General features: G+C 41.2%; 1 long non-coding RNA gene across 1 annotated transcript; it reads right to left on the bottom strand.

Annotated features, from left to right (window-relative positions):
- Nucleotides 1–52,997: 52,997 nt before the first annotated feature.
- On the bottom strand, nt 52,998–119,797 carry LOC134425938 (uncharacterized). The gene is made up of 6 exons (XR_010029810.1): nt 119,704–119,797; nt 82,073–82,217; nt 75,276–75,337; nt 59,385–59,495; nt 53,521–53,634; nt 52,998–53,406 (listed from the first exon to the last, which is right to left on the bottom strand). It is a non-coding gene; the product is annotated as an uncharacterized LOC134425938 (long non-coding RNA).
- Nucleotides 119,798–121,896: the final 2,099 nt, after the last annotated feature.

The following is a 121,896-nucleotide window of genomic DNA, read 5'->3' on the forward strand; positions in this document are numbered from 1 at the left end:
AGAAAACAAACTGTGTCAGGAGAAAAAAACCCAACAAACACAAAAATTAGCAAAAGAATTACCCTAAAACCTTCTGGAAAATGCCGAGGGCTATTCCAGCTGGTGCTATATAGAAATAAATGTGCAGTTTTCTTTGGTTTTCTCCTCAAGTAACCACCTCCCACAGCAACTGCCACCACATGAGGAGAAAGAAATCCCTGAAATCAGCAGTTCCTTTTTCACCTCATAAAGAGGAAACCTGCTGGGAAAGACCATGCTTAGCACGCTCGTTAGGGCTTGATGGAAGAGTTGTGAATTGAAATGTTCATTCTAAATTAATTTCTGGGGGTCAGTATTGAGTATGGATGTCCTGCACTATCCCAGCAGCTACAAATTAATAAATATTTTATGTTTGCATAACAGTTTCACTATGATTTGGGGGTTTTTTCCCTTTTTTCCTTTTTTTTTTTTCTGTGCAAACCCTTTTGAAAATATCATCTGTACTGATATAAACTACTCTTTTTGCATACAAAAATATTCTATAAACACAACTCCATTTACACATTTCTCAAATAGGTACCAGTTATCTCTTCTGTATCTAGAAGGGAAGGCACTCAGCAATATTAGCCATCTATATGCACTGCAGGGGACAAATAAAAACCCAAATTCACATTGAGAATGGGCATAAACTTTTTTTCCCTTCTTACCATTCCTTCCACACAGTCAGGAGTAGATGATAATTACAGTTTTCTATCCAATGGTTGTCTTTATCCACATTACAAAAGGATGTGAGAGCTATTAATGACCTCCATGACCTTCCTGGGCTGACAGAAATGTGCTTTTTTTCCCATAAAGCCAATTTTCAAAAAAACCCGAAGCCACATGTCCAACCCAACATGTTCGGTTCCTAAAACAAGTCCTGAGGGAGAAGGAAGTAGTTGGAGATGGTCTGGAGTTTAAACCTCATAGGATAATGACCCATCTGAGCTTTGTCATTTTTTTATTGGTTGGACTTTTTGTTTTATAAAATACATTTATATATTAAATTTATATATATAATAAATACATATTTATGATAAAACATGTATATAATTTAGATATATAGTATAATTATTTGTATATGATACATATAATAAATATAAAAATAGACAATATACATTATATTGTGTACTGTAATATATCATATGTATCATATAAAATAATACACTATATATCAGAATATAAAATATATAATTAATTTTTTAATATATGTATAACATTTTATGTATATAAGTAAAACCTTTTATACAGCAGGAACTGGCAGTAGAGCAGAGTTTCCTCACTCTGCCAAGCCCTCACCCCAGATGCCATGCTGCTCCCTAACATCACCCTCCATCACCCTGCCTGCTCTGAGCATTATTTTAAGCCCTATAAATGCCAATTTATGCCAATTAATACCAATTTACTGCCATTGCAAAACCCACCTTTCCACAAAATAAAACCCTGTTTCAGTAGCCCTAAGCTCCTCCATCAGGTGCATGAATTTCCATTTCATTCAGGAGCCCCTCAGTGAGACCAGCCCAGCAGGCAGGAACAGGGATCCAGGAGCTGTGGCAGCTCTCCCTGCCTTCAGCAGTGTGGTACCCACACAGCTCATGGGAGAATAAAGGAAATTATTTTTCCAAGGAAAGGTTTAGAAGTGCGCCTTCCAAGGCCTTATGTTCTGTTGGAATACAGTGGTGGAAGCTCCCTGTGGTGGTGACTTTCTTTGCTCTCTTTGCTACATCCTTTGCTAAATCTTCCTATAGATTTTGGTTTTTGGCTGACACACTGGAGTAAAAATCAAGGTTTGGGAGCTCCAGCTTGGGAGGGAGGTTATCAAATTGTCATTGATCAGTTTACTTGCACATCTACCTTTCCACTCCAACGTTTTTTGTGCTCAGCAGCAGGGAGGGAACGGAGCGAGAGGCCGGGCAGGGAGATGGGGCAGCGACCCTGATGGGAGCAGCAAAGGGAACGTGAACTGCAGCAGCAGCAAAGGCAGAGGTCAGGAGGGAGAGCAAAAACACCCCCTCAGAACTCCAGCAGGGCAAAAACTGCACCGAGGGACAAGAGGAACTCAGGGCAACGAGGTGAGGCTCAGAGGAAGGGGAACAAACAGAAGTGGAGAGCACAGAAATAAAGAATAAAGAGAGCTGGGAAGAGCCGCACGTTTTACAGCACATCAGCCTCTGCTGCAGGTGTGGGACCTGAACTCACGGCAAACTGCAGCATCAGCTCAGCACAGGACACTCTGAACGTGCCTGAAAATAACCCATGGCACAGTGACACGGTAAATGAAGATTTAGGGGCAGAAATAACTAAAATATCTACTGCAAGTTCATTTATAAATGTAATAGAATGCACTTTTCAAACCAGAGCATGTGTTCTGTATGCAGTATTTAAAACTCAAATGATACCACATCTGCAGAGCTATATAAAAATTATGTACATCTGAACTAACAAAGAACCAAACTGATTATTAGCAAGGTGGTTTATAAATGCAGTATATCTTCAATTTTGTTACTGATAAGAGCCTAATATTTCCCGAAGCCATTCAGTAATATTTATGTATAAACTTATGTATGGCCATGCAGCAATATATGTTTTGAGTGCCAATTCTCCATGTGTAATTACAAAATAAAATTCACATCTGAGAGACATTTCCCTACATTTTTCAAAGCAAAGAGAAAAGGCTGAGGAAGATTTTTAAATTCACACAGCACACACAGAACTATGGAGAAACAGAGCCACAAGGTTACTGTGCAGAAATTAAAATCTCACCACTACCTACAAATACTGTAACAAGCCATTTTCTTAAAGAAGAAAGTAGTGATGAAAGGTGTGAAAAAAGCCATTGGGTCACTGCCACCCTTTACAGCATCTTGCAGGAAATGCAATGGGTCCCAGTAGGAAAATCGGTGTGGAACATCAAATAAATGTTCCTAAACTATTTATAAAGTCAAACTTGGCTCACTAAACTTGTTCAGACTCACAGCTGCTGCTCCTGATGCATAAATAGATGAAGGGATATTATTTACCAGCTTCAAAAATGTGAGTTCAGCCACATTTGTGTGTCCTGTGCATCCACTCCCTCATGTCTCAGCACAGGACTGAGACGGACACAGCGCAAGCCCAAAGCTAATTTTAGTAATGAAACATTAGCCTTTGCTGTCTGATAATTAATAACACACTGTTTGGTTCAACAAGGACATAATTAAAGTTTCAAATGCAAGCATTATAAATTACAGATACTTTGGGATTATAAATCTCTGTAGTGTTTTTTTTTAATGAAAATAAATTGAACTGACATTGTTCCAGAGGAGTTGACTCATTTCACCTTCACTCCCAGTATCTGATTAAGCTCCCTGTCCTTAGGAAATATTTGAAATATCTTCCTGGGAACCACGAGCTGAGCACCACCCAGTGCCATAAAGCAAGCCACCACAAAAATCCATCACCTTTGGCTCTGTGCATAACCTGACTGTTCCTGGCGATTTAGGAACTTTGCATTAAAGGCTGAAATAATTACTTTAGGCTTCATGGATACATGAATATTTCTATTACGCTACTTGATCATCCCTAAAATTGCAAGTTTATTAAGAGGTCCCCAGCACAATAACCTGGTCCACTTTGATTAAAAGAGCTGCATTCCATTTCTGTCATAAAGCACAGATGACAGCAGCAGGGTAAAAACGGCTCAAGACTCAATTGATATTAGGCAGAAGACAAAGTAAATGGAAATTATAACAACAATAAAGTGTAATGGTATCTACTTTCTCAAAAAAAAAAATATAGTACAAATGCTTTGATCTGAAATGTCTGAATAAATAGGAATATGGCTCATCCTTCTCCATATCATAAAGCCAGGAGTGATTCCAAGCAGACATTTCATTTTTTCCTTAATGGTAATCATCCCAAGTCTCAAGCAACCCTAAATCTTCACGTCAATTTACATAATAAATGTGCAGAAAGTATGAAAAGTATTTCTCCATTTTAAAAGCTTATTATATTATGGGCAAAACTTAGAGCCAAAAACAAAGAGCAGAACTAGCAACTGGCACTCAAAAGAATAATATATTTTCTGTCTTGAACCGGGCAAACAGAAGATATTTCAGTTTTGATCCAAAGGGCTAGACAGGTTATGCAGAAGTTTCCCTCTCCTAACAGTCTCTGATTGTATTAAAAAGAAAAATCACTAAAATGTAATGAGCAAACTTCCCAAGAACTCAGCAGAACACTCCAAGCCCTGGATGTCCTGTGAGTTTTCTGTGCAGAAAACTCAGCAGAAACTGAGGTGATGTATCTAAAGATGAAAAATATTGCTTTTATTGTGGAAAAAGGTTTCCTCACCTGAATCTCAATTTAAAGGACAATTTCAAAACCATTCAAACTTTGTTAAAGCATTCACTTCTAAAAGACTGAGTCTGTGCCCAATTAACACTAAAGAGAATTGATCCCTTTTTCTCTCAAAGCATTTCCATGGAATTCATAAAAAATACTGCAGGGCAAAGAAACACAGATCCTAAGACAAACAAAAGTGCAAGTAGGAACTCTCTGCACTTCCATTATGATCTTATTTTCTCTGGAAAATTAGATTTCTCACACTATGCATGTATCCCTTCATTAAAGCAAGGGAATTTCAGAAACTTTAGGGATGTCGAATAGCTAGAAAAAAAAAAAAGATTACACAGACTCGCTGAAAGAGGTACATCAACCTGCACAAAAACAATCTTTTCCAGAGAAAAGCAATGCATCATCACCTGCCCCAAAACCTCCATTGACTATGCTACACTCAGGTTTTGACGAAAACGATGGAGGATTTATCCTGATGACAAAGAGGGGGAAAGGATCGTCCCTGGGGACTGCACGGGCTGTTTGCTGGTGCCAGGGTGCAGTTGGCAGCCAGAGGGATCAGGGCAGCCACAGGTGCTGGAACGCAGAGCAGGAGCGGCTCTGACTCACCAGAACATCATTTCCCAGGAAAGAACAAACCCTCCCAAAGGTTAACTGCTGCTAGCACTCGGTATGAAAGGTGCATCCATGTCACCAGTGATCTTTAGCACTGCTTTAAAGGTACTTAAAACACAGCAAATGTAATAATTCAACTCAAACTTCAAACTTATTTTTGGGTCTAGAGCTTTCCTTTCTGTTTCTGGTGCTGCTAAGGGACGCAAACACACAGTGACAGAAAACCTCACCAAATTAGAAGCATAAACACACACAGTGACAAAAATCCCACCAAACAAGGAGCAAGGCAGAGATGCCTCCCCACTTCTAAACCCAGATTTTCCTCTCCCACAGCCTCACTGATTGTGTTAAAATTATTACTGAAATGTAATAGCAAACTCCCCAAGCAACACCCTAAGCTCTGTACATGGATCTCCTATGAAGGAGCCATGGAAGATTGCACAGAAAACTCTGCAGAAATTGGGGTAACACCAATAACATAACAAATATTGCTTTTATTGTGGGGCACAGGAAGCTGGCTGGGACAGGTTCTGCACCCACCCAAAAGAGAAAGCAGCATTGCTGCTGGGCTGGGCCCAGCTGAGGGTGCGCAGCCAAGAACAAACCTCAAACTGAGAATATCTGCATGGAGGGAGGGGATTATGGGGATTATCTGTCAATATGTGGATGTAAATCTAGATCTGTGCATGGCAGTGGGAGCTGAGGTACCTGCTGTAAATCAGTGTTCCAGCAGGCTTTGAGAGAAATTAGCACGTGGTTGGGTTTTTTTAAAAAGTTGCCACAATTCCTTATTTTTATGGATGATCAATGCCCATCAAAAAGCTGTTTTCTCTTCATAGACCAACTTTTTGCTGCCTGGAAATTAAAAGAATTCCTGTTTCCCAGCCACCATATCTATTCACTACATCAAGTGGCTGGTTGGTATAACTGGGCAGTGACCAGTTTTAACACTCAGTCATTTTTTTATTTTAATTTTTTTTATACAGGTTTTCAGAAGGAGCAATAAAGAGTGATGGAATCACTGACAAACTACACATTTTAGGAAGTGCAAGTGAAAAGAAAACTCTCTTCAGGCTGGAATCTCCCTATTTTATCTTCATTTCTTTTCTCAAAAGTATTTTACCTTCTCTTCCTGCACCCTTGCAGAAAATTAAGCCATAAATCCTGAATTTACTGGGTATAAGCAGAAGGGAATATGGAATTGTAAATGAGTTTCTGTGAGCAACACTGGTTTTATCTGAGCACAAAGGCAGGAGCAGCCTGGGGAGAGAGAGGGGGCGACTTTGGGGTGGGAGCAAAGCCAGGAGGGTGAAACTTTGCTGGGTTCCAGATTCACCACAGCAGATTTACCTGAATAAAACTCTCCAACACCGAGCACAAATCCTGAGCCTTGCACATTGAAGAGTTCCCCTTTATCCCCTCACCTCCTCTGGTCAAGAAAGCAACGGAATCAAATCCCAGAGCAACAGAAATCACAGGATTTGGTTACCTAGCCCCCAAATTCCTAAATACTTACGCTCCTGAAAAAAAAAATTAAAAATTAAAATACTAATAATTATTAATACATTAATTGTTAATTATAACTAATTATATGTAATTATTAATTTATCAACTATATTATTGGTTATAATTATTACTAATAATTAATCATTCATCATTAAATATTAGAATAAAAATACTTATGTTACCGGAAAAAATTAGAGTGGGAAAGGACAAGCAATACATTACTATAAATAGAAACAAATAGTAAAACTAGAACTAAAGACAACTATTAATTTACATCATGAAAGTGACAACCTTACAGCTTTCTGTATTTTTTCCTGTTTATGTAGCAGAACACCAAGGAAGGATCAGGCACACAGGGCAACAAGTGCACATGAAATGATTTCTGTACCACAATGAGGAAGATTAAATGCAGAAAACAGCTACAAGCAGCTGTGGTGACAGTGCAGAAATTTAAATTAATAAACGTTAAGAAGGACCCACCAACTCCCACACCCTTTGTCTTTGCCAAGAGAAGTTGGGCTGCATGACCCTGAGGTCTCCTTTCCACCTGATACTCTAAATTCTGTGTCTACTCTAAATTCTGTGTCTACTCTAAATTCTGTGATATCTTGGTGCTTTCAGGTCAATCAGGGTTTGAGCACAAGCGTAGGGTTAAACCCCTGTTCACATCTAGCAATCAATTCAAAGCAATAAATTAGCAGAGAGGCATCCCTAGAATCAGAAATATTTTTAAAAGCCTGCTATGAATGATTCAACATCAGAAGAAATCTGCAGGAATGCTGATTAGAGGACAAGGTTGTACAAGCACAGTACAAAATGTGATTAATTTCACAGTAATTAACACCATATGCAGCTTATGCATCACACAGATCAGTATATAGAAAAAGTTGTTGAAAACACATTAGTGTTTAAAAATAAAAATTGAGAAATCACAAAAGGAGTTGAGTGCTTTTAACTGAAGCCCAGCCCGCCTTTGTGCCACAAGTCCCATCCCAATTCCCTCCCAGTGATCACAGCCCTAAAGTGGTTTTAAATTGCTATTGTACGAAAAGGCAAATTATTTTAGGAGGTTAGAAGTCATCCTGTCACCCTGCAATTTCTTTAATTACAACACTGTGTCGGTGGAGAGCATGAAAAATCCATGTGAGGTGTCTCTGGTAGAGAAGTTGGATACTCCTCATAGAGCACACAAAGGCAAATTTAGGAGAGAATTGAAGCTCTGCTCAATTGTTGGGGTTTCTGGGCCACCACTGCTCCCAGCACAGTTATTTCATACTCAGTTATTTCATTCCATACTCAGTTATTTCATTCCTGGAAGAAAAGCACAAGTAAAGAGCATGAGAAACTTGAGAAGAGTTTCAGGACTGTCTGGGAATAGCCAGGAGCCCTTGCCCAGTAGAGATTTATTTATTTCCCTCCTGCACTGGCAGAACATTCAGCTGCTCACTGATAAAAAACAAGGAGCTGTGATGCAAGATTTATGCAGCAATAATGAGGGGATTTGTTAGCATGGCTCTGATTGTTTGTAATGAAAGGCTAATGAAACTAATAAAGCTCCATCACAGCCTGCAGGGATGGTGCCAGAAGCCAGGCAGGGTGAGGGAACCAGGTTGGGAAGGGTCTTCAGGAAATCAAGAGAGGAGCAGGCCCCACCTGCCCCTGAGGCTGCTGTAGCCAACTCCAAGCCTGTAGCAGAGCTGCTCATCCCAAAATCACAGCAGGTTTTTGGTTTGCAGTCCGCTGTCCGACATCAAACAAACAACAGTCATGGATTTTGAACCAACTTTATCGAGCAAAAAAATCCCCAAAATCTCTTTTAGGAGCCCAGTGTTTTAAAGCCTCTAATCCCTCTATAATTCTACTGACTTGAAGAGAAGCACACCTCCAAAAGTGACTTTTTCCTTGTAAATATCTGATAGCTGGTACTGGAAACCATGATCAAGAATTTCCCCTCCAGAAGCTGCTGAGAGCAGAGCAGGAGGAGCTGGGGCAAAGAGCAAGCCCAGAAAAGCCCCAGGAGCCTGCCCTGGAAGGTCACTGTGTATTCATGCCCGGAAATTGTGGAAAAATTAATTAACTGGGCTACACCTGTGAGAACAGGGCTTGGATGTGGCTTCTGCATCAATGAACAAGAAAAGGGATCTGAGAGGGTCACAGCCACTTCCACAAGGGATGGTGGCAAGACAAGATCTTCTCCATGCAGAGAAAAGGCTGAAGGGGACACCCAATTAACATCAAAATCATGGAAGGGGACACACAATGAACACCTCACAATGAACATCTCCAAAAATCACGGAAGGGGACACACAATGAACATCTCACAATGAACATCTCCAAAAATCAGGAAGGGGACATACAATTAACATCTCCAAAATCAACACCTGAATAGAAAACTTTCAATGGCATAGTCCTGCCCTACCAAACACAGCAAAGTGGAGAGGTAGGGATGTATTTAACATCCCTAATCCACCAGGGATGGAGGAGGAAGGCTGAGCACCAGTGCCTTGGCTCACAGCACCACCCCAAAGAGAGTTAACCCCAAACTCCACTGTTGGACACCAAATCTCAGCCTCCAGCATGCCCAGCAGGTCAGCTCTGCTCTGAGCAGCTCAGCTGGTGAGAAAAAAGGGAGATGTGTCCTTGGGCTAGGCTTGCAGCAGGCTGGCCCCAGACACCTCTCCCTGCAGGAGGATTTTGCTCTCTCTCATCACACCACGAGTGCCCCCCAAACTCTGAGGGCACAGAGAGGCAGCAGCTGCTGCTGCCACAGCAATTACAGAGCCCACAGCCAAACCCACAGCTCTTGACAGCAAAAACAGCCCTGCAGGCTGAAGGAACTGCCTGCTCTGGAACGGCTGCTGAGCTGCACTGAGCACACAGAACACTCCAACACGTTCATCCTGCAGCAGGGCGCAGCCCTGGAACCACACGTGCCAGGGAACATCCTTCTGAAGCGGCACTTCACTCCAAAAGGGAATTAAATTAGAAGTTAATTAGAAAACTTCCCAAGGACCAGCCAGCAGAATTGCCCTGGGTGTGCTGGAGTTAATGCTGATAAAGCAGAAGTGCCTGGTAATGAAAGATGTCTGTGTTCATCATGATGGGAAGCAAACAAATAGCTGTTCCCCTTCTGAGGATCACTGCCACCACAGGGAACAGACACATTTCCTCAGCTCCAGGGGAATATCTGAATGCTCAGAAGCTCAGCTCACTGACTGTGTAACATTATCTTACACACAGCACTCACATTCTTTCCCTATCACAAAACCATCCCCAATTTGAGCTGTACGCATTTACTTCTGTATTTTTCAAAACATCATTATACATCTTTTCCTTATCAATATGTATTTCTCAGAAGAGATTTTTGAATAGGTATGAACAGGATGCACACTGCTTCCTTTTGGCAGTGATAAACATACATTAGTAAAAGAATAAAACCTTTTACTGAACACATCAGCTCGTTCTTACTTAACTTCTTAGAGACACTCCTGCAACCCTCACATCATCCGAGGAGAAACAGCTCCATCTAAAGGGTAATTGGCTGCACAGGCCCTGCCCGGTGTTTGCCACATCAGCTGAGTAAACTGATGTTCGGGATGTTTGGGCAGGGAAGGATGAGGATTGCAAAGCCACTCCTAAAGCTGGGGAGAAGCTGATTCCTGAATGGAAAATTGATTCATTAACGCTTTGCTCTCCCTTTAAATCACCCATTTAAGTTCTCGTTAACTTAAACCCTGGTGGGTTTTGGTTTGCAGCCCACTGTCCAACAGTCATGTATTTTGAACCAACTTTAATGAAAATAAAAAGCACCTAAAATCTCTTTTAGGCTCCCCATGTTTTAAAGCCAGCCAGAAGCCTCTGATCCCTCTAAAATTCTATTGACTTGAAGAGAAGCACGCCCCCAAAAGTGACTTTTACTTGTAAATATCTGACAGCTGGCACTGGAAAACATGATTAAGAACTGTGAACAAACAGCTGTCAAAAACACATTCCTAGCTGTAGTAATACTGATTTTTGAAAAAAAACCACAATTTAGGAGTGTGCTTCCTTCACCAACCAACAATTCTGGACCCATCCTGACAAAGGCACCATTGAAGGTTATTCTCAATATGCTTTTTTCCACTATTAAACCTGGAAATTTCCTTTTTAGTCCTCATTTCACAGTGCAGTGAGTATGGCCACAGCTAAGAACAAAAATAGGACATTATCTCATATAACTTTAGGAATACTCTGATTACAGGTTTCTAAATTTTATTTTTAGGCTCTCCCGCCTCTGCAATCCCAAGCATAATTTGTGCACACTGTCAAAGCAAAAGCAATAAAGGCCAAAAGCAAAAAATAAAGGCCTTCAGTGAGGATGAAGTACTTGGGGACTTGGCCGTAATTACAATCTTAATGGGCATTAAGTTAATAATGATGACAAAACTCAAGCTTTCAGAAATCAACTAGTGTTCATTATAACTGTGCAGTCTTTATTGAGGTGAAATACTTAATCTAGGCACAATATTAGAGGAAAAAACCTGATTGTATTCCAGGTAGCAGAATATTCTCAGTGGGGACAGTTACACTCAAAGCCAACTCAGCAGTGCAAGTTTGGATTCCTGGCTTTTATTTAACCTCAGTTCAGCTCTTCCAGCTCTTTCCAGACAGGGCTGGTTTGGATCTACCTCTGCCTCACTCCAGAAACATTTCATTTCATAATGTCTCCAACTGATAAAATAGATCAAGTGTCTTATGTATTCAGCACAATTTAGAAAACAGTGAATTGAGAAATGGCCCAGCCCAGAGTGGAATAGGTACTGGATTTATCTTGATTCCATGGGATGAAAAAAGCTACCATCCACATCATTTAGAGAATATCTAAGCTGTCAAGTAGCAGGCTGGATTTGGAGGGTTTTTTGGGTGAATTTGACTTTTTTGGGGGAGGGGGGGATTTTCTAGTCCCCACTTTGCCCCTTTCCCTGGTTTGATTCTGCAGCATTCCTACAATTTGCCCTCTTTCCCAGCATCAAATTCTCCCCATCTGCACCAAACTTCCAATTCCTCTCTATCTCCCATCCTGGAAAGAGAACTGGCTTTCTTTGTCACACAAAGACTGAAATTTGAAATCGAATGAAGTCTGCTCAGTGCTCATTTCTCTCTGATTAACGATAATTAGGATAATGGCAGCACCCAGAGGCATCTCCCAGACCCCAAAATCTCTTTAAGATCACCCTCCCCATGAATGTCTCACTTTTCCCTTCTGCAAGTTGACTCCTGTAACATTCAGAAAACACTGCCTGTAGATCACTTGGGGCTATTTCAGAGAGGGAAAGGGGTCCATAATTGAGCACAGCCACTCCCTGCTTTTTGCAGCACTGTGATGGTTTCAAATAAAGTTTTACTAATTATTCACATTGGCACTAAGCCCCACTGAGGACCCAGAGCAGGCACGGGAAGAAAGGGGTGAGAATCAACCCAGATGTTTCATGAAGGTTCTCCAGCATCCACAATTCTAACTTAAACTGCTTAGGGGCATCTCCTGTGGCTGTTGGATTTCTGTGTCCAAAACAACCCTTCATAAAACAATTATTTCTGAGACAAGGTGGCCTAGATGGTTCTTGCAGAGAGTGAGCAAAATCACTCTGTGCTGTGCTTAAATCCTATTGTTCATCAAGTCTGTAAAAGTATTAGCAGCTACAGTCCCAGTGTAAAATAAAAATGTTTTGTGTTGTTTCCTAAACTCAAATTTTAAGGAAGATTTTTCACTTCTAACAGCCACCTAAAAGTCTTTCATAAATTACAATATTGACTACATTGCCTGTTCTCAATAAAACCACCAGAAAATTATTAAAATAGATCAGTAACAAACTGCGGAGTCCAAATATGCCAACAAAAACGCAATTCAACTACTTCAGGGAAGCAATTTTCCACCTGTGTAAGCCTCACGTTGATGGAGAGTTTAAGTTAGATGCTAAACAAAGATTGATGGTCTGGAATTCCCTCCCTCCTGCAAACAAACCTGGAGCAGCAATGTGTGATTAGGACAATGTAGATCAGCGAGAAAAATAAGAAATTGGTGAATTAAGGTGTTGGGCATCAAGCAGGAAAGATTTATGGTCTGGACATAATGAGTGCTGCAAGTGCTCAGTGCAATGGGAATCAGCAATGGGAGCTGCCAGAGAAGGGAATAAACCCTGGTGGAATCTCCTTTAGTGCAAAGGTGGGCAGTGAGCTGAACACATCATTTGTGCCTGGTGTAGATTTGTGTAAGACTTTTGTTAAATAGAGTCTTCTCCTGTGAATTCCCTATTCGTTCCAGAGATCACATTTTAGCAGCTTTCTTCTCTTTTAGAGACAGAAACAGATTTGCTTCTAAGAAAAATTGATTAATTCAGGCTTTGCCAGTGGTTTCATGCTTCACTTTCTTATTCCTTCTTTGGGTCTCCTGCTGGTCCCACACTGAGTTAAGGAACCTTGATTTTCACAGACTGCTCCAGCCCAGCCTGCTGTGCACACAGCCTGCATAAAACATTCATCCAGCAGAATTAAAGTCCTCTGCTAAATCCTTTATTTGAGCTCAGGATGTCGCTCCCCCTCAGAGATTGTACAAACAATGAAATTTTACTTTAAATATTTTCTTTGAGTTTCTTCTTAAAAAAGTCTGCATGAAATGGGTTCAATCTGCACCTGGATTCATCAACCAGGATAATTCATGGGCCAATATTCCCTTGGACTCCTGAAGGGCACTGAAACCATCAGAATTTACTCTGTGCAGTGAAAATCTGGAGATTTTGGGGCTTTGCCTCTCCTCTCTCTGCAGATTCAGGTAAAAGTCAGTAACTCCTGCAGTCACAAAAAAATTAGAGCAACTTTTCACTGATTTGAGTGCCTCCATTAGAGCAGCAGAACAAAAGTGGTAATTCAGGAAAGTGGAATCTTAACAAAAGGTAACATCACTCAGGGAGAAACATCAGCCAGAGGAATTAAACACCTCAAGGTGTTACATCTCACTCCTCAGTCCCTGGCTGATGTCAGAGATAAATCACACCTCCACTCACACCTGAATCCATCAGCAGAGCTGTTAATCACTAATTACTGCTGTTACCTGCACCACAGGAGGAGCCAGCCATCACTACAGCACCAAAATATTCCAGAGGTGCCCAGGATGGGCTCAGCAGATTCCATCTCCTCCTCCTTCTACACTCTCTACTGTCACAGACATACTTTATGAAAAATTCTCTCTTTAGGATCTTTTCTCCTGAAAAGCTTCAGCTTCCCCACGTTTTGCTGCTTTGAAGAATTGTTTACCCAGCATGTGAAATTGTTCTTACTTGATGACCAATGACAGCCACCTGTGTCGAGGCTGTGAACAGTCACAAGATTTTATTATCATTCTACTCCTTTCTTCTATTCTTTTAGAATAGTTTTGATATACCATTTTCTTTTAATATAATATATACCATAAAATAATAAATCAGCCTTCTGAAACACAGGGTCAAGATTCTCATCTCTTCCCTCATCCTGGGACCCCAGTGAACACCATCTCTACCCCTCTGTGTCCCCAAAGCATTCTTAGCTCTCTGCAGCCCACACAAATATTTTCCCAGTGCACCCAGCTATGCCCAGTTATCCCCAGTACCACTCAAACAGTCCTGTGGGGCGACTGAATATTAATGAAATCAGTATATTCAATTTACAGCTTGATCTCTGGTTCCTTCACAAAAGCATCCCCACATTATTTACATTATAATGTCCCCTGACAGGTCTGCAAAAGTGGAATCTGTCTCTTAAAATACACAGGAAAAGTCATTTTTTGTGCTGTGTCCTGCCACTCTACTGGCTCCAGAACAAAAAAGGAGCAACTGAATGAGTTTAGTGCAAAACTATTCAGCAAGGGAAGCTCCAGGTTCCTTCATACCAAAATCCAATCTATTTAAAGCTGGTGTAACACCTTCTCATCTCCTCTCCAATATTGTGACTTGGGAATGATGGCATCTCGCTCCCTTCATCATTAAACAGAATCTGAAATTGCCAGCTAAGGAAAAAAACTGTATAACCCAGAGTCAGTGAATGCCTCTTAGAAAATAAACCTTCCTCAAAAAACATGATGGACTTACTGACAGACTGTAAAAGATGAGTCCTATTTCAATTTAATCAGTTCTAAGGGCTGGAAATTGGTAACATGAGTGCTTTTCACAATATTGTTAATTTAAAATCATTCTGAAGGCAGCAGCTACTCCCAGCTGTGCTATGCAAGGACTCTGGGTGCCTCTCACTGCTGGTGAGCTACAAATTCTCCTCCCCTTCTCCTAAAGAATAAAATCCTACAAGAATGCCTTTTCCAACTCAAGCAGCCCAGAATCTGACAAAGAGTTTCATAGTATCAATGTTCTGGTACTCTCAAAACTGAATATTTCCTTTGGCATTGCTTTGCTCAATGTTTTCATTCCTAATTATTTGATATTTCATTATTTTGTGACCAGCTGCATTTACTCAGGAATGGTTGAAAGGAATGAAAATACCCATTTTTGTGTATTTGATTTGTCTTCTGTCCCACAGCAAAGCACAAAACCCTGTTTCACTGGGCTGCTGATGCAGAGACAGGGAGCTCTGAGGAGCATGTGCCTCCCCTCCTGTGCTCACACCTCAGGATTACACAGCAGCTAAGTTTCAAAGTTACAAAAAAACCCCAAAAATCTGTAGTTTTCCAGCTCTTCATCCCCTAGCATATACTCCATATCTAGAAAATTCTCTAAGCAGCTGTATTTTGCTGTATCCAGCCCTAACCAGGGGATCACTCAGGCACAAAAACATCAACTGGGACTCCAACTCTGATCACTGATTTTATGGGTGTTTTAGAATGCAAACAGCAAGAACAGCTTGCAACATGGAAGTTAACTCCATTTCCTCCCAAAACTTACAGAATCAGACAAAAATTGACAATTGGGGACCTTCTGAAACTACTTTAACCTTTCTTGTTCTTCAAGGGGAAGGAGACCAACAACCAACATCTGGACAGCTTTACTCAGATCTGTGCTGGGAAAGGGGGAGAGGAACAGATTTTCAGCACCGAGGCAAATCAAATCAGTCTCTGAAGAACTAATTGGAAATAAGAAATTAAAGGCACCATCAAGTTCAGCAGCATTGAACCAGCTGAGGCCTGTGTACATTCCCTGTAAATTGGTGCTTAAGGTGCAAAGGAAGGGCTCAGAAGGGCAGTTTGAGTGTCCTTGGCCTCTCAGACACACTGCATTAGCTCCATGTTCTCAGTCTTTGGGGGAAAATACCTGTACACTAGTTAAAATTTCCATTTGATACTCAGGGTAGGGGAAAAGGAGACTTTTCGAACTGAATTCAAAACAGGAACTGAGTTTTATACCATTTTTATGCTGTCAGTGCTGAAAGGAATTAAGTTCATTACGAATTTATTTATTTAGGGAAATTATATATAACGGTATCATCCTGCAGTTCTTGGAATGATAAAGCCTACTAAAGCCTTGTGAATAAGGCTGAAAGAATAAAATCCAGATGTGAAAATCAGATACCTTCACACCTGCCCAGCACTTCTGGCAGTTCATTTAGAAACAGTATCAGACATTAGGATGGGATTTAATCCTCAAACTTAATTTCTGTGTCAGAAATGTTATTGCAGGAATGAGGGGCATCACCTTCCCTTTTGTGAGACTTGTAAATGTTTGGTAACTTTATTTTTCTTAACAATCCATATTAATGCTATAACAGGAACCCCAGGAGACTTGTCACACGTGTTGCAGAGAGGTTGGACTTTTCTTGTGAAAACTGGCAGAGATCCCAGCTCACAAAAAATGGGATGAAACCAGCATGTCCTGAATTGTTCAGGGCTGCAAGTGTTTGAAATTCCCATTTCCCTCTGAAACCATGAGGTAGTGGACTTTTCCTAGCTTTCCTAGCCTGGCTCAAAGTTCTGAAGGAAATAAAAATGTTACCCAAGAGATCCCTGTACTTTTAGTCAATGCTGAAAACTTCTTTCCATGAAACCACCAGATGATGAATGGATTTATTCTGGAGAGGAGTTTTTGTTAGCTGTTTTAATTTTATTTATCCTGTGGTAAAACTGATCTGACTGCAGCTAAAAAGCTTTGAGGGACATATGTAAAATGTATTTTGTGTAAGAACTGTCGTCCTACAGGGTCCTTTGTGTCCCTGATGTCCTCCATGCTGCACATTATTTTTAAGCAAATAGCATATTTGTAAATAAAACTACATATAAATCAAACTTGGCTTTTCACACAATAAATGCAAAGCACAAATCATTGATTAGACTACTTCAATGAGTTATTTTGCTTTTTGTTTGCTTTGTTAGTCATCCCTAACAGCATCATCCAGCATGCATCCCACTATGGGAATTTGGAGTCTCAAAAAACACCAATCCTCCCTGGCTTTTTGTTTGTTTTAAGGAATCATTAATTTGAGGGAGTTCTTTCTCACTGAGCTAGTTAAATTAACTCCTAAGCCCTGCCCTACTGCCCAAGAGCTGCTGTTGGAAATTTACTGCATTACTCAGACATTACTAATTATTTACTGCTGTGAGTAACTGAGCTTGGAAGGGCTGTGGGGTTTGTGAGGGCACCTGAGGGATCCTGAGATCTCCTCTGCACAATCTGAGCTTCCAAAAAAGCCAGGAGGGACAGGACTTCATCTGAATTTCCCTAAAGTTCAACACATTTCCAGTTTGGGAAAGTTGGAGTTACTTCGGAGTTTTTGGGCTTGAAATTTTACTGTAAACTTAAAAATCTACATCATCCATTCACTCTTAATAACACAAACAGGGTCTGATGGTTGCTATCTTAAGCAAACAGAAAGCATTTCTAAGCTAAATCAATGTTCTCAAAACTTTTTTCTCCCACCAAAACCTGAAGCTTTTCAGAGGGAAGAGGAGGAAGCCCTGAGAATGGAAGACTTGACATCAAAGGTGTGAAATACTTTATAACAGTTTCTTTCCTCATTGCAAAATAGGATTTCTCACAACTCCAAGTAAAATACACCTTCCCTAAATGCTATTTTTATCTGCCAAATAGATCTCAAGCATCTGCTTTCTGACATTCTCTACTTACACTCCTCAAAAAGACACAGTTCAAAGAATAACAGGATCAAAAAATCCCAGTTACACACACAGAACTATAACATACAATTGTTTATAGGAGTGCTGCTGCTCTTTTCTCTCTTCTTGTTTGATTTTTGATTGTTTGCTTGCAGAATTTATTACTAAATCCCAGAAGGGAACACCAGGAATCATTTTTAAAGCACATTACCTTTGAACTTAACACAAGTGGAAAGACAAAAGAAGTTCTAGAATAACCATGAAAATCCCAATTTCCAGCAGCACCGATGCCAGACACATCCTCAGAGAAGGATCACACACAAATAATTCAGCAGCACATCAGTTTTGGTGCAGAGGAAGCCCACCAAGAGCAGGAGGAGCTTGGCCGAGCCACACTTTGGTGTTTGTCCATGTGTGCCCTGAGCAGCAAGGAGCGAGTCCTGCCCTCAGTCTCTGAACACACAGCACATCATTAATGTCAACCACGCCGGGCAAAAACGGCCACAACTCATTTAATCTCAGCCAGGTGTCACAAGGACATCATGCCTCAGAATTACCTTGTGGCTCTCAGGCCACACCACAGTCACACACACAGAGCCACAGACAATTTTCCAGCTGCTGCTTTCATATCTCAGTGGTTTAATTTTAATGTTCTATAAACATTGTCCGAAAAGCTTTGCTTCCCTGTGGCATCCAGACTGAAAATGCTCTGTACAGGCTCAGAGCACAGTCCTGGCTTGGAAAACCATCAGGGAAACTCACTCCACTTCTGATACAAGTTATGGATGGAAAACATCTTTTCATGGTTTTATCCTGTGATAAACCATTCCTTCAGTGATTACTGACATCCCCTAAAAAATTTCTCTGCATGACAGTGATAACAACCTGGCAGTCTCCTTATAAATCTATAAGGAAATAATATAAATTTAATATAAATAATATATATTATATACTATATAAAATATATATTGTAATATTATAGATAATATAATAGATAATATATAATATATAATATAATAGATTATATAATATAACATAATATATTTTCTATAATATTATATATAAAGATAACATATATAATGCTATATATAATGTATTATATATGTTTATATATAAATATATGTTTTATATATAAATAATATATAGAAATAATGAAATCATAGAAATATGAATTTATATTACAGATATAAATTTCTATCTACACTGAAAAGAAACTACTCCCTGAAAAAAAAAAACTTCTGAAACACAAAACACTGAAAAATAATTGCAATAATTGATTATTTAGACCTCAAAGGAAAATATTCTACTTGAAACATAGCACTTTCAGACTTCTAAGCAACACCTCCCGCACTTGAAGCACTAATTTATGAGTGGAGTAACAAAGAAAAAAACATTGAAATACTGACTCTATGATTTGGTTTTTTTTCAGTGAGAAGTCCATAACCCTGGAGGGATGGAGGGAATTTACCTTAACCTTTTTAAGCCTGGTTTCACAGAAGCTGTTCTGAACTGCTCCCAGTGCATGTGAAACAAAAGCCATTCAAAAATAACCTCAAACTCAACAGCAAGTCCTGTTGGGATTTGATTACTTTCATTTCTAAAGACAGCTTCTCTAAAACTCTGGATGCATTTTATATTATTAGGAAAAATAAGAGCAGGGAGAATTAATTTATTTATTTCTCACCCCTTTCTGCAGTTAAACTTCCACAAAGTGGAACCCCGCTCTAAGGATAATTCAGAATTTCAACAACAATGTATGGAACCGGCTGGAGGATGGAACGGGGATTTGTGTCCAGGAGATGGAGCTGCAGCTCCAGAGCTGCGGGAACGCGCCCAGAGACGGGAGATGGGAGAGAGACACCGGGAGATAAACCAGGAGATAAATACACAGGGGTACAGCCCGGGAAACAGAGAGATACACCGGGAGATAAATCGGGAGATGAACACACCGGGATAGAGACTTCCAAGAGGATAGAGCCCAGGACACACACCAGGATGTAGCCTGAGACAGAGCCTTAGACCAGGGTTTAGCCTGGGATAGAGCCTGGGAGATACACTGGGATACACACCAGGATAGAGCCCCAGAGCAGGATATGCACAGGGATACAGCTCCGGTCACAGCCTCACAAGGGGATAAAACCTGAGATGCACACTGGGATGTAGAGCCCAAGACAGACACTGGGGTATTCGCCAGGACACACAGCCCAGAATGCACAGCTCACACTGGGATGTACATTGGGATACAGCCCAGGATACACAGCCTGGAATGCAGAGATACACACCAGGACACAGCCCAGGGTAAACACCAGGACAGAGCCTCACACTGGGATATACACCAGGACAGAGCCTGGGATACAGAGCTCACACTGGATACAGCCAAGGATAAACACTGGGACAGAGCCTCACACTGGGATATAACCTGAGATACACACTGGGATGTAGAACCCAGGATACAGAACAGAATTGACAGCTCATACTGGGATCTACACCAGGATACAGCCTGGAATACACAGCTCACACTGGGATGTACACCAGGATACAGCCCAGAATTGACAGCTCACACTGGGATGTACACCAGGATACAGCCTGGAATACACAGCTCATACTGGGATCTACACCAGGATACAGCCCAGAATTGACAGCTCACACTGGGATGTACACCAGGATACAGCCTGGAACACACAGCTCACACTGGGATGTACACCAGGATACAGCCCAGAATTGACAGCTCACACTGGGATGTACACCAGGATACAGCCCAGAATTCACAGCTCATACTGGGATCTACACCAGGATACAGCCCAGAATTCACAGCTCATACTGGGATCTACACCAGGATACAGCCCAGAATTCACAGCTCACACCAGGATGTACATCAGGATATAGCCCAGGACATCACCTCACACCAGGTCAATCCCTCCTGGAACCCCAAGACAGCTGCTCAGGGAAAGAAAGAAAGATTCCCCAGTATAAACCTTTCCTTCGTGTCTTTTCTAACGAGGGCTGCTCCAGGCACAGCAAGAATTGCCAAAGTATTCAAGAACTCCTGCAGGTTCTCCCCCACCCAGGTGATGCTTCACAGGCTGTGGTGGATGCTCCCTGCAGCCACCTCCTTTCCTACACACCTGCATCCACCTACAGAAACACCACGGCATGCACAGATTGCTGTAATGGCCCAGAAATAAAATAAAGAAACAAGTCTTTAAGAAATTTCAAAAAAAAAAAAAAAATCCAAAAGTTTAGTCCAGACACCTAACATCTCTCGCTCAAAACTCATTACACTCAAAAACCCACTAAAAATACAACAAACAAACTCCAAAAAACTCAGCAAATAAAATACAGATTCTGCCCTTCTGCCCTACAAATCTCACAGATTTTATTGGGTTTTTTTTGCCCCCAGACAGCCATGGTGACAATCCCACTGTCACAACACTTTGATATCCCTGCACTTGGTTCAGCCAGCCACAAGCAGCAGCACCAAACAAGGCTCCACTGACAAAATTCTACTGCAAACACGCAAAAGGAGAGCCAGGCAGGGCTTTCCAAACCTCCTTTGCAGGTTAAACCAGACCCACACCCTCACCTGTAAGGAAGATTTCAATAAAGGCACTGACATCAACCTGGCAGATGCATTTTTTCCATCTTGCTCTTCAACAACATAATTCACAGGTGAATGACAAACCTAACCATCAATTTCCTCCCTCCAAACTACATCTTCAGTTGTTACTAGACTTTGCCCACCAGAAGCAATTTCATTTGAAAACAGCTGACTCAATTAACTATTTCTTCCCAGACATAAATATCAAGAAGCCTCCATGCAAATCTATTGTGAACAGTCATTTTCCTTCCTCAAAGCTCACCTTTTGGGTAAATACACATATTTTCTTCTGAAAAGATAAAGTATTTATCTACCAACCTAACTCCACATGAGTATCAGCCTGAAGAAATGTCCATATTGTACAGTCTATTGAGAAATTAAATTACTGCTAACTTTGATTGCAGGAACTACAAAAATCACTGTAGCAGCAAATGCATTATATCTCCAACTGTATAAAAAAAACATTTTTAAGTGATATTTTTCAATGGGGTAATTTTGAGTTGTTTTTTTCTCATCTCAGAAACATCAGAGTCACGTTTTCACAGTCAAATCTTAATTGTTGTGTTTTGCAGACCTGTTGATAAAGCCTACAGGAATTCTAATTAGCTGAGCTGCTGCATTACAGCTTCTGCTGATCTGCTGCTGCTCTCAGCATGGGCTCTCCTCGTGCAGCCTGCTCAGCCAAGGATGAACAGAACCACTGGAATCTTGGCTTTGATCCAGCTTACAAAACCTGAGGAATTTATTTATTGTTTTAATTGTCTATTTATTCATTCTCTCTAACTTTCCATCACCAGCTCGCTCTGTTCACAGAGAGGAAAAGAAAAATCTCGGCTCCTAAAAATCAGAGAACTCCTTAGTAAGTGTAATTTTGAATAATAAAGTATAGTAAAAATGAATAATAGTAATAAAGTGACAGCAATAAAGTAACAATAAAATAAAAGGGAATAAAAAGAAAGAGGCATTTAAAGTAATTACTCTGGATATTCAGACTTAGCATGAATAGGGAGAATTCTAATGAGAGCGTGAATAGGGAGAATTCTAATGAGATGTTAAGGAACTACTTTCATCTGCTTTTTGTAATGAACTATCTCCCAAGGAAAGAGGTTTTATTACACTGAAATTTGTAATTTTAATATCTCTATTTTTACACTAAAGTACTCAATAGTTTAAGTTTTCTGGGAGTAATTCATGAAATGAACTTTCCTATCCATTTTGTGATCTACAGGAGGAGTCAGTCACGGATGATGTTTGAGCAGAGTCCAAAGTTCCCCTCCCATTTTTCTCCCAGAAGTTTCATAATTCACTCCCCCAATGCCTTCACAGCGAAGGCAAGACACCAGCTCTTTCTTCACACAATAACAACACCACAGCACGATCAGGATGAAAGGAAAACGCTGTTCAACCACCCAGCTCTCCTCAGCATCACACCCACCACAGAGGTGCTGCTTCTGCCTCGTGCTGGCACAAAGAACAACAGCACGACTGCTCCAAGCAATTAAAGCGCTCACATCACTAATTACCAAAAAACAGCAGAAAAATTACCGCCTTCAAGTGGATTAAAAAGTATCTTTATACTCAAAAAAAAAAAAAAAAAAATAAAATAGAGAATTGTGAGTGTAGCGCAGGGCTCCTCAGTCCTGCTGCGCCAGTCGCGCTCCCAGGAGCAGCATCTCCATCCAGCTGTGTGACAGACACCTCCGGCTCTGTGCAAGCTCCCCAGGACCCTCTGCCAGAGCAGCGAGGGGTGATGTAGCTGCAGGAGTGCCATTAACACCAGTGGGCGTCACGGGGCCGACTCCCCATGCCCCGCTCTGAAATGCTGTATCTGTGCGTAATTAGGAATAATCTTCTCTGAAGTGACTTCCCCTCGCTGCCTGCACGGGGAGAAAACAGCACAAAAACATTGCGGTGCCAGAGCACCGCTGACAGCTCTGACAGGACACCCAACCAGCGACTTCCCACAGCCCCAAACTTCTCTCTCTTGCTTCCTCCTCCAAGGTATTTTGATTGGTGAAAATAGATCACATGTTCCCTTTCTTCCACAAAGGACACAAAATCATTACAATAATGGAAACATTAATAAAAATAATACTGATTAAGTGAGTATTATTCACACACCCAAACTGAGCCATTTATTTCAGGTAACACCTCTGCAAACCAAGCCAAACGCCACAATTGTGTGTTAAGCTGCAATATCACCCATGCATTTTCTTCACTTTCTCCTGGCAAAACCTCATTGTAGTTCTATGCATTGAACAAAACTCCTTGTTTTTGTTTTTCTAGTTCTTCCCTCAACATTTATGTCTAAAGGCACCATGTCATTTTGACATGCATATGGAAAATACCAAGTTATTAACACTTTTCTTTTTAAAAGTGACATCATTGAAACCTCAGTCTCCTGTGACAGCTGCCTGAGCAGCTACAACCAGGAATTGCTAAGAAATTATCATGCAAATAGACTCTAGAAACCTTTAAAGGACAGAATTCCAGTAAAAGTGTTCCCACCATCTTTATAAACTCAAAGTCACCATACTTTGACAATTAAACAATTTTAATGGCTACAGTCAGCTCTAGAGATACAGATTTTTAAAAAACTATCAATTGAATTGCATATTAAAAATGTTTTACCACTCTGTGCCACAGCTGTGACATCAATCTGTGCTAAGGAACTCTGCAATCTCCACCAGAAGGAACAGAAAATTCAGAGAAATGAAGTTTGGTCCATCCCATCTGCAGCACAACTGAAGAAAGCCCAGCAAGGTTCAATTCCCAGCAAGGTTCAATTAATTCTCTCTTTGTTGCCTTCTAGCCTGTCAGCATTCTCATTTCCACAGCAAGGGAGGTGTATATATTTTATTTAAGGCTATTTCTATTAAATGGACAGAAAAAACACTGAAATCTTATTCAAGACACAAAACAACCTGACTGTAAATAACAGCAGCTCTGTGAGTATTGGTGCTTTTATTTCTTTTATTTGTGAATGTATCTTGGACTTCCTTCTCCTCCTCATCTTAGCACAACTTATTTCCTGCTTTGATCCTTCCTCCCCTCTTTTTCCTGTCAACTTCTGTTTTTATTGTTATATTGAGCTTACTGCCAAAACCCTTATTCTCTTATCATGTAATTTAGCAGCATTTTGATTCCTAAATCCACATTATTACTGTAATCCTTTGCAGTTTTTACTTTTCTTACGTGCAATCCCTTTAATCTCTGTGTCTGTCAATCTTGCAAAAAGCTCCCTAAGACAGGATTTTGTTATTCCTGATCCTTCAGGTTTCTCAGGTATTCTTTAAATAGGAAACCTGCAAACAGACAAGTTTTATTGCTTTCTAAGCACTATTATTGTATTCTCCACTCAAAAAATAGCCTGAGATGGTCCTAATTGCAGGTGAACAAGTTGGTAGTGTGCACTTGTAGACAGTTTATCTCTGGCTGATAGTAAAAAAATATCATTTAACCAGAAACAGAGCTATATTTTGCATCCAGGACTATTAATACACTTCTTGCCCAAATAGCAAAACTTTTGTCCCCCTCCATCCTTAGCAGAAATGCCAATTGTGACACTTCCACCACATTTATTTTTAAACTGTGAAAATTGGTGGAGATGTATCTCAGGCTATGTTCAATAAGCACATTTTTCTTGCTGATCAGGAAAAAAAAAACAAAACATGAAGTGTTGCAGTCCAATTTAATGAATAAAAAGCAGTTGATTACATCTGCTCTTGCTCCTTTCACCCTTCCTGCACATCCCACAGGGGAACCATTTGGGAAACCACCACATAAAGACATTTTTAGCCCCAAGTGAGTCCACACAAGGAGCTGTGGATGTGTTTTAAAGGCACCCATGCCTCAGGCTCCACCAGACAATTCCCAGCCCTGCTCATTTCCAAGATCCCTCCTCAAGGAAGGGCTCAACCCAATAATGAGGGAGGACTCCCTGTCCTGTTTGCAATCAGGGCCAATGCACACCTCAAACTGCCCCAAAACTCCTCCAGCTCTAACAGCCCCAGGATTTCCTTGGAGATGCGCTGTGCAAGGTGCATCTCCAGAAAAAAGACAATTTTTCTTGCAGAAAAAAAAGACAGTTTTTACATTGAATACAAGTTGCCCCTCGCCACATTTGTCCTGGAGCTGCACAGAAAATTAGAAGTTCTACGAGTCTGTGTCACCAGCTGTAAAAATATCACTGATGGTCTCATCTTCTGCATTCATCAGGGTTAAACAACTGGGGTTTGACAAGCAAGGAAAATAACACTCGTTTTTCATTACCATTAGGTGAAACACAAGCAAATCGACTGTCTAGGCAGGTAAATTTCATGATTATTCCTCAACACTGTTTGCAGTGAAGTCAAGTTAAAAAATGCTCCAATTCTGGCGCTGCAAGAGTGCACAGAATGAACAAATCTCAAGGAAATTTCCTTTACTGTGCCCTGCTGCTGCCTGTAAAACTCATCAGTATTTTGTTTTAAATCTGCTGCTTCCAGACCATGTGGTTTGATGATAATAAGTAAACAGCTGGAGGTTGTGTGTTCTGTGCAGTCCCTCCAGGGGAGTAACATCACTTGTTATTCTCTGTAGGTTTATGGTTTGATGCCTCCCTTCAATTATTTGTATAAAAGCAGAATCCGGTTCTACCTGCAGCAGGTTTTGCCTTTATATATTATAATTTGACGGGTGTAATTAAACATTTCACCTTTTCCTTTGTGTTCTGTGCCTCTCCCTTACTCCAGCACCACAAACCTCTGGGAGTTCCTCAGCACTGAACTCTGCTGAGAATTAAAAACCTGCTGGTCCTAAAGTTCCCATTACTCTGGCTGTTAAAATCAAACTGTTTCACAGCATATGAAAACCTTCCCTTGATTTCCTTTGACTCCCAGCAGAACCTGGGGTGTTTGCAGGATGTGAGTTTGCCCAATAATGCAGGAATTTGACCCAAACACGAGGCTGATCTGCAGTGACAACCCAAACAACACAACAATACCTGTGCCCCTGAATCCTGAATAAACCAGCCAGGGAACCTCCCCATTCTCTCCTATTCCACTCCGCAAAGTTCATGGCACAACTTCTCTGCTGGGACTCCCAATTCTGGAGAGGTTTTTACCATTGCAAATTTAAGATATCCAAGTTAAAACCATTGCATTCTGTCCCTTTCCCACTCCAGAGGTGTCTGAGCTCCCAGCACCAACTGCTCCTGTCCAGGGAATGAGGGGTCTGCAGAACTCAGATATTGATGAATTCAGCAGCAGCAAAGGCTGGCAGAGCCTGCAGACACAATTATTCTCAGATCAGGATTTTTCATAACAATATCCCGAGTGCTCCATTTTTCAACAAAGGAAAAAGGACATTTCCTCAGAAAATTTGATGGTCAATATCAGCAAATACGTCAGCCTGGATGAAGGCAGAAAAAAATCACAATATTTGGGCATCAAAATATGCAGAGACAATATTTGAGGAAAATAATTGGCTCATATGTTTTCATCTAAATGGAAACACTTCTGGTCATCTCGATACAAATGACTGAACTCCCTCCTCATTACAAAGCTGGCCCTTCCTGTAGGCCTGACTTCCTCTGAGCCTACAGCCCTCAGGAATTCCTTTCCATTAAAAGAACTGCACAGGGCAGGAAGGGAGAGTTCCAGGAGGGAAAAGTCACTTGGTAGGAACTCCCATCAAGATAAACCCTCTCACACAGGAAAAGAGGAAAGCAGATCAGTGAGTGACCTGCAGCAGGGAGGAAAAAGGCACGAAAGAACCTGAAATTCGATTTTTGTGCTGTTTTTAACAACTCAAGGAATTATCCAGCTTTTTCTCCTTGACTTGCACAAAGCAGTGGCTGCCCAATCAGTTTGCAACCATAAGTATTTCTGAGATAGGAAATTAAAGGATGCTCCTTTCTGTCCCTCTCTGTTCCATGAAATCCCAAAATACTACAGAAGACTTCAAAAGCCCCAGCTGAGCCTAATTGAAACTACTGAACTGGCATTATCTCACATTCTGAATTGAAAACTACGAATGAATGCCTTAAACAGTGTAAATTTAAGAAATGTTAATTACTTAGAGGTGATCCAAGGAAATTTAACTGCTGTCACACCTTTCTAGCACAAGGTGTTGGACTTACAGCCAGCTGTTATTCTTAGCAACAAATTAAAAGTGTGTAAGAAAGTCATAAGCAGAGTTAAAAGTTTAAAAGATCCTTCCTTGCTAGAGAAGATGAGAATGCCTGGGTGAGAGAAAGTGCTGACAGAAATGTCACAGAAAGTGCTCTAATGACAGCAGCACTCGTGGCTCACCAGGCAGGAGAAAGTGACAGCAATGAGCACCAGGCTCTAACACTCCACAAAAATAAAAAAAAAAATTATAAACCCCAAACCAGATGTAAATCAAGTGTATTTTTAACAGAGATGCTCACAAAAATTGCACTTCAATCCAGCCCTTAAAAGCTTCTCCTTTCCCAGTCATGGAAAGGCATTTATCTTAAAATCTCCCCATGCAGGAAGTGAAAGTCAACTGGTAAACCACATTTAGGAGCAAAATATTCTGCCACCCTTTAATCTGCATTTTATCCATGTTGAAATAAATGGATCTAGAAGGGAGTAATCATCAGGAAGAGTGATCTCAGAAAAAAATCTCCTGTTTTACACTTCTGTGTAAAGCATCCTACGAGGTGTAAATGAACCACTCAAACTGCAATGGAGAGTTCTCACTTTCACTCAAGTCTCAGCCCAAACTATTTCTGAGTTGTTTGTTTTGCTTTTCCCCTTTGGTTGGGGTGCTTGGGATTTTTTGGGGGGAGAGGGGGGGTGTTAATAATTTGGTTTGGGTTTTCCCTCAATAAACAGATGCCCGTTTATATTCACATTTATCGCATTGGTTCCATTTAATGCTCTTTGTTGTCTCAGAAAAAAAGATAAAAGCACTGGGCATGAAATGATCCTGCAGGAGGGGTCCTGTCCCTCTGGGACAGCCTCTGTCATCACTTTGCTCTTTGCCCCTCCTGGCACACAGAACCTGTGCTGCCATCACAGCAGCCTCCAGGAACTCAGCTCGGTTATTAATTACATCAGTGGGTGATCAACTCACAATTAGTGAATTAAAGTTTCATTCATTATGTCCTGGATTACCAGCTTTTAGTCATGAAAATTAAGGGTGTAATTATTCAGCAGAAAGAAATGATCAATCCAAATCCAGTAAGAGACCAATTTGATTGCCACCTCACTTCAAAGAGCACTTCTGTAAACGGGAACGTGATAAACCAGGAGCACATTTAACAATATCCCATTTCTACTCCAGCTGCTCCAATTATTTCTTGTCTTTAGCATCTGGTAATACGGCCAATTTCAGCATTTCAAAATCAACATCATACCCTGACTAGGAACCTCTATTAATTTCTAATTGAGCAAATTGATTCCAGTGTATTCAGAGATTTGCTAATTAAAATGACTGATGGTCAATACCAAAGTCATTTATAGTCCTTGTCAACATGTTTGTCTTGCTCATGAATGCATTGGGCACATTATGAGATATTAAAATGCATCAATGACAAACTTTGAGGAGATAATTGATGAAGTCTGTGTATTATTCACTGGTTTTGGAAAGAAAGTAAAGATCCTGCACATCATTCAAGGGAACAGGGTCATCCCAGCATCTCACATGGGATAAACATCATCAACTACCATGGAACCAGAAAATCCATAGGACAAAAGTCAGCAGCTAAGCCAAGTGTCCAGAACAGCAAGGCTGGTGGTCTTGAAATTTAAAATTAGAAAATAGAAAATTCAGGGATTTATAAGACAGAAAACTGTTCTGTGTGAAGGAAATAAAGGGAAAGGGAGCTGCTCTGGATCTCAGAATATTTCTGAGCAAAGCAGACTTTAATAATTCACAGTTTGAGAAATTGCAATTTCATTTTCATAAACAAAAATTACTCGATAGAGCCTACACTGAAATAATTTTATACTTCTGGGAAAATCAGCAAACAATCTTTTCTGCAGCAGCCTGAAATAGGAACAACTCTGTGCAGGCATTGCCACAACGTGCCAATTACCATGGTGGGGTCTCTGCTGACATGTATTCCCAGTTTCAAAGCTGAAAGACCTCCAATAATGGTAATTAAAGATGCTCTAATGCTTGAAACCCCAAAAGCACCAGGGACGGGAAGAGAGATTAAACCCTTTCCAGTGGTTTAGCATGGAGCTGATGCTGCAGGACCCAAGTGGGGCTTGGCACACCGGCAGAGCCCACATGGCCTCATCTCCTAAAATTCTCTGGAACCTCAGCCTGCCAAGCCATGGCTGGGACCTCTCTGCTCAGCTCATCAGCCTGGAGATGCCAAAAACCACAGCAGGGCCTGCCCTGAGAGCCTGCCAGGACCGAGCTGGGCTCCAGCACCCAGGGTGGCTCCTCGCAATGTCTGAATTGAGGATGTTTCCAGCCCTTATTTGCATTTCTACCCATTACACCCTCAGCTTGCTCTGCGTTATTGAAAACGTGCATTCCAGGACCTTTTCTGTTTCTAAATTGGATAAATGGGCTGATAGATATTAAATGATACCCTCAATGGCACAAGGAAACTTGATTTAAATCAGGGAAAAAAAAAGCCAGTAGGGCAGATCACCAATCACCATTAGTTCAAGTCCTCTCTTTTAATAGAATAAGCAGCCTCTAAATTGAGAAAAATTGCAGTGGAAGTACAATGTGGTAATTGAGTTCATGTTGTAATCTCCTTCAATGCACTAATATTTCAATGCATTCAAAGGCAGAACACACCAAGGCGTGTTTAACTTCTCTTCATATTCATTTTCTTTCACAGCAGCCAATTGAGAAGCCACACAAAAGAGCAAACTCCCCGTGTTTGATTTGCTGGATGGTCACTTAGAAGAAAGAAGAAAATAATTAAATCTATTCACTTGCAATTTGTATTTATAATGTATTAATGCCCAAAGTTCAGCCCTGGTTTTGCAGTTATCTTTCCACAGAGTACAACCTGATTTTTATCACACTTTCTATGCCAAACTACGAAAGTATCCCGTACTCAGAATGGGCATGGACCAAATATAAAATATCTTTAGGGAAACAAGACTGCATGATGCCACAAAATACTCAAAATTATTGGGCAGATAAAGACTCCATTTTCCAGTGTTTTCCTTGAGACAGGGAAATTCACTTGTTGTAAATTCCCTTGTGTAAGACCTGGGTGTCCCTGCTCCTGCCACCTTTCAGAACAAAGGTTTCATTCAGAGAAATTCTGATGAGAACATGAAAATCATTTATCAATTAAAAAAAAAAATCACTATTTATAAAATACAGGGTGTGCAAGAGCAGCACACCTCAGGACGGGGCTGTGACATTGAATTGAATGGACCCTGCAGGTCCAGCCCTGCTCTGGGGGGCACAGGGTGGGCTCCTGAAAGCAGGAATTCATCCCCGTGGCCTCAGATTTGGGCCCTGCTGAGGGAGTCCCTGCATTCAGGTGGCTTTTATGGGGTTTGAAATGTGTTCTTTCCACTCCATCAGCGTTGGACAATGGGCATTCCATCTCCATAATCAGAAAGGATTATACCTTAAAGCCTGAGCTCTGCTTGTGCTTCACACTTCTAAAGCAATGCGACCACATTGATAGGCACATAAAATATTTGATGTTGAAATATCCTTCTTTAGAACAGTTTGTATTTGCCAGTCTTCAGAGCAGTGAGATTTATTTTCACTAGGATATGTTTGGGGAAAAAAAAAAAAAAAAACAACCAACAAATCAAAAGAAATATGGTTTCTGATCTACTGAGTTTTCACATTATGTCGCAGTAATAGAATTGGGGAGAAAATTTTAGAGTATAAACTCAAAATCTCCACTTAGAGATTTATCTTTAAAACTGTACTTATTTCATTCACAACATGGCAATGTTAAATCACAGTTTCTGAAACAGTAAATTATTAAAATCCCCTGATAAACATTTCAGACATTGTTTCTAGCATATTTAATACAGTAAGTGGGAAAGAAAACTATGGAATAGCCACACTTGTACAGTTATTTTTGTTCTTGTCCATGGTCTAACACAAGGAAAACACACTTTACTCCCAGCCCCCAAGTCAGTGGGCTGGAAAATAATTAAATACACAGGAAATCTTATTTCCTAGACAGATTTTCACCATGTTCTCTGATTAAACATCTTCCTGCATCCCTGTTGATTCCCAATCACTTCCTGAGCAAGGAACTGATGTTTTGCCAGGAGAAATTTCACACAGTTTGCCATCAGATGCTTCTCTCACACATTAGACCAACTCCATTGCACTTGCACGTTTCAGGAAATAAATTCCTTGTGGGTTTTCTGGGCTAAAAATCCCTCCCCAGCTGCAACAACCCGAGTTCAAAAGGGAAAGATGAAATCCACTGGTCATGAAGGCTCCTGCTCTTCCAATTCTCACTGCAAATCTGGAAAACACCTTGGCATAAAACCAGAGCCGCAGCTCTCCCTGTTTAGTAGTGCAAAAAGTGCCCCACTGCTTATTTTCCCTGTTCAATTAAGGGGCTCAGAAAGATCTGACAAACCACAGGTGGATCCCAAGAAATATTTAACATTTAATGTTTCCTTTTCTTACCCAACTTGATAAATGGCTCTGAGAAGTTCAATATCACAGGAAGAGATGCATCAGGACTTGTTGAGGTACCAGGCTTTCTGCCTCTCTGCATTTTGATCCCACACAATTAAAACATCAAGGTGACATTAAATTTTTATGGAGATTGATTCCCACAGATACTTCAAAGACTTTTTCCCCTTTACAAAGACATAATTACACTATAAAACCTCTCTTTTCTATGAAAGTCAAGCTTTCTACAGAGAAACTGTTGCTGCTTGCCTGGATTAAAATAACCATGTTCTAAAATTTTAAGAGTTTATCTCAAAACCTTATCCTTATTAAACAATGAAGGGAATTGTTATATCATTTTAATGATAATGATAGAAAGACTTCTGACAGAATTGCCTATAGCATCCCTGTAGCCAAATTTGTAGACTGGGATAAAGGGACTATGAGGTCCTATAAAAGGGCTGAAAATTGTCCAGGCTGGACAAATGAAAGGGTTTTTAATTAATATCCTAAATCCAGCTCCCAATCAGCAGCATGGGTGGGGGCGTTTTCATATGGACAAAGCATTTACATCGTTTACTTCATATTTACCATCAACAAGTGCCAGGCAGCAGGAGAAATTGTACTCAGCTAAAACCATGGCTTAAATATTAGCTATTAAAATAAAAATAATTAGAATAAATACTTTAACTGCCTGTGTAAAGTCCAATTACAGCTGTAGAACCACAAAAATGGAGTGGTAAAGCTATTAAGCACTAATACACCATTGTACTTACTACAAACAACAGAACAGCTCAATTAATTCAGTTTAATTACTGCAAACCAGTAGAAAATTTATCAATTTACTGCATACTAAGTCAACAGCTTAAAGCCCAGCCAAACACTGAAGCACAAAACCCCACAAGAGATGAACAAGTGATAAAATTCTACTCTGAACAAATGAGCAAACAGTAAATGCAGTAACGTTTCCAAATTCACAAAGCTCAGTTGGGCAAAGCCAATGAGAGAAAACTGAATTTTCTGTAAAAGAAAGATTTTTAAAAAACCAAAACCAAAGCCACCCTTTTCTATAGTGCACAAATACAGAAAACTAATATTTGGTATTCCAAGCCAAAACCACCAATTCTTAAAACTTTTAGTTGTCACTTTGATTCATTAAGACTGATGAAAGTTGTTATTGATTTTGGGCACTAAAATCCTTTAAAGCAACTGTACAAAACAATCAATACATCTGGGACTGCTTTTCCCACAGCACCTCTGTCCACCACAACCTCCTGTTCCTCCTCCCTGCTCCAAATTCTTTAGCTCTATTTTCAGTCTGGCACATGACAAATTTGAGTTTTATTCCCCCACCTTTGTAATGGACAGCAAAGTGTTGAATTTAAGTTGGTTCAAGATTTTCTTGAGGCAAATATAATTTTTCTTTTTAACAGAAAGATTTTTTAAAAAAAGTATCAATGTGCAAATTTGAGTCCCAGCTGCAATTTACATAATAAATAAATAAATAAAATAAGAACTAAAATGCAACAGGGAAAAAAACTGCAACACAAACTAAACAAAAAAAACCAAAACAAAAAAACCCACCAAAACAAAAAAACAAACCCACCAAAACAAAAAAAAACCACACCAAAGCAAAAAAAAAAAAAAAAAAACACAAAAACCAAAACAGAAAAAAACCAAAAACAAACCCCCCCCAAAAAAAAAAAAAAAAAAAAAACCAAAACCTAATTGAGCAAACTCAGTTTTTCCATGAAATTCAGGTCCTAGGACTAAATATTGGAAAAATGCGTTGTGCCTCAGAAACTGGTATTGTATTTGAAATAAATAGGTATTGTTTTAACCAAAGCTACGTGCGCTTATGGCAATTGGATAGAACTACTGTAAATATGCTTTTGCCTCATGTGATTGGTTGAGAAGGTTATAAAGTATGCTGTAACATTAAGTTTTCCAGCCTGCTTCCTGGATTTGTGAGCTGTTAGCATCTTTCCATTATCACAATCATGTAATGAGACTGATGCTGAAAAATAAATAGCTTGGGACACTGTCCCAGCAGTCCCGTCCTGTTCGTGTCTGCAAATGAACTGCCAGCATCACAGCCAAGCAACACCAAGGCCCAAAGCCAACCCCACACCCCAAACCATCACAGCCAACCCCACACCCCAAACCATCACTGCCAACCCCACACCCCAAACCATCACTGCCAACCCCACACCAAGCCCCAAAGCCAACCCCACACCCCAAACCTTCAGCTGCTCCCACTGCCACACTCCGGGCACAGCTCCAAACTCGGCAATCCTAAAGCAGAACTTGGTGCCCCAGCAGCTCAGTGCCTGGGGTGGGTGCTGATGCCCAAAGTGGCACTGACAGCACTCCTGTGATCTGAGACACCACAGACAACGCTGACAGAGAGGAAACGAGTGACAAAGACAAGCAGAAAGACCTGAAATCCTGAAACACTCCATGGTGTCCCACTCAGGTTACTCATCCCTGCAAGCCCGGCCCACTGCAGAGCCGGCCATGCAACAAGTGACAATTCCCTGACATTTCCCCAGAGTTATTTATTCTGAGTGGTGTCACTGGGAACATTTGTGCCTGATTTGAAGCAGCATTTTGTCTCCTGAAGCACTGCAGCAACCACAGGCAGGGCTGCAGAGTTAAGCATCAGCTCTGGGAGGGCAAAGCTGAGGATTAGAACTGTTGGGCTCAGATCAGGGTGTTTAAAGAGAAACAGAGCTGCCTCTCACTGAAAAGTCATCTTTATAATAATTCAAAATATGGTGTATCTCTGAAGGTGGAATGAAAATAAAGAATTTGCACTCAATATAAAAGAGGGGAAAGGATTCACTCTCCTTTGCAGATACAGACTTGTCCAGGCCACAAGAAAGAGAGAAAATCTTTCACCGTTGCTTCACCAAGGGGATGAATTTTATGTGCTCATTAATAAGATTTTATTTTGGCTGATCTATTCTTCTCATCTGCTCTCTTCCTTTGGAACACTTAAAATTCTGTATAAAACTCTGCTGGCTCGGCTGGAATATTGATGGAAATGTGTATTTTCTATTTTTTTTGTACTATCACTAACCCATTTTCCACTGCTCTCTAAAGCAGGCAACCCAGAAGTTTTGTCATGCAAATTCCAAAAACAATGTCACGCCACTGGTATGTCAAAATGGAATTCTCCATAATAAACATGTTCAAGTCCGCAATGATCTCAAAGTCATTCTTCAAGATTATTCCACTAATCATTCACAACACATCAGAGGCAAGTCTAATGTGCCATTAAACATTTGCAAGAAAAAAACCCTACTTCCACTGAATGCATTACCATCTGTGAAGTATTTATTCACAGATCCAGTAAATTTCACCACTTGCTTTCCTACCACATTCCAAAAGCAGATTATGACCAGGGGGAACCAAGGTACAACAATAATTCCAGAATGCCTACAGCACATCCACTCCTTTTTTGTTTCTCTTCCCAGTAATCACTGCTGCTGTCAGGATTTGGTTTATTGGCTCACATGAGCCTGTTTCCATCTCCTAACTGCCATGCTGAGATTTATTTTGATTCTTTCAAACCTTATATAGAGGTCAGAAGAAGACCCAAAAGTCTGACACGCAGCATTTTGTGAGCAAATTACCTTGCTGAAGGCAAGCTATGCAGTCCTGTCAACCTTGCTGCTCCCTTGAAACACATCCACTAATTCTTTTATTTTTTTTTTTAATTATTCCTCCAGTCCATGGAGTTCTCTAGTTATTGTACACCTTCACAGCTTCCTTCTGTGCAGTGTTAATGCCTGAATTCATACCAGCCTCCACATTTGTTATTAAAAGTTACATAAATATATTGCCTTGGAATTATTACAACCTCAGGGATTTAGAAAATGTCACCAAAACATTCAGGTGCTGCTGCATGAGTTGATTTTTCCCCATTAACCACGATAAGAATATATTAAAAGAAAATTAACAAGGAGACTTAATCAAGAATCTACATATCATAAACCATCACCATCCCGCCTTTGTGAGGCTTGGAAACCAACAACATTCCACTCATTTTTTAAATATAATTCATTTTCTCAGCACAAAGATTAGTTCCATGCTGCAGTAACAATGATTTTTCACTCTGTGGTTCTCATTTTTAACTTCTCCTTGCTACCAACACAGACAGAACTTCCAAAAAAGTCTGGTAAAATGTCATTTTGGGTCTGTCTGATGGTGTTGAGCACTAACAGCTTCAGAAAACCCTTGGGGATATCAGCAAGTGTTTCATAAGTTCAGCAGCTGAGTTTTCACACCAGGCTGCATTTTCTGGCTTGTAATCTAAAAAGTCTCCACCTGCACAGGATCATCAGTTTCTGCTCTCCACTGAGCTACCAGATGAAAATCCTTGTTCCACAGCAAGCAGTAATGACACCCTGTCCTTCCTGCAGCAGCACAGCGACAACTGGCATGCCTCAAACTCCTGCAAATGCTGGGCAGAAATCCCTGCCAGGGCAGGAAGGATAGAAGAACAAAAAATCTCTGCCACAATCTTTAAGTTTGAAGGTTAAACACGAAATAAGATTTATTTTTTCATATATTTTTAAAGGGATGAATGTCAGCTTGAAAACCTGGTATCAGCTGGTTTTCGTACAGAAGTAAATAAAAAACTAATTGGCAAAGGCAAATCCAGAATCACTTCAGGACACATTCAGGAATGGAATTCCCATCTCTGTGAGTGGAATTTACTCTCCATGTTCCTACTCTTATACTGCACAGACAAATTCCAGCCTTGTACCAGAACGTATTTACAAAATCAACTCTGGCCCAGATGGAGCAATCTGGACCAAATCTTATTTTTTAGTCAAAGAAGTTGGACATTATAATACTCCATTAATATTTTACTTGCCCATATCCGAGTCCAAGGCCAGCTACAGAAATTGTGTATTTTTAAATATCCAGTGATATTTAAATTACTGTGAAACATCCAAAAGATTTTGCTTCCAGAACAGAGCCCTTCTCCTCCAACTCCAGACACTACCCCACGTCCTGTTGTAGAGGATTTTTCACTGGGATCTTGAAAATTCCAAAGAGCAAATGTTTTGTTTAGTCTGAACTTTAGCTTTGGGTATTAAAGGACATTCAAGACCTTAAATCAGCCCAAGTGTGGCCCTATAATAAATTTAGGTGAGAAATCACAAAGAGGTTTTTATCCATTGGAACGACATAGCTTTGTAATATCCTTGCAAGTGGAAGACAACAATTAAGCTACTTTTAATCAGCACAACTGATTTATTTTCATCCAGACAGAGCTCTTATATACACAGCTGACTAATAGCTAGGGAGAGGCAAGCTAGAAATGGAAAGAAATCTTGCAGCCAATGTTTCCAAATTTTTCTACCCATTCATTTTGGAACAAAAGGATTTGTGTGTATGTGCTCCATAAACAATTCATCAATTCAAAACAAATAAATGCAGTGTGTATATTTCAAGCCTGTGGTAATTTTGAAGTAATTTCTACCATTTTAATTTAAAAATATCTTCTTAGAGATATTTATGATTAAGTATCAGCTGCAGTTACTTTGTGCAGAAGTGGAAAAAACATCTGTTACTGCAAAACAGACCTTGAGCATGCTGACACAGTTGGAATACAGTGAATGGGATGCAGGAGAGAAATCATAAATCCTGCCCAGGACAATACTCTGAAGTTTCTTGAGCAGTCTCCAAACCAGAAATTGTTGCTCAAAACACCAATTTTAGAGTTCTGTCTTTTATTGCATTAAAAATGCCCTCGTGTAGACTGCAAAAGCTTGACTGGGGATTCACACCTGTGTTCTTCTTGTTCTCAAATCAGGTGTTAATTTGACAAAACATGGAGACAACCCACATGACTCTGTCAGTCATCACATATTTATTTTTTCTGGGTGGCCTTGCAGGATCTGTCTCCTAATGGCTGCAAAGTTTACTGAGAGGATGCAAAAATTCATCCAAGCTATATAAGAGACTTTGTCACAGATGAGGAACTTTCCCACCTTCTATCCCTGACTGGAGTCAGATGTCATTACAGCATCCTTCAATTCAACTACTAGATTGCATATTCTATATTTTTAATTATTTTTCTTCAATAGTCATAGGAAAGTAGTAAAAAAAACCATGGCATCTTGAGATAAGTATTTGTGACTGATTAAAAATCACTCCGACAGATGAGAAAGAAATTGTTCCTAAATTCTGAATGTTTGACAAGTTGTGATTCCTCACCATAACCCCAAAAAAGTTCACTGGGAAGGAGTAAACACGTTCAACTTCCAAAACGCAAAAACACGTTCAATTTCCAAAATGAAAATAAACACAAAAACCCCCAGAAAACAGAACAACAGACCCAATGTTTTGAAACAACATTCAAACACATGGCAAACAACGTTTCTCAGTGAAACTGAATTTATCAGATATTCCATTCTTAAAAATTTCAGATTTGTAGTTTTTTTTAAAACAGATTACAGAAACCCATCGAAGTAAAATCAAGTACAACATCAAAGGTCACTTGAGAATGAAGTTATTTTATTAAATAATAGACTTAAGTCCAGGAACACAGTTATTTTATTCAGGTTATATATTTACTCCAGGCTACTTTTTATTTTTAATTTCCTAATGCTCACTGGCCCTTCTCAGTGTAACCAACTGGACGCACTACAGATTTAAATTTTAAAAAATAAACTAAAATTTATTTCTAATTCAGCTCCTCTTTCCTGGCTTGGGACTGCTCTCGAGGCCACCCATGGCATGGAGAGTTCTGAAATTGCTGCTAAATGAGAATTGCAGGGCTCAGCCAGCCCTGCTGCCCTCCAGTCTGGCACCTTTAGAGCACAGCACAGTCACAGACCCACTGCCCTTCCCTCACCTGGCAAAAAGCAGAAATTAGCTATTCATGTGAACTGTGTTTGATTAGTTCTCCCAGCTACCTGGGGGAAGAAAAGGAAAAGAGCAGCACTTCTGCCATGGCAAAGGTTTGCAGTGTGAATCCCACCATGCTGCTGCACTAGAGGGCACGATTTAGCCAAAAATGTGCTTTAGGAGGCAGAGACAGGGTGGGGGGATGGAGGAGCACACAAAGCTTTCTTATAACGCAACGAAAATGGTTATAAAACGTTGAAACTGGTTTTATCACAATTATCCTTTTCATCGTGCCTAAAACAAGATTACAGCCAGGCTTTTGGAGAGGGTCCCCCTGTCACAGCACCCCAAGCCCGAGGGCTGGATGAGGGAGGATAATTGCTCAAGTGAGGTTCAATGAAGGTGTGGCTCAGGAAAACCTCCCCGAGAGCCCTGTGCACACGAGTGTGCAGGGAAAGAGCAGAAAGGATGTCTTGGGAAAGCCAGGATGAATTACTTGGGGCTTGCATTGCATTTGCCAGCTGCAGTGTGTAGTTCCCATCATGACATTCCACAGCCAGCAGCCTGAAAGGCACCGTTCACTTTTCAATCAAAAAGAGCCCCAAAGGTGACTAAAATCAGAAGGATATTTAAATACTGTCTGTCCTGCCTTCCTCCTGGAACTGAAACCACCACAACCTGGAGGAACACAGCACCTTCCCTGGAGCCTGCTCAAGAACAGACCTGCAGCATTCCCTGCAACTCCCTCACCCCATTCAGCCCCACTCCAATGGATTTGCAATCCAGAATCAAGCCCAAACCCAGCGATTGGATGGCTCATCCCTCCAATTAGCCCCATTCCAATGGATTTGCAATCCAGAATCAAGCCCAAACCCAGCGATTGGATGGCTCATCCCTTCAAAGTGCTACAGCAGCATCACCAACATCACCACCATCTCCTCTGCTGCAAGCCCTGTGACGGGCACATGAACAGCAGAGACTGAACTGCTCCACAGCACTGAGCTCACCTCAAAGGGATATTCGCTGCTTTTAAAGCATTTCTGGTTTTCAGCAGGCAGACGTGAACAGCAGCCAGGGAAATGCTGCAGTTGGTGCAAATGGAATTCAGCAGTGCTCAGTGTCAGGGAAGGCACCAGGAGAGGAGAGCATATTTTCTCTATAAAGCAATTTAACCTCTGACTCCCCAGCTTTAAGGCAATTGTGTTGCCTAATCAGGCACTGCATCTCTGGGTCATCTTCCTGCAGCTGCTGAAATCATTAGTCAGGGAATTGGTGAGGAAGCTGTGGAAACTCACAGTAACAGCAGGGAATAAAAGTCTTTAATGGTGATAACTCGCATTGGAAATGACAATTTATGGCTTTTTACAGCATGTACCATAATTTATGGCATGTTGCATGCTGATGTAGATGTCTAATGAGTGTTGTAGGAAGCCATAAATCATCAGTGTTTCCAACTTTCCATTAAAACCTCATTCATTACTCTGCTTCAGAAGTAAATCTGACAATAACCACACCCTTGACTTGCCTTATTAAAAGGCAGATAAAAGATAGAAAAGGCAAGTCTAACTGTGCCTCATGCAGGATTAATACCAAAACCACTCTCCAATAAATACAACAGAATAAAAAACTAGTTGAGACTCTGCTAAGAAATGCATTGACTTGCCTGAGCTTATTTATTTTATTAACAACTGGGGGAATGCACAAAGAAACATTTTACCACATTTATCCTCTGAAATGGAACATCTCATTTAAAGAGGCAATATAAAAGGGAAAAACAAGACAGGAATCCTGTCTCCAGAGCAGCGCAATTCTCCCCACTGGTGACTATCTCCAAACTAAATCTATTAGAGGGTAGTGGAGTTGTAGGACTGATAAAGGTACAACTCAGAGCTGAAAACCCAAATCTTAAATAAGTAGATGTTACCCTAAAAAAAAAAAAAAAAAAAAAAAAAAAAAAAAGAGCCTTCTGAGGAAATAAAACATTGAGCAATTATTGAGCATTATTTTCTAAGTCTCTGATAAGTATTTGTCTATTTCAGACCAAAATCAAGTGAAATTGCCTGTTTCAGATGAGCTAGTTTAAGGTTTCACCTGGTATTTTATTAATGAATGTTCTTTCAATAGGCAAATTAAACGTGTCTGTGTAGGAATATGAAAAAAAGGAAAGGCAAATAAATGAAAGAGCAATGGCCCGGGTGGTGTCCTGTGACCACAAGTTCTACAAGGAGGCATCACAAGCAGGTTCCTTCACATCCTCACAGCAAAATCCCTCCTGTGAGCACCACATGAACCCATTCTGCTGCTCAAGGGAACTCTGTGATAGCCAAAATCCCTCCTGTGAGCACCACATGAACCCATTCTGCTGCCCAAAGAACTCTGTGATATGCACAGGGCAATGCTGGGGCTGTTCCAGCTCTGCCATTCCTGCTCCCACCAGGTGACTCCAGCCCCTCTTATCCCCCCCAGGCCAGCTCCTCCCTGATCACAAATCTGAGCAGCTGCAAATCAGATTTCCCCTCCGATTTTCCCCAGCACCAATGAAACCCCAACACGCTGAAACCCAGCAGCAGCCACAGCCCAGGTTTTACCCAGGTGAGAGGACTTGAAACTCAGCTCACAGAGTTTTTTAAAAAACACAACAATTATCTCACATTTTCTTCTATTAGCAAGATGTGGACACACAAATTGGAGGGGGTAAGGTCAGCAATGGTTCTGAGCTACAAGCAAAAAGCAGTATTCTGTTGCCATCTTATCACAGGGATTCCGTACTCTTGGCTCCTTATCACAAAAGTTCGGTTCCATACCTGTTTGGTGTTTCTCATGGACATTTCCTCACAGCACTGCCTCTTTCTTCTTCACACAGCACCCAACTGACTCCAGTTCCCATCTCAACCCCACCCCACTCTTTTATAGCATCTTCTTCTCATTGCTTACACCTGTGGCCTGTTAAAGTCAGGCTGTTCCCAATCTTTGATAATTGGCCCAGCTGCAGCTCCTTAGGGGTGAGATTACTTTCTGCACTATCTTTATTTTCTTGTATTCTATCCCTCTATAGTGTTCCACCCAGAGCACACTCTCAGCAGAGAAATCCTCAGGAACCCTGCACATCTCCTAAGCAAAGCACACCACTGAGGAATCTTGCACATCTCCAAAGCACACCACTCAAGCCCTGGAGTACTTCAGAATGCTCAGCATCAAAAAAGCTTTGAGTTGCTGCTGACACCTATCAAACAATTATCTCACAAAAATCCCATCCCATCCCATGCAAAGCCACAGCCAGGACTGATCCCACATTCTGAAAAGCCTCTGAAGTTCTCCTTGCACAGCTGCCACTACAGTGCTGTACCCAGAAGCAGCCACAATATCTTAAGTTGCAATCCTTATCATAATTTTCAATGCTTTAACGATTTTTGGGGGGGTTTATCTACCAAAGGTTCAGTCTCTGTCACTTAAAATACAAAAGTGCACTAGCTGCTCTCAGTGAGAGCTGTTTAACCAACACCAAGACTCTTGGGTGGGAGGAGAAAGCAAAAGCAGGAACAGCCAGAAAAGAAATTGAAAATTAATATATTTTTATTGTGTAAGACAATCCCTGCCTGAAGCAACACTTGAATGTTATGGAGAAACTTGAGGAAATTACCAATAAACCATCCAAGATCAGCTCTCTAGGTCTGAAACAGAACTCCCAATAAGAAGTTCAGAGTCCAATTAATTAGACCAAAGTAATCTAATAATAAAATCTTGGGAGAGCAAACAAATGTGGAAGTGTCACTTATTTGCTCTTTATTCTTCCTCTGCTAATAGAGGTGAGTTTTCCACAGGCACAGAGTTTCTTCCATTTCCTAAGTTTTGGCCATTAAAATTAGAGAGTGCATTGATAAATGTGCACTTTAAAAAGTATTAACCTCTTTAGGGATAGGTGCAATTTACTGCAAAGCCCCTTTTTTCAAATAAGGTTGGGAGATTTACACCAAGTCAGAGTAAACTAATGAACAATTCAGATAACATTTAACTCATCCAGCTTTAACTCCTTCAGTAACTCCATGTGCAAGTCCTAAAATGATCAAATGCAAAAGACAAAGAGGAAAATTTGCATTTGGACTTCTCAGCTCCCCCAAGTATTTATAGTGTTGTTATGAAAGGAAAAAACTGGAGGAATATTTGTGAGTTGTACTTAAAACCAGCATTTCAGACACTGGGAATGAGTCAGCAGGAAGATTTTAGGGTGCCAGACCAATCTCAAGATCTCTGTGTGTTAATTTTCACGTTTATAATTAAGGGCTGAGACAATGGATCCTCTTGGTGGTGTACGAGCTGTGTGAGATTGCAGGAATGGAAATCCAAGAAGCAACAGGCATGCAACACCCAAATCCATCTGCAGGAAAAAAATGGTGATGAAAACAAGCAGAATTTTTAAAATTACATTTTCCCAAAGGGAATTAAAAATATATAAACAGCAAAAAGTTAACTCACTCTCGATTAATTTAAAACCTCACTCCCTTGGAAATTACTAGTTCTGAAGGAAAAGAAAAAAAGTCATTGCTGAAAATTTGGCTTAAGCAAAAGTCATTAAAATTAATGAGAATATTTGATATTTATTTCCAAGGAAAAGAAAATTAAGTATTTTTTTCTGCATGAGAAAAATCTCCAGTCTCCCAGGAATAGGGTTAAGAAATAAACTATCAGGTATTGGAAGCCTCTGAATCAAATTCCAGCTTCAAATCCTCACTGAATTTTCCCCAGCTCTTTTTATGAGTTACCTATTTACATTGTATAATAAAAGTTGTTTTTCAGCACAGTAAACTTTATTTACCCTGTTCTTTCTGTCTAAGAAAATACACTGCAGCCCCACACTGCAGCACATCGTTTCCATCATAAAGGGTGTAGGTCTGGAAAAGCCAGAAATTGATTTTTACTTTTCTGTGACCAGAGGACATTTCAAATGGCAGGTGCCCTGCACCCTGCAATATTCAGAATTGTGGCTGAGGTTGTGCTGTGCTCACATGCACGTGCAGCTTTTGAACTGAAACTTTTGCCTTTTTGATTGGATCAAAAGTTAAACAGGACAGAATCCAAACACACTGATTGCATGTCTTTGGTGTTATTTTTGTCACCGAAGATCCCCAGCTTCTCACAGGAAAGAAATTATATTTATGACCCTAATCAGAAAAGGAGCTGCCAGCCAAACCCAACAATTAATTTTTTGTTATTTTTCCCTTTGTAATATTTACATCCCAGCACTTTACCTCATCCTCTTTGTTCCTCTGCTGCTCACCTCAAAGTCAGTGGTTTATCTCTTGCTGCTTGTGTTAGTGTCCAGGAACACACAACCACAGAATGATTATGCAGGTGCTTTTATTGAGGAGCTCTGGGTGTCAGGGGTGCAGAGACCCAAATCTGACCCACCCTGGTTTTGAACTAAACATGTTTTATATTCTATCATTATATAACTTACATATTAATTATTAAACTCACATTATTCTGTTGTATACATTGATTTCATCCAAGCATGGATTTTTCCTGATTCCCCCTCTAACCCCTAACATAGTTTCCCATGATTCTTTAAGCAATAATTATATCTAATCACATCTAACAATTATATAATTTATCATATACTGGTTACACAGGTGCAGTTTCACATGATACAGCAAATAGGAGACCTAACATTTCCTAGGGCCTACTAAGCCTAACTTTCTCTCTAACTCCTCGAATTTTATATGATTTTAAAATCTTTAACTATTTAACCATTCACTTGGAATGTTACATGTCAAAGCAGGGTGTGAGCAGCACCAGGGGCTTGGCTTATTGGGGCTTGGAGAGTGCTGTGCGTGCCCTGGGCACCAGCAAAACAACAATCAGCATTTAACTGAGCTCATGGAATCCAGTCTGAGCCAGGACTTTGGTGTTCCAGGGAAAAGAGGATGGAACACAGACGGATTTAATAATATTAATTAATGTTTGTCTTCCTGTTCTTTGTACACTATGTAATATATATATATTTATCTTAATACACTGTGACACGGATTTTAATAACTGGGAAATCTGCCTTCAGATCTTGCACTAAGAAGGATATAACAGAACTGAGTCTAAAAAGGTTTTCCAGAGTTAATGAGTATATTTGAGAGGGCCACAGATATAATTCACCTTGATATAACCTAGACTTCTCTGCTGTTAAAAATATAACTCAAAAACCAAAGAATATGCATTGATAATGACAAAAACTTTATATTTCCAGAATTCTTTCTGCAAAGTCACTTTGAAGAAAGAAGAAACATTCCTTAAAACCAAAGGCAAGAGCATTACCATCATAATTAATGGGTCCTACAAAAGGAATCTTCATTCCACAGTCACATTTACTTGGCAGTAAAGCCCCACAACCTCATTGAACCTCAAGGATTATGGAGTTAAATTAAAGCAATTAAAGCCCTATACCTTTAACTGTGTTAATTAAATGTAATCCTGAATAACTGATGTTTGAAAAAAGGTGCAAGGGAGGTGTGGGGAGTTTCCTGTTTTCCTATTAAAAGCCAGAGCAAACAAAGCAGTGTTTTGGTGTGCCATGCACCACATCTGTGCTCCCAGGCACTATTTAGTGTATTTACAAGAAAATAAAGTTAGGAGGACAGGGCAGGTTTCACTGCACATGTGGTGGCAAGAACTGCATCACCCTTGGACAGGACACTCCTTGGGAAACTCAGTTTTGGTTCTCTTTAAGCTGAACCAGCTCCATTTCATAAATAACTTTTATTTTAAAAGATATTTTATTAAAATACCTTTAATTTATTTTTTAATGAAAGCACTCAGAACATGGCATTAAGCACAGAGTGAAGTATAAAGTTCATGTTAGGGGTAGAGCATGTGTGATCTTGGCTCTTGGAAGAGATGAAATCTAGCCCAGATTTCCATTTCAGCAAAGATGTAACACACTAATAACTTTTACAAATTGCAGGGAGATTCTTCCACCAGAAGTATTTACTGAAGATTTTCTTGCAAATTTGCCTGTCAATAAAATGTTGGTTAGAAGATTCTCTTTGAACACTACATCAACAGAAGATAAATACTGAGTCAGAGGAGAGCTTGTTTATGGTTTTATGATGAGTTTTGAGGAGGCAAGTAGTAGATAGAAGACTTAGGCATTTAAAACAATTTAACATAGGAAATGTGTCAGCTCAATTAGTCTGGAAAAAGAGAATTTTAATTTAAAAGCATTGCTCAGTGGAGAGTCTAACTCTTCTCCCATTTATTATAAGATGCACAGAAGTGGTTTTTATAGCATTGACTGGTGTATTGATTAATTTCTAAAATTCATGTTCTAACCTAACAAATTGCCTTAGTCTGTGGCATCCCAAAAACACAGCAAGTTTTCTCAAGCAGTTTATCACACAACTGTTCTATCAAGAGAATTGCAGGTTCCTTTTATTTGTGCTCAGGTTTTTCAGGAGGTGCCCAGAATAACAATGGGGACAAACCCCACAGAGTAAAGCTGGGGAGCTGCAATTTAACTCAGTGCTAATCGAGCACATGGAATGTAAAACAAAGGTACTTAAAAAACAAAGGGAAATATTGTTATTCTACAAAGGAAGAGCTGGAGGCAGAGAGCTCCCATCCATTGTGGATCTGGGGGTGAAGGTGACACCAAATCCATTTTCACACTATTCCCATCCCGGGCTGTGACTATGCACAGAGGAATCTCTGTGGCACAATGCTAACATCCATTTTCTCTGCTGGGAGAAGGAAATGAAATGCAGAGGTGTCAGGTCATGTAAAAACAACCTTTCAGTGCTGTTCAACAAGGTTCAGATGGAGCATATTGCATTAAAATGAGTCAGCTGCCAGCTGCAGAGCTGTGTTTCCACAACTCTGCATTCCCAAGCACCAACCCAGAGCACAACAAACAGCTCCTCACACAAAGTTACTCCAAAAGTCCCACTGATACCAGTTACAGGCTCTGCAGGAGCTGGGGGTAATGTCAGTCACTGCAGAGCAGACGAAGGCACACCCAGAACAGCTTTGGAGCAGATTTTGGGATTCTGGATTTTGGGATTCTGGATTTTGGGTAACACAACAGGAATACCAATAGGCCACCAGAAATTTTATCTCAGTTACTAAAAACAATTTAAAATCCCACGACAAACGCAGTGCTTACAGCACAAGCTTAATGAATTTTTGATTTCAAAGTCAAAAAATGGAAATTTTCAGCCAAATCTGGCCTGATTTTTCCCTCAGGAAATGACCCAGACAATCGCTGGCAAGGGGGAGAGCAGGAGCAAAGGGAATTGAAGACGCTCAGGAGATTGGAATGTGACACTCGAGGGATTTTCTTGTGCCACAAACCCTCCCCAGAGCCAGGACAGAGCTGACTGAGGTGAATTTCTTGTCAGAAGGCAGGCAGGGATGCAAGTGTCAGAAATCAGGTGACAAGCACAGGTGATTGAATCCTGGGAAGGAGATGGAACAAAATCACAGGGACAAAAGTGTGTGAGAGTGATCGTGCATTTTGGTGAGAGCCTATTGAGAATATGCACCTTCTCCCTGCACTCTTTCTGCATCAGAGCAGCTGAAAAACCCAAGAGTCATTAAAATCTCCATTCCATTCTATAGGAAAAAGGAAATTCATGTCAAATGCTATGCAGGATGAGGCTACAGCCCAAGATGTGCCTTGTACAATTTAAATCTTAAAAAAACCAAGAGTGAATGGAGCAGACTGCCTTTAGAAAGTTATAGGAAAGCAATTTCTTACAGTTCAAACCCTTTTTTAGGCATTTAATGAGGTAGGGAGGCTGAGCACTCACTCTGAGGAAGCTTTAGGAAGGACACTAAAATGTTTATGCTACACATGTATAAAATTGTTACATAACTCCCCAGATCATAACTAATAATATCCACTCACACCATTAAGGCAGGGGGACTCACTGCTGCCATGCTTTTCCAATAAATCCTGTTTTAGTTTCCTTGAATAAAGACAGACAAACCCAACTGCAGTTTCACAAAATTGGGGTGATTCTTTATTTTTCTGTCCAGTTCATTCTCACTCAGGACTTGCAGGGTCCTTTCTCAGTCCTTGGCAGAAATGATGCTTTACTCTTAATTTAAAATGCCACAGGAATTGTGGGAACTCAGGTAGCTCTTTAATACCAGCAATGAAATTTAGTATAAATATACATAAACAGAACTCATTTTACTTGGACTGAAATAAACTGTGGGGGAAGGAAAGTGATTTCTCAGTTGCTCCTCAGTCTGCTGCTGAATTCCTCTTCTCTGAGCTGGTGCAAATTCACAGCTCAAGGCTGGTTTTCCTGAATGTTCAATAATTATTGTGAGAGTGGATTTGGAAGTTTTGGGTGTTAAAAGAACCAGGGTTTGCATTTGTCTCACCCATGATTGATGGGAGACTTACAGAAATTGGAATTTAATCTAGATTTGTCATCTCATTGCACATGAGTGAATGTAATTTTACTGCTGTCACCTGAAAAGTTGTGGAATGTTTCTACCTCAGTAGAACATGACAGTATTTGTAAAATACAATGGTATTTAATACTAGCCACAGCTTTCTGAGAATATAATGCTAAAAATAAAGTTTCATCAAGCATTTTCTTACAAAAATGGGTTATTAGCAGATTTAGAATAAAATTATTTTTATTGGAGATAAGAATCAAAACAGTGCTGTACACATTTACTTCTTTTAAAGACTTTAAAAAGTCTCTTTAATGAAATTTTCCCTAAAGAAGGGGAGGTAACTGATAAGGAAATGGATAGCATTTGTTTTCTTCGTGGCCTTCTGCTGAACTTGTTCTCTCTTTTCATGAGGGGATCCAAACCTGGCCTGCCCACTCAGAATGATGTCCTAAAAGTGCTGATCAGAGAGGAAAGAAATTCAGCTTTTGTACATTGCGTTAACCTGTTTGAAATCTTTAACAAAATTTTGACATTATTTTCTTTCATTTCTGCATCAGCAGTGCTTTTTGTTCTCATCTAGAACTTTCATTTATCATTTCAAGGAGGTAAGGGATAGAAATTCTGCTATTTAGCAATGCTGTTTTCTGAGCTGCAGTCCAAGTTTTGGTGAGCACTGAATAAAAGCAAGTTGTAAGTGACAGGATTAGGTTTTCTGGCAGGGAACTTTCTGAAAGAGGGAAAAGAAGATCCCAGCTGAAGTGCGACTATAAATAATGAATGTACTTTGTTCTAGACATTAAGAATTTAAAGAGAAAGTTCAGAAATGCAGATCTAAGGTTTTTGCCATTTAACTTTTGCCAAGTGTCTCTGCAAGCAGGGATTGGCTGTTTGCAGATCCAATTGATTTCTGCACTGCTGATACAACTGCGATTGGCTTTTCTGATCCCGTCATTAATTGCATGAAATAAGTGCTGCTTTGGCCATCTCTGCAGGTCTTGGCGAGGCTGAGAGCCATAAATCTTTCAGTTTCTGTGTCAAACCCTGCCCTGATCACAGGGCTGGAGCCTCAGAGGGAAGATGAAGAGCAGCATTTCTGCCTTTGCAATGAGCCTGCTCCCTGTGCCACGGGACTCAGCCCTGGCAGGAGATGCTCTGGGATCCATAAATCAGGAGCTAACCTGGATGTGTCCTGCTTTGGGATGCTGGGATCCAGCTGTCTCTCTGGAAATATCTTCTTTAATGCCTCATTGAGCCTGCTCTCTCAGAAATGAAAATGCATGTGTTTGACACGCTCCTCTGCTCGGCTGGTTGATCAAAATAGATTTTTCTCAGCCTTTTTTCCTCACTCATCTTTTCATGGGCATCATTATCCATTACTTAAAATTATTCTGAAGCTTCCTTCCCAAACTTATTTGAATATTCCTGTATAATCTGCACAAAGCAGTGTCCTTTTGGACATGTGATAAAAAATTAATAGGGCTTCACATTTTTTAACAGTGGGCTCCAGCTGCTGGGTTTCTTCTTGTATTAAAATCACTTAAAATCTCTTTTCAGTTCTGTTCAGAAGGAAAATTATCTAGGAAGGGTAGATAAAGCAAAACTGTCAGACTGAGTATTTCCTGGTGAGATGTGTGTATTTTAAAATATGCAGTTCTGGGAGGAAACACATAAAACATGCATAATCTATTCTAATGAGATTCCAGAAAGTTCCATTCCCAGGTCTGAAATGTTTGGGAGTGATAGGAAGGAATGTGCAGCCTCAGATGGGAGCCTGTGAAATTGGGGGGGAGTTATCTGTGCAGTCCAGAACAAAATGCACCTGTTGCTGTCCCCACTACTCGTGCTGCAGCAGAGGGAAAATGTCCTTTTTAAATTAAAATAACAGAAGAACAAGAAGTGGAGCCATGTTTTACTAAACATCCCATATTGCACTGTAAAATAACTGTGTTAAACAGAGTTCCTCTTCCTCTGCTCTCCTTTCCAGCCCTAAGTGATGGAAAGGAGAGGGAAGAGCAATTCTGTTCCCAATATTTGGGAGGCTGAAAGATGTTAATGGATTTTTTCTGGCATTAGGCAAATAGTCTGACAGGACAATGAATCATTTTTAAAATCTCTGCTCCCACAGTGTAAGAGTAGAACATTTCTGTGTTCTGCACACTTTAAAATTTTCAATAAGATAAATGATGTTCTAAGAGGAATGGTTATTTGGCTCAGAATTGCACCATCCTTTTCACTAATAATTTATTTCCAAAATATTGAAATGTTTACATGATGATATGTAGTGTCCTGGTTTTGCCTCATATTTACTAATAAATTACTGATATTCTGTTAATGAATCCATCTTTTCTAGTTGTCTGAATCTAAGAAAAACTTTTGAATATTACTTAGGACATTACATGCTGTGAACACAGAATTCCACAGGCAAATTAAACCTGAGATCTTATTAAATAGATACCAGATCTATTTATGTAGCAGAAAGAGCCAAGACCTGAATAAAACCAAAATTTGAGAATGCAAATGAGAGATTTCCTAAATGGGACACCTGATGATGGGTATTTCAATACCCATCATCACCTGGAGTCTTTGGGTTATTTTTTGGGGTTTTGTTTAGGTTTGGGTAGTTTTTATTGGGTTTTTTTAGGGTTGCATGAGGACATTTCTAGCACTGTTAGAGGACATGTGAGAAAATGACAAATATTCTGCCAAAAAAGAGCAAACACATCTTGTCAACCTTTTATCTGTCCTTTGGCACAGACTGGAGTTCAGTGGGATGTCAGACACGTTACTGAATTTGATTTTCTGAGTCTCTCTGCCAGTGAAGCAGCACCAGCCACCCCTGTCCCTGGTGTTGGCTGTGCTGAGGTTCAATGGACACCCTGAGAGAGCATCCAAACCTCCCACACCAATTCCTGTCCCACCCAACACTGCTGCAAATTCCAGGAACACTCTTGAAGTCACCTTGTGATTTGAAATGCTACATCACTTTTAAATCACAGCACATAATTAATATTAAAACAAAAAAATCTGCCGTATTTATATTACAGTTAGATCAGCATTACAGCCAGCAGGAAAATCCTTCCTTTCCTGGCTTGCCCATCTTCCTCTCTTTGTCCTTATTTTGCCCATGTACCTGCTTGGGAGGTGCTGCTGTGGCAAAAATTAGCCCTCATTTGTTTGCTATTTTAAAAGATAACGACAAACTGTAAAGAAATAAAGACAGAAATGTGGAAGCTGAGTAAGAGGCAGCACTTAAAGAGGAGGAGAAGCAAATATTTAAAAACAAAACCCACCCTTTTTAGTTGCCTCTGTGGCCATGGTTGCAGGGACTGAGGTGCCTTTGGTAACCCTCCAACATGGTCCCACTGTAAGCAATCAATACTGGGCTGGGGCAAGCTTATCCCTCTGACCAAACCTGTAAGACTGATCACCTGCACCAGGGCTATTCCTAGGAATAATTCATCAAGGCTGTGCAGACACCTCGGTGCCTGCAGCAACATTAACACCCCTCTTCTCCCCATCACAGTCAATCTTGCTTCAGCCTTTTACAGCTTGGAAAGGATTAATCTGTGAGGGCAAACAAGGCAAGGACAGGGTGTGCTGACAATCCCAAACTCACAGAAGCCATTCCACATCTCCTCATAAAATCAGAAAGTCCCTGGGTGACCCAGGCCAGGTCTCTGCAGGGGAAGCTGAAGGAGTTCCCCAGTTTGCTGGAGCTGCAGAGGCAGCAGAGCAGCTGCTGTCCCCAGGGAAAAAACACAGCAGCAGAGTGATTACTGTCTGTAATCCCTCCTGATCCTTGGGGTAGAACTTGGCCCACCCTATTCCTTGCCCCACCCTATTCTGTTTTGTCCCAGTGTATTCCTTCTTGTCCCACCCTATTCCTTCTTGTCTCACCCTATTCCTTCTTGTCTCACCCTATTCTGTTTTGTCCCCACCCTATTCCTTCTTTGCCCACCCTATTCCTTCTTTCCCAATTGTTCCCAGGATCAGGAGAAAGGCAAACTGGGGTTTCTGGAGGGCAGAGGGGATGGCTCTTTGCTGGCTGACAGTAGGAAAGGGGAAATCTGGATCCTGGAGAGGGATGGGGATAACGAGGCTGCTCAGAGAACTCAGGAGAGATCCTGCAAACTCCAGGAGGCGCAGGAAAGCATTTCTTTCTCTGAAATGTGGGAGGGGAAAGGGATCTTAGAAAAGAGATGAATAGGATAGGCTGGGGAAGAGAGAAATCCAGAACTCCACACCACTCACAGTCTTGTGAAGTTTCTGGCAGTCCCTGGAGCCTGACTGACCCTTATTTAACAGAAGCTCACTGTAATTCCTTTGTGCTTGTGTCCTGCCTTTCATCCAGGATTCTGCCTGAAATTCCAAACTGTCTGATGCTCCTCATGCATGGAGGAGTGTCCTCACTGTTCACCCACTCCTAACTGCTCCTGTTCTCCAGCTCCTTTGAATTTTGCACAATTGCAGAGCTCCCCCAGCCTTGCCACACGCCTGGGAGCTCTCATTGTGAAAGGAACATTCTGCCATCCATTCCCCACCTCTGCTTCCCCTGCATTCTACAAGAAATAAATAAAGCTACAATTAAAACTAGACAAGTCATGTGGCCTTGCCTGTGCTCCTGAAAGCATTTTCCATGGGCTCAAGACTCACAAAACTTATTGAGAATAGGAGTAAAATTATTTGTAAGCTGCAAACCAGGGCAGGAACCCCCTGTCTACCACAGTGCAGATGACTCTGCTGCTGCACCTTTTTCAGAAGAAAAATATAATCCATATTCTTGTTTACCAGATTTCTTTCTGAGCCACGGAAATTACAGTGAATGAGTATGAAAATGACAACAGAGAAATTGGATGTTCTGAGATGGGAGCTCAGAGGCAATTCCAGCTGCTCTTTTAACAAGAAAAGAATGTCAGATTTCTCACTGTGTGATTATACAGGCATTCCAGACAATTTTTATTTGTTCTTGGTTTAGAATTGTGTTTCTAAAGCTGATTTATGTCTGAAACTGGTTGCTGATGTTAGGCAGACCAATTCAAAAGAATAAATTCTTGTGGCTTGGGAAGCTCCAGTGCAGAATGTTTAATGGTTGATTATTGTGGATCATTAAACTCCTTTCTGGAATAATGTTAAACTGGTGTATGGGAGGTGTTACAGGTCTGAATTAATTTCATGTGTGCTGGAACCAGATGGGATAATTTCCTGAGGGATGTATTGATTACTTTATCTTTCTGTGATACTTTAAAAATTTTGGTTTAAAAGTGTTCACAAGCAAAGCTTTTTGTACTTATCCTGTTCTACAGAGAGAAAAGGAATTAAAATTGCTCCTTTAACCACAGCAGAGAATTTCTTTGTCTTCTTGGCTGTTCTGTGTTATTGGCAGTTCTCTGATGACCTCCCTTTCAATTCTGAAACTTTGGTTTTCCTGTGGAAATTAAAGAGATTATGGTTCAATTATAACCTGTGGGACAACATGGATTATTTTAAACCTGAATGACAATAAAACAATGATAATTACACAATAATTTTTGTTACAAACCTGCAATGTCCACATGGTAACAGATCTTGCCATGTGCATCTTGAGATGAGCATCAGTGCTGCTCAATATAAACCAGGCTGGTGGGAATACATTGAAATAACACAGGGGAACACCCTGAAAATAAAACATTAAATTATATACGTGGGAATACATTGAAAATTACAACTTAAATAATACATGGGAATAAATTAAAATAACACAGGAGGATACATTGAAAATAACACATGAAATAACATACATGGGAATACATTGAAAATAATACATTAATAACACATGGGAATACATTGAAATAACACAGGGGAATACATTGAAAATAATAAATGAAATAACACAGGGGAATATATTGAAAAATAGCACATGAAATAATATACATGGGAATACATTGAAAATAACACATGAAATAACATACATGGGAATACATTGAAATAACACAAGGGAATACACTGAAAATAACAAATGAAATAACACAGGGGAACACATTGAAAATAATACATGTAATAACATATATGGGAATAAATTGCAATAACACAGGGGAATACAGGGAAAATAATAAATGAAATAACACATGGGAATACATGAAATAACCCAGGGGAGAGCTGTTCTCATTTACCAGACAATTCAGGCCTTGAGGTTTTGTAGCTCCTCTGAGGAATAAATGCTCAGGGTAAGAGGCTGTAATTTAGTGAGGGATGTGAAGGAAGAGGGAATCCAGTGGTTCTCCTCAGGCAGGGCTGCAGACCCTAAATTCTGCTGGCATGAGGGGATTAGTAATTGAGGAGAATATTCTAATATTCTAATCTGCTTCAGGTTAGCCATTTTACTCTTTCTTACACTCCAACACAAACATCTTAGGAGGGCAAACCATTGCTAACACTGTGTTTTTATTTCTGATTTCTGCAGCAAGCAGCAAAGAAAATTCTGTCAGCTTAATCAGCCAGTATTATGTAAATGAGGGGGAAATTACAGTAGTTGATGTTTGAAGAGGGTTGTCAGCAGTGAAAGTGTTCATAATGTTTGATAAAGTTATGGCTTTTTTTTTTTTTTTGCAAACAAGTGAAAATAAGGCATGCATCACCACAATTTTCCATCCATTTAAGGTTTAGATTCCCAGTGAAACTCAAATTCAACTGCATCAAGTTTTGGCTAATCAGTGCAAGGTGCTGACCAGTGTTTTGTGTTAGTGTAATGCATTTTTGTATTGATTTTGTTCACTCTTTTCAACTGTTGAAAAATAATGAGCAAAACAAAGGAGGGGAAAAAATGTTGGAGCTGCATTAGCAGTGGTGGGGACATTTTGTGCCCAAGGAATGGTGTGTTCACATAGAAGAGAGAGAAACTATGGAAATCCTTATTTCTATAAGAAAATATCTGCCTCTGGAGAGGGATGTTGGTGGTGATGGCTTCACTGTGTTGTTTTTGTGACCCTGAAATAGCAGAACATGTGAGATTTATCAGAGATTCAGAAATAAATAACCACAATGGCTTCAACTGTTACAAATGAAATGCATCAGAATAAACTGGAGTCACCCAAGGCTTGTAGAATTCAACCTGGAAAACCTGGAAAACCTGGAAATTAACAACAAGGGAGTGGGAAAATGGAAGTATTTCCATCACTGGATGTTAAAAATGAAGAATCACAGAATGGGTTGAAGGGACTTTAAAGCCCACCCAGCGGCACCCCTGCCATGGCAGGGACACCTCCACTGTCCCAGGTGCTCCAAGCCCCAGTGTCCAACCTGACCTGGAACATTCCAGGGATCCAGGGGCAGCCCCAGCTGCTCCGGGCACCTGTGCCAGGGCCTCAGACAGACAGACAGACAGAATCCCTCTGAGCTGATGAGTACAGCAGAATTCTTGCTGATTTCACAGTGAAAAGTAGAATAATATGAATTTTTCCTACTGAAAGACACTTGCACTGCATTTTGGAATACCTGGCTGCTCACACAGAAATCCCAGCTTGACCAGGATGCTGTCCTGGATTCAGGACTGGTGACTTTCCCTGTTTCTATTGCCCTACCCCCTTCTGATAACACTTTTGTTTAAGCAGCTCTGAAAAAGAATTACCTCGTGGATCATTCCATTGGATTTCAACCTAGAAGTCTTTTTAGTGTAATTCAGTGAACTTTGATTTTTCATTAGTCTAAAATTGGATGCTGAAAAGTAGTAGCTTGTATAATTGCATGTCACAGTGCCTGCAATATACTTGCTGCTGTATTTCCTTGGTTTTCTTTTTGTGTTGTCGGATACCTGCATTGTTTTGAAATAGAAAACAATACTTCTGAGGCAGCATGCAGAAAGAGAATTATTTCATTTTCTGAGCTGCTCTGGATAGAATTCTTTTCTTTTTTACAATTGCTTTATCTAACTTACAGCTCTGTTAGTTGACATATATCAACAAAAATAGGTGCAGACAGTCAATTATTTGAATTATGTTCAAAGGTATTCTCATCTCTGTTTTATAAGAAAAGAAACTTGAATGGAGCAGAGCTTTTCCTGTGCAATCTCTGCTGTGCAGCCTCCTGGGAGGAAGGAGCCATTCAAGCCAGGGCTTTGGGGTTTGGGTGGTGTTGGGTTGGTTGTAGTTTGTAGCCAGGATTTTGGGGTTTGGGTGGTTTTGGGTTGGTTGTAGTTTGTAGCCAGAGCTTTGGGGTTTGGGTGGTTTTGGTTGGTTGTAGTTTGTAGCCAGGGTTTTGGGGTTTGGGTGGTTTTGGGTTGGTTGTAGTTTGTAGCCAGAGCTTTGGGGTTTGGGTGGTTTTGGCTGGTTGTAGTTTGTAGCCAGGGCTTTGGGGTTCGGGTGGTTTTGGTTGGTTGTAGTTTGTAGCCAGGATTTTGGGGTTTGGGTGGTTTTGGGTTGGTTGTAGTTTGTAGCCAGAGCTTTGGGGTTTGGGTGGTTTTGGTTGGTTGTAGTTTGTAGCCAGGGTTTTGGGGTTTGGGTGGTTTTGGGTTGGTTGTAGTTTGTAGCCAGAGCTTTGGGGTTTGGGTGGTTTTGGCTGGTTGTAGTTTGTAGCCAGGGCTTTGGGGTTCGGGTGGTTTTGGTTGGTTGTAGTTTGTAGCCAGGATTTTGGGGTTTGGGTGGTTTTGGGTTGGTTGTAGTTTGTAGCCAGGATTTTGGGGTTTGTGTGGTTTTGGGTTGGTTGTAGTTTGTAGCCAGAGTTTTGGGGTTTGTGTGGTTTTGGTTGGTTGTGGTTTGTTTGGTTTCTCACATTGCTGTCGAAAATCAGACCTGTGAGAACATCAGATTAATTTAGGGGTAAAAAGTGCACTGACTTCAGCCTTTTCATCTGAGCAGAGTCCTGCAAAAACCAGCGAATAAAATACACTAAATGGTGCTGCTGATTTCAGAGAGAGAAGAAAGATTTTGGGTAGAGATCTGAAAGAGCTTTTTGTGATCGCTATTTAAATGTCAGTGCTGCTTTCCATAAATCAGCACCTCGGACAGCAGACACCGCAGGGTGGGTGGGGATTTTGTCTCCCGGAGTTGCCAGTGTGTGCTCACTCCCATGGCTGAGCATGTTCTGCTGCCCCCAGATAAACAGAGCTGGGATTGATCAGGGAGATCGCCTGTCCCTGTTTAGGAATGGGGGAATTGTGTCTCCTGTGTCCTTTGCCTTGACAGAGAACTCACAGGCATTCATGATATGATTTTCGTGTTGAGAACACACTCCCCACTCTTACACAGTTGATAATTTTAATAAATCATAAAAAAATTTTGCAGTTAAAAGTTTTCTTCACTTCCAAGTTTATTTTAATGTGCCCACAAGCTTGATTTATTGTAAGGTAAAGGGATTTCCTCTTCTAAATCACCAAGTTATTTCTGTATGTTCATAATGAAATAGTTGGATTTTTTCAATCTCTTGTGTTTGGTGGCTGAAGTTAACCTGGCTACCTGTGTTAGGGAGAATAAAGGAAAATCTCTGAACACAGTGATAGCAAATACAACTGACAGCAGTAAGGAATTTTTAAGATAAAGATGTTAGGGAAAAAGAAAGAATCTAATAAAATTAAGGGTTTATCAAGCCTAGTTCTTGGGCTGAAAATTATGTTTCTTGTATGCAATTTGCATGTTATAAAGTGCTATCAATTATTGAAAATAATTCTTGGCTCCACAGTTACCTACTTGTGCTCAAATTGACTTGTCAAATATTTGACATTCAGATTATTCTCTCTGTTTGAGTGCAACTGCAGAGACTGTTATGGAAAAATACAAGCATTCAGAAATCCAAGCTTTTCACTGGAATTTCATATTAACAGTTTAATATAGAGTTCCTAATGTTTTCAGAGCACAGAGTAAAGAAAAACAAAAGTAAACTAACACAGCTTCTGCTGCTGACCAGCATAGTGGTTTAAATGCTGAAAATTGGTTTTCCAGATTATCAAAGGACAAAGTTGCAAAGCACCAGGTGCTCTTTAGTTTATTTCAAAATGGAGCTGATTGCTGCTCTGGCTGCTTTCCTGATTTTCATAGTCTTCATTAGAATCAGCTAATAAATAACAAGCTGAATCAGCATTTTGATTAAGGAGATTATTCTAATAATAAATTAATAGGCTTCTTACTTTTGAGCAAAATAGCAGCCAGAGAACTCTTCAAGCTTTTGCTTCTATGAGCCTTCCCAGGAGCTCCCAAATTTCCTTCATTTGACTGCAGCAGAAGGATAAACTGCATTCCATGGCAGCTCTGCTATTTAATATTGCCCTTAAGAAGAGAAAGCTCAAGCTGGAAGCTTCTAGAAAAACTTCTGTAATGCGCAGAATAATGTAGATTTATAAAATGAAGCCCATTTATTTAAACAACAAAATCAAACCCAGCAACTGAGTGCCAATTAAATCCCTGATTGAAATGAATAGAGGTGCTCACTAGGACAGGGTGAGAGCATTGAGATGTTACCCCTTTGTTATCCTCACTTCAGCACCTCTGCATTTAAATAACATCCTGATAAAGCAGACTTGAAGAAGAACACTGGCAAGACCATGAAGGGTTTGGGGAGTGCTGTTAATGATCATTTCCACCCGTTCTGTCATCATCAGGAACCTGTAACACATTTCCCACGGTCCTGAGCTAAGGTATTTTTCTGTCTCTTTCTGGTTTACATTTCTTGTGCAATAGTGCTCCCAAATCTTTCCTTCTAATTCTCTTTCCCTTGGGAAATAATAAAGGCTGTTTTGTTATCCTAAATGAAAAACAATCAATGAAATTAAAATGAACTGTCATCTAACAGAAATGCAAATGTAATCTGCCTTAGTCATTTCCCTGCCCTTGCTCATCAACAGATACCCTCAAAGAGCTCTCTGCATACAAGATTGCCTCCTATTTATCTCTGTTTATCTCTCTATTTCATCTCCTGAGAGCAGTGATGCCTCCTGATTCTTTACACACCCTACCAGAGTTACCTCAGTAATTTAAGATGATGTTCGATGACTTTCACCCAAAAAAAACACGTTAAATGTTTCTGACAGTCAGAGCAACGAGATGTTGGGCAAAAAAATAAAAACCCAACAAATTACTCCTCAGAAAAAAGAGACTCTAAAGATAGAATATAGAGATAATCTCATTTCAGCTTATTAATTATGCCTTGTAAGCAATGAATCAAATCACTTTGCTGTATAATACAATTACTGCTGTAATTTGTAGTCATTACAGTTTGCACTGAGGTATAATTGTGTAATTCATTTTCTGCAGGTTATTGACAGAGAAGGTCTTAACAACTTCAGCACGGAGGCTCTGGGTTTGCTACAGTTTAATTTGCAGATCATTAGCACAATAGACCTAATAGCTTGCTGTGTCTACCCACCAAGGAGTTATTTATGTTTGGAGCAGGCACAGAAGAGGAAGATGAGGGAGAGATTGGAGGTGGAGACGTTATTACCTGGTGCCTTGCTCCCCTTGCAGCTTCTGGTGCATCAGCCCTGGGCAGAGTTAATTCTCTGGGCAGCTGCAGTTTCTAGCAGGTTGTTTGAAGATGAGGTGGCTTTCCTGCCTGCAGTGAATTATTCCAATTAACAAGTTAATATTTTGGCATAGTCGTCTGCATCTGATTAATGTTCATTAAATCAATCATGATTTGATTGAAATTCATTTTTAAGTGTCAACCTTCCCATTGAAATGGAGCACCAGAAGTGCTGTTCCTGCTGGCATCTGCCATGGAATAAAATATAACAAATAAGTCATGTTCCAATTGTGGTTTTTCTTCTGGTTCTGCTAAATGTCTATCCTGACTCTTATTCATTTTGGGTTTTTTGGTTTCTTTTCTTTTTTTTTGCCTTTGATGTGTCTCTATAGCAATTTAAGAATTATTATTTTTACACTTATTCCAGCTCCTTCTCAAATCACTGGCTGTGCTTCTAAGTTCTTGTGAGTACAATTATTCATAATAAATGTGAGATGAGATAAAATGTGCCCACTGAGGTGACAGGGACAGAAAGAAGGAATCTTGTATATAACTCAAGCAACAGCACCCAGGAAATTTGTATTCAGGACTATGAAAAATATCATATCCTGTAGGGAAACCATAATTATTTTTCCACACTTCCTGCCATTATTGGAAATTCCTTTTAATTGACCATTCTCAATTAGCATGTTTTCATGCAGTCATAATTTCTACCCCCTATCTCCTGAGAGTTACATACATCTTAAATTATATTTAAGAAAATTATTGGGAACTTCTTTTTTTAAGCCACTCTTTAGGGGAAAAAAAAAATCTTTTTAAAAGTTGCCATTGGGGCCTGCTACCAAATAAAGTTCTTCCATTCTTTTCCTTGATACAAACTTTATCCTCAGAATGCAGAATTCAAATTGTAAAGCCTCAGAAATTCTTTGAAAAAATAATAATGGCAAATGTTGCTATGGTTACAGAGCCATTCCCATTTGCTTTGCTTTTCTGCCTCAGTAATGAAAGTGGAATGAGGGATTTTTATTCCAACTGTCTGTGCCATGCTTTGTGGGGGAAATGCATATCCCACTAAATATTCCCCATTAATTTTTGAAACCAGAATGTTTTGGGGGTTGCTGTTTCTGAAGCTGTTTTCCCCTGTTTTCTTATTAAAGTTGATTAAAGACAAATATCATCCTAAAAGCTGCAGTGAAAGTGTGAGTTTTGCTCACAATTCCACTTGGATAAAGGACAGACTCAATTCCTATCCTTCCTCAGCCTAACACCCCTTGGGTATAAAACACTGAGCTTGAGTTGCCTTAATTTACTGAGTTACCTTATTCTCAGGAGTGACTGGCACTGGGGTTTTTATTTTAAGACTGAAGCACAGGATATCCTTAAGATTTCCTGAGCACATGTGGAACAGATAAAGTAGTGCTTTGGGATGTTCAATCCTATCCCTCTGTGCTGCTGGGTATTTTTTTGGTTTTTAGTTGTACTTTGGTGATCAGTTTGCAGTTCCTTGTCCTTCCAATAACTCAAACCTCTGTGACCCCAGAAAAATCCTCCCAATGCTTCACTTCCCCAGGCACTTTCCTCACTGTCATTTCTGCTGTGGCAGAACTGGAACGTTTGGGACAAGCCTCCTGATATTCCTATCAACAAAAGCATCATCATCAGCTCTTCCTGAGAATGGGAATGCGTTTGGCAGCAGGGATTTGCAGCTGAACTGCTCTCCTGAGGGCCATGAGCAGGTTCTGTAAGCAGCAGAGATGTGGCACCACTGAGGCTGGAATCACCCCTGCCTCCCCTGGGGTGTCCAGCCCTGCTGCAGAGAGATTTTTGGGGAAATACAATGCAAACAAAGGCTGCCAGGCACAGAAACACACCAGAGATTGTGCAGGGGGTTCAGGGTTTGGGATTTTTCCCCAAAAACCCAGTTTGGGATGAGAGCTGAAGTCCTGCACCATTCACAGAGCCCCATCAGGATGAGGTTCTTTGCAGGCTGTCTTAACAGCACAAACATTTGCAGTGGGGATGGCAGCAGGGCCCTCATTAAGGTTTTCTGATACTTTTTGCAGTAACAAGCAGTGCTCACTAGCTCCCAAGCAGCTTTGTGAATTTTCCATCCTGCACGGCTTTTCTGGGCTCTCAGACACACACCCACACAGAGCCAGACTCCCTGTGATGCTGTGTTCCAGTTTATTTTATTATTTCAGCCAAAGCAGCTGAGAGTTAACCTAAGGAAGCAGTATATTACTGTGGGGTTTTATTTTGGGGGATATTTTTAGGTTGGATTTCATTTTCCCTTCATTCTCTTGAGCATTTGATTTACAGAAAACTTTGCTGCAGAAACTACACTCAACATCAGCACTTATCTGCCTTTGCTGCCCCCGTGAAAACCTGTGCACATTTTCCAAACCACAGACTAAGAACTCCAGCTAATTCCTGGACAGGATTGGCAATGAAGCTGAACCCTTCAGAGGTTGTTTTGCCTGGATATTGTGTGTTCTCACACAGCAGCTGCCTGGGCAGACTCTCAATGAGCCCGGGCAGGCAGGGAAGGGAAAAGCTCTGGGAATTTTCCATCCTGGGGTGCAGCAGCTGCTTTGGGCTGGAAGGAGAGGGGCAGAGATAGGGCTGGGAGCTGCTGCTCCCCTGAACCCCTTACTGATGTGGGGGGACAGACTGTCGCAGACATCTTTTCATGAAAATCCTTTCCTTAGGGTTTTTTCCTCCTGAGAAGCTGGGAGGACTCAGGAACAAAATGCAAACAATGGTTATCTGCTGCTGTGGGATGCAACAGGTGCATCTGGGATTGGGCTCATGTCCTTGTTTCTAATTAATGGCCAATCACAGTCAGCTGGCTTGAACTCTCTGTCCAGCCACAAACCTTTGTTATCATTCCTTTCTATTCTTAGCTTAGCCAGCCTTCTGAGGAGAACCTTTCCTTCTATTCTTTTAGCATAGTTTTAATGTAATATATATCATAAAATAATAAATCAAACCTTCTGAAATAGAGAGCCAAATCCTCATCTCTTCCCTCATCCTGAGACCCCTGTGAACACGGTCACAACAGACCAGGCAGGATCTGTGTGGGGGCACTGTGCAATGTCATCATTTGAGAATATTTTAAAGATTCCAAGTAACTCAGTTCCTAAAGCTTCTTTGACAGAAAAAGTCACTCACAGAAGGGACAGAAAGGCTGAAAGTGCCACAGCTGCCGTGCCCCTGGGCTGGGAACTTTGGTTTGAGAGCCAAGCAGCAGCAAAGGGCAGGAGCAGCTTGTGATGGAGATCTGAGGCTTGCTGGGGTTGCTCAGATTTTCTGCTCTGTGCTGACAGCACAGAACTGGGAGATAAGAGCACCTTTGTGATGTGCAGGCAGAGCTCGACACTTCTCAACACTGTAAAGAAAAAATAAGTGGTTTTGCTTTTCTTTTCGCACTGGCAGTTGACTGGGCTCTTGAGAAATGGGGAGGAATGGAGGAGAGGAATTGCAGGAATTTTAGAAATGGAAGTTAAAAGTGGAGAATTCAAGAGGACTGCAGATAGGAAGGGGAGTAAAAAGGGCTGAGAGGAGTCTGGTATTTCAGGAGGGAGAGGTGGGGGACCCATGAGATTCTCAGAGTGCAGCTGACAGAATAAACATTGGGGAGAGCAGAATAAAGCTCAGGAAAGAACACAGTAGAAGGAATTTTTTTAAATTTCAGCAAGAAGAAAGAGTACACCCACAGAATCTTGCAGATTCTGGATTTAGAGTTGGACAACAGCAGAAAAATCAGCCACTAACAGAGTCACACCCAAAGTCACCCCTGCCAGGGAGGGGGTTATCATTTGATGCTGCTCCTCTAGAATGAGTTAGATTATTATTATTATTGTTATTGTTATTAATATTATTAATAATATTATTATTGTTATTATTATCCAATATTTAGCTGTGCTTCTTCAGTGAGAGTCAAATTAGAAATCCCTTGAATCGTTTCAAATTATGAAGTGACCAGAAGTGGGTTAATCTGGAGTACAGATGATATTCAAGACCTAAAAACTTGACTGAAAAGCCTCTGCAATATGCTTGAAAAGAAAATAAAGCCATTTTTGTCCAAATGTATTCTGGAAGCTGCCTTAAACAATAAATGTTTCTGATCCTTACTTGCTAGCACTGTCAAAGAATTTGGACACTCTGTGCAACATCATAATCTAGGAATATTTTAAAGATTCTAAGTAACTTCATGCCTAAAGCTTCTTTGACAGAAAAAGTTACTTATTCAAGTTTCAGTTTTGTATTTCTGTGAAATTTATCTTCAAATATTTGACTGAAGTTTTGAGACGTCTCTCTTGATTTCGTGAGATGTGAAACGTTTAATTAAAATTGACTTAAAATCTAAAGAAATACATGGAGAACTGGTTCAGATAACTTAAACATGGGGTAGGGAAAGACTTTATATATTTGCATATTTTATTGCTGGATATAAAAAGCAATTTTTCAAATAAATGCCAGTTCTTCTGAGCCTTCCACATTTATCTGCAGAAAGATCAAACAGAGTATGAAATTTCAGAATGCTCTGACTTCTTAAGCTGCACTAAAAATATTTTAGTTCTGGCTGTCCAATGTAAGTTACTGGAGGATGCTCTGTGATTTAATTGGTCTCTACTGGTTTTATGCTCAAAGGACAGTTCCTTTCACATAGCTGGCAAAACTCTTGTTAGAAAAATAGCAATCAATATCTAAGATGGTGTTATTAAAGGGAAATCTTATCTTCTTTGTCTAGCTCAGTTTAAATTTTTATACTTTTTTTTTTTCAATTTTAGTCACTGAAATAAATTTTAAATTATTAATGCTGCTCTGTCTGTAATTTTATGCCCTTTGTTGTCTCCTAGAACTGATTTCAATATGGGGTGAGAGTTGCTGAAGGTTAGATTGACATCCTTTGCCATTTCCCAGCCAGAATTCCCACCCACCCCAATGCCTGAACCTCTGAGAGCAGCACCAGCCCCCTGAGCTCTGGGTGCACCTGCACAGAGTTAATAAAGAGGATTTTAATGCCTTAAACCATCTCCCATTTAAACCTTCCCAGCTGCTCAGAGATGTGTCCTACTAAAAACACTCCATGCTGTCCAGATATGCAGTGTTATGGGCTATAAATCATTTTACAAGTGATTCCTTATCTAGATTTTACTGTTTACAGATATCCAAAATCTGCCATGAGTCTGTGCATTTTGGACCTGGAGCTGTATTTATGTCACACCCCACACAATCCCTGATGTGACAGATTCATACGCACAAATTGGTTCAGTTGCCCACACCCTAAAAGCAAAGAGAGATTGATGATATTGAATCTTGCCTGCACAAAGGGTGATCACAGAATTCTGAAGGTTGGAAAACATCTCCAAGGTGACCAAACCCAACCTCTGGGAGATGGCTCAGGGGGCATGGCGGTACTGGGGCAAAGTGGCACCAGCCCCGCTCATTTATTGAGCACACTCAGGGTTTGTGACTCCTCCACCTCCCTGGGCAGCTCATCCTAATGCCACACCGCTCCTGCAATTAGGGAATTTTCCCTTTTATCCAACCTGGTTATTGATTTTTGCTTATTAAAAAAAAAAAAAAAAAAAAAAGAAGAGGGAAGGTGATTATTGAGTGATTCTTTATCTAGTGAATTCAGCCCACTACTTCCAGTGAATGCTGGAATAATCATTTTTTAACAAGTGGAAATAAAGGTGTAGCAGGAGGGCAAAGGAGCCTGCAGAACTTCAGATGTTTTTGGCAGGTGGAAACTCATTAAAACCGCTCATGCTTGAGGAGGTGGCAGAGAGAGTCTCTGCTGCTCTTGAGACAATGCTCACAGAAATATTCCTGTTTCATCTGCCTGATAAATGGTGATCTTGGAAAAGAAAGTGGTTCTTCTGCAGGCAGCTGTGCAATTCAGAGCCTCACACTTCCTTTCTGTGAGCCCCATAAAGATGAAGTCTATTGCCTCAGACATTTACAAATCAAATCTTTTCATGGCACTAACTGCTGCTGGAGAGAGGCACAGATGGAAAATCCCTGCCTGGCCCTGAGGGAGGGCGGCAGCAGCAGGGCAGAGCCTGCACCCAGAGCCCTGAGCAGCACCCCAGGATGGGATGAGCTTTGGGGCTGGGAAACAGCCCTGCACTCCAAATAATGAAATAATGAACTCCAGCATGGCTAACTTGTCCTTCACTTCAAACCAAAAACTGTGGCGGTGTTCACAGGGGTTCCTGGACTGGGGAAGAGGATCTGACGCCATGTTTCAGAAGGCCTGATTTATTATTTTATAATATATATTACATTAAAATTATGCTAAAAAAGAGAAGAAAAAGATCTGATTAGAAGGCTGGCTAAGCTAAGAATAGAATAGCAAAGAATGATAGCAAAGGTTTGTGTCTCAGACAGAGTCCGAGCCAGCTGACTCTGATTGGCCATTAATTAGAAACAACCCCATGAGACCAATCCCAGATGCACCTGTTGCATCCCACAGCAGCAGATAACCATTGTTTACATTTTGTTCCTGAGGCCTCCCAGCTTCTCAGGGGGAAAAATCCTAAGGAAAGGATTTTCCATAAAAGTTGTCTGCGACAAAAAACCATCTGTCCATCCCCCTCTGCTCTGGGTCCAGCTTCCTGATGCTGCCCTGCAGAAATGTCTGCATTTGGGGGTGGGATTGCTTTTTAAATTACTATTATTACTACTACTACTACTACTACTACTATTATTATTGTTATTATTATTATATTTTATTTTATTTATGGAAGCAGAGGCATTTCTTTTTGCTGTGTGCACACAGCTGCCAACCACACATTTGTGGAAGGTTTGAGGAGGCTCTGGGAGGGACGGGGCAAATCCCCTGTCTGGATTGCAGTTGTTTGTTTTTCAGCCAGTGCCACTGGACATGCACCTGCATAAAGCTCCCACACACTTTAATAACTCAGAGGTTTTTAATTAAAATGAAATTATAGCAGTTCTGTCACTCTCCTCTCTCTCTGTGGAAGTAGATAAACTGACTGAACACTGTTTTCTTTTCTGGTCTTAAATTGTAATGCTTCATAATATCAAACCACCAGCAGAGCACTCTCAACTAAAACAACAATGTCAATTTGATTTTAGTTTAATCTAATTCGGGACAGAGCTTAAATCTTATATAACACATATGGCAGTCTTTATTTTTATCTTCTGGGAAACTTATACCAAGAGTTTGAAGCAATTTAAACTTTTAAACAGAGAATGATGTCAACCCAAAGATTAGTCAATAATGGGACAAAAGCTGATTTTTGATCCCTCAGCAGATCTGGAATTGCTTTCATGAACTGACCTCTAGTTTTTTATTTTTGAGATCTAAAGATGTGAGTGGCATCCTGATGCCAGTGCATAAAGATTTTTTCCTCCACAAAAGCACAGCATGTTAAAATTCCAAGTGATAGAGGAGGCTTTTCTGGCATGTAGCAGGAAACATTGTGAGTGACTCCAGCATGGTTTTCCTCTTGTCAACAAGTTAATTTGAAGAAAAATAGCTGTGCTTCCAAAATAATAGTGTCTCCTGTCATAGAATTGCTGAACACTTGGTTCTGCTACAAGGATTTTTATTAGAGAGAAGCAAGACTAATTTACAAACATCAAGAGGCAGAATGTGATAAACCTGGCTGTGCCTGGATGTTTAGAGAATCTGCACTGTCAGTTTAGCTACAAATGTGCTGTGGCAGTCAGGAACACTTGCCAAACTTCACTGCAGCCAAAGCCCACTTGGTATTCTAAAAGGATTTCTTGTTTTTCTGAGACAGACAAAGGTCATAAAGTCTGACTTGATGTAGTGTACATCTCCATCATCTGGGTATTCAGAAGATAGAAGCTGAAGTCCTTTAAGTCCACTGCAGCTATTCAGTTACATGGGTTAGAAATGTACACTTGAATTTCTTTCCTGTGGCATTCTCATCTGGGATGTGCAAGGGAGGTGGAGGGAAAGAATGCAGCAGCAGTAATGGACTAAAAAAGCTTTTAAGCTGATCCTGAAAAGAAATATATTGCATCTGTCCATCAGTCACATTGCCCATGACCATTTAAAAAATTCTAAAAGTCCAACACCTTTTTGACAGTGATTGTCTATAAATGTGTACTGCAATTCACTGCTTTATCCACTATTTTGGAGGCAAAATATTATGAATTCATAATTGTCCACAGCACAGCTGGAGACCCACCTGAGCTTTGATAATGAAAAATTCCCATATTTCTGTAACACTGTCAGCACAGCCTTCAGCAATTTGCCTCCTTTTGTATTCTGGAAACAGCTACAAAAACTCATAGTGTGTGCTCCTGGGTCTGGTTTTCTCCTTTAATTTCTCCTTTCTCCTAAAAAGAAACACATCATTATGGCCTCCCGGCCACCTTTGTGAACACAAGCTGTTACATCTCTCTCTTTCTGTCATGGATTTTTTTTTCAGAACTTCCACATGGACTTTTTTATCATTGTTCACCTCACAAGATCCTAAGGCACCTGCTGAGGTATTCCCTGTGAACCCCAGTCCTGGTGATGCAAACTCTGAATGGCATTTGCAGTGCAAAGCTGCTCTAATTTGTTTCCTCAGCAGCAAATCAGAGGGTGGAATTTTAACTCTAAGGACACATTCCAGAAAGAGATGGAGCTCTGCTACCTGTGCTGCATGTAAATGAGAGCCAGCTCTGTGACTGGGGGCTGAGCACAGGGTAACCCTCACCTCTGAATGGAACCCTGTATTTATCAGAACACATGTGTGTCCCAGCTACAAATCAGCACTAAACTCCACAAGCCGAGGCCTCTTTGACTTGAAACAGCTGCTAAAGGCAGAAATCAAACACACAGAGGCAGAACCCAGTCCTGGCACGCTGCACTGGGAGCTTTCAAACACCACCGAGTGCTTTTACCAATATTTTTGCTTTCACTTTCATCACTGTAAAGGCATTACACGATTCCCTCTGAAAATAAAGCTATCCAAGGAAGATGAAATCAGAGAAAAATCTATATCTGAATGCATTATTTGGCTGTTGCCTCAGAGAACAGCTCATTGCTGCAGTGCTCTAAGGAGCCACTCTGTGCCTGCACTGCTAATGGCACAGCCCTGCTCTCTGCAGCCTCAGACTGCATTTCTGGGGTGACACACACAGCCTGAGCACCCTGCTCTGGTTCCACAGGAGAAGGTGGAGAGCGCTCCAATGGCACAGCCCTGCTCTCTGCAGCCTCAAAGTGCATTTCTGGGGTGACACACACAGCCTGAGCACCCTGCTCTGGTTCCACAGGAAAACGTGGAGAGCACTCCAATGGCACAGCCCTGCTCTCTGCAGCCTCAGACTGCATTTCTGGGGTGACACACACAGCCTGAGCATCCTGCTCTGGTTCCACAGGAGAAGGTGGAGAGCGCTCAGAACTCCCGACCTCAGCATGTCCAGAACAAATCTGCTTGGACAGAGAGAACCAGGGAAGGGGGAAAAGGAAAAGAGAAAAGGGGAAAAAAAGGGAAAAAAGAAGGGGAAAAGGGAAAAAAAGAATGGAAAATAGAAAAAAAAAAAAAAAAAAAAAGGAAAAGGGGGGGGGAAGGGAAAAGGAGAAAAAAAGGGAAAAGGGGAAACAAAAGGGAAAAAAGGGGCGAAAAGGGGGAGAAAAATAAGGGAAAAAATAAGGGTAAAAAGGGGAAATAAAGGGAAAAAAGGAGAAAAAATGGGGGGAAGGGAAAAAAGGAGAAAAAAAGGGGGGGAAGGGGAAAAAAGGGGAAAAAAGGGAAAAAAGAAAAAAAAGGGGGAAAAAGGAAAAAAGGAAAAAAAGGGAGGGAAAAAAGGGGGAGAAAGGGGGGAAAAGGGGCGAAAAGGGGGAAAAAGGGGGAAAAAAACAGGGAAAAGGATTTCCAGTTAATGCAGAAGGGAGCTGCCACCTGAGACTGGCACATGGGGCCGTGTCATGGTCAGGGATCTTTGTCCTTGCTGGGCAAGGACAAGAGTGCCCAACCTGTGCCAAGGCATCACCATCCTTACAGGAGAAAATTTTTCCTAATATTTACTTCAAACCCATATATTCACCTTTACAGGGGAGGATTTTTCCTAATATCAACTTCAAACTTCGTCCCTGGCAGTTTGAAGCCATTCCCCCTTGTCCTGGCACTATATGCCCTCGTAAAAAGTTTCTTGATGAAAAGTATCTAGGCAAAAATAATTTCGTTTTTCTCCTGGCTTTCTCAGTTTCTGCTAAGCCGAGGTTTTCTGAGGGAGAGGACAGGAATAGACATTAAATCAGACCTCAGATCTTCCTCCTCTCACCCCTTAATGAATGCCATGGAACCCAGCCTGCTGGGTCTCTCATTATCAGGTAATCATGCTGGACTTAAAATAACTTCACTTCTGCAGCTTTATCAGAAACTGACCTTTCCTTAAAAACTTTTAATAAATTATCACTTTCTTATGAAACTCATCTTGGATAAAGACCTGGCCAAGGGTTTGTCCATGGACTTTTGCTTTAGACATCAGCATGGATGTGAATCCATGGTTACACACACACACTGTCCTTCAGCACTACTGACCAACCAGCAGTTTAGTTTTATTTTCAACCATAGGCTTTTTTCTGATTTTTTGAGTAATTAATAAGCTTTGGGAGCTATAGATACAGGCATAATTAATAAAGCCTTATTTATGTATGTAATTTGGACCACTGTGTGTCCACTGAGTGTAAAATGTGGACACACAGTGGTCCACTGTAAATGGATGTAAAATGTGTAAAAAGTGTAAAAATCTCCATCTCTTGTCATGCCAGTCTGACAATAGAGGAGCAGTTTCAGAGCTCTGCCACTCCTCTCACATTCTGTTTACAACAGCAGCCAGCCTTTTTCTGCTTTATATTTGCTTGAACAGTTATCTGGCAAACCTGGTTTGTGCTTTCCTCACGTGGCAGGCAAGAGAACCAAGCCACGATTATGCCACAAATAAACACCTGAGAGATTTAACCTCTGGCCAAGAGCTGTCTCAGGATGGATGGCATTGCACACGCCTGTGAGCATCCCCAAAACGAACAGAGTCTGCTCAGGAAGCTGGCAATGCATCACACAGAAATTCCCAGCTGAGGAGAATTCCTGGAAAATCCCCACAAACCCTGCCAGGATTCCCTGCACAGCCCTGCCCTGCTGGACACCAACACAGACCTCCATAAGAGAGGCAGCTTATTCTGAATTAATGAATTTTGTCTCACTCTCTCTCCTCAGAGGTAACTCTGCTTCCTCACTGCCCCACAGCTCAAGAAGCAGTTTCCAGGGTAAATTCATCCCAACCCATGGCATGTGCTGGGGTTTGCAGGGGTCCCAGGATGAGGGAAGAGATGAGAATCTTGACTCCATGTTTCAGAAGGCTGATTCATTATTTTATGGTATTTATTATATTAAAAGAAAATCATATACCAAAACCATACAAAAGAATAGAAGAAAGGATTTCATCAGAAGGCAAGCAAGGAATACAAAAGGATGATAAAAAAATCTTGTGACTGACCAGAGAGTCCAAGACAGCTGTGATTGGTCATTAATTAAAAACAACCATATGAGACCAATCAAAAATGCAGCTGTTGCATTCCACAGCAGCAGCAGATAATTATTGTTTAAATTTTCCTCTGAGGCCTCTCAGTTTCTCAGGAGAAAAAATCCTAGCAAAGGATTTTCCAGAAAATATGCCCATGACAATGGCATTTATACTTGTTCTCTGCTAAAAATCAAACAGCAACTAACCCATGAAACAAAACAAAAAACCCCACACAACCCAACAATCCACCTTTTCTGGAAGGGAAGGTCTCATTTTCAGGCGTTTATCCTTCAGAGGCTGCTTTGGGCTGCAGTTTGACACAGAATTGTCCAGAACTGTGGTGGGTCAGCCTTGGCTGATGGGCAAAGTGCACCCAGACCCTGGCTCAGCCTCCCTCGCCTGGATTGGGGTGGATAAATGGGAAAAACACAACCAGGGAAATTCAGGGGTCAGGACAAAGACAAGGAGATTCTGCAGGTGCACCCAGTGCAGCAGCTCAGCCTTCTGTTCATGTGCACAGTGCACAGAGAATTGTTATTTTGACCTGACAAACCCAGAGTCACAGCCCTATCAGTCTTTGTTATCAGCTTGTCAGCCCCCTAATAAATACATTCCATCATCTCTGTGGGAGTTTCACTCTTTTAGATGGTAATTCCTCTTCAGAGGTATGTTCTACACCAGGTGCCAAATATAATCATCTCCAATATTACTGGGGATGTATTTTAACACTTCTCATGTCCCTACACTTGTGTGTGGTTTTATTATGTAGAAAGTGTCTGAATTTAAATTTATATGTCCCATCCATGCAGGATATCTTCCTCTTGAAACTTGAAAACATTACTGCACTTCTGAAATATAACATCACGACAGAGTAACAAAAAATTTATCTCAAATCCAATTAAAATTTTTTGAGCAGCCTAAGCTACCATTAAACATTTTTTCCCCTGGTCTGTTTGCGAAGTGTCCCATGAGCTTGGTGCTGCAGTAGAAGTGATTTTCGAATATTTTTTTTCATCTGAACTTGAGATATTCAGGATGTTTCCCTCCAGCCTGCCAGGCAGTGCAAATGGCTCTGCAGTTGTCTCTCCACAATCACAGATTGGCCCTCTGGGAGGGAACAGGGACCGAGTGAGAGCCTGGCATTAATAAAAGCTAGACAGGCTCTGCCACACTTTGTATCAGACTCCCAATCTACAAATCTGGGCCATATCTTTCCCCAAGTACTTCTGGAAGCTTTTCTGTCCCATGTGTTGTAAATGTCTAACAAGGAACAGCAATTTTAGCTGAATTTTTAGTTATTTTAGTCAGCTTGTACACAAATTTTGCACAAATAGAGATATTTAGAACTGTATCTATAACTTTAAGGGGTTTTTTAAGAATTGTTTGAGCAATGCAAGCACAATCTTTTTCAGATTTTAAACAGAAGCAGAATTTACTGTAGAGGACTTCAGCCTGTAGCAAAGGGGGAGAAGGGAAGGGGTGTTAGCAGTATCTGCCACCATTGCCAGAATTTTCTCCTGCAAATCCATAATACTTCAGGTCTGAAGTTTTCTGAAGGACAAAGCACAGCCCCTATTAATTCCCATCTTAAAAGTTCCATCTCCAAAGTCTGTCTTATTCTTTGATGTGTAAAAACTGAAGTGCATCCAGGATGAGGACTCACCTGTGAAAACATGGCAATTAGTTCTGCATGAAAGCAATCAAGTCGAATTCAAGAAGGAGAACAAGCTCTTCTGTCTCACAGACTGTCCCAGAAGACCCTTCCAAAAGGATGATCAAGAATACTGGGAAATATTTAACAGCAAAGGAATAGCTTCTTTGAAAAATAAAAGAGTGGTCCTCAAACCACTCAATTTTTGGCCTAAAGAGTTAAAAACCAAAGAGTAGAACAAAACTTTAAAGTGTTAGGTCTGGAAAAAATGGAAATTAGCTGGAATTTGTATTCTGAAGAAGAGCTAAAGTAGAGCAAGAGAAGAAAACAGCTGCTTCAGGAATACAAACACTAAATTTATGAATGCAGAGAGGACAGTGTGATTGAGCTGTTTAATGTATTGTGTAAAACTGTTGCCTAAGAATATTTAACCAGGAAGGCCAAAAACTGAGTCCAGGCTGGACTAAGTCCATCAGTGGGTTACCTCCCTATTCTTTTTGATTATTTTTCAATTATTTCTTTTCCTGCTGATGCTCAAGCCTGGAAAACAGCATTGCAATAGGGAAGGGCCTCAGCAGCAGCAGTGGCAGCCCCAGGCAGGGCTGGGTCCCTGGTGACACTGAAGGGACACCTGGCCCAAGCCAGGCCAACCAGGTTTGCTCCACAACAGCCACCACAGCATTTAATTCCTGCACTGCATTATTACACAGCTCACCTCCTAAATGGCTCCTTCAGAGCAACAAGGAGCAGAAATGCTAAAACCTAACTCAGATGAGAAAACACAGATTCAATTCCAATAGTGAAAGAAATGCAATGTAACCAGGGAAATCCAGTAACAGGGATGTCAGGGATGTGGGGAGGGATTTTAATATCACTTTCTCATTCTTATTTTTTGCTTTCTGTCTTGAATTTGATTGCTTTAATCACCCTCATAACAATAAAAAAGTTACCCTACACATAATAATGTATAGGCTAATATAATATTTTCTATTATTTGTATATATTGTCTGCTACTTGCCCTCAAACCAGCTGAGCAGGTAAAGGAAGAAGGGGACTTTTGCCATTCTGGTTATCCTGACAGGCTCTGCAGGTCTGTACCAGTGGCCTGGACAGAATTGGAAAATATTAGAATTAGGATTAACTAATGAACACAAAAGGCTACTGAAGCCTTGTGGCCCTACAAGCATGTGTGTGTGTCACAGACATATTTTATGAAAAACTTTTTCGTTAAGATCTTTTCTCTTGAGAAGCTGAGAAGATGCAGCTTCTCCATGTTTTGCTGCTTTGGAATGTGATTTGGAGAACTGTTTACTTAGCATGTGAAGTTGTTTTTACTTGATGACCAATGACAGCCACCGGTGTCGAGGCTGTGAGGAGTCACAGGATTTTATTGTCATTCCACTCCTCTATTCATTTCAAGCCTTCTGATGAAATCCTTTCTTCTGCTCTTTTAGTAGAGTTTTAATAGATCATTTCCTTTCAATGTAATATATATCATAAAATAATAAATCAGCTTTCTGAAACATGGGGTCAAGACTCTCATCTCTCCCCTCCTCCTGGGACCCCTGAGAACACCAGCACATCTGTGTTCATACACACAACCACACTTTGCAGCACCGGACCAGAGATGAAACCAGATGAACTTTAACTCCCTCAGCAGAGATTCACCAATACAAACCATCCTCTTTCTATTGGCTGTGGACAAAAATCTAAAATTAAAACCAATTCTTGTGACTGTTTGCTGAAATAATCAGTTTTATTCTTGTTTACAATGACTCCAGCACATAAAAGAAACTGCTGGATCCATTATCAGTTCCACTCTGCTTGCCAGTCTCAGCTATTTATGATGCTAAATTATACAGCCCAAGTGCAAAACCAAAAGTTGCCAAAAATCAGGGAACTCATAAATTGGGAAAGCAGAAGAGGTAGGAGGGATGGCTAATGCCACTAGAAGCAATGGCTAAGCTCCTCCAAAAGGATAATTCCATGTGCTGTTCCACAGGTCAATAATCAACACACTTCAGCATTTGAATATCATTTAGCAGGCACTGTCCTGTGACAGCTACTGTCAAGCATACATTTATTTTTTTGGTCCTATTGCAATGATTTCTGGTTGTAGGATGAGTCCCAATTTCTAAGAGTATACTGAACTGCAAAAAACCATTCTGCATGTTTTCATTTGGATTGCAAATGAAGCAAGGTGCTTTTATACCATGTCCTACTTCTCCCTAATGTATAAAGTCCCTCTACAACTACTTATATTATGATTTTAATTTAAAAGCTAATCTTCTAGAATTAATATTAATTAATATGACTTTTTTGTATTTCCCTACCAGCCTCCTCACTCTCAGTTGCAAGTTTGCAGCTGGAATGGCTCAGCCCCTCTGCAGGGCTTTATCTTCCTCACAGATAACAAATCTGTGCCAACTTGCTGAATAATCCCAGTGGTGCTCAGTTATTCAGAACTGCTCCACCTGTGTGTCCGTCCATCCATCCATCCATCCATCCATCCATCCATCCATCCATCCATCCATCCATCCATCCATCCATCCATCCATCCATCCATCCATCCATCCACTCTGAGCGCCTCTCCCACCTCTCCTGAGGGATCCACATCCCAAAAATGCTCCATCCAAAGCTGCCCTGCAGGCAAAGGCAGCCCCAGACCTGCCTGGAGCCCTCAGGTGTTTGCTCACCTGCTCAGGTGCAGTTTTGGCCTCTCAAGCCAGCTCTGCTGCTGCCAGAGATGGAGGGAGACCTGCAAAGGGGGTGCAGCAGGAGAAAATGGAATTACTCACTGGAAGCAGTCTAACAAAAGTGAATAGAAAGCAAACATTTCAGGCAGGAAGGAGAGCAGGTCAGAGATCAGCAGATTCCATCAGACTGATGAGTTCAGGTTTCTCTCCACATCCACAGATCTGCCATCTCCATTGGTTTGCCATTGATAGGCATTGAGGCAACTCAATTATTCTATTATTGAAATTAGATAATGAGATAATTACAGAAACTTCCTTTCCAAGCTCATACATGCTCCACTGACACAGGTTGCAGAAATATTCCTGCCAAGAATTTGATTATTAAAAGTGAACTTGCTTCAGCAGAGATGCAGAAATGCCCTTGATTCTTTGTCAAACATCTGTGCAGCTCTTTTTTGGTTCAGCACACAGTTCAAACATGGGATGTGAATCAGCAGCTAATCATTTTCCAAAATATTTGCCTTATAAAAATTTCCTTAGAAGAAATATTCTCTTTTAACAAGAGATTTGTTGAAAAAGCTTTACTTTTTATTTTCATTCTCATGCTTTACTATGCACAACAAATCAGTTTTAATGAAAGATGGCAATAATATACTTACAAGTTACATAAACCAATGGACTGTGTTTAATGAATAACCCTTGGACAAGGTACCAATGTATTTTAGTAGTTAAATTTCCAGTAAGATCAACATTCCATCACACCAATATCAAAGCTGCTACCTTGAGCTGCTATTCAGTGCTGGGACATTTGTGGGAGCTGAAGCTGCTGCCTCCCAGTTGTTTGTTCCCATTATTTACCATTATATATATCATTATTTATACATATATATTCTTATATATACCATTATTCATATATTTCTTATGTATACCATTATTTTCTTTTGCCAGAATGGGATGTGCTGAGGCAGCAGGATGTTCAGTACCAGGATTCCCTCATCTGCCCCAGGGGACCATCAGCCAATTTAACTCCAGTCCAGCTGGTCCTGCACCATTCAGTGGGGAATCCAAAGGAATGGAAGGATTTCTTCTAAAGAGTAAATGTTCAGGGCCACATGCATTTTCTAACATGGTAAAAATACATTTAATGATCAAAATAACTGCTCCAACACTGAGCCCGTTCCATGGGCAGCAGCTGTTCCCAAGCAGCTCCAGCGTGGGTTCCTGGCCATGGCATTCAGTCCTTCAGAAACTGCTGCTGCTGCTCTGTGGGAACCTTCCAGAAGCTTCCACAGATCCTGCATCCCCCTCTCACCAAAACCTGGCCGTGCACAGGGACAGAGGTGACCCAGCCTGGCCATGCACAGGGACAGAGGTGACCCAGCCTGGCCATACACACAGGACAGAGGTGACCCAGCCTGGCCATACACACAGGACAGAGGTGACCCAGCCTGGCCATGCACAGGGACAGAGGTGACCCAGCCTGCCCATGCACACAGGACAGAGGTGACCCAGCCTGGCCATACACACAGGACAGAGGTGACCCAGCCTGGCCATACACACAGGACAGAGGTGACCCAACATCTGCCATGTTCCAAGAGCCAAGCAGAGCTGCCAGGAGCACTCAGAGCTGGGCCACGCTCAGTCCCCACCATCTGGAAGCCTCTGCCCAGAGGCACAAGATTTGTCCCCAGCAACTGGAACCTGCAGAAGGTTTGGATGTCTTTGCATCATGCAAATGCACTCTCTTTCTGACAGAGCAGTAATCCCCAATTACAGTCCTGACTGCAGGAATATGCTGCTAAAAGCATGATAAAGGAGAAAAAAAAAAAAACTCCTATTGAGAGAACATCCTTGATAAAGCAGCAGTGGCCTGATGTCAATTAGGCCTAGGGACATACAGGTTTTTTAATGTAAGACAGAACTGCTGGTTTCAGTCATACAGGTGGATTCATTTATAAATGCTGACCCTGACATATAATTTTCAATAAAAGCTGTGCTTTTCTATCTAATTTCCATCTTTCAGCTGAGACATTAGCATTTCTTATTCAATGTTCTTCCCTCTCAAGCATTACCTCAGATTAATTGGCACTGTATAAAATAAGTTCCTGGGCGCACAATGGTAACCATGGTAGCCTCCATCCTATCTTCACAATGCATATGCAATTCAGTCCTCAGGAAAACATAATTAGTACGTAGCAGAACACATTCTCTCCAAACACATCACCGTGCTAAGAAATGCACTAAATCAAAGCAAATGATGCCCACAGCCTCCACCCAACTGGGCTCCCGTTGCTGAGCAGTTACATTACAAATGAATATACTCTTAAATAGTTTTGCTGCAGCATCCCCAACTTGCACATTGCGCTTCTCTCCCCGTGTTCGCTCTGCTGTCTGGCCAAAGGGTGGCAATGTTCTCCTGGCTATCAGCAGGATTGCATTCCTGCAGGAGCAGGAGCAGCGCTTTGCAGCCAAGGCAGAGAGCTGTGCATCATTAACTGCGCTGCTAACTGGGTCCCAGTGCATCAGCACTGACCCCTTCAGCTACAGCAGCAGAAATATTCACACACTTTGGGCTGGTACCCAACGAGCTGTGGGAAGGCACATTCACGTGGATCTCCTTACGGGGGAAATTAAAAAGCATAAGCAGCTCAAAAAGCAAAGAGTGCTCTCTGTTCCTTATCACACACAATCAGGCCCTGCTGAGGTGCTCCTGATGTGTTTGCACGGGGCAATCGCTGCTCTGCAGGCAGGGAGAGGTTCCACAAGCCTGCCTGCCCAGGAAGGGCCACCCAGCCCCTTGAGATTGCTCCAAAAGCTGATTTAACTCGTTTGAGAAGTTTCCCGTGGCTCCTCTGGGGATTTGCCACTTGTGAGGATTGAAATAATCTGAAGCAAACATCTGCAGCGAGGCCTTAGAGCACAGCCACAGAGGGTGGCAGTGACACAGCAGCACAGGCAGGCTGGGCAGCTGGCACTGCTCTAATTAGTGCACAGCAATCCCTGAGTTAATGGCAAAAAATGGGAATAATCGCATGGAGAATAAACTGCTGCCCTTGTGCTGGACCCACCCACTCCCATGATAACCATACACAGCCTGTCCCACACCCAGACATCCAGCCAGATTCCCTAAGACACTAAAAGAAAAATGATGTTTTTCCTGGAAAAGTTACACTTAGAGACCCACAGAAAAATACCCATTTTCAAATGCCACTAGCTATTATCTGTTGAATTACTGTTAGCTACAAAAAGCAAAATAAGAACCGCTTCTGCACAAAACAGGAGCAACAAGAGTAAGGAGGCATCCAAACCTGTCCAGGACTGTTGGTACTTAGCAAACATGAAAGTAATTTAGTTCTTCATCTGAAAAAATATTGGTTTGTTTACTGAAGTGTTGAAAAGGCTGCTTTCATTAAGCCTGGGATATCAGTGTGTCAGATGAAAGCAGGCATTTTACTACACCTGTGGTAAAAATTCCAGACAGCTGGTTTTGGACCCCAAATCAACCTAGCCAATATAATATCAAGTAGTTGCCTGGTAGTGAACTCATCCCAGAATTCTCAGCAATTTTCATATTTGCAATATAGATCTTCACTTTATCCCCTGTACCTGTGCACGAGAGGAAATTCTTTCCAACCCACACTAAAATCTCTGAAACAGCTGTAAAATTTTTAAATACTTTTGATAATCCTCTTTGGCCTTTCCTTTACAGCAAGGATTTTCTCTGGACACTTTTCTCCTCGTGCCTGGCAGTGCTGGTGTCAGACAGAATTCCTGACATTGCCATTGCCACTGCCACCCCTGCAGTGCCAGCCTCACCTCCCAGTCTGCAGGAGAACACATCACAGCCCCATTTCAGACATGATGGCAAAAGGATCATTATGAGCACAGCATTCCAGCCACCCACATGCTAACAATGCATGTGCATCTGATTCCACTCGTTTTGACTTTTAGATATGTCAGGGAATGGAAATAAACATTTCTGTTAAGTAACAGTGCCACAAAACAACTTTTCAGGTAAAAATGTCATTATTTCAATTATACAGAAGCACAGAAATGCCCTCTGTTAACTCCGTAACACTTAAGTAGACACATCACACTTCCCTTTTATGGCCATTATAAAATTTATTTGGCAAAAAAAATGGGGACAACTGGTAAAATGGCACATTTTATGTGCAAAAGCATGCTAGTGCAGGAAAAGCTATTTATCTTCATACAGGTTATGACATTTATTTCGTGCAATTACATTGGCTAATCTATCACAGAAGAACTTTCCATTTTTCTGAAGATTTTCTGAAGCATTTCATTACATGTTTTGTCACCTGGTCTCATCATGGCAGCAATTCTAAGAAAAGCTTTCAGGTGAGTGCAATAATTGCTGGACTCACTGCACTCCCAGCTATCCTGGACAGAGGAGAAGTGTTAATTAGTGAGCACAAAAAGGACCAAAACCAACCCAAGGTTCAGGTGGCAGAGTTTGGGAGCAGGACGATCACAAAAACTCATCTGCCACACGTTTCATGCTCTGTTCCTGTTACATAAACTTGGCTTTGCTTGCTGTAAAACGCCCAGGCAAGACTATCTGTGCCTGCAGAACATTCTGAACCCACCCTGCTGAAGCACAGATCACTGAGCCCTCGGAGTAAGAGCTTTTATAACCCATCACATGAAAGGTAAATATAGCATGGGGGTGGGGGAAAAATCGGTGACGGGATTTTGGGAATGGTAATTAGGTACACTCAGCTGTCCCACGCCACATGGCTGGGGGAAATCTTACAGGCACGTCAGAAACAGAAATACAAGTCAATGTTCTATTATTATCCTAAATAATATAATTTAGGTAATAACAGTGTAAAATATTGAAATATTTTAAATGCCTTTAAACTGCTGAAAATAAATTTTCTTGGTCATTAACTGCTGAACATCAGAATTTTTATTTTTTTTTCCATTAAGATTATTTAATGTTTGCGAAATTATTTGGACACCATTTAATTACTTGAAATTCAGAATCATCATCGGTTTCAGTCATCCTTCCCAGAGAAAACTCCTTCAACTGCCAACACACCAAATATTTGCCAGCCATGAATGTCTATATATAGTGAATAAAATGTATGGATGTATGCACTAGGAAGCAGTGCTCCTTTCAAACTCTCTGGCTTTTGGTACCAAACAGATATGGAATGATTCACTAGAGAAAAACCTCCCCAGGAAAGCTGAAAGAGAAGAGCCTAAAAAAAGCTCCTTGCACTGAAGTGCAGCGCGAAGACAAAACCAGCAGCACTTTTTCAAACAAAGGAGAAGCTGCTGAAGTTCCCACGAGCAGAATTTCACAGCACAGATCCTACACAGAAGCTGGTCTTTTTCTCCATCTGAAATGCCGAGTTTTGGATCAATATTGCAGATGCACAACTTGCAGATGCAATCCCAAGGCACAACAGAATGCAAGATGCCTCCAGACACTAACTCAGAACCAGGCAATGCAGTTAAAATATCCCAGTGATTTGCAAACCAGCGAGGTTTTATGAACCACTTCAGATCACCTCCCATATTTTCAAGTACTATGTGTACATTTATACAACAAAAGGAAGATGAAATCAGCACGACACCAACATCAGTCTTTTTGATGTCTGCAGCACACTTATGTCAAGATTTCTGCCATAACACACCTTAAAACTTTCTGACAACTTGCAGATTTCCTGAACATTCTGAAAGTGTTCAGAGGCACTTATGGTGTTGGGAGTTTTTTTTTTCTCATTTGGAGAGGAGGGATGATATTATTCTTAGAATTAGAGATGTATTTTGCAGTAATTTCCTTGGTCTGCAAGTACAAATAGAGGTCTGTGCTTGCTGCCATCCAAACATTATGGAGTTGATCCCTTGTCCAAAGATCTGAAACTAAACACAGTCCATGTACTGCAGATATAAACTGAAGTTCAAAAACTCGTGTTTAAAATATTTAGCAAACTTTCCAGTGATTTAAATTCAGATTTCTGGCTACGTTCATGAGCATGAAAATCATGTGAGAGCTTCCCCATCAGCTCTCAGTCCAAGACTCTTCTCCCATGCTCATGAGTGTAAAATACTCATTTCTCCTTTTTTGTGAAGCCAGATGCCATTGAGGATAAATGGAATAACGATTATACATAATTATTATATAAATAACAATATATATATAACATACATACATATAACATGTGTGTGTGAAATTACATATATATATGTGTGTGTATGCAAATGCACATTCAGGGACACAAGTGGTGGTTTCTGCTACAGAAAAAAATAAGAAAGAAATTAGGCAGAGGCTGGTGACAGTAACTGCCCAAGTGACAACAAAAGGCATGGCAAGAGTTTTGCCACCAATGTGAGCATTACAAGCTCTGACACCCATCACTACTGACTTTTTTACTGGATGACATTTCACAATGTGCCTGAGAATCCTCTAATTGCCATCAACAATATTCTGTTGGTAGGCGCTGCAGTGGAACATTCAGCTGCACACATTCCAGTCCCTTTCGGCAGACCAGCCAGATCAGTTGAAAACAGGCATATTCCAGGTGTGTTGTGAAACGCAGCAATGATTAACTGTGAAATAGTCACTCGGGAGCCGAGCCTTTTCTTTAAACAACGCTGGTTTACAAATGCTGTCGTTCCTCAGCACAGAGAGGAGCTGTCACTGCAGTGACACTGCAACGCCAGCTCCGGGGTAATTGCGCTGATTAGGAAACAAAATATTCATGTTCCATTTGAATGAATGGGAAAATTGTAAGACAAATTCGTGCTTGGTGAAGTTAATAAAGTACCTTGTCTTCTGATGTGCTCCTGTGGGAAGTGGGAAGCCAAAAGTGTGCAGCTCATGAACTGACTTCAGTGCCTTTTCACAGGGAACGCTCTGTTCCTTCCAGGGTGATCACTTCAAAGGTTATTTCAAGTTCATTTATCCAGTTTCTGGAAATGAGAGAGGGCAATGGATCAAGAACAACAGTGCAGTAGCTAAATACTGAAATGTAGAGCTGTCAATTAAAAATTACAAATAGTCCAACAGAAATGTGTGACTAACTTGGGGGGCCTTTTCCCTCCAATTTTCTGGAGGTTCCAAAACACTGGGCAAAATGAACATTTTTATCAAGAGCAAATACTATGCAAATGTGCCATAAGCACTAGTTTATTGGCCATTAATACAGAATCTTGAGTAAGAACAAACTTAAAGATCGGACACCTGACTTTCCCTGCCAAGCTAACAATCTCTGTGCAAGAGTCTCTCTTTTCTGGAGAACTCCTGAGAAACAGAAAGGGGGAGAAAAGCAGCTTACCCTGCCAGGCTAAAAACCACCAGCAAGGGATAATTCTCTCTCTGCTTTCCCATTCACAATGGTGCTCTTGGAAACAGATTTATTTTGTACTTCAGTGCCTAATAACAGCTGTTGTGCATTTATTGTCCCACTACACTGACACAGTAATGTTATCCTACTTAACTCTGGACTCTTTCTGACACAACAGCACACCCACCACGGCATTCCCTAATGCTGAACCAGACTGGCAGGGACTGGGGCTCCAGGGCTTTCTGCCCTGCATTTCACTCCCCCAGTGCTAATGGGCACAGGTCAGCACAGGGTAATTGCAAACAATCACCAGCAAATAGGAAATGCCCCATTTTAATGCCAAGGCTGGCAGAGCTTTGCTTTCAGACAGAAGCATTTAAAGCAGCATTGCTCTGTTGTTTTATTCCTCACGTTTGGGATGTTTTTCAAACACTCCCAGAGCCCATTTCAGTCCCACAGGACTTTGGCTTTAAACCCAACACTTTTATGTCCCATTCCCACAGAGCTGCCCTCTCCCTCTGCTCCCATCTCCACTGATTTCTTGGGGCTTTGTCAGAATTTGATTCACCAATCCCATGGCTCCTCATACAGACCCCAAATGCTGGGCTCAGACATGATTTTCTCAAGACAATTCTTCAGTATTATTGAACTCCATAAATATCACCATTTTTCCAAACGCATTTGACTGAGGAAGGGATGTGGAAATGAGGAGAGCACAATGGGTTTCTTCACAATTCCCATTTCCTTCTAGAATCAAAGACTCATTTTATAAAACTTCTTCAGTGTCTGGTCCTTTTCAAACACAGATGCCACACACAGCTAGAAATCTTCATTTGTTTGTAGCAAGAGATTGTTAAGCATAAAAAATTAGACATTTCTAGCAGTCATGTCTTCTTCTCCCTAATTACACTTGAAGGCAGAGTTTAAAAACTCAAACTCTCACTATATACATGAGTCACCTTTCAAAGTTCCCTAAGGTTCTCATGAATTTCCCTTTTTATGCCCAAATCATCACAAGTTTGTAACCTGGTATGGTGAAGTGGTTTAGAGTTTCATTTAAAAGAAGAAAAAAATGGGGAGGAAGAAACATGGGGAGCTAAAAATGGGTATTTAGAAAACAGAGAAAATACTAAACACAAATAGTTTAGTTCATCTTTTCTTCTGGGTGAGCAATAAAGTGAAAAAATAAAGCTGAGACATTTCTTTCAGTCATATTTTTCCATGATCCGCACTTGTTATGTCACACTAAGTGGTACTTGAAAGAAATTCTACTTGTATTAAAAATGAAATGCTTATGTCTCTCTTATTTAGGCAAAAACCCGACTGTTCAGCAGGCATAAAAGTATTTGTTTATTCGATCTTGTTACCTATTCTGTAAGTTTTTATAACCTTCTAAAACATGAAGCAGCACACTGTGTATGAGCTCCTCCAGTTTTCTCTGAAAATCCTTCCCAAACAGCAGCTTAAGCTCTTTAAACACTTGTCCAACATTCTCTGCATGCACTGACACCATGGAATGTCTTCCAATAATAAAGAAAAGTAACAGCATGGTATTTTATTTTTCATTTTCCCTGAGCTCTAAGTCGTATTTGCAAGACAATGATTACTTCATGAGCAATTAACCCATCATGTGCTTAAGACAGAAGCTGTTTATTCTGCATTTTTACAGCCAAAGCAGAAAGGGTGGGCTTGTTTTGGCCAATTTCATGCTGATTACTTCTGGTATTAATACAAAAATCTTAAATCAGTGGGACTACCCTGAATATTGCTGAAGACATCAGCCACAGAGGAACGTGTCAGCCTTTTCTTTCAGCAACAAAATGAAATAAAGCAAGGAAACGAGCTGGAATGAGCATGCCATAAATACTTTCCAGAGGAGACACTCTTCAAGCATGATTCCTGTGCTCACACAAACTGCTGCGAGGCACCCAGTGGGCGAGCAGGAGGATGCTCTGTTCCTCTCTGATTCCCAGATGGTTTTGCTCTGACAGGAGCAGTGAGATGAACACACCGGGTTCTCTGTTTGCTTCCCAAATCAAAGTTTGTCTCTCCCTGAGCTTCAGAGTGAGCAGTCAGGCTCTGGCTGTGGGCAGAGCTGTCTGTGCAGGGGCAGAGCTGGCAGCAGCACAGCCCAGTGCTCCACTCAGCTGAACCAGCACAGAGAGATAAAATAGATGATAGATTAGATAGGTAGATAAAAACCAGCCTTAAAAGGCCACATTTGAAAAGAAACCATTTGGAGGATTCCTCATTTACCTGTAGAACAGCAGAGAGAAGCCCAAGAGACCATTTAAAATAAGACAGGAACATCTCAATATTGGCAAGGTCCACAATTCATTTTTCAAACCAAAATACTGACCTAAAGCCACCTTCTTTGAAAAATGACTGTGTTTCAGGGTCACATAAAACTTTGGGATTTGGTTTTTCTGCAGTTATTGTAATCATAGCTCCCAGCCAAATTGAAGAGCATGAGCTAATTGAGCTCAGAAGGAAATATATTCAGCTCAACCCTTGTTAAAACACTGCCTCCTTCTTCATGCTGACTTCTATTCAAACACGGAGAAATGACTCTTAAAAAAAAAAAAAAAAGAAAAGTGAATTTGAAACCACTTGGGATCAGCAGGATCAAAAACCAGCCACTACTTCTTAAAAAGAATTGGTCAGAGGAGAACTGAATCAAGGCTAAAGCAGCAGGGCTAAGACCTGGGTGAAAAATGAGAATACTGATCAAATTTGTAGCACTGCTTTAGTCACTGCTCAGACACTTCTGGCAAGAAAGAGATTTGGGAGGTAGATTGTCAACCAATATCACCTCAGACAGCTGCAGTGCAGCTGACTTACCCAGGTTTACAGGAGCTTTTGATCTCAGAATGAAGGATTTTCAGAAATCCTTTAAATTTCAAAAGTGAGAGGAAAGGGAGGCAGCTCAGGCTGAGAGGGAGCACAGAAAGCGTCCTCAGTACAGGGAGAAGCACGAGCACCACAGACCACCAGAACATCCCAAAAATTCCAACAGAAACAAGATATTAACCCACAAATTCAAAGCAGAAGAATTCCCTTCAGCCCCCAGCCCTCTGCTTTAATTATTGTCCATTCCCTCTCCAGGCTGCACCTTCACACGAGGGTTTTTCAAACCTGCACAACTGAAATCCACAGAGATTCCATATTTACTGCAGCTAAACAGCCATTCAAATATTTCTGAAAGAAAGTACTCAGAAAAAGAAATCATTGTTGTTTCATAAGAAAATCAAACTAACATGGAATCCTTGTTCTCTCAAGCCTTTCTTGTCTCCACTCTCTCAGAGAACTTTTAAACCTGAAAAGCCAGTCAGACCCATGTTGTAAGGATTAGTTCTAAAAAGAGAGCAACATAAACTCAGAAATGGAAAAATAAAAACCTCATTTCCACTGTCCTTGAAAAGAACAGAGAACTACAGAACTATTTTTGCCCACAAAGGCTAAAAAAAGGGAAAAAGTTAAAAAAAAGGATCAAATAATTTAAAATGAAATAGATATTTCTATATTGAAAAATATACTGAAATAACTCCAAACAGGAACAAAGAAGATGCTCATCTATTCTTGACTCCCATAGTTGTAAAATCCATGTCTTACTCTGACAATTCACATTGACTTCTGGCACAAAGGATTCCAACCAACTGACAAAAAAATCTTGGTGAAAAAACCTTAATATTTCAAATTAAGATTAACAAACATATCATATCAAAGCTTTTTTCAAAGATTATGAAATGGCAGGCTATTTAATAAAGTTGTCATTTTTTTCTTTCCTGAATTCTTCATTCCAAATGTTCCATTTTGGTTACTTTGATGTATTTTATATTCACAAAGAGCAGTTTCAATAGAAGAATGGAACAAAATGGTGAAGGATGTTCCTAATATATCAATGAAAAAAAAATCCTGACATGAAAGTTCTTTTTTGTAAAGTTGCAAATCCCAAGGAAAGTCTGGATAGACTCTGCTCCCAAGACAAGTTTACTACCATAAATTATTAGTGCATTTATCTGCTATTTTGTCACACATCTTTATTTTTCTCACATTTTTCTACAAAATTAGGGTAAAAAATAAATACTCAACTGGAGAGTCTGAGTCCTTAAACAATATTCTGTGTCTCAGCTACATTTCAAGGTTCTTTTTTATGCAATGTAAATATAATTTCTGGTAGTACTTAAAACATTAATCCAAACCAACAAGACTTAAGGGCACCTGCCAGTTCAGATTTCTGAGCAGCATTTTAGCTGACAGCAACTGTACACTGCTTAAAAGTCAGTTTAATTTCTACATAATGCAAAATAATTCTTAGGAAAGTCACTGAACTCCTGCTCTACTGGGGACCCAGGCAAGGCATTAATTAGAGGTATTAGAGGTAGCAATTTAAGATGCCAGTTTCTAGGGGGATTTGTGAGTACCAGGTTTTGTCTGCCCAGCAGCTCAGAGCCATTCCAGCCTCCTCACTGCTCCAGAGAGGAGTTCAGGGCTCAGCCAGCTCAAAAGCAGCACCTCCCACACGTGTTACTGCACAGCAGAGGAGGGAGCTGCTGGATGGGGAGTGCTGAGGAAGAAATGACAAATAAATTCTGTGCTGGTTTGCTGGTGCTGCAGATATTCTGCACCTTTGGGTGAAGAGAGGTCGGTGTTACCAACAGAGCCTCCTGTGATGCCTTGGGAAGGCTGGCCTAGAACAGAGGCTGGATGGGGTTAAAGAATAAAGCAGGGGTTTATTCAAAGTCTCTCCTCCACGGATCCACCTTGGGCAGCACCAGAGCCCAGCCAGGGCTGCACCCAGAATGAACCAAAATGGTGCCAAAATGAACCCAGAATGAACCAAAATGGTCCCAAAATGCACGAGCGCTCCCGGGGTCTCTCCTTGGGATCAGTTCTGCTCCATTTGCACCTTGGAGTTCATTGTCCCATCCCAGCTTTAGCCCTGCAGTCCCACCCTGCTTGTTTTTCTCTCTCCAGCCCACGGGGTTTGTGCTCCTGGGCTGAGATTTGGATCATTTGTCCTTGGTGCCCAGCTGGAGCAGGAATTGTTTTGTCTCCCTGCTCTGTGCACAGAGCTCACCATGCCCTGATATGGAGCCCAGACCCACACACTAAAGCAGCACAGAATGTGAAACATATAAAAGCTAAACCTGAGGCATCACCTCATGTCCCCACGCCAATTGTCACCCCTGCAGTCACGGCTGGACCCTCACAGACACTGGGATGTGGGGATTGGCACAGTATTGGGACAGAGGTTTAACCAGGCAATAATTTTGCTCGGAGCACCTCCCCAGCCTCTCACAGCCACGTCTGCATGAGAGGTTCACAGCTCACGGGCAGTCCAAGGCAGCATTTCTCAAGCTGGTTTTGCTCTGCTCCTGATGCTCCCTCCTCAGCAGCACAAACAAAGGAGGGTGTGCTAAAAGTCCAATTGCAGCTCTGGAATGACAGAGACAAAGGAGACAGGAGCGTGCTGCTGTCACAGCACAGAACAAACTGACATTCTGACTGTGACAGACACACAGCACATTTTTTAGTTAAAAGTGTGGAATTAGACAGAGAAGGCAATAGTTACAATATGCAGCCAAAGGATTACTGAAGAATGTTAATTAAAACATTTTACCCCATTTATTACTCATGCACTATCCATAATTCATGGATCTTGGAGAAGTCAGACTAATTTTACCATAATGATCTCCTTAAAGATGGCTGATAATTGGGAAATATAATTCTTACCAGAACTTTGGGGGCTGAAGCTACATGATAAAAAACAAAATACCAAGGAACTCAGATTTTTAGATACTGAGCTAATTTCACAGAAAAGAAAGCTTGCATATTTAGCAGGAAGCCATCAAAATTCAAAATAGAAGCCAGCTTGAAATAAATGATGTCTTATTTTAGTAAGCAAATTTTGTTTAATTGCTCTTCAGAAAGGAATTCAGCTTGTAATGGAAGATAAAGTTTTCAGTGAGCAGTGCATAATAGCAAGCATAGCACAAACACAGCACAATAAAAACCATTCCTACCATGCAGAAACTCAGTCCAGAGCACTGTGATTCAAAGCTATCAGTCATCCCTACTAAACCAGGGCAACATTCCGACATGAAATCTGAACGGAACACTCCTCTGAAGGACATTCAAATCCTTCTACAACACTTAAACCCAATTCAGCACCATGCTATTCCCAATCTGTGCCTCTACACTGAAATCAAACAGCTATTTTAATTATTGCAACACAAACAAGACTTTCAGAGAGCTCGGGCCCTTTGGAGTGGCTCTGTGCCCGAGTTAACGAATGCAGCCGGTGGAACTCAATCCTCTCAGCGCCCTGCTCTGCCACAACGAGCAAAACCAGAGATTTTCATGCCTTCTTATGGGAAAACCCTGCCTGGCTGCCATCCTCCCCCAGCTCTCTCCCTGCTCAGAAACAATTGATCTGTCAGAGCCTCAAGATGGGCTGATCAAACAGTCCCAGGACTGCCAGGATTACATCCCAGCATCTCCAGTCCACTTCCTTTCCATCCCCACTCCCACACAGGCTCTTTAACATGTTCTCTGCTTTTGTTTGTTTGTTCTGAAGTTTGTCTTTCCTCATTAGAGACATTTGCATTCCCAGGGAAATGTGCACCTGATTTACATATTTGTTAAATCCAGGAATATAAACAGTTTTGAGCATTAGTACACTGACAGAATGTCACCATGTAAATAATGCAAGAGTCTCACAGTGATTTCAACACATCTCAGGCTAATTTGTACGAGTGCTCTGCCTTGTGGCATTATTAAGAAAATTATTTCCATGCAAGCCAAAAACAGCTACAAAAGAGAAAAAAGTCTTAGCTTAGAATTTTGTCCAACTTCTTACAAAGAAAAGAATTAAATGAGAGAGAGGAAAACATATTAATATAAGTGCAAAATGTAAAGAAGTAGAGTTAGAATTTCCATTCCTTGTGAACAGTGCTCTGCTGCTGCCAGGTTTGCAGAGAAGCCTCTTGAGAGCAGAGCAAGAAATGCCATTGAGTCACTCATCGTGTGAAGAGCTGGGTCCATCTAAAATCCAAGCTCAGATGAGCTCCAGCTATTGCATTATCTCAGCCACAGAGAACCCAGGCAAACCCTCAAACAGAGACAACAACACTCAGCTGGAAAGAGAGAACTCTCTGTGCCATCAACTGACCTCATGGCTTTCCTCCTCTAATTCTTTCTCTGAAGTGTTGATTTGTGGAAGTTAAACCACACCTTGATTTCCACGGGCCCACAAATGACATGCAGCTCCAGAGATTGTTTTCTTAATGGAAAGGAAGTTTTCCCTTCTTTTTGTGTCTTTCCAGCTGCTCTCCTCTGAATACAGGAGAGCTCTACCAAAGCCCAGCAGCACCAAATATTCATTTGTAGGTAAGTAAGCTGCTGAGAAACACCCATTCAGACTAGAGAACAGATGAGTGATTTCAGGTTACCCTCAAGCAAGTCTGTTTTAGGAGCTGCATCATCAAATATCCTTACAGGATAAAGGCAAAATGTTCCTTTTCCCAAAAAAAATAAGATTTCAGCCCTAGAATCTTCATGGGAGACATGGGAACCAAACACGTGGCTGTAATTCTGCAAAAACATTACTGGACCTTCAGAGGTTAAAACAAGTCACAGCACCAGAGTCATTGTTTGGAAAACTTCTTCCCATCTTAAAAGCAAGTTATCCTTACCCCTTAAGAAAAGAGCATTAAATAAAATTGACTCTGTATCCTCTTACAAAATAAAAAGCATTCTTGTTTTTTCATAAAGCAACAATAATAACTTTATATAGTATCTATGAATATAAATAAACACATAATCATTATTGCTAAATATAGAAGTACAAAAAACCAATTCTTTATTTTATATATTCTTTTCCTCTGCAAAAATAGGGGTTATTTAAAAATCAGATACTGGTACAAACATATTGAAAAATATCTCTATGTCATAAACACAGTCATGCAAGTCTGGCTTTGAATATTAACATCCCAGATTCAGGATTTTAAATCATGGGTACAGTGTGAACACAGTGAAAAACAGAATATTGTTGCTCAGAAGATTAATCAAGAACAGAAGCCAACTTGGAAAAACAACCAAAAAAACAGATATGCCTTCAAAGATATTTTTCCTCCAAAAACTTTAAATCAAGCTAGACATGAAAAATGAAGTCAAACACAAATACATCAAGAAAATCTGAAAGATGACAGATGAAACAACTGAAAAATACCCAGATGGGTGTTTCTTCTGCTGATAGGCCATAAAACTGGTGACCCTTTGCTTAGAAGACCTTCACCTCTGTCCTACTTGAACAGGATGTGATGCATTTTCCTTTTCCTTTCCTGGGAGGCTCAAGGGCATTGTGAAATGGAGAATTCTGAAATTTGTGCAGAGAAGAAGATTACCATGCCAAAGGCAGCAGGTCAGCACCGTGCTGGGGGAGACAGGAGCTGATGACTGGAGATGGAAACCCAGATGGAGCTCAGAGTTCATCCCTGGATTTATCCCCAGAATTACCCCTCAGGCTGCTGGGGAAAGGGGCACTGGGCCAGAGCAAAGGAAATAGAAGAAATAAAGTTGGAATTATGGAAAGGTGAGTTTACAGTGGTAGGTTTAGGGCTGTAGTGAATTTTCTTGGATTAAATGAGCCACAGGCTGCTAAAGGGAACAGCAGAAGCTCAGGACAAACAAAGGAAAACCTTTGCCTTAGAGAAGTCTTGGGAAATGTTTCTCTGGAACTCAAAAAGTACTGAGAACAGCAAGGTTCTCTCATTAGGAAATCACAGAATATCCAGCCAGACTGTATTTCTAGGTAAAAGTGAGATAAGGCATTATTGTTATCCCAACATCCATCTCCTCTCAGGTACTACAGAGCAAGGCCATTACATTTCCCAGATTTTCACTGCTTTATCTCCAAAACTGAGGATGTCAAAGCTCCCATGCCAAAGATAATTAATTTCTTATGTCTGATCTGATTGTAACTAAAGATATTTGGAAGGGGGTTAATGACACACAAAAACCATTCCCTTCTGCTCCCAAACTCGTGATTTGCCCATACACAAAATCTGAATTTGAAATTATGAAACATAACCTGGATATTTACAAAGCTGGAAGAAGGAGCCAATTTGTTGTGGCCACTCTCCATCATTTTGCTTATCTGAGAAATAAAAAACAAACTAAAACCAACAAAAAACCATCACTTAAATATTATTTTTGCTACTCGACAGACACAGGAAGAACAGCCCACAGGTGACAGCCAGGCCCTTTGGATGCAGCTTGCTTGGTAAAACTGGTTTGTCACAATGTACAGATAATGAATAATTTCCATACTCTAAGAACACACTTGCCTTTGTGTTCCTATTTAATTTACAAATTCTCAGCTCCTGTAAACAAATAGATCCAACATTTTCTCTCCCAGCCTTCCTCCTCCCTGCTTTAGCATTTCTTGCCTTGCAGAAGAATTTGCCCATTTTTTGTTTGCTCGGTGTTTCATAAAGGCAAGAGGCATTTATAAGGCAGATTTACAGAGCCTGCAGTCAGGTGGATTTCTGCTGGTGTGTCAGCTGAACATATTTCCTTCCCCTAATGTCTGTGGAGCTGATGGCTGCACTCAGACAGCAACAGCAAAGCAGCAGCACCGGGAGGCATCCGGGCAGCCCAGGCAAGTTATGGCTGTTTAATGGGCACAGGTTGTCCTCTGTGAAATGTTTAAAGCATAATTCAGCAAGCAATGAGTCACTGGGTGAGGAGCAGCCAGTGGTGGTGCAGAACAGCTCCAGAAAAGCTGCAATCCCCTCGCTGGGAGAGGTGAAGCAGAAAACTGGAACATTGACTCAGCAAACGAATGTACCAGCACATGGTGCCACAGATGCTGGGGCTCTGGAGGCTGATTTGCAGCTCCAGCTATGAAATGCAGGATTTCAGGAGAATTTCATTACCTTGTAGGTCACAGACGGCCGAGAGTAAATTGCTGCTTGCTGAAAAGCAAAAGTGGCTGCAGAGTTGGGTTGTACAATGTCCATTTTCATTAATACTCATCCTGCAAGTCATTTGAATGCTAATGGGAAAGCAGAGAAATGAGTTCTCAGAGAAGGAAGGCTGTTGTCCACTAGAAAACATCGATACTGCAGGAGCCAGCGAGAGCATTCCCTGCTTTCACTATAAATATTAACATGCCTTATATTGCTCACTAAATCACACATGATTAGGGAAGTCAGCACTTTGCGTTGTAAACATATGTATTACATACAGAGCTAAGAATGTCTTACAGAATTTTCTTTCTAAATGTGCAGCTAGATCCTGCTAATATGCCTGCCACAATAAAAAAAAATACATTCAATTTCATGTTTTACATGAAAACCTTAAATCTTTGTATTTATTAGACTGCATGCAGGAACAAGCATGTTTAATAGAAATATTCCCAAAAACAAGGCTTTATCTCCCCTAAATTGTGGCTTTGTTTTGAATTCCTTCCTTGCAGGAGAAAATGAATTTATTAGAGAAGAGACCAGAACAAGCAACAGGAACAGTGTGGTTTACTGTGAAAATGGGCAAAACACTGCAACAGTTCTTTATCATTGCTCATTCTTCCAAAATGACAACTTTATATAACACTAGCAAGAGCTGACTGCTTCCCATCCCGTTGTACTGACAGCTTTTGGCATCAGCAATTATGACTCAATTTCAAACACCCCAGAGAGAGCATCTGAGCGTGAGCACCAGAGAGGGGCCAGCTCCTTTTTAATCAGCTATTAAGCATAACAAAATGGCAGTTCAGTTCTGCCTGGTCATTCTTCACCTTCCAGATTATCTGGGGGGAAAAAAACCAAACAAAAAAAAACAAGCTAGCAGGCAAATGAGAGAGGCTCAAAAATGCAATTAAAGCAGAGAAGAAGCAGAGTGAAAAAGGCTGAGCAGAAAGAGTGGAGAAGGGCTACTGCTGTACATCTTGAAACGACAGGATGCTTATTCCAGATGAAGTAGCACTTACTTCCACTAAAACCAGCCATTTATTTCTCATGTATCTTCCCAAATAGGATAAACTGGAGGAGGGAAGTTGGTAAATTTTATCTGCATAATAATTCAGGCATCGTGTGACAGCGTATTTCTCACCAGCTTCCCAAAATATTCTACACCCCACAGAAGCCTTTCAAGTTAATAAAACCACAAACACCAAGGCTGATCAGCCCCAAAGCAAATGATTTGTGAGCAAACAAAACAGATTTGTGGCAATTATTTTTCCCAATGTGAATAAATTTTCATTTTTCTCTGCTAAAACACAATAAGCCTCTCCCAGAAGCAATACTGGGTGTTACCAGATCAGTGAATTTTTCAGTTTTGGGGTATGCAGGCAGTCCAAGGGACAGCATGGGCTAATTGTCTCCTGCTACTTGCATTTTCCTTATCAACCACCTGGCTTCCTACCAGACCGTTATCAGAGCTGCTGATGTCATTGATACTACTAAAAAATACACATTAATGTCAATATTTCAATTGTAACTGTTAAAAGCTATTCATTTGCAAACTAAGTTCTGTTAAATGAAACTGCCCTTTCAATTCTGGCTTATTCTGGGGTCTGTGCATTTGCACTCCAGTGAAAGTTATGTTGATAGCACCATTTTTTGTCTGTGATCACATAAATTAGGCTTTTCCCAGAGGATTATGGGGTATAGTACATGCCCACAGATGTTACACAAATCCAAAATGATTTATCTACTGGCAGTGTGAGTAAGAAAGGTGCAGTTCATCCACAGAGGAAAGTATTGCATCTTTTTATAAGCCTCTGACTAATAATTCTCTTTAAAGTGCTGATCAACTTGAGCAATTGGGACTTCCCACAGTGACATCCTCACTGAGTAAAGATTAACAGAATTTTGAAGGAGCAGCTCCTGGCACAGTTCCACGGTGGCCAGGCAATAATGGCACAATGCTTCCTCCAGTTTAAACTGTTTATCTTGCTTACACAAAACAATTCCATGAGGTACCTTGGGCCGTCCTCTCTGATTTAGGGATCCAGCCTTCAGAAGAAGAAAGCTCAAAGAGAAGTGGGTTTGGAGTCCCAGCCATTCCCGCAACAAATGTTCGTGTTGTTGTCCTCAAAGGGGTTTCCTAAGCTCCTGCCCTACATCCTTCCTTTGAAAACTCCTTTTCTTCTTGCCTGGAGTGTGTTAGCACAGCAGTGCTGGGATTGGGATTCTCTCATGGCTCACCCACGCTCCACCACAGAGGGGAGGAAAAATAAAAAACCCTCGCACTAAACTGCTCTGATGGAAAAGGGAACCACACCGGGCTCTGAAAAAATCACGCCAAGGAGGTGATAAGCAAGGTTTCATTGTCTCCTTTTTCTCCCCAAACCCATTCACTGGTTAGAGACTCATTAACAGATGACATCTGAGCCAAAATTCTGCCCTCGGCCATTATCTGGAAGTGAAAATGTGTCAGGAAGATTCATGTGGACGGCTTCTCTGCAGGAACACGCAGGGCAGGATAAAGCACGCCCCACAGGAGACATCCTACAGAGCTCCTACAAGTTCTCAGCCTGGATAAGGGATTCCTTCAAGGGAATGCACCTCCCACCCCCCTGAAGGAGCAGCTTTGCCAGCCTCCGACTACAAGGCTGGGAACATAATGAGCTCCCCGCAGATTTCTTCCCAACACATGCAGAGGGATGTGCAAAATAGAAAGTAATATTGCTAATTAGGCAGGAAAAAAGGCCTGTAATTCTCATCCCCAAGCAGCTGGGCACTCCCCTTGCACTGAGGGCAGCAGGGTGACCTTGTCCCTGTGAACCTGGCCCTGCTGTGAGGAACTGCAGGGCACAGCTGCTGAGGTGGCTTTCTCAAACTCCACTTCCAATGGCTGCTGTCAGGAACGTTCTCTATCATCTCTACTGTCACCCTGGTTTTTTAAGGTTTTCTAAGCCATCTGATGTTGACATTCTTACAGTGAGCTTTCTCACACACTTTCTGTAAATAACTCATTGTTTTGCATTCCTTTATAGAAGAAGAGAGAGTTGATAGACTGTTGGTTTGACCAGTGTCATTGGAGAGGTGGCACTGCCACTTTTGGAAACCTATAAATGTTGGAATCAGAAAATAAACTTCCCTTTTTCCAACACCTTGAGAACAGTGGTGTGAGCTTGTTCTTTTGTGTCCTATCGTGACACTGCACCATAGATGGGAGCTTCCCAACAAGTGGCCAGCTCCTTTATTGACAATTCTATTGATGGTTTAATAGCAGAAAAGGAAAATAAAGATAAAGCACAGTCACACATGTAGCTGCTTCCTGCAGCACATTGATTAGGGAGTGGTGAAGACATCAATGGCAGTCAATCTAGAAAATCAAGTTACTACTACAGTCCCCAGTGATCAGCTCTTTCCTGGAACTCTTTGCATTTTATAATTTAACATAGCTTGTGCTGTTAAGATTACCTTTAATAAATGAGGTTTAGTTCAAGCGATCTTAAGTTTCATGCTGAAATATGAATTCAGAAAGAATTATTAAAACAGAGTGACCATCCATAATTGAATAACCTCTATGATGAGGCAGGAAATAATAACCCATCATAAATGCAATTTAATTGTGGTAAAACCTTGAGAACTCCCTGGAAGTTTTTAGGGAAAACAGTTTCTCTGGAAAAACGAATGCAATAAAGCCCAACTTCCCCACAGAAACAGAAATTTCCTAAGATGGATCATGCATTAAAGTCTTTCCACAACAGCCCAACTAGATATTTTGAGAACACTGGAATTTCCTTGCTTTTGTGTGACAACAGATTTCTTCTGAATTAAATGTCAGAGCTGCCAGCATCCTACACCTACTCTGGACAGGAATCTGTGCATCTGTCCTGGCTCAGTTCTCTTTACTCATTAACATGGTCTGGAAGCTGGCATCATTCAAAATCTTGGATTTAGTGTGATTTGGAATATGGCATTTTTTTAAATGCCAGCTTCTGCTGGCTTGAAATTAATTTGGAAATCAACTCCAACACGACTGCCATGGTGGTGCATTTCTCTGAGTACAGACATTTCTGCTAATGAATAGTTAAACAGAAAATAAAACATTTATAACTGAAAGGTAATGAAGTTATGCAGCTGAATAACAAGATTTAGCATTAAATTTGATCAGAAATTTGAGAGCCTGTTACTTCTTTCTTTGTGTTTCCCTGAGCAGTACCCTCAGCAGGAGACTGCAAGAGGCTCATTTAAAGGAAGAAACACAGAACCAAATCTGACTAGCAGAAAAGAGGGAGGAAAAAGAAGGAAAAGAGGGACAGAAACATTGGGAAAGCAGCAGCAGAAATTCCTTCCCAGTGCAAATTCTGGTATCAAAAGTCAGGCAGAGCCTCCCAGCTCCTGAGCAAAAATAACCAATGAGGAGCACAAGACAAATGGCCCTGCTGCTGTTCTAGGCTGGAATGCTCCTCACAGGTAATTTGCTCTGAGAAATTCCTCTGCAAGTAACTCCTTTCACACATAATTAAGAGCTGCCAGGGTTCAGATAAAGAGTTGCTGGAAGTGCGATAGTAATTGCAATCTTCCACCGGGAATAGGTGCAATAAATAGCAGAGATCTCTCACAAAACCTGCCTTGAAAACAGAACTGCTGTCTCTGTCACCTTCCACAAGCACATGGAATCTGCTCTGGAAATTTAACTCAGAAATTAGGAAAAACTTGGCTGGATGGGGCTGTGCATAGAAATGTGTGTTAGAGCAAAAAGCCAGAGACTACAAAAGAGATTCAGACTGACTGAGCATTTGTAGGGCTGGGTGAAGGGGCTGTTAAAGAGGTTGGCATCTCCCAGCTAAAGTCTTCCTCCACTTCTCATTTGCACTTTCTCATTTTTTTCACCAAGATTTTTAAGGTGAGTTCTTTATAAATAATCAAGATTGCATTTTTTAAAGTCAAAAAACCCGCGTGCAGCAGTTTTGCTTGCTCCCTTTCTTTTTCCGCCTGAAAAGTGTGTATCTGCCTGCCATAAAGCATCTCTGCTGTCCTCCCTTCCTACCCAACACCAGCACTCCCACCTGTGTAACACCACAGAAACCCTCTCAGGGCAGGTCCACTGCCCTTCTGCAGAGATGTGTTTGGAAAGGTGTGTTCCTCCTCCAGGACCAGTATCTCCAGTGCAATTTCTCTGATGGGAATGTTGCCCTCAGGGCATTTAGCCTTGATGGGAATGCAGGTGCATCCCACCCTCCTCATTCCAACTCCTCACTGCTTTCTCCTGACAACTGCTGGGACATTAAATGTTGTACAGAACCAGACAAAGTTAATACAATTAAGATGTAATGCTTTGAAAGATGACCCATGAACCCAGACTTTAAACACATTTTTGCCTGCTACAGCTAAATGGACGTTTATCAAATGCTGTAGAACAGAAAGAGGAAAGTGATGAACACCTCATGCAGAACAATTGCATTTTCTCCTCTCTAACAAAGTAACATTCATCATCTCCTCCCTTCCCTGCCACATTGCCCTATTTTCTTCAAGTGACGCATTTGGAGTTGAACATTTTGCTTTACCATTTTATCTGTCAAACCACTCAAGAGAAATCAATAATCTACTGGAGCTCACTCATGTTTACATCCACTTTCTTCCACTTTTATCAACCATAATCACAGTGATTTCAACCACTACCTTCTCTAAGTGATGCATCTTCTCACTTCCACTGATACTGAGGTTAAATCCTTTCAGCCCTGCTCCTGCCCCACATCACACATTCCTCCAAGTGCCTTTCACTGCAAAATGCATAAACATGGGACAGCCACGAGAAAAAGGTTCAGAGGTCTAATTCTTCAGGGTGAAATTCCCATGGCTGATGTTCTTACAGTGATCTAAGGTAGCCTCAAGTTAGAGCCACTTGGTTTTGCTGAGGAGTGAAAATTCTGCTGATCCTCCCCCAAGATTCAATTAATAGTTGGCTAAAACTACTTTGAATGTATCAGAGATAATGCCAAGAACAGCAGGAAAGAGGCTGGAATGGGGTTTTGAAACATTATTCAGGTTTTTGGGGTTTTTTTGTTTCTTAAAGAACTGTTAATGGAACTAGGCTAAAATAAATCACATTCCCAACTAGCACTGAAGATGGTTCTGTGACAAGAATTTTTCCTACTCTCTGTACACTACTGAAACTTTTCTGTTCTGCTGAATAAGAATGGACTTTTTTCATGAGTTATCCTATTTATAGCTTCCCTTTATGGTATTGTAGGGCACATGCCCCCAGTTATCAATAATTATGTTCACATTGAAAAGCTCTGTCGAACTCTGGGGATATTTTCAAGGCTTCTAAGATATAACATCAGGCATATTTTAAAATTTTTGTTTCAGAGTTGAGAACTTTAAAAAGAAAACCAAATTCTATTAGGAGTTAACTCAGTTAAAATCAGCTTGAAAGCAAGTCCTTTTAGGGTCTCAGTATTTCAATGGCTTTGTCTATAGAAATTGGTACATGTATTAAAATAGTTCAAAATATTGAATACTATTTTTAAAGAGTTCAGCTCTACATAAAACATTTTTACCTGCTCTTCTATGTTGGTGTATTATTTTTTCAATTTACTTTAGACTGTAGCATTTCCTTTTCCCCACCCCACACACCAAAATTACACTTTGTCCAAAAGTGGTTTGAGGTACAAGGAAGTTGGATTGGAGATAAGTTCCTGAGAAAAGCCAGAAAACATTAATTTGAAGAATTGAGAGAGAGTTTAATCCTAAACTCCATCTGTTGGGAAGGAGGAGAGGCATCATGTGAATGACTGGCTGCTTCCCACACATCACTGCCAGGTTCTGGTTCCTCACTGCAACATCTGGGAGGTGTCTTCAGTTGGTGTCTGCAGAGATGATGTTCACCAGCACCTGCCAAAACCCCAGTGGAGCAGGAGCCACTATTTATTAACAACATAAGGGGAAGCACTGATGTGCAGAGCAGCTCTGCCACAGCAAACACTGGTTAAATGAGGCAGGAAATTAAAGGAGGGAGGTAAGAACAGACCCTGCAATGAATCCTGGCAGATCTCTCTGGGGAGAACTCAACGTGCTCCAATCCAGGCACCAGGAGCTGCAGGGACCCTCTGGAACCTGTCAGAGCTCAGACGTGCCCCATATTCTGGTCAGAGCAGAGTGGGGGCAACCAAAACAACCCCTGAGCAAATCAAACATAAACCCTGGAGTTCACCACTAGTTACTTTCAACAGGCAACATATGGAAACAGATCTGCTTTTCCTTTTCTAGCACTGAAACACTTCTTGGAGGAAGCTCTGGCTGTGCACTTCAAGTTATGAGCAAAAGGTAACTTGTAGAGATTTTTTTCTCCTACAAATTTTAACAGGTTTCTGCATATTTTGAAAGGGGTGTTGACAGAATCCTCAACTGGGTTACAGTGCCAGAGAACAAAAAGGGAACTGTGATCTTTTATTGAAGAAATGAAAGCCTAAACTCAAAGACAATTCCAGCTTTAAAGAACCATAATGCAGGAGATGTAATTTTCACTTGTCAAGGTGTATTTCCTTTTTTGAAGCCCTGCTTGGTTTATTCAGAGCAGAATACAGAGCTTGATGTTCCAATATGTTCCAAGGAACTAAAGAGTTTGCCAGATCTAGTCAAAATATATTTCTGTAGTGCTTGAAATCCTGCCCCATACTTTGGGATTTGTGATCAAATACCTGATTTGTGCAGCTCCATATGCAAAACCACCTCTGGAAACAGCTGTTCAAAGGGATTTATAATCAAATACCTGACTTTGCAGCTCCATATGCAAAACCACCTCTGGAAACAGCTGTTCCAATCAGGTGTTCTCTGACAGAACTGACAGAAACAGAACGTTCAGGATGAAGTCCCACTTTCAGTAACATCAACACCTTTTGGCCTGCCTAACAATGGCAACCACATCATAATACTGGCAAAACATTTATCAGATAGGTGCAGTAACACAATTTCACCTCCCAAAAGACCTGCTGGGGAATTGCACTCCTGTAACAGACACTAAGGAACATTTCTGTACAGTACATGTGGGTAGGTTGTACACACAGAGCTCTGGATGAGACTGAAAAATGGAAACAGTTTGTTCCCAACAGAACAATGGCAAGACTTTCACTACCTTTTTAAAACAAGAAGTTAGCCAAGTAAGAAGTTAAATATCTGAAGCAGGAACAGGACAGTATAAGGGGGAAAAGTGACATATTAGCACATTGCCATTTGGAGAGACATCTGTACTCGGCTGCCAGAACTCCTGAGGATTCCTAATTGATAAATTTCCATAGCACAGCTCAAAGCTCACATGCCTAAATCACCAGTTATAGGCTTTAGGACTGGAAGTCATAAATGCTGGCTTGGACATATGTCTGTTTGAGTTATCTTCTTTGGGATTTTGATATTCGGATTTAAATGTTACCACACCATCCCAAATGCCTCTGATCAGCATAAAGCTAATTATATGCTGCTATTAAAGGAGATTATATTAGACACTGACAGTTGGAAAGGCCTAATGACCAGATGGATAGAAAAATAAGAAATCAAGCTATGTTTTCTGTAATAAATTTGCCAGAATTTTTATAGGCAGTTTTATCATCAGCTTCATTATTTCATCCTGCCATTAAAAAAAACAAAACCAACAAACAAACAAAAAGCACAAAACCTAAACCTCAAACACAACTGGAAAAAAATCAAGGTAGAAACTGCAATTAAATTTATACTGTCAGCATAATCCATCATTAATGATGCAGGCCAGTCCTGTTCAAAAGGTGAAGATTCTTCTGAATACCCAATGAGAGTTTGCAAACCACAACCACAACCATGGAACAAAACAAATGTGCATTTGTGGCATGTGTGCAAATCCTCAGAGACAGGGTACTGACAGTGGAGCTGTGCTCATCAGGGAGAATAAACTGATTTAATTCCTCTGAGTCCTGCAGGGCTGGGATGACCAAGGTGAGCAAGAGAAGTTGAGAGGGACCTCTGGAAGTCCTTTAGTCCAACTCTGGACTCTAAGGAGAGAGAAATTAAAGGTTACTGCTCAGGGCCTGAAGTGATTTTGCATTTCATAAAGGGTGATTGATAAATTTCAGTCGAATAGGTATATCTGAATCTCCTAACAGAAGTCAAAAAAGAAAAAGGCAAACCCAAATTCCCCATTTCAGACAGTAAAGAGCATTTAGACAAGTTCAATTTTCACTCTTTGCACTGCCTTTTGAAACAATACCTAATCCACAATAAAATCAACAAAGCACTTTGGCAATAATGTGCAAAACACACAGGAAGGAGGGTTTTTTTTTCATGACTTAAAAAGCTCAAAAGCTGAAAGCCTAGGCTAACCCACAACTCAAAAAAGCTTTAGTGTAAGAAAGAAATTAAATAAATTATTAGCAAAAAGAATTCACCAGACAACAGCATGTTTCCAAAAGGTAACTGGTCAGGATTTTCTAGCCAAGCTTTGTTCTCATATTTTACATTCCTGCTCTGTCAGGTCACTGGCACTTCCTCCATCTGTGGATCAGAGATCAAAATCACCCTGGCCTGTGTCAACTCCACCTTTGGACCCAGTTTCAGAATTCTGCAGTCAAATCCCTCCCATGCAAATCAACAAAAACCCACCCTCACAAAGCCTCCACCTCAGCTCAGCTCCACTTTGCTCCCAGGATGGAGAAAAGCCTCCCCCAAGCTCCTGCCACCATCACCACTCCCCATAACCCCCCGTGCTTTGTATTGTACTCACAATCAGCTGCTTTGGAGATTGATTAATAATCGAAGCAGAGTCGAGGCATTTAATCAATCTGAACAACAGATTATTGCTTTGTGTACCACAAAGAAAGACAGATTATCCTTTAATTATTGATTCCAGCGGCAACGCTCTTGCCAGCTCCATTGCCTTTATTTCTAATTATTTTCGCTCAGCAAGTTTTCAACTTGCACCAGTCTTAAAGACAAAAAAACATTGGTTGGGGCTTTATAAACACTGAGCAGCTTTCTACCATGATCCCCCTGCTTTTGCTGGGTGATGGAGTAGGTGCAGCTCACATTAACCTATTTACAATGCATTCTTCCCTCACAGCAACCACCCTGAGCACACTCACACCTTCCACAACCTCTTCCATCTTCCCTTGGTTCAGCTAAAATTGCTTCCATCTTCACTCCTAACACACCTCCGGAGGAGTGGTTATAATTTACAGGTGAGCACCCAAGTTGCATCATTTTCCAAAAGGGTGGCTTTGCACTGGACTGCCCAGATGGAAAAGAATTGTTAAAATAATTAATTCAAAATGGAAACCAGCTTGAGTTGAGCACAGCTACACAAAATCACCAACACAGATCACTCAAAATGGTCAAACACCAGCAGATACAAAAGTCTTGCAGGTCTTCAGAGTGAAGTTAATGTTAAAAAACTTCCAAATGTAACAAAAACTCCCAGCAAGGTGAAAGGAGAAAAAGGAGAACCCCACTTCAATGCCCACAGACCAGGACTAAGTTGGTGACTTGGCCCTGCTGCCAGGGAAATCAATTGGAAGTAGGCAATTCTTCACTTCAAGTTAGTGAAGAACAGCATCATGCCACTCTAATGAAATGGTTTCTGGTACTGCATTCAGATTTTTAAGCAGAGATAAAGATTTAAGAGAGAGTTCAGTGGATTAGATGACCTCCTCCTTCAGCCCTGGTTTTTTCTGATTGTGTAAATGCTTTCAAATAAATAATTTACAGGCATTGCACTAGAGATAGGATTTGTTTACTCTCAGATTTACCAGAATGAAATCAATTTTATACAAAACATTTGTGTTAAGAATTTGCTCTTTACCTTAACTTGAAGGAGAAAACTATTATTCTCTGCTCTAAATCTCTGAATGATGAGCCAAGATGCTGATGCAGAAAGAGGCAACAGTGCCAGTGTGATTTTTCATTGTTGTGTCTGGAGACCTTTTGCTGTGTTGACATCAGCACACAGACACTCCAGTTTCTAAAACTGCAGCATCTCCTTTCCCACTTGGTATAGTGAAAACATTCTTCATCATTCTTTGGGGAGTTAAAGAAATGTCCTGGTTTAATCCTGGTTTGTCCTAGCCTGTTTGTGTGGTGTCCATTTGCTTTTTCAGAGATCTTTTCTCTTTGGGAGTGACCTGTGAGGATCCAGCACTGCTGAGGTGCAGCTCCAGCCACAATAACTCAGAGCCCTCCTCTCCCCCTGTAACTGCAGCCCCAGGGTGTAACTCATTTAAAATACCACAATACTTATGGATTAAGAAAGACAGCACTAAAAAACTGATACATCTGTGAATAATAAAACAGCTAATAAACCCACAGTTTGTATCAATGTAGAATTCTGTCATTTAGTGCATTGCTACACACAATCATAAAGTCATTATGCATCCCTATCACATATTACAAACCATGGAATCAACAAGATTCCTTCCTTCCTAAAGATCATCTGCTCCAACCATATTCCAGCATCACCACAATCACCCCTGAGCTGTGACCCCAAGTGCCACATCCAAACTGGTGTCACACCAAACTGAAATAAATCAGCTTTGAACAGAGCAGCATCTTCTAACAAGACAGAAACTGAAGCATGTTCTTTGCCAAGGATATTACAGTTAAAGGATTATGTATTAAGTTGGCAAAAAACCCTAAGAATGGCTCAAACCATTTGTAACAGAGGAAAGTATTCCCACCCAGTACATTTTGATATTAATTTCATAATCCTGCCAAAGCACACCCTGAGGAATTCCTCTCTTCTCTCCATTCTGGTGCAAACCCATCATGCAGTGAGGCCAGGCTCTCCCTGCAGACAGAGCCTTTTCCCTTAGAACAGAAAATTATTCCTCTTAAATTGCTGTTTGTGCAATGCCTGGTTAGTTTCAGATCCCTTTCAATTAAGATTCACCTCCAATATCTGACCACTGCCATTCATTAGATATTTATCCACTTCTTGTCCCTGAAGAGCAGATGGGCTCCTGTCAGAGCGGACCAACCCAGGACATTTTGTTCTGAGTGTCTGCATTCCATTGCAAGAGAAGGACACAGGGGCAGCCTCCAGGGCTACAGCTGCTCCAGGAAAACAAATGGGTGGGAAGGATGAAAGTTTGACAAGAAAGTCACAGATGTGTGTGCTTGGCAGGAAGATTTTTGAATCGAGAATCTGAAGAAGGAATAGAAATGAAAGCAAGTTTTGATACAGAAGAAAAGAATTGCTGAGCCAGTCTTACTGGATAACCAAGGAGGCAAAGGCTGTGTTAGTTAGAAGGGGTTTTGTAGCTTAGAGCAAAGGATAAACCCACCCCAAACAAGATGATGTTTCTACCAAGCAAAAAGATTCCACAGGCAAAGAAGATTGCCAATGTTGCTAGTAGAAAAAAAGTCTCAGAATTTTCCACTGCAAGAAAACTGAAAAGAAACTTCTAGCTTAAACTGTAATGTACTGACTTGTAGTGATTGGAGAACAGTGACATGAATATGGTAATTACAGTAATTATGATGGGCTATAGATAATAGTTAAGGTATGGATTGGTTCTACTGTATGAAGATGCTCAATAAAGAAAAGTCTATAATGCATTGTAACCAAAGCTAAAGGGTCTTCAGGCCTGCCCTGCAGCTGGAGCTGCCAGCTGTGGGCACAGCTCTGTCCCCCAAGCTCTGGATACAATAAACTGCATTTTGAAGAGCCCCTGGAGTCCTCCATCTCTGTCTCAGGCTCTTACAAGGAGATGCCAGGAGCTCTGTCATTTCTGCTTTCTTCTGCTGGGAGAAGAAAGGCCCAAGATGGAGCTGGAAACCTGCAGCTCAGGAGGGGACTGTGCCTTGGGTGAAACACAAACCTCAGCAGGGACCAGGGAAATTCCCTGTGACCACAGCAGCCCCTGTGCAGCCTGCTGCTAAAATCAACAAGTTGACTGAAACCAGACCCGGAGCAAGGACCTGTCCTGACAGGATGCAGGAGAAGCAGCAGAACACAGACAGGAACATTTGCTGTACTCCATCTCAAATATTCTCAAGAGCTTTCTAGCTGGAAAGAGCTGACCAGACACATCTCAAAGCTCTGATTCTGGCTGTGTGGGCATTACCAGGAGCAAATGGTGACAACAGCACTATCTTTATGCTTCTAATCCAAGGTTACAAATATAGATTGGTTTTATTCAGCCTTTTATCTAAATACAGAGAAATTGATAAAGTGTTCACACTAAAGGACAGTATTTTGTAGTGTCCCTCTGGATTTATGGCAGTGACTCCTACTCCACTGTCATTTGTCACCAATCCAAATGAACTGCCCAATTTATCAATTACTCTGGAATATCTATTTGCTCCCTGTTACCCAAGGCAGACAGGTTTGACTTGCACATTTTTCACCCCATCCCTCCAAATATTGTGAAAGCTACAGTTGGGATATCCAAAATTCTAGTTTAGTCATGTTGCTCAAAGCAACCAAAACAGTGAAATAGAAAGTTTTTATATGTCTATTAAGAAACAAGGCCACAAAAAACATTTTTCTACATGCAGTTTTTCTACACAATAAACAAATTTTTCCTGTCAGATCCTTATACTCCTTATAATCATGCTGTTAATTCTGAATGTTTTCTGAAATATTAATATGAACCTGTGGGTCAGGAATAGGTCAGGAATAGTTGATATTTTCTGGGAATCTCATACTGTAAAGAAGGTACCTGGTTCACTAATAACTGCTGGATGGGATCAGGGAGGGGGGGAGGGAGGAGTTCCCATTTATCACAGGAATATTTCTCCAAAATGGTGGAACTGGTAAAAAATCGCAGAGGTGACATCACCAACACAAACAGCACAGATCCCTGCTGCTAAAAGGTTTATGCAGGACCCTGCTTTGGGCACAGTAAGCTTCTATCCTATTCTCATTTTAATCTGCACCATTGTAGGGGTCTCTGCCTAGAGATGGTGACAGTACTGAGGCACTACTTCTAACACTGAAGCAAGATTTATTTCATAATTAATGCATGAAGATAATTTTCAGCCTTATATAAGGTCAAGAATGCCCAATATACAACTTGGATAACAAGCTACTCCTGTAAACCATGGACTTTTCTGCTCCCAGAACTCTGCTTGGCCAAGTCCTCTCTGTAGGTATCTGTAAGACAATTGGCATCCTTTTGGAAATTGGAATTGGTTATCTTCTCCCACTGCTGTCTATACCTGCTTTTAAACTGATTTAGCTTTTTGTTTAATCTTTTCTCTGGGGTTCCAACCTCCAATAATCACCTTTGCACCCACTCTTTCCCTTCAGCAGTCCCACTTTTCACCTGTGGTTCTGTTTATTGGCAGCCTTAGGAATCTGTCTGGAAAGCATTTTGCAGACAAAAGCATTCATAGCTGCAGATCAGCTGGAAGCTGCATGGATTAACTCAGCACAGCAGTGGAATGGAGTCAATAAAGCTCCTGAAAGTCCTGCTGCCATTAAATCAACTTCTGTTCCATATTGCCCACATTGCCCCAGCTCCTGCCTGGCTCAGGGCGGGCTGGCAGCCACTCCTGGCTGCTGCAAAAGGCAGCACCACAGATTTCTCTGCTGCTCTGCACCTGCAGCCATCTCCACCAGACACCGGCACCACACCTGCAGAGCCAAACATTCCACAGACAAAGAGGAAGATTTCTTAAAGCAGTTATTAAAACACACATTTCTTCTTGTCAGGGGGGAAATGACCATTTGTATTTTTGTGAGCAGAACTCTTTGGAAGCAGATCTGCTCAGAGCAGAGCTCTCTGCTCAGCCACACAGGCATTTGTTCTCTGGACATTCCACACTCATCTCCCACAGCCCCCAGGCAAAAAAATCTGTTTTATGGCATGTCCCATGCTTTGGCAATTTGTTTCCATTATACATTTGGTTAAAGACCTTTGAGCAGCTGGACTGGAGCATGTGGGAAGGGGATAAAACACTGTTTTTAAAAAAAGGTGATGCTTCCAGTTGCCATAACCCTTTTCAATGCCTGAATAGTTGGGTTTTTTTCTGTACAAAAATTCTGGAATTTTTTACAAGCCTAATTGGAGAGTTTGAAAAAAAGAAGGACATGAACTAATGGTGAAAAAATGCCCACATTTCACCTGTGGGTTCAAATCATTGAACTAAGGTGAATTTCCAACTCACCCCAAAACATTAAGAGTGCCTCATTTCATTATACTCTGTCAGGGGAGCAAGTTCTCAGTTTAAACTATGAGAGCTGCTTAATAAATTAATTAAAAGTATCTATTAAATCCAGGTAATACAAAAATACTCCAGATCTTTACCAAATCAGGAGAAATTCTAGAGGAATGTTACTGCAAGTGAGAACATATGCTTATATATCTGGAAGTTTTTTATCTTGAGTCCTTTCCCTCTCCAAATCAAACCAAGCTTCAAAAGAGTCTCTTGAAGGAACTACTGAACAAAAATAAAAAAAAGCATCATTTTTTATGTGGTCAATAAAGTCACTGCAGAGAGCAGACACAAAAATGGAAGTGAAATTGCCACAGAATGTCCCTTTCAACTGAAAGCAAGCTCAGAAAAACAACACTCTGTGTGAGCAGGAAAATTGACTTTTTAAGATCCTTATAGAAGGGAAAGTATATAAAAAAAATTGTGATGCCCATGATGTTTTCAGTATGAATATTTTCACCATTTCTCATGCACCTCCAAGGGATGGTAGCCTCAGGACTGGCATGCCAGGGATAGTGGTGGTAAAAGCAGCACAACAGAGCTGAGAGCAGATTTTGGCCAGGAACACCTGCAGGAACACCAGCAGAAACCAGAGGCCAAATTGCAGCCCAAGTGACCACAGTGAGTGTTTTATTTTGGGGTCCCGTTCCACCCATCAGCCCCTAAACTATGCAGGGCAGCTAAGGTCAGACCCAGTGACAACTGATGTCCCCTCACCAAGCAACAATAGGGAGCTGCTTTATCACCCAACACCCCAGGTCTGAGGCAGCTGCCTACAGCAAATCCCCAGCTAAAATAAAATATAGCCTGGCAGATAATGGTGCTGGGAAGACCTTCCACAAGACATTGCTTCCCTCTCTGTCTATCATAACACCAGCCTAAAATGAAAAGAACAAATCTTCCATGAGGTTTCAGAGTAGCTTTTGCCTAGGTAGCACCTCAAACCTTGCCCACCTCACAGGTTTAAGGAGTGCTGTGGGATGCACAGGTTACAGCTCCACCAAACCTGCCAGCGCTGGAAAAGAACTCAACAGCTCTGGGCAAAGAAACGCAGCACAGCAAGGCAGAGCTGGCAGCATCTCACAAACTGTTTGTGTGCCAGCACACCAACGTCAGCCTGTGAGTCAGCTGCACAGCCTGAGCTCCCTGCACGTGGAGAAACAGCCTGGGCACCACAGCCATGGCACTGCTGCTGCACCCACAGCAGCACCAGGGTGACAGCGTGGGCACCACAGCCATGGCACTGCTGCTGCACCCACAGCAGCACCAGGGTGACAGCCTGGGCACCACAGCCATGGCACTGCTGCTGCACCCACAGCAGCACCAGGGTGACAGCGTGGGCACCACAGCCATGGCACTGCTGCTGCACCCACAGCAGCACCAGGGTGACAGCCTGGGCACCACAGCCATGGCACTGCTGCTGCACCCACAGCAGCACCAGGGTGACAGCCTGGGCACCACAGCCATGGCACTGCTGCTGCACCCACAGCAGCACCTGCAGCTGCCCTGCATGTCCCACCTCAGCCCTCCGTGGCCCATCTTGGCCCTGCTGCAGCAGGCACAGCCCAAGGAGGCTGCAGCACACCTTCTAAACCTCCTGAGAGAGCCCAACCTCATCTGAGCACAGCCACCTTTATCCAGGCAGCAGTGAGAGAACCAGAGCACACAGTCTCAAGCTGCACTAAGGGAAACACAGGCTGGATATCAGGAAAAAGTTTTTCATGAAAAGAGTGATAAAGTTCTGGAATGGCTGCCCAGGGAGGTGGTGGAGTCACCATCCCTGGGTATGTTTAACAAAGCCTGGATGAAACCCCCTAAAACATGCTGCCAAACGGGCTTCAGCTTGAGCACAGATGCTGATCTGGATGTGTCTAAAACAAGCCTGGCTTAAAACAAGTCAGGATTTAAGTCAGGTATTCGGTCTGGGTTGGATTTGATGATCTTGAAGATCTCTTCCAACCCAGTGATTCTGTGAACTCTGTGGTTCATCCAGCTCCTGCAGCCTGGCACAGCCAGCACCACAGGGTCACTTGCAGAGTGAGCCATGAACTGGTGACATTTGTGAGAAGAAATCAACAGGGCAGAGACACAGCACATCCCTGGCACCAGCATGGCACAGCCATCCCTGGCACCAGCAGGGCACAGGACAGTCACAGAGAGAGGGCAGCCAGAGAGCCACGGCAGCAATTCCCTCTGAACTGCCACAAAAACACAGTTTACAATGTTGTACACCAAGCTCACTTGATAAACCTGCTGTGCACACCTGCACTTCTACAGGAGTTTTGTTCTATCAGCTCAACACCTGCACATTCAGGACTATTTGTGCCTGAAGGCCTTCTACTAGCAGGGCCAAGGATATCTTTGGAAAAATTCAAATATCACTAAACTAATTCAAATTCATGTGAAGACTCACTAAGTAGAACTAAATTGGTTCCAAAATTTACTACTAATAGTTGACAAATTGAATCAAGTATTTGCAACAGGCAAACTTACAGCATCTGAATTTTAATTTAGGAAGAACTGTGTCCAAAATTAAAAAACTAGTACATACCCAAGGGTGTCCAACTTTAAAACAAGACCAAAAAAGTCTTGGAATTCTGTTTATCATTCTGCTGTTTGGAATGTATCTATTTTACACAATTTACAGTTGTTTTATACAGCTTGCAGTAATTCCATATGTATTAGGAGCAATATAAGCTTTAGAATCCAGGTGTACACTAGTTTTTCAAAGTGTGAAAGCAGCACATTTCCCCATGAACATATATTTTATTTATATAAACAAGTGTTTCAGGATACTTAACAACATCTGGTATAAAACATGTTTCTTTATGATGGAGGGAAGTGTGTGTTTTTTTTATTAAACCCCTAAAACCTGCTGCCAAACAGGCTGCAGCTTGACCACAGATGCTGATCCCATCTTTGTTTGGAACCAACAGAAAGCTGAATCTTTGACCTCCAACTCCCAGGCACTCCAGACCTCTTAAGTTAATTTCCCATTCCAACAATGCCTGAACACATTCCCAATAGGAAATAAAACATTATGCTTTTTAAGGATACTGCTGGTGTAGGAACACACAGTTCTCAGGTCAGAGGTAACTGCAATTTGAATCATACTGAGTTAAGCTGCTAAAGCAGACATCAGTAACAGATGGTGATTTCTAAAGGTGAAGGCTTAAATTCCTAAATCATTCATCACCAGCAAGCTGTAAAAAAAATTAAAAACCATGAACTACAGCATGTTTTAGTAAAATCTGAGCAGCAGCTCAGCAGACAGAAGTTTGCATGAATGCTGCTCAGCGATGCAGACACATTCCCATCAGGTGGGCAGGGAGTGGAAAATCAATCCCTGCTTGTTGTACAGATATTTGATGAGTAGCTCAATACCCGAGCGTGGATCGGATTGCATTGCTTGGTGTTGTAAAGATATTTCTCCTGTGCTCTGTGTCAGATGGCATTATTGATTGAGTTTAGCCCAAGCACTGCAGGAGTGCTGCCATCCACTTGTGCCACTGGAGCTCCAGTTATGGATCTCTAAAAGACACAAATCAATGCTTCCATCATGACAATGAGAAAACGAATGAAAAGTAAATAACCTGTTGGTTTGCCCTAACAAGATTTAATGGCACTCACTTCACTTCCATGTCTGATTATGAGGAGCTTGAGAGAATAACTCTCTTTTTTGGTTCTCATATCTAATCACTTCAAATAATGAAACTCCAGATCCTACATATCCGAATGATTTGGTCACCTGTAAAGTCACCACAGGTGTAAGAGCTGATAGATCTTAATCCAGGTGTGCTCCACATGCCAAACAGAGTCACCCTGCAGGGACACAGGTGACTGAGCCAGGGGAGCATGGGGCACCGCCAGGGAAGCAGGGACACCTCCCTGCCACCCCTCCACAGCACAATCCCCTCTCCCAGTCCCTGCTCCCACCCTGCTGCCCTCCTCCAGCCCAGCCTGATGATTCCCCAAGCAGATGGCTGCTGCTGCTGGTGGGCAGATAAAGTACAGCCAGCAGAGAGCAGGAAGCTTGGCATCACTGCCATGGTGAAAAACTGGATCCTCAGTAAACAACAATATATATAAACTTTACACTGCATCTAAAAAAAACACCCTAAATTTCTGAGGTTTGCTTGACAAAGCAAGCTAACAGTTTCCTTTCTTGTGCCTGAAGCTTGGCAATCACTCTGTTTCTGAACTGTATTTTTTCATTAGTCTTATGCTTCCAAATATAATCTATTATTTGGCAGCAAAGGCAGCAAAACATTTGTTCCCTCTCAGTACAGCTGCAACCAATTGGATTTTAAAAAATGGTATTGGCTATCCAGCAGTCCTCTATCATGTTGATTTTTCCATGGAAACAGTGTTATATTTTTTCCTTTCGGGGGGTGGGTGGTGCTGGGAACAGGATGCAGAAATGCATTTCCAGTCTTCTCTGCTTTTCCAGTTCTCATCCCTCCACACACCAGGCACAGGGATGGGACCTGAGTCCCCAGCTGCATACTGGAACTTGGAAACTGCTTTCAAGTATATTTGTATGAAATTATCTTTTGTCTTTTCATTCTCAGGCATGCAAGCACAAAAAAAGTTTAAACGATGTCATTACACCTAAAGACTCAGCACGTCTCAGAACTACCCAAGCATTCAGAGCCTGTAGCCTCAGAACTGTAACTCCTGAACACACTGAAATATCTGTTATGCCAAATGCAGGTTTTATTTCAAATTAATAACTTATTGTCAGGTATTACTGAGTAAAAATGAAAATAAACTAAAAATCCAGAAGTGGCAGGTAGCAGATGACAAGCCCTCATCTGAGCTCCCAGTTAAGGCATTTGCAGGGCTGGGGAGATGGGAAGGGAATTCCTCCCTTTCAGAATTGCACTTCACCTCTGCAAAGCATGATGAAAATAACACAAAACAACTGCAGAGAGAACCAAATACAAGCATATTGATTTACCAAACGTTTCAGAGCTGTAGGATCCATTTACCAAATACAAAAATTGACTTCTGTTTTCAGGCTACATTAGGAAGGGAAAAAAGAAAACCCACATGAGCTGCAATCACTGCTTGGTAAGAAGAGCTGATCCCACAGGTGTGGAACAAATCAGGAATGCTGTTCTGGGTCATTGGCCTCTCATGGAAGTATTGACTTGATAAACTCACCAGTTTTCTGAAAATTTGGTGAAGTTTCCCAACCATAAACCAATAAATTGGAATGAATTCCATGATTTATGTGGATGTGGGGGAGAGACTGTGATGCTAAATGAAGTTGTACTCTGCTGCTCCAGAGCCCAGCTCAGTAACTGCCATTGATTCTTCTGTTTGACTTCATCAATATTTAAGCTACTCAACTTGGACAAACATTTCATAATGTAGTTTCTGGTAATTGTTCCCCTTATCTATAATAAATTTTCCTATATATTAAGTTTAATGAGCTATCCAAAGTACTCCCACCAGCTCAAAAACACTAACAGAAGCAGGATTTGACAATATGATTATTTATCAGTCCGTGGAACAAAGAATTAAAAATGCATATGGATGAAACGTGTGTTGTCATTTTGAGGATTTAAAGACAAAAGGAAGTTAAAATAAATAATTGGAACAATACAAAAGAACAAACAGATGAGAGAAAATACTCTCAGGGCATCAATGAGTAATTTATCAGAATAGCACATAATAAATGAAACTCCAGTCATAAGAGTGTCAGAGCAATCTCCCTCCTCAATTCACAACCAGCACAGTTCTGCAAGGCATCTCTGCAAAAACAAAGCTTTGGGAAAAGGAGACAAATTCCCCTGGGCCTTCCCCCTCATCTGATGTCCCACAAAGACAAAATAAGTTTTTGCTGCCGTCATCTCCTGGTAGCACTACAAGTCAACAGAGACTTTGTTTTCTTGTGAAAGTGAACAGATTTCCTAAATTTCAACCAGTGGGGCCAGGACAAGCAGGCTGAAGTCATCAGTTTGGCATTAAGGCAACTAAAACTTATCTTTGCCTGACAAGAGTATGTGTCAGTCACTCCCCAGTGACTTTTCAATAAAGGCAACTGAAGGAGTATTTAAAAAAAAATAAAAAATCATCCAAAACAGCACTGCCGACATAGTTATTTCAGTGGCTGACCCTGTGAAAAGAAGCCTCTAACAACATCTCTCAAGTCACTTTGAGGAGCAGGAGCTGATGTCAGATTTCATCTTTGCTGGAGCAAGGGTGACTCACAGCAGATGCCTCATAACCCAGTGTTGGCACAGCTCTGCTGGGTCCATGTGTATCCCACGGCTGGCTCAAAGGTTTGGAGGTGTGGAAAACCACGAGGTAGAATTCATCATCATCATCCTAGCTCGGAATAAAGCATCAAGGCTTGAAGGGCATCCTTTGCCTTCCACTCCCCAGCAGTGACAGACAGGACAGTGTTTCATTGAAATGAAGTCACTCTACAATCTGACAACTTCCTACAGTTAAGAACATACAGTTACAACCTCTTTCCTGGCCTCTTTTCTTCAATTGCCGTTTCTGATAGCTCTGTGTCAAAGTACTCTAAAAAGTCATTGTCTAACTTGCACAATTCAGATCACACTGTTTTCTGACCTTGCTTCAAGCTCCAGAGCAGAAATTCCAACAAACATGCTGTGTTTATATTATGAAGTGACAGTACTCAGATGGCAATCAGATCCTCACAGAGTTTTTGAAAGCATTTCTTCTTTTGTGATGACTTTCCCTGCTCTGCCTGCAGTCCCCATCCTCCACTTCCTTCCCAACCCCTCATGTCCCCTCTCCCAGGACAGCATCAGGTACCCAACAGGTGACAGTGCCCAGGCAAGTGGCCTCACAAGGAGATGTTACAGAACATTCAGCAAGCCTTTCTTTGTTACTCCACGCCCTCCAAAATAAATCAAATCTATCCCATATGCAATTTCTGCAGAGAGCCAACATGGCCCCAGCACTGAGGGCGCCTCCAGCATCCTCATTTCGGGGCTTGCCCAACACAAATTCCTTGTGGCTCTCAGTGCTGACACTTGGTTTGCAATCTCTGCAATCTTTTATTGAGTAACAAGCTCCTGTTGTTCCCTTTCACTTTTATTTTACATCCTCAGGGTTGACTAAACAGAAGAAAATCCAAACTAGACGTGTCTACCAACTGCACAAATTTGGCATAATAGAGTCACAGAATGGCCTGGCTTGGAAGGGACCTTAAAGATCATCTTGTTACCTACAAAAACCCACAGAAAACAAGGTCATAAACTTCATGTTTACACAGCCACCAGTCCTGCACTCTTTATTACTACAGATTGCCTTGCCTTCAAGCTTTCTCCTACACAAATACTTGAATGGGGATTAGAATATGAAATTCAGCCACATCAGAAGAAAGATCCTGACACTGATCTTGCTGCAAAGCCCTGGATGTGCTGGAGAGCTCCACACTGTGCCCAGAAGGATAATTAATTGTCAGAACATTAACACCAAACAAGAGCCGTTTAAAAAAGAAATAAACAAGGATAAAAATGGGTTCCAAGTAAAATCTTCTCTACTGGTTTCTTATTATGGGTACATCTATGGGGCACTGCTGAAGAAATGTTATTTTAGAAACATGGCTGAGCTACAGAAGGATCTACTTAAATGACAATTAAATTCTGTTAGAACAGTTTGAGGACCAGAGTAACCACTGTTAATTCATACATTTTTCTAGATTGTTGCATGCAAGTTCACCTAAGTGTTATTGAACTTGAATTAAAATAGCAGTAGTTTAATAATTTACCTCATTTCAGTAGGGAAAAAAAATCATTTTTGATAAAGCAGCAACTTAGAGAAATTTAAGCTACTCGTAGCTGCAAGCAATCACATGAATATATTCAAGCACATGATCAGTCTTCGTTGTATAACAAGCTCCACAGAGATTGTTATTAGTCACAGATAATAATTCCCACTGTTACAGAAAATCTGTGCTCAAAATAGTACCTCCCAAGGAAAAAAATCATTGCAAAGGTAATAAAGCTTGGTATGACAATCCTCAGGTTGGGGAATTGGGAAGGAAAACTGAGAGCTTGCACAAAATCATCTGTCATTTCAGGAAAAGCAGCAAAGCAATCAGATCTTCCAAATTATGTTGCAGATAAGACACTACAGTAGGGGGAAAATACCTCTTGTGCACTACAGAAAAATAAGAATATTTACCTTTTTCAGTTAATTCAATTATAAAACTATGGGTTTAATCTCACTCAGACTATTAATGGGCTCCAGCTTTTGGCTCTAGGAAGTGAGAATTTGATTTTACAGCTTAAATGAAGGCAAATGTTAACAGGATAGATTCAGAAGGAGAATCAACACATTAGATAGCAGATTCATCCCTCCCTGGCAACAGAACAACACTCAGTGTGTCAGCTGAGCTCCACCATGCTCTCACCACCGTGCCTTGATGTGTGAGCTGCTTTGCACCTCTGTGCTAACACATCTCCTTCCCAGCTGCACCTTTCCACATCTCACTGTCTCAAACATGAGAACTTCCCTCTTGGAGTCACAAACACCAACTTCTCCTCCCAGTGTTTTCAGGGAAGGATTACAGTATTTTCTTGACTTTAATTAGGTTATATAAACCAAGTGAGTTTCTTTTCTGTTGTAACTAAAACAACTCAACATTGAAATTTTAACCCTATTTAAAATGAGTCCTCTCTCCCCATCTGATACAGAAGAAACAGCTATAAGCCCCAAATGGTTTACTTGATCAAATTGACCTACAAATCCTGATTATTCACATTTATCAACAGACCCTGTTACCAAAATACACCAATAATTAAGCAACTCTTAGATTGCCACAATTACAAGTGCACAGTCTAAAAAGGCTCTTCAATATCCCTTCAATTTGGAAGCATTTTTATCAGTTCAGGTGAACTCCAGTTACAGAAATCTTGATATTTTTCTGGACCTTCACTTTTTACTGTTACTTCCTTAGCAGAACATGACTTCTTGCCACTTGGAAAAAAAAGTTCGCTAGGTTTTATCAGTAATGCAGAATTATTCATTCCCTTGGATTCAGTGTATTTGTTATGAGTTTCATCAAATGAACTTTTCTGAGATTCATCATGAGGATTTTTATTATGTTTACAGTTACTGAAATAGTTCAGTTTATTACTACTGCTTGCTGTTGAAAGGCTGATATTTCAGTTTAACAGGTCTATCAGTTCTCAAGTTTGTAACACAAATATCAGAATATAATTTTAAGATTCATATTTTTGTACTTATTGGCTTTGCGTACGATTTTACAGCTTAAAAACAGAGTGGTGTTTGAATCATGGACTACATATTCAGAATGCACTTATAAAACATGAACATAAAATAAAATAAATGGGACTAGAGCACTTTTTTATTAGGAATCAGATACCTCTTTTACCCCAACCTCATTAATTATCTTGGGTAATATTACTGGAGTCATTGGCAAAAAGATTTTCCAGTTCACTCTGGTCACACGGGAACATTTCACTGCCAGTCCTGGTGAAGATACTTTAAAAGAAGGATTTAATCCTGTTTGCTTGGCATCAAAGCTAGTGGAAAACTAGAATATAACTGGAGTTGTGAGTACAATAATCTCTGAACACAATTATCATTTATACGACTTGGAGTCCCATGTCCCCTTGCCCCACTATTCCTACCTGACAATCTGATTTTCTCTCTCCTTATGGCTCTTTGTCCCCTCAGCCTGATCTTGCTGAGCAGCCTGTAGGGGAGCAGAGCCAAGTGCAAAGTGTCCCTGCACTGCAGCTCTGAACATGGAATGGGTTGGAAATGACCTTACAAATCAGCCCTTTGTCACCCCTGCCAGGGCAGGGACACCTCCCGCTGCCCCAGGTGCTCCCAGCCCTGTCCAGCCTGGCCTTGGGCACTGCCAGGGATCCAGGGCAGCCCCAGCTGCTCTGGGCACCTGTGCCAGGGCCTGCCACCATCACAGGGAAGGAATGGTGCTGGATTTCTAAATCTGAACCCACTCTCCTTCGGTTTAAGCCCATTCCTCCTTGTCCTGTCACTCCATGCTCCTGCCCAAGGTTCCTCTCCACCTCTCCTGGAGCTCCTTCAGGCACTGGAAGGGGCCCAGAGCCTTCTCTCCAGGCTGCGCAGCCCCAGCTCTCTTATCTGGCTGATAAACCATTGTACATATTTTTCTTTTCAACACACCCATGGGTATTTACTTATTTTTGATGTGACGGTGACCAAGGGTCACCAATGGCAATACACAGAATTCTCTGAACACCAACTGCCCCTGTCCTAAAACCCCCCTGGAAGAATTAGACAGCACCAGAGGAAGCAGATCCTGCTTCAACACCATTTCACCCTCCAAGTGCCACCCACGTGTGCCTGCTGGGAGCCCTGCTGTCCCTGCAGTGCCTCTGCCTTTGGCTCTAGGAAGTGACAATTTGAACAGTCCTGCAGCAGCTCTTATCATTGACATGGACAGCCCCACTATGGTGGGAGCAGCTAATGCTTCAAATTCCATCTTCTAAGAAAACTTTCAAAGGGTAAGGAGAAAAAAAAAAAAGAGGCTTGTCATCTGAGTATTAATGACCATTTATGTATAATTTTGATTTCCCTTGATTTCTCAAGTAAATAATAGCAAGCACTGAGAAATATCTACAAATGGCAGGAATGATGATTTTCTGTGAAGAAGGAAGAAGTGGCAATATTTCAGAGGAATGAATGTGCTTTCGAGCTCCTCAAGGTAAATTTCAGGGGAAAAAAAAAGGTTTGCTTCCAGGGGCAATCTCTGTACTCTGACAAAAAAGCCTTCCTATCTCAGCAGGCCAATACTTTATTACCTGTGCCATGAATACTTCTTAAAAAACATCTCCTCATACAATGTATTCAAACTGAACCATCTTCCTCTAACGTGTAACATCACCTGCCTGATTGTAATTTACAATTTTATATCATTCTGGTTTTATAACTCCACTGCTTAAATGCAACTAGAAGCTAATGGCTTCCATTTTATGCAGCTTTTGAAAGCAACATCCAATCCCAGCCAATACAGAATTTCTATATTGCAGTTTTATTTCACTTTCCACTATATGGAGCATCACTTAGTATTTTTCAAGGTAGTTTAATATCTTCCCTCTGTAGGCTTCTATTTTGTGCTTGTGGAAAAATTACAAGAAAACTTGAGAAATGTGAAGGTTTTGGAAATTATTTAAGCTTTGTGTTTCTGAATTACTGTCTCTTTGCACCAATCTTAAATTCTTTCAGTGTTCATAATGGGGAGAAACAGAGAAACCATTTCCTCTATTTTGCCGCTTTTCTCTCCATAAAATAAGTATTTTTATTCATGTGCTTAAGATCTCCCTTACACCTAAATTAAATTCAATGAATTCAATAATATTCATTATTCAGACATTATTTTTATAGTACTTGTAGTGTCAGTTCTTTTCCAACCTCTATTTGAGTTTGAGATATCAGACTGATTCCAAGCATGATTTCTCTCCTCACACTGGGAAACACTTTCCAAGTCCAAGGATAATCCACTCCTGCAGCACCTACAAACACTGAAATTTTCATCAGGGGTCAGCTTAGCCCCTAAAAGAAAAGGCTGACATTTGGGGATTGTTCACTGAAATTCAATTTTGGATATGTTTCAAGTGGCTTTAGGAATAGTAGCACAAAATTCAGCCCCAAACCTACCACAATCAGTAGTGGAAGTGTCTTTTTAGAGAACTAACGGAATGTGAGACACAGTAAAACAATAGAAATAAAGACATTGTAATGCTGTGAATGCCTCATCTCTGTTTAATGATAAAAACAAGTTCACAAATCAACTTTCAGTCCAAGCACAACCGGCTGTCCCGTGATGAGTCCTTTATCATTGAGAAAAACACAGTTTACTGAGCAAACAGCTTCAACCATGTGCAAGGAATGCTTTAATTATGATATCTTGCCTGTCACACGCAGTCTCCAATCACACTAATTACAGCAAACACCACTGGTGACAGCTCTCACCTGGCTGAGCTCGCTGGTCAACTGCAGAGCATCATTCCCACCCAAACCACCAAGAGCCACTGATCAGCACCGCAGCACCCATGGAATTTACAGCAAGAACACTTGGGTAAAAATGCTCTTAAAATAGAGTGAGAGCAATTTCCCAAGCTTACTGCAACAGTCATTAAAAGCCAGAGCTGTATGTATGAGAAATTATTTGAAAAGATTCTTTTTGGTAAATGCATTTTTGAAGAGTGTGTCCTTTATCATTTGTTGAAAAATCTGGAAAGGGAAGTAATTCTGTGTAGCTTATTTATGGGTTACATTCACTGATTTTTAGTTTTTTTCTTTAACTGTATGAGTAATTCTTTGGCAATACGCCTTCAAAGTTAAAAGGATGAACATTAAATTATGCACAGAACACTTTAGCAAAGACTGCTCATGCTGCACAGAGGAGTAAGAATCCACATTTTGAATTTTATTTGGTCTCAGGATTTTAAATTGTGGCAGATAACAATCTATTAGCTCCCAAATTTGTAGGTACTCTGCTGGTAAGTGTTTCATTTAATGCCTCTTCCACAGACTCTCCCCATGTTCTGATTTCCATTTAACAGTTTAAATGAAATTAAGCTCTACAGGTTCTTGTCAGGTGATTTTAAATTCTAGACAGAACTAGCTTCCCTATCAAACATGTGGTCGTTTATTTTAAGTCCAGAGAGGAAAAAACAAGTCTCTGTAGCTTTCTGCTGCTGCCCTCATTCTATCACTGAAACACAAATCCACTTGAGGGCTGTGAGTGCACAGCAGTGATAATTAACCAGGGGAACAGAACAGAACCATCCCAGCCTCAGCAAGAGAACGAGCACGGTGAGGGCTCCAGGGATGCAAAACATCCTGGGTGGCTGTGGGGCTTCTACCTGGTGGGTGAGACAGCTTGGGGACACTGACCTGAGGCCACCTCAGAGATCTGCACTGACCCAGGGCCACCTCAGAGACCCACACTGACCTGAGGCCACCTCAGAAACATTGGCCTAAAGCCACTTCAGACACCCACACTGACCCATGGCCACCTCAGACACTGACCCAAACTCACCTCAGAGACCCACACTGACCCATGGCCACCTCAGAGACCCATACTGACTCAAACTCACCTCAGAGACCCACATTGACCTGAGGCCACCTCAGAGACACTGACACCAACCCTACACCTCCTCAGAGACCAACACTGTCCTAAACCCACCTCAGACACACAGACACTGACCCAAACCCACCTTAGAGACCCACATTGACCCAGGGCCACCTCAGAGACACTGACCCTAAACGCCGCTCAGAGACACTGACCTGAGGCCTCCTCAGAGATCAGCACTGACACCAATCCAAGACCTCCTCATGACCCATGTTGACCTGAGGCTACCTCAGAGACCCTGACCTGAACCCACCTCAGAGACAGAGACACAAGGCCACCTCAGAGACACACAATGACCCGAGGTCATCTCAGGGACCCACGCTGACCTAAACCCACCTCACACCCATGCTGATCCGAGGCCACCATCTGAGACTAACGTTGACCTGAGGCCACTTCAGAGACACGGACCTAAACCCACCTCAGAAACAGAGATACAAGGCCATCTCAGAGACACGCACTGACCTGAGGCCACTGCCTCAGAGAGACAGACACTGACCAACCCATGGCCACCTCAGAGACACCGAGCCAAGGCCACCACCTGGCAGTGCTGTGTGCCCCAGCTCAGTCAGTGCCAGGAATGATGAAGAGCAGCTGGTCCTGGGCAGGGTTTGGAGCAGCTGCTCAGTCTGAAGGCCCAGAGCTCTGCTGCTCCAGCGCTGCTGCACGAAGGCTGGGCCAGAGGCTGCTCCAGCAGCACCAGGATGGACACACAGAACCCTCAGATCACTCTCAGCAACCAGGGCTGAACTGGCCACATCACAAACACATTTCTTGCTCAGCCTGGCAAGCTGGCCTGGCGCTCCATCCCAACAGAGGTGGAGGAGACTATGGCAGCTACCAGAGATGGCCTCTCATTCAAATCAGTAAGTATTCAATAAGCAAAAAATTTTCCATTTTAAATCATTGCTGTAAAGGCTGAGGAAAATGTAAAATCAAAACGTAGAATCATTTCAAGGCTTGTTGAAAAGAAGTGGAAAATGTCCTGCATGGCTAATGGCACATCACTGAACAGTAAACCCTGTTTTAAG

This window comes from Melospiza melodia, chromosome 16, assembly GCF_035770615.1.
Source record: "Melospiza melodia melodia isolate bMelMel2 chromosome 16, bMelMel2.pri, whole genome shotgun sequence".
NCBI lineage: Eukaryota > Metazoa > Chordata > Aves > Passeriformes > Passerellidae > Melospiza > Melospiza melodia.